The sequence below is a fragment of the Taudactylus pleione genome, unplaced genomic scaffold, assembly GCF_031769625.1.
Source record: "Taudactylus pleione unplaced genomic scaffold, aTauple2 ptg000324l, whole genome shotgun sequence".
Lineage (NCBI taxonomy): Eukaryota > Metazoa > Chordata > Amphibia > Anura > Myobatrachidae > Taudactylus > Taudactylus pleione.
The window spans coordinates 785,984-930,162 of NW_028284725.1; the positions used below are offsets into that span (position 1 = coordinate 785,984).

General features: G+C 45.0%; 1 protein-coding gene across 6 annotated transcripts; it reads right to left on the reverse strand.

The window, feature by feature from the left end:
• Positions 1 to 14,672: 14,672 nt before the first annotated feature.
• Positions 14,673 to 119,670, reverse strand: PPFIA3 (PPFI scaffold protein A3). Of its 6 annotated transcripts, none has more exons than XM_088443044.1 (30): positions 119,191 to 119,670; positions 98,953 to 99,503; positions 83,085 to 83,186; positions 67,682 to 67,846; positions 66,880 to 66,954; positions 66,711 to 66,791; positions 65,761 to 65,982; positions 65,149 to 65,295; positions 62,767 to 62,901; positions 61,905 to 61,988; positions 61,155 to 61,286; positions 59,678 to 59,740; positions 57,793 to 57,872; positions 55,040 to 55,172; positions 51,344 to 51,564; positions 51,032 to 51,254; positions 48,108 to 48,265; positions 41,023 to 41,180; positions 39,681 to 39,774; positions 36,670 to 36,751; positions 36,271 to 36,471; positions 35,022 to 35,084; positions 33,785 to 33,811; positions 33,328 to 33,503; positions 32,189 to 32,286; positions 31,102 to 31,277; positions 28,646 to 28,714; positions 22,352 to 22,523; positions 19,843 to 19,917; positions 14,673 to 17,167 (listed from the first exon to the last, which is right to left on the reverse strand). In XM_088443044.1, the coding sequence occupies exons 2-29, from the start codon at positions 99,184 to 99,186 to the stop codon at positions 19,859 to 19,861; spliced, it is 3,630 nt and encodes a 1,209-aa protein (XP_088299170.1). In that variant the 5' UTR covers positions 99,187 to 99,503; positions 119,191 to 119,670; the 3' UTR covers positions 14,673 to 17,167; positions 19,843 to 19,858. The 6 variants fall into 6 exon arrangements, with proteins under 6 accessions (XP_088299170.1, XP_088299171.1, XP_088299169.1 ...); XM_088443045.1 differs by having other exon boundaries at positions 51,344 to 51,543; positions 55,040 to 55,187; XM_088443043.1 differs by having other exon boundaries at positions 55,040 to 55,187.
• Between the last annotated feature and the right edge of the window lie 24,509 nt (positions 119,671 to 144,179).

Here is a 144,179-nt window from a genome sequence, read left to right on the forward strand (position 1 = left end):
GGGTAAAGGGGACTGAGATGGGGTGAGTAGATGAGACTGTCAGGGCTAGATTAACAATGGGGTGGATGGGACTACAGCTTTCGGCCTCCATAGGCCCATAACCATGGCAGCATAATGACCAGCAGCCGCCACCCAGCTGGACACACATTTGTACATAAATGATGCAATTTTTCTACTTGTATATATTTAGTCAAACATTGGGGCTGATAGTGTAGGGTTGCATTTGCTAAGCCGGAGGTGTGAACCGTGATGTGTGGCAAGTGCGTTGTCACACCTCCTCCTCCTGGTCACAATAGGCCTTTGATCACTGTCAATCCCAGGACCATGTTGCCCTTAATTCGGCCCTGGAGACATGGGAGGTGTGACCAGTGATGTGTGGGTGAGGCCAGTGCCACACCTACACATCAGAGACCAGGAGATTGGCAGACAGTAGGGAGCTATATTAGAAGCCACACCCCCTCATCATATACTTCTATTAGCTTTTCCCTATGTAATATACTGACTGTAGAATTAATGGATTACTTTATATGTATGCTACCAAAATAGATTCATATTTGATAAACTAGAACCTTTGCTTATATAGAAAACGATGCATTGCAAAATTCTAGAAACTGTGCAACTAGGCAAACACTGGTACCAGTGGCAGATTTTAGCACTGGTACCCCCCCAATAAAATTTGTCACTGCACTGGCTACAGTGACTGGCAGTGCGTTCCCCATGGAAGCACTACCTGCCAGTCACGCACAAGACAGCCCAAGGGGGAGGTGTTTTCTTCCCCTGTTACTGCCAGTCCAGGCTGCAATTAGCAAAGAGCAGCTTCCAGTACTGTCCCCAGAAGCCAGTTTTATGCGCATGTGCCAGATCCATTGCATTGGTGCCCAGTCCAGCAGTTCCCCTCATGGAAACGTTTTTTTGGTTACCTTGATAAAAGGGCGCACCAGCCCTGAAACTTTGGCAACAATAATAGCCGCAGATTCTTTATTATATATCATATAATATATACATACACACAGGGTGTGTGTATGTATATACAGAGGTGTAGCCTGTGGCCAGGGTGCCCGGAGCATGAGTGTGCTACCACGCTTCGCGCCCCCCCCCCCCCCCCCAAAAAAAAAAAAAAAAAAAGCGTGTGCTATATAATATAACCGCTAGTTCCAAAATGATCCGGCACTCTCCTACATCAAATGCAACTCGCTCGTGCTGTGAAGAATAGATGTCCTGGTAGGTGTATGCAAAAAACACACCATGCTTGGCACTGCAGTATATCCAAAAATGTATTTAGACACTGGTCATGTCAGCAAAACTTACATGACTAGTGTCTAAATACATTTTTGGATATACTGCAGTGCCAAGCATGGAGTGTGTTTTTTTTTTTGCACACACCTACCAGGACATCTAATATAACCGCTGTTTATGATATATATATATATATATATACATATATACACACACACACACACAAATATATACACATACAGTCAGGTCCATAAAAATTGGGACATTGATAGAATTTTCAGATTTTGGCCTCTATTCACCACCACAGTGGTTTTGAAATGAAACAAACAAAATGTGCTTTAACTGCAGACTTTCAGATTTAATTTGTGGGTAATTACATCCAAATCGGGTGAACGGTGTAGGAATTACAACAGTTTCTATATGTGCCTCCCATTTTTTAAGGGGCCAAAAGTAATGGGACTATCAACTCAAAAGCTATTTCATGGACAGGTGTGGGCTATTCCCTCGTTATTTCATTATCAATTAAGCAGGTAAAAGGTCTGGAGTTGGTTCTAGGTGTGACATTTGCATTTGGAATCAGTTGCTGTCAACTCTCAATATGAGATCCAAAAAGCTGTCACTATTAGTGAAGCAAGCCATCATTAGGCTGAAAAATCAAAACAAACCCATCAGAGAGATAGCAAAAACATTAGGTGTGGCCAAATCAACTGTTTGGAACATTCTTAAAAAGAAAGAACACACCGGAGAGCTCAGCAACACCAAAAGACCCGGAAGACCACGGAAAACAACTGTGGTGGATGACAGAAGAATTATTTCCCTGGTGAAGAAAAACCCCTTCACAACAGTTGGCCAAATCAAGAACATTCTCCAGGAGGTAGATGTATACGTGTCAAAGTCAACAATCAAGAGAAGACTTCACAAGAGTGAATATAGAGGGTTCAAGATGCAAACCCTTGGTGAGCCACAAAAACAGGAAGACCAGATTAGAGTTTGCCAAACAACATCTAAAAAAGCCATTACAGTTCTGGAACAACATCCTATGGACATATGAGACAAAGATCAACTTGTACCAGAGTGATGGGAAGAGAAGGAAAGGAACTGCTCATGATCCAAAACATACCACCTCATCAGTGAAACATGGTGGTGGTAGTGTCATGGCATGGGCATGTATGGCTGCCAATGGAACTGGTTCCCTTGTATTTATTGATGATGTGACTGCTGACAAAAGCAGCAGAATGAATTCTGAAGTGTTTCGGGCAATATTATATGCTCATATTCAGTCAAATGCTTCAGAACTCATTGGACAGCGCTTCACAGTGCAGATGGACAATGACCCGAAGCATACTGCAAAAGCAACCAAAGAGTTTTTTAAGGCTAAAAAGTGGAATGTTATGCAATGGCCAAGTCAATCCCTTGACCTGAATCTGATTGAGCATGCATTTCACTTGATGAAGACAAAACTGAAGGGAAAATGCCCCAAGAACAAGCAGGAACTGAAGACATTTGCAGTAGAGGCCTGGCAGAGCATCACCAGGGATGAAACCCAGTGTCTGGTGATGTCCATGCATTCCAGACTTCAGGCTGTAATTGTCTGCAAAGGATTTGCAACAAAGTATTAAAAAGTGAAAGTTAGATTTAGGATTGTTTAATTTGTCCCATTACTTTCGACCCCTTAAAAAGTGGGAGGCACATATAGAAACCGTTGTAATTCCTACATCGTTCACTTGATTTGGATGTAATTACCCACAAATTAAATCTGAAAGTCTGCAGTTAAATCACATCTTGTTTATTCACCACCACAATGGCTTTGAAATGAAACAGAGGACAAAATATGAAAATTCTGTCAATGTCCCAATATCTATGGACCTGACTGTATGTATGTATGTATATATATATATATATATATATATATATATACATACATATACACACACACACACACACAAGTATATACACATACAGGCATGGTCACACACATTCATTCAGGCTGGATCACACATACACACACATATATATATATATACACACACACATATATATATATATATATATATATATATATACACACACACACGGTCATACAAACATATACACATACAGGCATGGTCACACATATACAGGCAGGGTCACACATTCATACATATACACACACACATATATATATATATATATATATATATATATGTATACAGGAAGGGTGATAGACATAACTGGGGTATAACCTCTCTCACCTTAATGTGGACCGGGACCCTGCAGCTTCTTCCCAGTCGACATTCTGCTGTAGCCCCGCCCCTTGCTGTAGTCAGATGAACATGTGCTGAGCTGCACCAATCAGGGCTCAGCACAAGCTCCTCTGACCACAGTCTCGCTAGAGCAGCAGGAAGGCAAGACAGGACAGTGCTGCTGCGGACCGACTTCAGGGCACCCTATGACAACTAAGGCACCTGGAGCTCACGCTCCAGTGGAATCGCCCTCCCTACGCCCCTGTGCACACGCATATATATATTCTATATGTCTATTATACGTTTTTTGTGTCTTGCCCTTTTGGGCAAGACTATGGCCGGTACCCAATTTGCCCCAATATATTTTCGGGGCCGAAGAATGGGGATTGTTCACTGATAATGCCCGTTTTTTGCATTTTTTAATCACTGTATCCTATTTGAGAATTTCATGGACCTATATTACAGCAGCGAAAACACAGGAGTTTCCGGGGTTTATTTTTTGGGACACATCAGATTCAGTTGAACGGCTGCTATTTCGTACATGCATAGGCCAGTGTGTACAGACCAGATGTCTGTGAATGACATTCATCGCTGATGTATGGGGCCCTTCTCTGATAAAGAGTTTCTTCTTTTCAACCGTTAAATAAAAATAAAAAAGTTATGGAAGTAAAAGTTTAATAAACTTGACTCCACTGAGAATGCTTTATTGCAACTGAAATTACGAGATAAAAAAATAAACCAAAAAATAAACAAGACCATGATAAATTTTTCACAATGTTTTTGAACATTTTTTTCCCCCAGCACATCATTCATACAGAGTTTAATATCCTTTAAGTCGCAAGACATTGGTAAAAGAAAAAAGTTAAATAAAAATAAAATAACCCTCTTCTGTCCCACAAAATAAAATTAAAAAACATCTTTTGTCATGATCTCGTCTTGCAACAGCTTTTCTCTTTTTTTTTTTGTAAATTTAGTTTTTTAGAAATATTTTAACCATGCACAAAAATAAAAAAACAAACAAAAAAAAACATTCCAAGATCATTTACACATATCAACACGACGTCAGATATACAAATAAATACAGCATTTATTATACAATTGGCGGCACCCCCCAGGCCCTGCGGTAAGGGGCAACATTCCACAAGAATAAATTGACTGCAATTATACAACAGCCCCACAGCCCCCGTTCCCACCCCCTCCCCCTCATATTGTTCAGGTCTGGGAAAAGGATGAATGAAAGGACGCTCCTCTAAGTCAGGAGTAACTGTTACAATAAAAGACGGGTGCAGAAGTCTGAGGGAGGAATGTTAGTAGGCTGCACCTTTACACCGGCATCGCAGTTCATCACTGTACTAAACCTTTATTGTGTGACTTATGGTGGCAGCAAACAGACGAGGAGGCATTTGATACAGTAATAATAAGTAGGCTAGGAGTTTGTACATTATCCAACACCATTAATATTGATGACCTATAAGATGCCAGGCTTGAGCTATTGCAGACCCCTTGCTCTTAGTAAACATATACATATTCTTTGTAGTGTTCTACCCATTAAACGGATAACACATAAAAGATATAAACAGTTATGTATGATTAAATAACATCGTAATCCCAATCAAGTGACTGCAGAATACAAACAATAACTTAATGAGTCCTATTCACTTCTTTCGGGAATGTGTCAGAGCTATTCCTAATCATTTACTAGAGGAAAAAGTGTGTCTGGTGCCTACACAGTATTACTGGACGCCTTCTGCCTGTTCCGTTCTCTCTCCTGCCATCCCCCTGTGTTTCTATAGCCCCACTCCTTCCCTTCCCATTTAGACAGTAAGCTTTCATGAGCAGAGCCCTTCCCCTGCTCATTTCATCCCTCCCCTTAGTAGACTGGTATACGCTTGAAACAACGCCTATACATGTAATTATGTAAAGGTGCATACACACGATCAGATTTTCCTGCAGATCTGTACAATAACGATTTTAAAAATCGTTCAATCGTTCATATCTGAAGGAAAATCTGACATATCTGACATGTTTGTCAGATGAACGATGAGCGTTCCCGCTTGTCAGATAATGATATCTGACATCTGATGTGTTTGCAGTCAGATTTGGATGAAATCGTTCAAATCGTTGGTAAGATCGTTCATCTGACCGTGTGTATGCACCATTATATGTAATTGTGTTTCTTGGCTTGGTGGGACTATAAATAAATGTTAATAATGATAATATTACACAGTATGGAAAACGGATGAGAAAGTAGTTAGGAATACTGGGCCTGATTCAGACCTGGTTGCAAGCGCTAAGCGCTCGCAACCGGGTCGATGGTGGCCCCCAGCGCATGCGCACGACGGAGCATATGCACGAGACCCGACTAGCGACGGGCAATCCGTCGCTCCGGGTCTCGCACCAAAGGAGGCAAGCTGCCGATGTTGAGTGACAGCTCGCCCCCTTTGGTGGGCGGGCCGGGGGGGGGGTGGCTGCCAAAACAGAGGCATTCCCATGTGAACGCCTGCCGTTTGGGGGCGGCCCCACTGACATCACAAGTGATGTCAGTGGAGAGATTCCGGTTCTAACAGAGTTGAAATCTCTCTCTGGCATGCGGCCACGAGACCCTACCACAAGGGTCTCGTCGCAAGCCCGGTGGTCGCGATGGTCTTGACCATTGCGACCATCACCATGGCCGCACGCAAAAGCTGTGGGTGGTCACCCACAGCTATGCGAGCAGCCAAGAGGCCGATCCTACAAAAAAAAAAAAAAAAAAAAGCCCGGCCCTGATTCAGAGCGAGCGGCTCTGAATCAGGCCCACTGAAAGAAAGCAGAAGGGTAGCATTCAGTGCCAGGCAGTATCTGTAAAGGCCAATAAAATCCTGGGATGCATAACAAGGGAAGTTAGGGGACGTCTTGCATATGGGCTACAGCTTTTGGCACCTCACTGTAAAGAGGACATAGGGTAACGTTAAATGGTTTGGAAGGGTTAAATGAAAATGAGATGCTCAGAAATTGCGCCTTTGAGGTGATCTACTTGGTATTCATATAAGTGATCAAGGTCAATATAAAAACAGACGTTGGCAAACCTTTTGCAGAAGGAACTATACAGAGAACAAGGGCTCATCCATTGTCAAAGGCTTATTTTGTATAATTAAAAGTTTCTTAGCGGTAAAGGTGGGTAAGGTGTGGAAACCCTTACTATATGGGGTTGTGATGGCAAATTCAGTGTCACATTTCGTGGGCCGTTAACCTTGATGAACTTGCGTCCTTTTGTTTTGACCATACTATGTAGCCCACAAAATGGCTACCTCCTAGCAGAACGAGACTCAGCCCATAATATGCCCCAACCACCTCCACCCCTGTGTAGGCAACAGATAAACTTCCCAACTATATGCGTTTTGTCAACGAATATACAAATTGGTATTTGGTCACATACCAAGGCATTTTCCAGGAGGAAATGTTTGCATACATATAAAAAAAAAAACCCTCGCCCCCCAAATAGATTTCATAGCTCTAAATCCAAAAACAAGATTATTATTATTATTTTTAAACCTGAAAAGGAGTATATGATTCTGAACTATACATGTGTCATTGTCCTAGTAACACTGCCATATCTACACATGGACAAGACTTAATGCACAAGAGACCCGAATAAAACATCTGACCAATGTAAGGCATTTCCAACACTCGTTTGTGAAGATACAATCATTTCTTTTCCCCTTTCCCATAACGCTGGTTATCCTTTGCAGCTTTATGGAAATGTCATTTCCATCAGGAAATTACAATGTATATTGGCTCCTCTATGCAAAGCCCTTATAGATTTTATTTTGGACGTTTTACAAACAGCCATTAGAGCCACTAGATTAGATATATTGTGTGCAGGGCCCTCCCTACCAATTGCTTTCCTATTTGCGTCTTACTCCCTGGTAAGTCCCTGTTTTATGTACTCTGTGTTCGTCATTGATTGGCAATGTGCGGCGTCTTATAAATCGATGGGAATGAAAAATATAGTTAGCGGTGGCCGCTAATTTGTGACCAAAACCAATCAATCCAACAAGCGGCCTAAGAATATTTTGGCGACTCGGTGAGGTCTAGGTGGAGCTCTTTAGTATTAACAGGTTGCCATAATAAGAACATCTGAACAGCTTTTACAATATGCCCCCACTAAGTATAGGTTACAGTAAAGTTAGGAATCTGCTGCGTGATGACCTCAAAAGGCTAAAAAATAAAATAAATACAATTAAAAAAAAAAAAAAGATTATTCTGATTCGGCTATCAGTAATTAAAATCAAACTTTATATTTAATCAAATGAAAATCTCCCCTGGTGTATACCTTTTGAGGTTTTCATTTAATTAAATATAAAGTTTGAATTTTAATAAAATAATAAGTGTTTTCCGCTTGACAACTGTAGCCCTATAGGGTCGGAGTGAAGGATGTTTATGAAAACGTGTAGTTGCAAATAGCAGCCAATCACAACGTGTCTATTTTTAAAGGTGCATACACACACACCGATTTTTTGAACGATTATCGATAACGATATAATTTATCGTTCAATCAGTGAAAAAATCGTTCACTTTCTCAGTTAAAACGTTGAACGATTATCGTTCATGCGCCTCCACGTTTGTAGTTCAGTCAGACTGACCAACTCAACAATTTTCAGTAAGGGAATATGCAAAAATTGTTTGTAGTTCAAAAAAATCGTTAATTACATTTAGTAAATAAACGATTTTCGTTCATTTTTCCCTTGAAAAAATATACGAAAATAGTTTACTAAAATCGTTCATTTACAAAATCATTGTGTGTGTGTATGCTGCTTTAGTGCTAGACACTAGAATCTCAAAGCACATATCTCTTATATGTATTGTAGGAGTACAGTCTTATACGGGAGTCCTTGCCTATGCCAGGTAACTGTGGTAACATAATGTAGTTCCAGGGTCCTATTTGTGGACTAATTCTCTGGTTCGGAGCACCAGATATTAGCAGGAACATTGACACTCTTATGCGAATTATAGGCATTTTGATAAATGATGACTTTAATTATAATTAGCAAAGCTCTTACTGGAAAAGAGGGAGCATAAATAATATATTGCCAGGCAGCTGGTACCATTTACAATATGGCAGCCACATTTCTTTGCAAAAGATTATGCCTAGTGTTGTCATGGCTGCTGTCAATCAAAATTAAAACATACTGTATATAAGGCCTATTTGGGGGATGGGTACATGATGCCGGAGCTCAGGATCTCGGCGCTGGCATCCCGAATGAGCTGCAAGGCCGTCACCTACTGGTAAGTAAGCAAACACTAACCATACCCCTATTATAACTAATCCTCCCTCCGCGCAGCCTATACCATCCCCCTAGAGCCTAAGCCCTAACCAGGGCCGGCTCGAGGCATGTTCGACCAGTGCAGTCGAACAGGGCGCACCCCTCCCAGGTTGAGTTCCATTGAAATCGGGAATTCCATTCCCGAGTTCAGCGGGACAGGTGCCCAACCTCCCGATGAAGTGTCCCGCGAGCGGTCGGGTGGTTGGGCGCCTCCACCAGCGCAGCTGTGCGGCAGTGCCGGCCCCCGGAGAAGAGGTATGGATGCTGCGCGCCATTCAGTGCACGAAGAGGGTTGGGGGGCAGCCCAGCTACTGACGTAGTGCTGGGCTCACCCTCAGCCTGACGTTAACGGGAAGCGTGCCATATGGGCACGCCCCCAAATAACGCCATTTAGGGGGCATGGCCTACGGTAATTAGGCCACGCCCCATTTCTGGCGCCAAGTGCGAGTAAGGTGCCACGATTACCCGTCATGCACAGGGCGCGGCTCCCCATAGAGCTGGCCCTGTCCCTAACCCTTCTGACCGACTGACATAACCAGCTATGTGCATCTGACCGACTGACTGACATAACCAGCTATGTGCATCTGACCGACTGACTGACATAACCAGCTATGTGCATCTGACCGACTGACTGACATAACCAGCTATGTGCATCTGACCGACTGACTGAGATAACCAGCTATGTGCCTCTGACTGACTGACATAACCAGCTCTGTGCATCTGACTGACTGACTGACATAACCAGCTATGTGCATCTGACTGACTGACATAACCAGCTATGTGCATCTGACCTACTGACTGACATAACCAGCTATGTGCATCTGACCTACTGACTGACATAACCAGCTATGTGCATCTGACCGACTGACTGACATAACCAGCTATGTGCATCTGACCGACTGACATAACCAGCTATGTGCATCTGACCGACTGACTGACATAACCAGCTATGTGCATCTGACTGACTGACATAACCAGCTATGTGCATCTGACTGACTGACATAACCAGCTATGTGCATCTGACCTACTGACTGACATAACCAGCTATGTGCATCTGACCGACTGACTGACATAACCAGCTATGTGCATCTGACCGACTGACATAACCAGCTATGTGCATCTGACCGACTGACTGACATAACCAGCTATGTGCATCTGACCGACTGACATAACCAGCTGCGTGCCTCTGACTGACTGACATAACCAGCTGCTGGTGCATACTTACTAGTGATTGTAATGGGAAAAAAGCAATTTGTAGTGAATTCTACGTTGAAATTAAGCCTAAACTCTAGATGAAATAAGATGCTTCCCACCCCCCAATCAATCAAGAAGCAACACATGTAATACACCTACGTGTATGGGTGTCATTGTCTGATATGTGCTATATAATCAGGTCGAAGGATGATTTGACAAACTATAGGGGGGGGGGGTTGACAAACATAAAGATGACAAATATTAGTGTTGCCTAAACCATAATCTCCCTCGTGTGTTATGAATCAATTTGGGAGTGTTACTTAAGTAGCCCGAAGTGGACCTGGGGTAGAGGCCGGATTCAAACAAACATTGTGTGGCTCCAGAAATGGCACTCTGTGCACTGTACACATTTGTATTAGTGTAGAATTGACTAGTATATAAAAATATATTAGATCAACCAACAAGCTACAAACTGCTCGCATAGGTAATGGCAGCGAGACAATTTCCTACAATGGTGTTTGCACATCCATACATATAATTCGGTTGTGACAGGTAAACCATACATATAATTCAGTTGTGACAGGTAAAATAGTTTGCAGGAGGCTCTCTAGCTCCTCCTTGAGGCCATATTGTGAACACCACTGGCTAGGATTAGCAGGGATTGTCTATGATATGGAGAGAATAGCAGGAAACGTCCACTGCAATACAGTCAGGTCATCACCAGCATTACTTTATAATTTTATTAGGTCTAAATGACAGCACCAATGCCACATGCAGGAAATAATATACTGGTCCTAGTGATGAACAGACCGAGATTGGGCAGGGTATACGGGGAAGGGAGAGCGGTCTGTTATATAGCACAGATAATCCCAGCACCGATCACACGACAGGTAGAAGTCCTGGATAATGATCCCACGTTACATTTATATAACAGCGTTACGCTGACCGATCTGCTGCTGCTAATGTCTCTGCTTTACAATTACCGATATCTGCGGATCTCCATGTTGGGTTGGTGGCTTTCATATTAATGAGCGAATGGATAGGTTAAAAATGATGTTTCAGTGACAATATGGCTGCCGCTCCTGTATGTAGGGGATACCTGGCGGCTTTTCATCTATGTTTTTTGCAATCATTTCATCTAGTACATGGAGCGCCTACGCCTACTGGGGTAGTGGGCCGGATCTGCGAGTGTGGCCTATGCTCCTGGGGGGTAGGCAGCTGTGATGCAGGTGACATCTCTAGTTTAAGAATTCAGCAGTAGCTAAATTAGACCTATCAATTAGACCCAAATGTGATAATACTGGGAGCTGCCAATCAACAGGTTGTTCACTTCAGGTTGTAATTTATCTCAAATGAAAAGATATATGACAAATGTTAAGAATTTACGGAAGGCCATCCATTACTGTCACATCCATTGTCTAATAATCACAAGGAGATTTGTAAAAATAAACTGTAGCTAAAGAATGTAATGTAATGCTGAGTAACTCCCGCATGACAGGTTCTTCCCGTGGCTTAGACGTGTGTACAGCCCATCACATGACTAAGGTTTTAACAGCTTATTGAGTTCTGATAAAACAGAAAAAGAGGGCTGGCCAATCAGAGAGCACATGACTTTATACCAACCAATCAGCTCCTAACAGTCAAATTTGTAGCACAGCCTTTAATTTGACAGTTAGAGAGAAAGTACCAACCAATCAGCTCCTAAGATTTGCTACATCTCCCCCTTTGTAACAGACACATTATTAGGCTGTCCCGTATTCTGTTTCCTAAAAAAGCTAATTCTGCACACAATATCCAGTATATCCTCACATATATACGGAGCCGTACACAACTGGAGACGTGCACGCCACCGCTTCGCCAGCGTATGTGCTTAGTTCACAACAGGTCGCCACCATTACGGTGTACTTGCGTCTGCAGAGGTAAAGCCAAAACACCTCCTAACAGGCGTATAATGGCTGGTCTAAATTACCCTTATAGGACTTTAACTACGAGGTAATGCCCTTTCCCCCCCTCTAGTCATAAAGGTTTGATACGTGCAAAATCCGTCCATAGGCACATATGTGTGTGTCCGCTCTCTGACCATACACAGAATGAAGTCACGCTCCACAAACTTGCGTGGTACTCATCATGCATCAGTCCCATTGTTTGCAAATAAGATGTTCCTAAATCTATACCGTTTTAAATAAACATTCCTCTTAATAACTGGAGTGGCCATCAACGGGGCCCCAGAGGGATCTTTGTGAGATTTCCGGCAATGCTGGCCCCCCACTCTGCCCCCACATCCCAAAGCCTGGGCCTAATTCTGCCTTGGCTGTGCCCGTGCCGCCCGTCTGATGTATTACCTGCCTGGAGGATTGCAAAATGGCCTGGTGATACGCGCCCTCGCTGTCCTAATAAATTAATCCTCTGCTATATAGTTAGGACCATCCCAATAGCATAAGCCCCTTTAAAGTGGTGAGACAGCATCTGCCTGTATCTGCAAAACATATTTAAACGAAGATTTCTGTTGCTATTATTATTTTAGAGACCGATTTCAAATGGTTTTTCCGAAATGGCTGGCAGCTCTGTGCTCTTTGTGGGAGATGCATCAAACTTTCTTAAGATGACTTAAGTGAAGCTTCCCATAGCAACCAATCAGATTCTAATGATCACTTAATAGAATGTACTAGTTACAGGATAGCTATAAGTTGATTGGTTGCTATGGGCAACATCACCACCTCTCCTTTTTAGAAGGTTTGATACATCTCCCCCTTTGGTTTTTACCAACTTATGGGGAGGAGACAAAGATGCTTTGCGTTAGTTTCCAGAGGGAGGAGACAAAGGTGACTAAGCCAGTTCCAGTTACCATGGTAGCATAGTGGACAAACCCTAATGGTTGTACATGAAGGGGGTCATGGTCACGCATTACAGGGGCACATGTAGTATTTCCGATGCACTGGTCCTCCCTCACCATCCACTGAATGCTGTGCACACCATGGCACTCTCCAGGAACGGCCGGGAGACTCCCGAAACTCGGGTGGTGCTACTGGCTGCCCAGAAGAGTATTAAAGTATCCTAGTCCGTAGTTGCTACTGTTGATTATGTCTACCCGGCGTGTCATCGTGGCTTCGCCCACCGCTTTAAAATGCCATAAATCTTGGAATAGTATAGCGGGAGACGGGGCCACGATGGCGTGCTCATGACGCACCCTTCCCCCATCTATGCCGCATCATGCTCCCCACTGTGCCAACATGGCTACCCATTTCTGGATGGGGCAACTAAAAGGTCGGCAAGTACGGCACAGCACCTATACACCACAGCTATACTATGCAGGACAGAATCAAATGAGACACCCCTCCCAAACTTGCGGCTGGATTTGGACAACTGAAATCGGGGATGTCCTGCCTTAATTGTGACAATTGGGAGGTACGTGATCTGCTCTAAAAGGCCACAGCTTTGATCCTCCGAGCTTGCGTGGGGGCCAGGAGCATGCACAGAGTAGCCCCATGTTGACTTTTCAGGTCTTCGATAGAAAGCCCAAATAGGGTTTTACTCTTGGCACACCCTAGGCCCAGAAGAGCAGAGCTGGCTGTTCAATATTGAGGAGCAAGAACAATATCAAGGTCAACAATAATTTCCTGGGCCAAATTATTCTTTTTGTAAGTCAATGATAAACCAAACAAAAATTGCAGGAAGTTTGCTTTAACTTATATCAACGAATCAGATATTAGCCTTCATTAGTCTGACTAGGAGAGACTGCTAAAAGTCGATCTCTGATTGGTTGACCTTAAGTTACCATTTCATACAGCTTGAATTTATGGATATGTACTTTTTGCATTGTACTTTAGATTCTTTTAGATACTTTTAGATTCCTAAATATTTTATAAAACAAGAACAACTAGAATGTAACGGTCAGGGAGGACAACCAATCAGAATGGCTGATATAGGTTACAAGTCCTCATCTTTGTAGTAGAGGAGTCATGTACTGCAAAGGGTCTTTGGTCACTGTGGGAAGTAATCCAGCAATGTCCCATTGACAAATAGTGCAAACCAAAACCAGTTTAATACTTGACCCCTTCCGCTCCACAGGGATCCTGTGTCACCAGAGCAACGGAGGAGTTAAAAATAAAGTTACATATTATACAATAAAATAACAAAAAATTAAATTAGAAATAAAAATATATAATAATGTACAAAGTAATAAAATAATTCTTTATACCCACATTGAAAAAAAAATACATTTCTATGGCTTTTAGACTTTTTGTTGCGTAATAATAATAATAATATTAATAAAAAAAGCAGTGAATAACAGACAAGAACTAGTTTAACTTAACTTTTTTTTTTTAACTACTAAAAGATTCCAAATCATCGCGTTCACACGCTCGGTAGCTCGGGCAATGGATCGGCAAAGCTGCCCTGACAATATATTCATATTACTTAGTAGGAAATGAATCCTCTTGTTGCAGAAGAGACTAGACAGGCCAGGGACACAAAGCTCAATGCTTACAGGGAGAACTTGGCACTAAGCCAGTGGTTGCCAAACTGGGTGCCGTGGCACCCTGGGGTGCCTCAGGGCACTTGCAGGGGTGCCATGGGCTGTCTGGGATCAAATCAAATTATTTATGATCGGTGTGCTAGGCAAAACCAGTGATCGTGGCTGCCAATGGAAAATAGGAGTACAAACAGAAGCACAACCCTGTCCACCACCACGTAACTAACCACAAGGAGAACAGGTGAATCAAAATTTACTTCTTTTATTAATTTTTCTGAATTTCTCAAGAAGAACCATTTGGCCTAGGGGTGCCGTGAAAAGAATGCGGATACTTTAGGGTGCCATGATTCAAGAAACTCTGGGAACCACTGCACCAAGCTATTACTGAAATACACATTCTCTGATACTTCCGCAAAAGCGTGTGCGCCAAAGCTTACCTGTGTCCGATTTGTTCGGCACAACAAGGTGGCCAGTGACGTGCCTTTAAGGACTGATGCAGAGTTAAACGCAAGTCATTTTTGTTGCCGTATGTGTGCGCTCGCACTGCTGCATTGTAGGACAATAAAATCATATGTTCACATGCGGATGAAGGAGGGTAAATGGGTGGTAATTTGAAGTTCGCACGTAGTCAAAGTTTAGTGAGGGTTTGTTGAGGGCTGGATATGCAGAGTAGGGTCACGTGAAGATACACCCGTTTTCAGGTGGATCGCTTGCAAGGGATGGGCGCAAGTGCGCTTTAATAACGATGTATTCGGCAACGAAACCAAGTGTATGGATAAGGTCGGTGCGATCTTATAGCTCTATACAGCACCGCATATGGGGAGGTCATTACGTTTAACTGTGCATCTACCCACTTTTATGTGCTCCAGGTAATTTACTCAGGGCAATATTGCTAATATCGTATCGATGTGCTACGCCACTAGAGGAACGGCACCAACTCACAAGTAATTGGCTGACTGGTTCATTTAAGGGGGGCGTGGCATCAACAAACTTTCCAATGCAATAGATTCCTTTCTGTAGCCAATCATTACAGAAGACCTGGTGACACCTCCCAAGCATTGCCATGGTATATACATACAGACAACGGACTCAGGTTTTGACAATACGATTACACGTGTTTTAACGTGGATGTTTAACTGTAGTCGCCGTTTTAATTTTACCTCAATTTGGCACAATCCTGACAAGCAAAAAAACAAACACCACAGATGACGAGGGAACAGCCACAAGCCATCTACTTACAGTAATCTCTGGGACCTCAGCAGGTTCTCTCAGGCCTCGCGACTAGCCATGTAAAATACCACATACAGATACAGTGCTTAGAAGAATATGGTGTACTAGTTAAGATGGTGAGTATACTGCAATATCACTTTTTGTTTTTTAATTCTCTATAGGTTCCTACAGCATAAAATTGTTTAATGACTTAAGGCATTTATCCACTTCAAGAGCAACCCAACAGACCAATCTGGCATTACTGATCTGCTAATTCTAGACCTCACGGGCATTGTACAATAATTCGGGGCTCTGAAGTTTGTCGTAGAACTGCCGGTAGGATGCTCTACGGTGAAACTCTTGTTGACCTCCTTTTGTAAATGGCACAGAGAATAATGAGGGCACCGGTACAACAAAAACTGGATGATAAATTCGACCTGTAATGCCGCTGATATATCAAGCACTTAAGACTCACAAAATAGCATACAATACGGGAAAATAAAAAACAAAAACACTCAATGTAATTGGCTTATTTTTCACCTGTAAACAAGAATCTGTAACCCCTACAAAAATTTGTACAACTAGTAAGATTACCAACGTCTAGCCGATTCAATGGACTGGGGAGTCCCAGCTTAGTTCTGTAGAGCACCTTCGTCGGTTTGCTTTAGGAGTACCAAAGTGACAACTGCAAGCTCTTCAGAACAGGTGATGGTTGTGCGTGCATTGTTCTACCTTGTGCAGTGCTAGGATGACTGGCAGTGTAAAATAATGAATAAATAATAATAAATAAAATATATTTCATGGTAAAATTCATCACTCTTTCCTGCTGTCCTGGCATCGTCGTGGGCACTAGACATTGGTGAGGCTTGATGTCCAAAGATGGTGAGCAGCCTGGTGGTACAGTAAATGGCCGTCCTGCACCAGGTTCCAACCATCGCTAGAGGGTCACTGACCAGTTTGAAGTCATCAAGTACCCTTTCATATCCAAATGACCAGCTAAAACAAGGCTTTGTATCGAATCTCCAGGCTTTCGAGTGGGAGATGGTTGGAATCTGCATAGTTCAAAATGAACCAAAACAGAGAAAAAAAAAACAAAAACACATAGTTCAATCCAATATTAAATATTTACCGTTTTCCCCATTGGTCCTACTCATATTTTAGACTGTTTCTTCTCGACTATAACCTCCTCAGCTCCAGAGGGGTTTACAAGGTCCCCTGTAGCGTTGAACGGGCTTGGAAAAAAATAAAATATGGAGCAGATCGGTTTCCCTTGCATGCTCTATCCGTTCCTCCTGACGAGACGCCCAGCTCCTGGTTCCATGTACAGAAACTGCCATTAGATACTTCCCAGGAGGTCTCCATGTTACTTCCACAACACTCTCCCCCATCATGGAGCAGCGTCCAAGTGAGCAAGAAGCGCCCCTGTCGGAGTGCTAAAATAATCCGATTGGCCGAGCCCATTTGGCGAAGTGATTGAATGTATAAAAAAAAAAAAAGTGCCCTCAGTGAACTTATTGCCCCAATAACTTGGCCTGTGTGGGAAAATGAGGGAGAATATTTTTTTTTATTACAAGCGCATCAACAAAGTCAATCATTCATTCAAGTCAACACAAAGAGCGCTTTGCAGAAGCTGCGTACATATCCATTATAAAAAGGAACCACATTGTAAACTCAAGTTGGTTGTTTAATTTTGTTCACCTTTTAAATCATTATCATTTAAAAATGAAAGAAAAAAAAAAAACAATAACATTTCTATGACGGCAAAAATATGTGAAGAAGCTCATCTCTAAATTTACATATTTTTGGCAATGTACAAGACTGGGAGCCCTGGTGTAGAAACCTTCACAGTGTCCCCAGTAGAACTTGCAGGTGTTCCTAAGACCTGAGCCCTTCATGTTAAAACAGTAAAAACAAAACCACCAGGAGCATAAACGCAAACATTTGAAAAATAAATTGCAACTGAATAAAAGATACACTAAAAGCTTCATTTCGCACTTGACTGAATATAAAAACAATCTTTGTTTCTTCTTTCATGATATGACACTGTCCAAATGGAAAAAAAAAAAAAAAATACTAAAACGGAAGTTCAGCATAAAAGAAAAAAAACAAAAAACAAACATAAAATAAAAATAAAAACAGCACTGGCCAGCCAATCACAACTGGCTTTCATTATTTAGCGTTGTCCATCAACAGTAATTGGCAGGTGAGCAATTTATACTGATTTTTCTTTCTTTACCATTGAATGGTGTCAGATCAAGAATTAAATGAAACCAAATCTTATTCAATCAAAGTTTGAGAATTGCGTGTGTGTGTGCGTGTGCGTGCGTGCGTGCGTGTGTGGTTTCTGTTTTACTTTTCCAGTACAACAGGCAGCCTAAAGACAACTTACCTGACTACTGGGGTGACAAAGTTGCCACTCTAAAAGCTCTTAATATTGTTATTTACTCTAACCACCCCCCCACAGTGGGATGGGCACGGGATGCCGGCGCTTTGTTTCCCAGCGGTCAAAATCCTTATGCCAGCAATCCCGATGACCCTCCCATTGCCTAACCCTAACCCCCCTCCCAACCCAGCTACTTAACTTCAGGATGCCGGCGCTGGTATTTTTTGACAGGTGTCGGGATTCCAGTGCCGGTATTCTAAGCGCCGGCATCCCCTGTTCCGGGCTACTGAATGCATTCCCCCCCCCCCCCCCCCCACAGGAAGTGGCTGGTAAAAACCCTAAGCAAAAAAAGGTCCCCCTCACATCCTGGGTGCACACCTCCCAGGTGTGCCATTTTCAGTACGTCTGTCTTGACTCAATAACAGACCATGAAAGGGGAGGCACATACGTGAAAAAAGGTGGAGTTTTGACCAAATGTGGCCATTTTGAAGAGGATTTGGGTGGAGTTTGAGAGAATTGGTGGTGTGGCTTATTTGGACCGATTCTATATGCCTCAACATTGGGAGGAATGCATATTCCGTGTTGACTAGATTCTTAATATGGCAGCCGAACCATACGACCAGATGTCATCTCTGTTTTAGTGGAAACCTGTGCAGGCTCCTCTGCACTCTTCTAAGAGCACTTTCAGTCCACCCAAATATGGCCTTTTTTAGCACCCATACAGAAAGTTCCCCGGAGGAACATGGGCACACTGTTACAAAGCTGCAGAGCGGCCATTTTGCAACTCTTAATGGCCTTCACTTAATTCTGCAAGCAATGCCCTATCTAAGACCAAGGGCATTCCCCATCGGACTGGGCAACTTTTTACTCCTTTCCGAACACCTTGTTTCCGGAAACCCAGCTCTTTGGAATAAATCTAGGCGGACAAGCCAGGGCCGTAACTAGGGGGGGGCTGGAGGTGCACGTGCACCGGGTGCGCCGCTGCAATGGCGCCAGTGTCCTCCAGCCCGGCGCCGCAGGGAAACTCCAAGCCGGACACCCGCTGAGATGTTATTATCAGCGGGCGCCCGGCTCCTTCTCTGCAGTGCCATGCTAGCCGGAGGCTGGAGTTCTCTCCTGAACTCCAGCTTCTGGCACTCCCCACAGGCACTATGGGAGAGATGTAATGACATCTCTCCCATAGTTCCGAGGAGCAGCCGGACAGACCCGACAGTGGCAGTCACAGGAGCGGGGTTTAAGGTATTTTTGTGTGTGTGTGTGGCACTATGGGGGCATTAATAGAGGGCACTAGAGGAGGAATACAGTGGCATTACCTACAGGGGCATTACCAGGGGGCTCTACATTGGCATTACCAGGTGGCTTTACAGGGGCATTACCAGGGGGCACTACAGGGACATTACAAGGGGGCACTACAGGAGGACTACAGTGGCATTACCAGGGGGCTCTACAGGGCTATTACTAGGTGGCTCTACAGGGGTATTACCAGGGGGCTCTACAGGGGCATTACTATTTGGACACTACCATATGGGCACTGTAGGGGCATTACTATGGGGACATTACCATATGGCCACTAGTACAGGAGCATTACTATAGGTGCACTGCTGAAGGGGGCATTACTATGGGGGCACTGCTGCAGAGGGCATTACTATGGGGGAATTACGGGGGTGGGGTGCATGACGTCAAAGAGGTGGAGTGATTAACACATGTTATACACAGTCTATGAAGTGTGCAGTAGGAAATTATCTCCTCTGCATCACCGTTCTAAGTTAAGATGCTGTCTTTACACCTTTAGGAGTCGCCACCCTCCCCTCCTTCCCCACTCACCGCATTAAAGACGACATTAACAGGAATAGGTTCTGACTGAGACATTGTCTGCGCGCTGGCTGCTGGAGGGACTTCCTGAAAATGCAGATGACATTTATATTAAGGCACCGCATGACGTATAAAAGCTAAAACTTCATTATAAGTGCTGCAGATTAAAATCACTTCAGAATAAATAGTATAATAACCTGTTAGTGACAGACACGTTACACTTTGATATCTTAATGATGAGGACAGTTATTTACATTCTGTGGTGCACAAGTTTACCAGGAAATTATATTATTTTTATTTGTTTACAATGCTTAAGCTACATGACAGATAGGACTTCCATTTAGTACAATAGTAGGATAATTGGGATGTAGTTACTATACAGACAGTCGTGATGCCAACGCCGGAATCCTGATACCTGTCACAATCTAGGCGCCGGCATCCCGATGGTATGTAGTGTGGTTAGTGGTTAGGCACTAGGGGGGAGGGTTAGGTTTAGGCAGCGGGGAGGGAGGTATCCTAACCCTGTTGGGATGCCGGGGTCGGGAGTCTGTCTGCCAGGATCCAAAAGGGCCGGCATCCCGTACCCAACCCAGATAAATAATGTATTTGTCATTAAATACTGTATAGGGAAATAGGTTAAACATAGGTTATGAATATATATGATCTGAACTGTGAAGACCGATTCCGAATTCAGCGCTGTCGGAATGCATCGGTTATTACTCGAGTCTCTTTACCAGACGTCAAGGAACAGTTGAAGTGTTTCCCCCAAACTTCATTCATGGTTGCACCAGCTCCGGAGGCCAAAGATTCAGCCTCAGCGCCTGCTTCAAAGATGGAAGCTAATGCGATCGCAGCTGCAATTTCACACGGCTCAGAACACTGGAGAAAATAGGCAAAATATTCCATAGCTTACCCATGCTTAAGGACGCCCACAGCTGCCAGATCATATGCCTACAACGTTGCTTACCTGCGCAATTAGCGGTAACATAGTCGTACATCAAGCGGCCATCTTGCCCTTGTGGCAGGTCTGACAAGCCGCAGACTTGGCTGCTCTCCTGACACGCAGAGGGCTCTCATGCTACGTAGGAAATCTCAAGGGCTAATTTATGCACGCCCATGTAACTGCATTTAGACGGTCAGGCACGCCTGCGTTTTTATGACCCTCCCTGTTACCCCCCTCAAACACTGACTACCTGTCACTCACTTTGCATATGGGTTCTCTGTGCATGTGGAATCATAAGACAATCTCAGTGTGTGCACAGTGCGGCTTATTACGCATGCGCAATGGCAAAAACACTCCACCTGCGTAAAAATCGCCATTGCATCCATCTTTGAATCCGGCCCTCAGTCAGTAGCAGGAAAGGGGAAATCACATTAGGGATGGCCATTGACCATTGCTGTCTACAAAACATCAATAGTTAACAGCTGATGTCAGATAGTTTTGTCATCAATGGAGGAGAACCAATGGTTCTCACCATTGATGGCAGACAGCCCCTTGATGGTTTTCTTTTTTAACTTCATGCCAGGACACAGAGTCTAGCTCTGCTCCCCGATGCACCTGTGAAACCCCGCCCCTTGGTTCTGATTGCCCGGCTGCCCAGTATGTCATAGAGCAGGGATGACCATCGGTGGTTGAAACTATTGATGGCTTCCCTTTGAATGGTTTTATACCATCGTTAACCACCGATGACAATTGATGGTTAACCACCGAAGGCCATCCCTTAGTCCAGAGGTTCCCAAACTCGGTCCTCAAGGGGAACCTCTGCCTTAAGGCTCCCATACACGGATTGACGGATCCTGCGAAGGATTGGAAGAGCTGATCCATTGGTCAGAAATGCTGACCGCCGGCCATCAATGTGCCATGATCCATCGGAGGATCGGTAGAACTATACATGTTAAATTTTACAGATTTGCAAATCACGATCATATTTTGATTGTTATCGGCAAATCATTGAAATCCAAAATGTTGGATTTCACCAATCCTCTGACCCCGGCATCTGGAGATCGCCATTGCGCCAATCCGTCGTTGGTGTATGGGGGCTATTAGTCACATCATTGCCACTTCCTGTAGGCCTCATCCTGAGGCTTGACTAATGCTGTGGGAGTGAGGAGTCTTCAATTTCTCCAACAGAAGGTTATTGGGAGGAGGCAGATTTGTGTGGAGGAGGGGCTTCTCCTAATGTGCCAGTAATTTCCTGTGCATTAGTAAGAGTCTGCTTGTCAATCATTGGAAATGTGGATGTACTTTAATGCAGGCCTGCGCACCAGTCTCTGTCCGGGTCTGCGCATGTGAGCAACAGAGTTTGTCCGCACCTGTTGTGTGTGAGCCTCTGCCCGTGTGGGTGTGTGTGCCAGTCTGTGTCAGTGTGGAACTATGTATTAAATAACTGATTTTGTTTTAATTAAAACTTGTCTGTCATTAGGAATGACTTGCACCATACAGCCATGTGCTTTAATACGGTTGAATGAACACCTTAGAATTACAACAGAGTGGTTACATTAACCCACACGTAACTCTTACCTTCGGACTGCATCTTCCGTAGCTGCACAGCGGGTGAGGTAATGGAGGAGACGGCGGCAGTCCGGAAGTTTGCCGGCAACATTTCAGCTGAATCTGGACTAACGCCTCGCAGGTCCTTCTCCCGGAACATCTTCCTCCAAGATGGAGAGCGGCTGAAGGACTTGGCACTGTCCTAGAAATTGAGGCAGACAAGCTGTGTAACAGATGTATTCTCAGAGAGACGTAAATACGGAGACATATAAAATGATGCTATTGTGTCACTCATTATGGCACTGCGCTGTGGGATATGCTGGCCCTAAACCTAAATGATACATAATAAAGGAAAACAGGGGGGTGCTCGGGGGTAGCAAGGGTGTCCAGGCGCCTCTATCATCGGAAACAATGTAGGACAAGACCCTGTGGAGATATTTTGGGACACAAGGCATTAATAAGTCTGCCCGTCTCTGCCAACATGAAGGGCATCAGCTCTGATTCAAAGATCGCATCTTTAATTCTTCAAATAAACTGCTGAGCTCACTTTCTATATTCATGCTTTTATTGGTGATAAAGGGCAGTTATGCCATAGGGTATGTTTAAATTACCCACAAAGGGACCACAGCATAGGGCCTGGTGGGACCCAGGAGGCCTGCCTGCCATCCGGATTTTCTAGCCATTGGTTTTTTGTTTTTTCCAGAGGGGCCTGGGTCCAGGAAATGAGCGAGAAGCTGCCCTGATGCTGGAGCAGCTATTAAGGGACTATACTTTCCAATTCTCACATTATCCAGCCTATATTTTACAGGGATGTGCAGGCTTGGATTAGTTCTGATTTTCCCGCCAAATTCTGATTTTTTTTCCACCAAAAATCGGGTCTCAGAAAGAGGCAAAACGTCATCTTTCATGGACAAACATCATCTTTCATGGACTTTTGTCCAGGAATGAATATGATGATTTTTGGTGGGAAAAATCCAAAATTGGCGGGAAAATCTGAATTGATCTGAGCCTGCACATCCCTAGTATTATATTAATGCGAGCTACATATAGCTCATTACGAGAGTAAGATTACTCACCTCTTGGTGCAGAATGAAGAGTATAAATCCGGACCTATGTGAGTTTATTCACAATTTCCAGTTGGAGAACATTTATTTATTTATATAGCGCACACATATTCCACAGGGATTTACAGAGAATATTTTGGCCATTAACATCAGTCCCTGCTCCATCTATGGGTCTGATTCATCACGGATCGCAACTGCAACAGTGTACGCAGATCGGCTGATGGTGCGTACTGCACATGCACCGTGGTGCGCGTGCATGCGGTAGCACTGCGATCACTTATGCAGACACGGTCAACGTAGAGCAAGGGATGGGACGTCAGCGTTTGGGGGTGTTGACGGGGGAGTTGTCGGAGAAACGCAGGCATGCCTGTCCCTTTTAACGCTGTTGCATGGGCCTGCATAAATTAGCTACTATGACAGCATACGCAGCCTGAGTAAGGTCAGACCTGCTGAAATGTGCGTGAGGGGCCGATGTTGCCAATGTATACGCAAGACTGCAAGGAATTACGGATGTGAGATAGCGGTAGTGGGCGTCTCTCTGAAGGCTGTGCAATTGCATTCATTAGCATATTTTCACAGCAGACCTCCGTGCGTGATCGCAATAGAGATCGGCAGTGATTCAGGCCCTATGTTCCTTACCACACACACACACACGTTAATTTTTTTTTGTCGAGAGCCAATTAACCTTTTCGGCCTGGCACAGATTCTAACAGGCTGACATCTGCGACGACTTCTCCCAGTTGGCCATAAGAGGGCAGAGTTGTTACACATTTGCAGTTTCACATAGTACAGGTTACATAACCTCATAGAAACTTAGCCTGGTTTGAACTGTTGAGACTTAATGCCTGATTCATCAAGGATCGCAATTGCAAAGCTGCAGACAGGCATATACTGTAGTGTGTAGTGCAGGCATATACTGTAGTGTGTAGTGCAGGCAGGCATATACTGTAGGGTGTAGTGCAGGCATATACTGTAGGGTGTAGTGCAGGCATATACTGTAGTGTGTAGTGCAGGCATATACTGTAGTGTGTAGTGCAGGCATATACTGTAGTGTGTAGTGCAGGCATATACTGTAGTGTGTAGTGCAGGCATATACTGTAGTGTGTAGTGCAGGCATATACTGTAGTGTGTAGTGCAGCCATATACTGTAGTGTGTAGTACAGGCATATACTGTAGTGTGTAGTGCAGGCATATACTGTAGTGTGTAGTGCAGGCATATACTGTAGTGTGTAGTGCAGGCAGGCATATACTGTAGTGTGTAGTGCAGGCAGGCATATACTGTAGTGTGTAGTGCAGGCATATACTGTAGTGTGTAGTGCAGGCATATACTGTAGTGTGTAGTGCAGGCATATACTGTAGTGTGTAGTACAGGCATATACTGTAGTGTGTAGTACAGGCATATACTGTAGTGTGTAGTACAGGCATATACTGTAGTGTGTAGTGCAGGCATATACTGTAGTGTGTAGTGCAGGCATATACTGTAGGGTGTAGTGCAGGCATATACTGTAGTGTGTAGTGCAGGCATATACTGTAGTGTGTAGTGCAGGCATATACTGTAGTGTGTAGTGCAGGCATATACTGTAGTGTGTAGTGCAGGCATATACTGTAGTGTGTAGTGCAGCCATATACTGTAGTGTGTAGTGCAGCCATATACTGTAGTGTGTAGTACAGGCATATAATGTAGTGTGTAGTGCAGGCATATAATGTAGTGTGTAGTGCAGGCATATACTGTAGTGTGTAGTGCAGGCAGGCATATACTGTAGTGTGTAGTGCAGGCAGGCATATACTGTAGTGTGTAGTGCAGGCAGGCATATACTGTAGTGTGTAGTGCAGGCAGGCATATACTGTAGTGTGTAGTGCAGGCAGGCATATACTGTAGTGTGTAGTGCAGGCAGGCATATACTGTAGTGTGTAGTGCACGCAGGCATATACTGTAGTGTGTAGTACAGGCATATACTGTAGTGTGTAGTACAGGCAAGCATATAGTGTAGTGTGTAGTGCAGGCATATACTGTAGTGTGTAGTACAGGCATATACTGTAGTGTGTAGTACAGGCAGGCATATACTGTAGTGTGTAGTGCACGCAGACAGCTTTGCAATTGCGATCCGAGCTGCGTTGTCCAACGCACCATCGGATAATCTGCGTAACATTGAACGGCTGCAGTGTACCATGGGGTCCCGCAGCCGGCCGCCGCAGTTTGGAGGAAGACACCAGGAAATCTCCGTCAGCCGGCGGAGATCCTGGCTTCTCCCCTCCCCCGCAACGACGGCGAAACGGAGGGCATCACCGCCCCCTCCCGCCCACAATCGGCAGCTTCTGCGAGCTTGTCAGCAGGAGCCATTCTGCACTAGCGTGCACTGCTGAATCAGGGCCTTAAATCTAGGCAAAGTATCCCTCCATTACCACCTGTACATGGTGTGTGCATTGCCCATGGTTTGGTGAGGTTTTGCAATGGGGATACCACTTTGGACACAAGGTATAAGGAGTATAATGTTTAGAAAACCTACTGGCCTTTAGCCACAAGACTCCTTCAGTAGTCACATGCACCTGCTATTACAGAGGAGTTTTTAAGGGCAGGGGGTTTGCCGAAAATTCTAAGGATGCTCGCACACTTGGCTGAGCAGAGTTCCCAGTGTGACAAGACCAGTGTTCCTATTTGGGGAACCTCTGTTCCAATGCCCAAATCCAAATCTTGGTAGGTATGTAGCACCCCTAGCCCACCTCATCCTGGCCTGACCTCAGAACTCCCGATGGCCCTTGTGCCAGCAGTGAGAGGAGCCTCTGCACAAAGCAAGGGACGGCTGGCCTTAAACTATTCCTGTCCAGCTTTAAAGCAAATCTACCAGGAGAATGTAGATGATCTTTCCATCATGGTATCCGCAGGCCAGTATGTGAGAATGTCCAGTCATTACTGCAGGCAGATAACCACCGTCTTCTCCATACTTACACTTCTTATTTTGAATTGTCACCTCCTCCCTGTTCCTGTGTAAAGTCCCACTTATGTTGTAATCACTGCTATAAATGATATACAAATAAATGGGGTGTCCCAGCACCTAGTATCCCAGGGATGACATCTGCATCTAATTGCTTTGATAGAGGATCTGGACCATAAAGGTGCAGAATGAATGAGCTGCAAGCTCACATTGGAGCATTACTGTAGGTTAAACACTGCTTGGATTTTTCTCAGACTTCTATGGGGCACTAGCAAAAATAGGTGATGTTTTACTAGCCCAACACCCAGTGATCTGTCATTGTGGGAGCTTCCGTAATATGAGGGGAGTGTTTAAAAGTGCACAAACACTTAAATTAATGAATCTAATACGATATACGATATGCAATTGTAGTCACAATGACCAATGAACAACTCATCCTGTAACGGGGGCAAGACAAATTAAAGTACTTCCACCATTAACGCATCCTGATTTATTCTCTATGAAGTGGCTTCTCCTGGATGATTCCTGCAGTACCCTCCACTCTGCACACTGACGCGTTGCCTGTGACTTCCCTGCGCAGAGTGTGCTCGCTCGGCTGTGAAAGTGACCCAGCGAGTATCCCCCCTGGGCAGCATCACGCAGAGGGCTCTGCACACAACTGCGGAGATTGTTCTGCTGTATCCTAGCACTGTTTCATTGTCGCTGCAGTGTCTGATGTACACTACGCTCCGCACTTCTTCCATGTGTAGATGCCGGCAGGATACCGTATCCCGGACAATAATGTCTGCTCCACTGCTCCCAAATAGGAATGCCGCCTTTTTGCTATACAGACCTGGGCACAGCTACAATAATCTCATTATCCCCACACACGAGGTTACCCCCATGCAGCCATTTTGTGTTTCTGGTATTTGCCTTGGATTTTCAAAAAAAATAAATAAAATGAAATAAAATGGGAGTTTATTTTTCTAAAACATGCTAAAGTTACTCGTCACCAACACACTGGGTGGCCATTTTGTAGGCAGAACCAATATTCATGTGATGGCCGCTATATATTCATGAGATGGCAGCTATATATTCATGAGATGGCAGCTATATATTCATGAGATGGAAGTTTTATGACTGAACTTGTGAAAGTGAATGGTCCATTCACAGCCAACCAACATATTTGGAACTAGTGACGTCATGAGTTAAGAGGGCAGATGTATTAAGCTCTGGAAAGTGATAAAGTGGAGAGTGATAATCGACCAACCAATCAGCTCCTAACTCATTTTTCAAACACAGCCTGTAACATGACAGTTAGGAGCTGAGTGGCTGCTCGTTTATCACTCTCCACTTTATCACTTTCCAGCGATTAATACATCTGCCTCATGATGCCTTATGCCTCAGTGAGGTCACTAGTTGGTAGTGTAACAGTAGGCTCCATTTTCATCTACATTGCTTTAGTCCAAATAATGGCGACTGTCTTCATCTGGAACTCATTTATGAAGAACATCGAATGCGAACAACAAGAAGCCTTGGTTTTGCACCTCTGCACCTAGATGGTCCCCACACAGCAGGCCTGGACAAACTCCAGCCTTTCACATGCTGTGAAACAACAAGTCCCAGCATACCCTGCCAAGTGCATGCTGGGGCTTTTAGTCTGACAATACCTGGAGAGCTACTAGTTGCCCAGACCTGGACCAGAACATTGGAAGGTATAGGTCTATTCTACACTCTCGGGAGAAGCTAGAAGTGGACGTAAGTTGGCAGAGACCAGGAAATATCTACAGAGGTGCAAAGTTCAACCTCACCCCTCTTTAGAACCTACCCCTTAGTCAAGTGCACTTTCCAGTTAAACTACGGCTTAGTTTGGCCTCAATCACTGCTTAATTTATTCCCAGATGTAAGACTGCAGGAATTAACTGTTTCCCGTTGGTCACCCATTGACCTTGGCGGAAATCTAAGCTCTCCTGTGCAAATGATGGCGTGTAGTGCTGCAGGGGATTTTACTCTGAGCCTAGGACATGAGGCCCATTGTGTACGGGCAATGAGTAGTCTTTAAAGGCAATAATACAAAAGAAATTACTCTGATGATAAATAAAAGTCACAAAATACACTACGCCATAGTGATAGCAGCACGTTATAGCGCAGGAATTAACCCACTTTAGGACCTTCTTCTGGTGGAAGAGTAAAATGACACGAGCGCAGAAGAGCTGCGCGGAGGCAAAGTACATGTATGTGGTTACAGATGATGGATAAGGGACTTCTCATCTCTAGCTCATGTTATAACACATCATGTACAGAAAGACACCTGTCACTGCGGTTATGTGTATCTGCAGATTGCTAACCTCATCAAGTCGCCTCTCTGTTCCCATGGTAATGAGATTGCTGAACTCCTTCTCCAACACTTGCCGAGCCTAAAAACAAAAGACAAGACATCAGCGGCGTCATCCAGAGGAAGTACACATAACACACACAAAGACACACACACAATTTTGGTCTAAAATCTGGGATGATATCAGGTCAACAGCTTCTACTCTCCCTCCATTAGACCCTAGGATATGTCTGTTCAGCCTTGACTTAGAGGTAACACTCTCCCTAATGCTATACCGTTACACTTTCGGACATATTCAATTTAGAGCGAAAAGTCTGTTGCCGGACTTTTTGCCGTCATCGCTGGTTAAGTATTGCGCTCGTCCCCGCGTACCCCCGTATTCAATTCCAAATCGGCATAAACGGGACCAGGCGAAAACTAAATCAGCGAAAAGTCCTGGCCTTTTTGGGGAAATCAGCCTGACACTCCCCAAAAGATGCTCTGACATGGGGGTTCACTATGGGTACCTCCGAATAGCCCTGCTGAAGGTATTTGGGGTCTTTAAATGGTCTCAATAGACACTAATTAGCATATTTGAGCAAGTGGTGAAGCATAGCATTTACCATTGTTCTTTTGGAAAAATAAGTAGTCCCATCAAATTTGGGGTACATGAAAATGGATGCAAGCATATTTAAAATCGCTAAAAAGTCAAGCATTAAAATGCGCAAGAAAAACGCACCTTCAGCAAACACCTGCAATCCACAAAAACACCTCCCTCATACTTGCAGACCCCCCCAAAGGCTATTTCTCTAGTTGTTGAATTTGTACCGCCCACTTTGAACTTTTTTGCCCACATTTTCAAAGTGCTTTTTTGGGGTGTCCTTTGTGTTTTTTTTTAAAGGGTTTTTTGACGCAGTTAGCGTCAAGGTCTCCGCACCTCTGCACCCCAAAACCGCAATTCTGCACTTTTTTTCGACGGGTTATAAGGGAAACTTTTTTGCCTATTACATTGCATTGCGTTTTCGCACCGGTGAAAAGACGCAACAATTGAATACGGGGATAAGTGAAAAAATGCGAAAATGAGGTCATCAGCGAAAAAGTTTCGCCAAGAACGGCTTTTCGCTCCAAATTGAATATGGCCCTTTGTGCCTTACTACCCTGGCGAAGGTCATTGTAGCTAGAACCTGGTTTGCAGCAGACCCCCCTGATATTTTTAAATCGAGAGCTCTGGTCAATGATGTTGCCAACCACGAAAGCGATTAATTTAAAAGTCGGAATTCCATGCCGTAATAGCACAAGAAATGGGATAGATGGTGTCTGTCCAGACTGGGGAAAGGAACCGATACTTTGTCAGCTCCTTAATGCAAATTACTTGTTCAGTTAATTTCATGAAGATGCAATCTATGCTTTATGTTATAAGAGCAATTTTTTGTATTTTGCAATACCAGTAGTGGATACCATTTGTATTTGTATATTTAATTTGTCTGCAATTCTAGGACGATTTTATTGTGTGCTTTTCTGTACTGGAGTGTGTTTAGTTTTCTCCAGCTTTTGTATTTTGATTTTTGTGCTGCTTTACTTCGATTACATTTTGTTTTGTTTTTGTTCTGTTTATTTGTGCAATGTTTAAAAAGTTAACTAAATGTTACTTGATTCAAAATACACAGACACATATAAACAGGATGTAGTTGACATCCTGGCGTGCGGGATGCCGACGGTCTAAATATCGGCGCTGAAATCCCAACAGGTCGGGAACCTGGTACCAGGATCCCGACCGTCGGCATCCCGAAGGTAAGTATTGGGGTGTTAGGGGAAGGTTAGCGTTAGGTAGCGGGGTTAGGGATAGGCATTAGGGGGAGTGTTAGGCACCGGGGATGGTGTTAAGATTAGTTTGCGGGAAGGGGGAGGTTAGGTTTAGGCACTAGGGAGCGGGGTTAGATTTTGGCACCGGGGAGGGAGGGCTAGGGTAGGGAAAATACTTACTATGCATTCCTATGGGTGTCGGGATGCCGCTGTCAGTATTCTGAACCGCGACATCCCGACAGCCGGGATTTCATACCCAAACCATATAAACACATACATAGATATATACCTGCACATATCCATAGACACATACATAACCATACTCACAAACAAATACACCATACACACAATTAAATACATAAACACACACACACACACAGACACACTTGAGCAGATACCTCCGGTACATCACAGGTTTCATACATAATGAACAGAAAGTCTCCGTGTAGTCTGTGGGGCACCGTTCCCAAAACAAGACAAATTTAGTATTTCTGTCCATGGTAGCTAAAAGCAAACGACAATGATCTAGTACGGTGCTAACCCTTAATACAAGGCCGCACGGAACACTGCAGCTCTGATCAATGAAATCTGCACAAACGCAATTCTACGCAACATGTTTCAGAGAAGTGATCTGTGGTTTCACGAAATGTGGAAGCAAACATACAGTGAGCGACGGGAGACACTGACCTGTGTGTTCTGCGTTGGGATCTGTAGTAGCAATGCCAGGTCGTTACAGTCAAACGTGTCATCTAACGCTACCAAGGCTCCGTGGACTCCGCTCTCATGCAAATTATTGGCATATTCCTTCAGACCTAGAGACTGGACCCAGCACATTACCCGCTCGTTGGACCAGACCATGACATCTGCGGCAGGACAGACAAGCTTATTAATCCAAGATACCCACAACCACAAAGTACAAGAGCAATAACCAATACCAAGTCTATTTGCCAAAGTTCTACAGAATAGACATTGAAGACCAGTGGTTCGTCCTCATGGATGCCATAGGCAAGGAATCTTAGTTCTACCCACGCTGGACGTGTTTCCGCTGAGGCTGGCCACACAAGGTCCGATCTTGCTGCTCGGCCCAAATAATGAACAACAGAATCACATTTTAACTTTACCACACGTGGCAGGTTGGGTGAGATCCAGTTTTTTGGAGTCAGAAAGGAGTGGCTGAACATGCCCGATAATCATCCATTCTATTCTGAATGGAATGTTCTTGGACTATGCCCTAGTTCTAATGGGTATGAAATACAGACGCCGGAAGCACGATAAGTGAATATCCCGACAGGGGCAGGTAAGTACCCGATTCCTCCCCTCCCCCCTAACCCTCCCTTAGTGGTGCCAAACCCTAACCTCCCTGGAGGGTGTCTAAACCTAACCCTTTCGTCAGTGGTGCCTAACCCTAACTTCCCCCCTCCCCGCAGCCTAACCTTATTTTCCCCCGAGGATCCCTAAACCCCCCCATCCCCGGACTAACGTTGATACTTACCCGGATCCTTTATTCGGGATTCGGCGGTCAGGATGCTGACGCCAGTAACCCGATCCCCTTCGGGATAGCTGCGTCGGCGTTTTGCCAGTCAGCTGGATTCTGGCGTCTGTATATCGGCGGCTGGCATATTAACTACATCCCCCTAATTCAGGGGTTCAGGGCACCACTAAACTTACCCAGTGTTCTATGTTACAGGGTATAATTCTAGTCCTAGCATTTAGGCAATGCTGCTTGATGGGAATTATGGCTGAGCTATCAATCTGTCCATGCTCTTCCTCATACCTTTCAGCTGGTTTTGGGTTTCCTCTCGTCTCCTCTCCAGCTCCTTCCTATCATAGTTGAGTCTCTTCAGGCACATGACCCCATAATGAAGACTAACCCTACAAGGACCAGTAAGTAAATGGTCACAGAAAAGCACTTACATTGGAAACAAGTGAATGAAGTTACACAGGAAGGAGAAAAAGAAACATTCCCTATTAGCAGTCTATGGGCCTGATTCAGAGCCGGTCGCTATTTGCGCTCGCTCGTCCAGAAAATAGGGGTGGCTATTCAAATGAACCGTTCGCTGTTTGCAGTCTGTTCACGCCTCTAGGTCTGAACGAGCGAACAAAACTTGCGGTCGTTTTTTGGGAAACTACGCCCCCTGGCCGCTCGCATCCTACGTCATGTCCGCTATTTATTAGATTAATCGAGTACATCGACCAGGGTATGAGCTGCTCGCTATTCTTGTGGTTGGTTTTTGCTACCACAATTTTGCGAGCAGTTTTGGCTTAAAAAAAACCCAGTGACGTGGTCAATGACGCTGCTGTTTTAATTATGCACACCCATAAAACGCCCGTTTTGACCTTTAAGCACGCCTGCGATCGGATCTCCACTCCCCGTTTTCAAGCACCTTCCCCTGTTACCACCCACATACGCCTCGTCCTGTCACTCAAATTATCAGGCATTCGCTATTTTGAATTTCGGCCGCACTGACTGGTTCGCGCATGCGTATAACGATCCGTACGCATGCGCAGTTGGGCAAACATCGCTCGGAGCGAACGAGCTGCCGCATACGAGTGGCTCTGAATCAGGCCCTATGTTGTTTCTGGACTGATCTATGTATCAGACACTTGCCACTGACGGCTCAGAGCTGGAGGACCAGAAATGAAGAAGGTATGGGACTCTGTCCCCGTACTGTGTGACTGGCATGGCGGAGAAACACTGCTCATGACATAAGTCACAAAACCAGGGGGACATGACCATCAATATGAGGTGGTAGTGCCTGACTAACAAGGTAGATAATGGATTTCCTGGAGACTATAGTAGACATATTGCATAGACACAGTAGGCATATAGATGTAACCGTGTGTTTTTTTTTTTTTTTTTTTAATGTCCCTTTAACAAGCCATTTAATATGCGCAAGTTGTCATTTCATTTACCTGTGGAAACTGTCTACCATTTTCAGTTGTCCCCGAAGTTCCTTCTTGTTCAAGTGGTCCAACATTCTGGCATCCACTAAGGACTCCATGAAGTAGCTACGATATTGGGGCAAACCCAGACTAGGCAGCCAATCATTGCCCACCCACTCATGATTCATGTCACCATAGGCCAGGATCTGTCAAGCCAAGAGCAGAAGGAGTTGTGTCAGTCTAGTTGTCTGCAAAGGGCAGTGGAAATGCAGACATCGATAAGAGAGAAAACGGACATGGTAAGCATCCTACCAACAGCTGATTGTCAGCGTGCGGTACCCTCTTACAGCAGTAGGTGGCGGTGTGAAGAACAAGCTTCACACTGCTACCACTAAAAGATTCCAGAAGGCGCTGCTGGCATCAGCAACATTTTGTAGTGATCCGAAAACTTTGCAGATAACCGATGTACAAAGACGCTTCTACCTACCTGTTCCCAGCTGATCTCCTTAGTCTCCTGACAGAGGTTAGAGTGTTAAAAAAGACAAAGAAGAGAGAAAAGATATGAGAGCTGAAAAAGGTAAGATAGGTTGAAGACAGGAACATGCAGTTACAGAACAATAAAGCAATTAACTGGCTTACATAGACACATGTAGAGTCAAAGAGCAGACAGGGTGTGCGACAGGTAGTGCCAACTAGCAGACAGGGTGTGCAACAGGTAGTGCCAACGAGCAGACAGGGTGTGGAACATGTAGAGTCAAAGAGCAGACAGGGTGTAGGACAGGTACAGTTAACTAGCAGACAGGGCGTGAGACAGCTAGTGCCAACAAGGAGAAAGGGTGTAGAACATGTAGAGGCAACGAGCAGACAGGGTGTAAGACAGGTAGTGATAACAAGCAGACTGGGTGAAGCCAGGTAGTGCCAACGAGCAGACAGGGTGTAAGCCAGGTAGTGCCAACCAGCAGACAGGATGTAAGACAGATATAGCCAACCAGCAGACAGGGTGTAAGACAGATAGAGCCAACCAGCAGACAGGGTGTAAGACAGATAGAGCCAACCAGCAGACAGGGTGTAAGACAGATAGAGCCAACCAGCAGACAGGGTGTAAGACAGATAGAGCCAACCAGCAGACAGGGTGTAAGACAGATATAGCCAACCAGCAGACAGGATGTAAGACAGATATAGCCAACCAGCAGACAGGATGTAAGACAGATATAGCCAACCAGCAGACAGGATGTAAGACAGATATAGCCAACCAGCAGACAGGGTGTAAGACAGATATAGCCAACCAGCAGACAGGGTGTAAGACAGATATAGCCAACCAGCAGACAGGGTGTAAGACAGGTTGCACCAACCAGCAGACAGGGAGTGGGCTGTGTAGTCAAAGAGCAGACAGGGTGTAAGACAGGTAGAGCCAATGAGCAGACAGGGTGTAAGACCGGTAGAGCCAATGAGCAGACAGGGTAAAGTCAACGAGCAGACAGGGTGTGGGACATGTAGAGCCAATGGGCAGACTGGGCAGAGGACATGCAGAGTGAATGAGCAGACAAGGTAGGGGGCAGAGTAAATGAGCAGATAGGGTAGAGGCAGATGGTCATCAATAGGAGCCATAAGGAAGGAGGAGAATGATCATTAACCAAGATACAGTTCTGAGAACTATTAAAAAGAAACAATGAAAGAAAACACAGAGTAAACTATAACTGGGATTAGGCAGGATCTCTACGTACAGGTTTAGTTGTTGCAGTTAAGGTTTCCATCTCTTCGTGAGTCATCCACACATTGCCTGTTGACTGGACAGAATACATTGTTGAGGAGAGGTTAGTGTGCAAATTAAATGGAACACATGTAGGTGCAGACATCAATCCCACTTATCAAAGGCCTATCATATATGTGCTTGGTAGGCATATTCCTATACTCAGGTGCATTCACAACCTTAGAGAAACGCAGCATCATTCAGAGGTGCTAGTCCTGCATCTTATTACAGGGACTGTAACTGTCCTGTATCGGTATATACGCACTTAAACAAGAAGCAGGAATAGTGCCTTTAAACAATGCTCCTCTATCTGACCCATAAACTGGAAGTCAAAAGCTCAGTAAGGCTCTTGTATATCTGTGTTTCCCTTTAATGTTTTTGTGAGGGGAGAAGGACGTGCACACCGCCTAAACAACACAGAATGCCCACCTAAGTGCAACACCTTATCCGATGTTTATGTCTTGCAAATCAGTATCTATTTTCATGTTCGTGCAGACATGCGCATAGCCGATGCCCAGGTGGGGGCACTTGTCAGATGCGGAAAATTTTTTGCAACCCCACAACTCTGTCTGCAAGTCTACGCGTTTCGCCAGAATATTTATACACAAAAATAGGTGCATGATATGAAAACAAACTCTGTATTGCACTTTGGAATGTTGTAAATAACCTTAGCACTATCTCATTGTAATAATTTGTAAAGTATCAAACTTGATACAGCGTTACCTACTGGTGATAGAAAAAGAGGTCATCTTTACACATGTCTGCTAACACTTGACTGGCACAAGCTGGTAACTGTCTGGTTGCTATGGAATACACTACACCATTGCTCTCTGCGCCACATTACGTAAAAACAAACTGAACGGGTGTAGACGCCAGATATAGTAATTTCACAAGTGTCACCACAGTGGCCGGATATGTATTGAAACAAATCAAAAAAGTAAAAAAAAAAAAGTAAAAAAAAGTTATTTTTCACACAGTACGCGTTTCACATAGGGGGGAGACTTCTCAAAACCTTTTAAAAAGAAGCAGGGGATTTTAGCTGTCATTTATCTAGTACATTCTAAGAAAGGATAGCTACAAATTGATTGGTTGCTATAGGCAGCAACTCCACTAGATCTCTTTAGAAGGTTTGACGAATTCCCCCCAATAAAGAGTGTTATGTTCAATAAATCCTATGTTTATGTACTTCCAATGTTATAAAGTAAGAGCATGTAAGGCCTCACCGTGCGTGATGTGGACGGCGCAGAGGGGCTAGTAAGGGAGACCATCTCCTGTATGGCAAGGCGTAGTTTCAGGCGGTGCAGGGGGTTGCTAATACCAATTTCACGCTGGATTTCAGTGTCGGACAAGTTGGCCATGATGGCTCCGCTCTTCACATTGGCACGGCATGCGGCGACATACCAGGCTGGCATCCCTACCCACAGCTGTGAAAGGAAGTACAGGAGTTCAGACAATTGATGCCCGTTACTCCTGGGCTTTTCAACATTCGGTCACGTAATCCTTCAGGGCAGGATTCATTTATACAGCAGCTTTTGCTGTGGAGCTATGAACGCCAAGAACATGAAGCCGTTTCTGGAGCCTGGACATGGAAAGACATCATTATACTGTATAATGTACTGTACCTCCAGCCATGACACGACAGTAGGTCCATCCCATGCAGCAAATGGAAGTCCTTGCCTGCAGGCCTCCTCCAGGAGCTCATGTCTGGAATACAAGTATGAGAAATGAATCCAATATATTTCCAAAATAAATCAAACATTTTTAAGGGAAAGGCAATACTGGACGTGGCTTCTCTGAGGTTACCAACCACCCCCACGTTTACTCTCCTGGAACTCCCCATTATTAGGCTGGTCACCAGTAGGCAGTTGAGCGGTAAGCTCTCCGCTGTGAAAAGGGAGTCTGTCCATGCCTTTCCCATTGAGCTCACTATTCATACGAGTCATATGTGAAAGCTGTGGATGGACTGCCTTTTCCTGTAGCCAGCAGCTCTGGCTTCAGGTAACTGCTGGTGTCCTAGGGAGGGGTAATAAGACTAGCGAGGACTTGCCCAAAAAGAGGACATCCATTAAGGGACTACTAAAATGGTACAGACCAACCTCTATAACATGTCAATAACTAGTCTCAGATTTAGGGTGGGTACACGCCTAAACGACCGGCAATCATGCCGATGTCCAGGGCGATTTGCCTTCACCCTGGACGTCGCATGATTGCTGCTACACCCTTAAAAGACTTAATTAGCAACGGAACGATCACTGTTCAGTCCTTCATTAATATGTACAGCCTCACATACGATATCGTGTGATTGGCCCTGCAGCACGGCAATTCACACATCGCGTGCGACTGCAGTAGCACGCAAATCGGGCATACACACTGCTCGATATGCCCGATTGGTCGTTTCGATTTTGCCAAATCGTGGTGATAGCCTTCAGGTGTGTACCCACCCTTAGATCCCTTTTAAGATATATATATGGGGGAGATGGATCAAGCCTTGAAGAGAGAAAAAGTGGAGAAGTTACCTAAGGTAACCAATCAGCACCTTTCATTTCAAAGGCTGCGCTAGATAAAAGGAGAGTTATAAGCCAATCCCCTCTCCCCAACCATCAGAGTATAGTCACTTATATGTGTGAAATACAATCATTTCTCCTAAACTCTGTGTTGTGGCTGGCGGAGCCACGGGCATCAGTGCCAAAGGCGGGGAGGTATGAAGGAGGAATAGTACATAGAAAAACAATTAAGGGCAACAAAGGAGGTAAATCTGGGCCAGACAGAGACCATGTGCAGCAGTGTTACTGTTCTCTATATAACTGCCAACCTGAGCCATTTTATTGTGTGATAATGTTCTGCTCCTGTTTTTCTTCAACTGCAATAAACTGGACAAAACTACACATTATTTATTTTAGTTTAGTGCAGGTCCTTGTCATTGGAAACTAAGTGGGAAAGGCAGTGGCAAATTAAAAATCACAATTCATTTTTGTAATAACTCTGATCTGGTTTGTCATGTTGCCTGGCAGTATGATTCCCTACCACTAGGGGTCACCAGGACTATGGTTATGTGAACTGCAGTACTGGTCCTTACCAGAGGTGCTGCTGTTTGGACTCTGTTCTCTGCCCAGGTAATGAATTACTTAATTTCCAGGATGGACTACACCGGACAGCTGGCTATTTAGTCTGTATGAGTCCAGCAGTCATTGCTGGGTCTTAAAGGTTTCAGGTTTTGGGTTATGAATCTTCTGCTGTCTGCAAGAACTTAGCAGATAGATAGCACCTGTTTCTGCTAAGCAAAGGAACTCCTGCCATTAATCAGGTTACCATTCTGCTGTGTGTGCCTGGATTCTGTTTCCTTCTGCCATTCACCAATTATCACTCTGCTAATGTTTCTAGACTCTGTTTGCTTCTGTCATTTTTTGCAAGACTCCTAAATATCTTCATAAGTTTCATCATACTCTGTGACATGTGGTTTAACTGCACAATTTTCTATCCGAATATAAGGGACAAGTGCGTGATTTCAGCTAACCACAGACGTTCTGACGTTTTATCCCGAACTGCACAACTCGCGATGACCCATCCGACAAGTACACAGTTTAGCATTTCACGCACATTCGGCACTGCAGGTTGATATTTAAGTATATGAGAATTCCGAGAAGTCGGCACTGACTCACCGATCCAATTTACACCTGTACAGAATGCATGAAACTCAGAACAAATGTGTCTGTTCCACAAATAGAACACAGACCTAGTTACGCTTTGCACACAAGACCAGAGCAAATCGCACTGTCAGGTGGAACTGAACAGAAAGTGTAGAGCAAAGGTTGTTATAACCTGTTTGGAGTTGGACTGTGACCCAGATTTAGCCTAAGAATCGGTTGTAGGAGTCATGTGCTGTTTTTTTAATTAAGAAAAAAAATATATATTTTAATTAATTGCGAGCTGCAATGTAAGTATACTATTTTTAAATAATGTAACAATTACTGTTTGAAAGTTATGTAGTTGTACAGAGAGAATATACAAGTAGTGCTAATAGGCCTAATAATCAGCTTACTAAATTGGTGGTTCATAATAGTTCTGTAAAAATCCCAGGGACCCTCTATATATTTTATGCCAAAGGATACACTGTATTAGAGTAAGTTGGTTTTTGGTGCATTTTATTTTTAACAGTTGAAATATTAATGTTTGAGGTCAAGAATCTAGATGACCCTTTGACCAGTATACATTAAAGCTGGGTACACATTAGTGTAACCAGGGTATCATCGCTGCCGACGGGACCCAGCATGCGGCAAGTGCATACACACTTGCCGATGCCAGGGCCAAAGGGGGGGAGGGACGTGTCATGCTGCATTCAGGCATATCGTGTTGCATGGCATATTGAGAATAGATGAGCAAGGACACGCTCTACTTGATGGTTGGGATATTAAGACTTCTACAGATAACATTTGCAGTCCATATAATGGTACTTTCATGGTTGGCAGGTGGTGCCCAAGCAAGAACCAGTAATCCTGACTTTACACGCTGCTAGAGCCAACTGAATATTTAAGATGACATCCCACCCATTACACACGGGGGTATTCAGGCTACAGGGAACACGATACCAGTTATGGCCCTATAAAGTGTGGTCATATAATAAGTAGTAACTTACTTCTTCTTGTTTCTCCGGTCTTTGTCCACAGGTCCTGCCAGCTTGGACAGACCCATGGGGTCAGCAGGCGAGGTCTCCTCCGAGGGGGTTCCAGCTAGAACACAGCCCAAAAGAGATTTTAGGAATTCATAGGACATAAGAATAAGCTGAGAAATAATCTTAAAACAATGTAATTAAGAGCTGCACTACACACATCCTACCTACATCTAAACATTCGTATAATCTGTTTCTGAGCTAAAAAAACCCCCAATAGATCAAAACTAACACGGACTCAAAGTTAGCGATTGTCAAATATTCAATTTAAGTTATTACTGTGCTTCAAACTTTAACAAATAAAATGAACAAAACACAGCTTTTGTTTGCTGAATATCGCGGATACGGATTTCTAATCAGTATATAGAACTCTTTTTTTCTTGGACTATAATATGATTATGTTTAATGTAATGTATAAAAGGGTAAAAACGCCTGAATTCCCTACGCACACATTTAGGATGCAGAGTTGAGGGGCGCTAATCCTAGCAGTTTCTGTCCTGTGCATACTCCGGAATTGAGCGTGCACAAGTATGAGTGATGCCGACTCGTGAGAGCTTTAAATGCATCTCCCATTTGACGGAAGATGTGTAACTGGGCCGTAAAGAGGGCTCTCTCACATAAGCAAATTTCAGTGAGGGCATGTTAATGGAACTGTGGGATGCGTAGATTTGGACGCAACTGTGGACTGCGTAGGTTTGGACGCAACTGCGGGCTGCGCAGGCTTGGACGCAACTGCGGGCTGCGCAGGCTTGGACGCAATTGCGGGCTGCGCAGGCTTGGACGCAACTGCGGGCTGCGCAGGCTTGGACGCAACTGGTGCAAGTCTGATTATGACAGAGAAGAAAACCAAGCGTAGCGATAGGGCGCAGGCGCACCGCAAGATGTGTGCAACTCTGTATATGGTCAAGCATGTGCATTCAAGTCCATAAACGCAATGTGGAGGGTTATACAGATTTACTGCACGTTCGGGGGGGGGGGGGGGGCACTGCTCATAGGAGGGGGATCGCTGCACACAACCTGGATGATGATCCAGCTCTATGCGCACCGGCCTTCCTTTGATATACTGCTTGCTGAATTTTAGTTGTAATGGGAAAAAATTATATATATCTGGATCTGGTTGGAGTAATAAAGACTTAATGAAGATAAGCGCTATGAGGACATATTACAAATGCAAGAGAGAGCGATAAAAGGGTTATTGGCAGCAGGACATCACTACAAATATCTGCATTAATGGCTGAGATGTGGTTGGGTGTATCAATTGAATTGGCCAGTGAGCACAAATGGTATAACACACAAACCATGCTCTTACCCAGAGATGAAGATTCTCGCCCCATCTGTCCCATACGTCCCTTCTCCTTCTTGCCGAACAATCTCCCGATAGAAGACTTTATGCTCTTCTTTTTAGCAGCTTTGTGCAGCGAGTCCTGGCTGGCGCTATTCGTGCCACCGAGGCCATCTGCGCTCAGGCTGTACGGAGAAACACAAGTTGGACGCATGAACTATTGGGAGTATATAGCAGCAGCTGCAGGATGAGTATTACTTGAGTGATTAGACTGGAGGGACAGTAGGTGGCGCTGCATCTTTAGCTGTCACTATGTAAAAACAGGCACTTGACGTGACAATACTCCATTATATATAATTTCTATGCTGGCCTTGTGAGATGCGAGGGAACTTGCAATAAAACACTGAAAAACAAACTAAAGTGTACCCAATGCCTAAACACACTAGAGGCAACAATTTTGTGTGCTGAACAAGTCTTCTACCTTTCAATCCACTAGGGGTAAGGGACAGCAGAAAAAAAGGCATGATGCGCCAGGCAGCTCATTTCTCAGTGATATCAGTAGTTCTTAGTACATTGATAGGTGTCATTCTCATGGAGATTGGGTCAGCCTACAAAATGGCCGCCTGCATGGTCACAGTTATGGGAAATCTTTAAAGTATGTGACCAATAAAATATCACACACCATTTTCATGGGTAACTGTGGCACTTGTTAATAGTAAACTAATAATACTGAAAATATTTTTTCCATACCAGAGACTCATTTGCTAACAGTTTTGTGTTAATGAAAAAAAATAAATAAATAAAAAGAACTATATAGAACTTTGACTTCAAAGCAATTCCCGCTCTGTCCTGAGGGAATCACAGATCCGGCATTAGAATCTGCTGTGTGACCATGTAACCGAGATAATGACTTAAACTGTATAACAACTTTACTTCCGCTAGATAAGTTCCCATTACATGTATAAAAAAGAAAACTGAAGACAGGGTTAATACAGTCGCTTCAGGCCACTAACTTAGCGAGTCCATTTTATTCTTCCATTGGACCATATCTACCGCAAGCACTTTACGTGTATAGCCGCAGTAAAAGCCATTACTGAGGTAAGTTTCCGTAGCAGGATATATAAACTGCAAATATGAAGTCAGTCAGTTTATAGATTTCATAACACGGGAACATCTATTATTCTTAGATTTGTTTTACTGGGGCATCCCACATCTGGCCATACATCTAAAATTATCAGGGCGATAAAATAATTACATACATTTACTAATTAACTGTATTGAACGAATAGACAATTTAGAAGCAGTAGTACAATAACATATTGCTGTTTTATGAAAGGGGCGATACTTGTCAAGAGTGTTGCTATCTATTGGCTCAATTGCCAACTGGTTCCAGACCCCACTGACCCTGAATAGACCGGCATAACTAGCCATCCTGCACACCAGATTGGACACAAGAACAGGGTTAAAGTTGCACACAAACAGCCAAAGAGATATTCACATTGTATAAATATATTGCGATGGAAGTAATGCAAAACTGGTCCCCCCCGGTAAGACCGGTAACACACACAACCAGACGCACAAACTGTCTCGGAACCAGGTGCTGGAACTGTGAAATCCCCAGCCAGCCAGGGGCGTAACGGTGGGCACCCAGTGTCCCTCATGGACTCAGAGAAATAATTTTACAAGTAAGAGAAAAATCCCCTTTTTTTTCTTTTATTAAATGGAAAACACTGGGTATGTGGGACATCCCAAAGCCATCCCTTTAAGGGACAGAACGCTCCTGTGCTACGCTAAGAACCAGACCCCCAAAGCTGTAAAATTTAATGTAGGTATTCTCAGCGGCCACCTTACAGAGCTGTTCCGCAGAGGCACCACAGCGAGCCACCCAAGAGGCCCCCCACAGATCTAGTGGAATGAGCCCTCACTGAGGGCGGGACTGGCTTCTTTGCCAATAGATGGGAGGGATGAATGGTAAGGACCAAGGAGCCAGAGTTTTCTTGGAAGCTGCCACACTTGCTGAAGTCATAAAGAACGAACAGAGAGTCCAACTTCTGAATACCCTTGGTCCGATCAACATAAGTGCGAAGAACCCGGACCATGTCCAACGTACAGTCTGTAGAATCAGAGATTGAAAGCGTAGGGACCGCAATCTCCTGGTTGATATGGAAGCGTAATACTGCCATCAGGAGATAGTCCAGACGTGTAAGGAGAACAGGATGGAACACAAGGAAAGGTGCAGGGTGAGACAATGCGCTGAGCTCCGATCGCAGCAGGGGTGACTGGGCCACATAATATTTGTGTTTAAACTTGGAACGCTGGTCTCTGAAGCGATCAGAGACTAAAGAAGCCTCTGATCGCTTCAGAGGCCAGCGTTCCCAGTGATGCAGTTCGCGGGTGACGTCATGATGTGAGCGGCCTGCCCTGCTGGATCTAGTTAGATCCAGTGAGCGGAAGGCATCTACGCGGGAGCGGTGCCCAGCGGCCAGCGTGAAGAGAAGTAAGAGAGGTAAGTGGGAACTGTTCTAAACTGGGAGGGAGCATAGCATAAGGGGCACTACTAGGGGCATTAATGGGGGCACAGCTTAAGGGGCACTACTGAGTGCACTGCATAATGGGCACTACTGGGGGCACCGCCTAAGGGGTTCTAATATAGGGACCATCGAGTAAGGGGCACTTAATGAGAGGCACTACTGTGGGCACTGCGTAAGGGGCTTTAATACAGGGGGCATTGCATAAGGAGCTCTTATACAGGGGGCACTGCATAATGGGCACAACTACAGTGGCATTGCATAAGGGGCTCTAATACAGGGGGCACTACTACAGGGAGCACTGCATTGGTTTTTATTAATAATAACCCTTTCAAAATTGCATATAAGACTTTTTTCATTCTTGTGGCGCCCACACACTCTTAGACCTTGAATATTCGGCCCGGATGGTATTTTGATTTTGACATGCCTGCACTAGAGGATAGTGACCGTGGGCAGACCACACAAAATACGCACGCCATACATGATAATAGATCCTCGCCACAGGTTTCCCAGCGCGGAGCATGGTCTAGATAACAGAATCTGAGAAACCCTTGGCTTTTAGGATTGAGGTATCAATAGCCACCCAGTCAAAGCCGGATAGCTGAGGGCAGAATGATGGCACGGACACCGGGAGAGAAGATCCAGCTTGAGAGAGAGGCGCCATGGAGGCACAACGGAAAGACCGAGGTGGTCTGCATGCAAGGCCCTCCATGCCCAGGCCGGAGTGATGAGAATGGCAGCGATGCCTTCCTGCTTCAACTTGCGAAGGACCCGTGGAAGAAAAGAAATCGGTGAAAATAGATACATGAGTGGAAATTTCCAAGGTACCGCGAGCGTGTCCACCAAGAAGGCTCCTGGGTCCCTGGGGAGAGCCTCCAGAGCCTACTTGGACTCACTACCTTCCAAGAGCGAAGCCATAACGCACATCTAGCTGCCACAGAGGAAGCAGACAGCTTTGAGGATAGGATTCCCAAATCAACAGCGGTCTTGCCAAAGTAAGAACTAGCCTCCCTGATGGTATCCACTAAGGAAAGGAGGTCTGATCAATGAGCTCCCGAGCGGAGTCCTTCCTCCAAGGAATCTGCCCATCGGCCGAGGACTTTGGTAACCCATGCTGAAGCATGGGTAACCAAGTAATAATAATATAGTTTTATATCTAATCAGGAAACTAAAACTCCTAAACTGACTAAATAATGTAGGCAGTAATAAGCTGTAATGCACTACTTAAACTCACAATAAACAGTGCTGTAAATGAAGTTACATAAACTAAACTAACCACAGACACACAGAAGTACAGTTCAAGTGCTCAGAAATAAACAAACAGACATAACAGGCACAACAACCAACACCAATAGGTGAGGAAGGAGATTAGAGAAAAACCTGGCACCACAAGGGTGAGGTATAGGGGAGGCAGAATGGCCTCTCTCCATGCAGGCAGGCAGCTCAGTCTTGTTAGATGGCTGCTCAGCGTCTGAGAGTGGGAGGAAAGAGGAGCCCTTGGTGGGAAGCCCAGGAACAGGAACCAGCCAAAGGGAGAGAGGTGGAGAAACCCAGGGCCGGATTACGGCCCACATGGGCCTGGAGCTGAAAATTTTCAAAGGCCTATACTGAGAAGGGGAAGAGCTGTGATCGGTGCTGTGTGGGTGTGGTCAGAGTCACCTTGGTGTTTGCACCCCCTACACTATGAACACAATGTCTCCCTAACTGCATAGAAATAGAAAAATTGCATAATTTTTTTTTAGGGGGAAAACTGGGAAAACTAGTTAAATACTTAAAATTTATGAGCAGTTAGGCAGCTGGTAATCATGCTGTCATGTGGATGGGCCTATTTTTATGTGGAGGCCTGGAGCTGTAGCTCCATCCGCCCCATTGTTAATCTGGCCCTGGAGAAACCGGGGAAGGCTCCACCCCATCTGACCATACCCAGAGACCTGCCACCTAAGGACGCCTCCATTGCAGCTGTGTCCCTGGTGGTCTAGATGTAACACAGACAAGACTGTGTACCTGCTGCCAGTACTGCAGGAGGCTGCCCACCACGCCAGTGGCGTTTGCCGCTTTGAGCCTGCTCCCCACATAGTGAGTAGCCTCTTACCTGCCTGTGTCTGCCCGCTCCTTTGTGCTGAGGAGGTGGGCGGTGGCGCAACGGCCGCCGGAGGGGTGGTGGAGCAGTCAGCGGTAGTGAGAGCAACGCTCACCACTGACAGCACAGAGAAAAGAAAAAAAAATCAATTTACAACGTGCCCTCTTCCTGAAGCGGGGCATAGGGGAGGATGAGCCTGTGCTGCTTGGAGAGAAGGTAACTCCTTGGTGCCCAGGCTCCTGCAGCTCACCCTATACCCACGGTCCCAGCGTCCTCAGTTGGATGAAAGGAAAACCTTTTATTTCCTTAGGACTATACCGACTTATTCTGAGTTGGGAGCAAAGCAAATAAGAGCCAGTCACTACACCTTAGTAAAACCATGCTGCCCTGCAGGTGGGACAGATGTAACTTGCAGAAAGCTTAGATGTGAGAGGGGCGTGTCCTAGCCCAGATGTGAGAGGGGCGTGTCCTAGCCCAGATGTGAGAGGGGCGTGTCCTAGCCCAGCAGTGAGAGGGGCGTGCCCTAGCCCAGCAGTGAGAGGGGCGTGCCCTAGCCCAGCAGTGAGAGGGGGGCGTGTCCTAGCCCAGCTGTGAGAGGGGGGCGTGTCCTAGCCCAGCTGTGAGAGGGGGCGTGTCCTAGCCCAGATCTAAATCGCAGTGTAAAAATAAAGCTGCCCAGTATTTGTGAACTACATGCAAAAGCAGCCAGTATTTACCCTACATGCAAATATAATAAATCTATTTGGATCCCTTGCATTGCAGCATGGTCTGTTCCAGATAGAAAGTTACTTGCTCGATTTTTCTTGCTTTACTCCCATATCAGAATCAGCACCTATATGTGAACCAGATATCTATTTCCCTGTAAATGCCTCCTCTGTGTCATCAGGAATTGCAGCAGGAGGGTTCCATGCAGTGCCCCATTCATAGGGTTTACGACGTGTAGACACAATAAGGCAGGTTACTAAATCCTGGATTAAAGGACAGAAACTGTAAATCATTTAGAAATAAAAAATAAATTGCGGTGGAAAAAAAGAAAAATGCTTCACTTTAGTCTCCTTAGAGCTGTTGAATACATTAGTTATTACAAAAACCATAAAAGCATTGCCCAGGCTTGTGTAAGCAAACCCCCGCCGCGTCTGCAGAAGCTGTGGCGATGAAATTTAACTACAGTATTGGTCATGAGATCTGATGCAGGCTTAGACGCCTCGTGCTTCTGCATCTGTTGTGTAACTACAAGTCCCACCTTACCCTTCTGTCCAAAGGTTGGCTGGGCATGCTGGAATTAGTCCTTCCACAACAGGGTGCCTACAGATGTGTCCTCATACACTGTAGCTTCAGTCCTGCCAAACAGCCCCTCCCACTGCGCCAGGTTCCAGAAGACTTGGCCGTGCAGAGTGTCTTTTCGCTCAAAATGTGCATCTTATTTGCACAAACAACTAGATTGCACTGATCAATGTGATGTGAGACGTGTATATCTGTGTGCAACCGAGTCTGAGAACTATATTTACTAACGTGCGGGTTTTTAGAAGTAGAGATGTTGCCCATAGCAACCAGATTCTACTTAACATTTATCTAGCACATTCTAGAAGATAATACATTTGAGTCTCCCATATCCAAATATTTCGAAATACGGAATATTCCGAAATACAGAATATTTTTAGCATGAAACCTTTATTTGAGGCACAAATTATTAAAAATATTGTATAAAATGACCTTCAGGCTGTGTGTATAAGGTGTATATGAAACATAAATGAATTTCATGTATGTACACAAACTTTGCTTGAGCCACAAGATTATTGAAAATATTGTATAAAATGACCTGCAGGCTGTGTGTATAAGGTGTATATAACACATAAATGCATTCTGTGTGTATATTGGGGTCCTATTCCCAAGTTATTTCATTATGATATGCAAATATTCCAAAAAACAGAATATTCCATTAGCCAAAATACCCCTGGTCCCAAGCATTTTTGATATGGGAGACTCAACCTGTAGCTAGAATCCACTTCTAAAAACCAGCACTTTAGTAAATATCTCCCCCAAAACTCTATACAAAGTCCCACAATGCAGCGGATGTGGCTTTTTCTCACGACAAGTTCCGTTGTGTTAAGGTGACAGCCCAGAGTCTGTAGAGTCTGAGTGGTGTTTCACTGGATCTGTGATATGAATAAAATGCTAAATTGAAAGAAAAAGACGGTACGCGCTACACCACTGGGAGCGGCGCAGTAGCCGGACGTCTGGCACCCTATGGCGTACTGAAGCTAGATATAAGAGGAGACGCATCTGTATCTGAGGTATAACCTCTCTCTAAATTCTTCTCTCACTTCAAGGCTTCCAAGTTCAATACAGCTTTCCATGCCCTTAAGTTACAACAGCCAGCAAAATACAAAGGTCAAGAACACCGTCATACAGGTAACACTCCTGTTCCGAAAAAAAGAGAAGACGTTTCTAGTCATCTATTCCTAACACTCTCTGAGGTTGTATGGTATTCAGATGGCTCCTACCTTCCCCGGGACTCTCTTCCGTCCTCCATAGGGCTGGCTTGCAGAGCAAGTGCCTGTGTCATTCTCTCCAGTCGTACAGCCCGCGGGGTCAAAGGAGGGGTGGTCTCACACTGCATTAAGGACTTATCGTCTCTTCCGTCTTCTTTAGGGACATGATTCTACATAAGGGGACAATGAGCGTTAAAACATCAAATATACAATTTTTTTTCTTCTATTTTAGAAGCTTTCAGCAGGACATTCTACAGACTCTATATTCCATTGCTGTCTTGTTGCAGAAAACAGAACACAAGGTCTGTACTCACAATTACAAAAGGTGAAACAGTAGTATATACAAGAGATGGAATGAAGGCTGCAGTTCTGCATATGAACACATGGTGTCACTATAACGACAAGCCCCATGCTGCCTAAACCCCAGCGGTAGTCGGGTTCATGCTGCTCTGAGAGTAATGGGAATCCATAGGAACCATTTAGCAAAGTAAATTAAGGATTTTGCCCAGATGAATAAGACCGGAGCATGCCCAGCCACAGTCCAGGCTGTCTAATCACTTTTAGGCACAAAAACAACTGATCTCATACACTACCAAGTGATTTATAAAACAAAAGCAATATTAATATATGTATAAACTCTGGCTGATCATATCTGTATAAACAGTGAGTTCTGAAGTCCATCGCTTATATTCAGAGATGTCAATTCCTAGTGGTGGAAAAAAGGTGTGACTTTTCTATGTGATTGCTGGGGCTTTTCAGCTAGTACATGCATGGTGCGAGTTTAAGACGAGAGTCTGGGCTTCCACATGCCCCTGGCTTCTGTATTCACCACAATACCACCCCTAGGGTCTGGGTTTGATGAACCAATGTTGCTGCGCCCTGCAAAACAGGAGAGCCTTAGTGCTGCAGACAATTTCATAAGCCTGTAAAGTTTTCAACTGCAAGGTCCGTGCAAATGACAACTCGCAATGTACATATGCAACATAGCATAAACACAGCGACTCTTTGGTCCCCTCACCAGACCTCCTGCGCTGTCCACAAGCTCAGAAATGAAATACGACAGCACAGATGTGGCCTTGTAAAACAAGTGACTGTTATTATTAATTGAAGAATAAGTATAAAATGACTGACAATCTTTCCTTTGAACCTACAAACATCCAACGAACTTGTCATCTAAACAAAGACTTATGCAATAGATTGCTGCAGCCACTGTGGGAACTACTGTAAGTCTTCCAACATTTTTAAAGCGGCAGTCATTTTAAAAAGGCAACACCAAGATGGTTTTGCCTTTAAAATGATTGCCGCTTTAAAAATGTTGGAAATTTAAAATTACAGCAACCTATTACATGAGCCTCCCCAAGTCTTTATTGCGTCACATCTCGGCACATAAAGATCAGTGAATCACTTAAAAATGATTTTATAAAAAGCGGCTAAAGACAACAATGAATCTATAGATAACAATACATACACTTCTGTACAGCCATGCCCAAAAGTTTTGAGAATGACACAAGTATTGGTTTTCACAAAGTTGTGAAACAGCAAACTTTGTGAAAACCAATACTTGTGTCATTCTCACAACTTTTGGCCATGGCTGTACATTCAAAACAAAACAGTGATAAAAATACTGCAATCTAACGTATGGGTATAACGAAGAATACTATGATGAAATGTCAACACATCTACATACTTGTACAGAGGTATGAAATCAATGATCCTCTATCTGCTAAAAAAAATAATCTCAATGACCCAATGAATACAGAAAGGCCTATGTAAGGCAGGGTGTAGAGTGACTAATCCAACGGGGTATACTGAAAGGAAAATACTAAACATGTCAAAGAGTGACAAGAAAATGAACCACAATAAAAAGGACTCTAGTAAAAGATTTTACCGGGACAGAAGTAAGAATCACTATAAAGAAATCACAAGGAAAGAAAAACAGGTGCAGATATCACTGAAAACATTTATGTCAAGCTTCAACTCAGAATAATTACTGATTAATTTAACTTTGCAAATGTCAAGCAGACACTGCCGTAGCCACATCACAATCTCTGCAGGGTATGATCGATTGAAGAGAGAAGGTATTCACTAACGTAATATGCAGGAAAACATTAAAACATAACAACGTTAAACCATAATTGCAACAAGAGAATGCCAGTTACATTAAGGGCGGGAATTTCAGTGCACGGAGTCTAAAAGCGCCTGCAGTTCTACGCATGGTCTGATGGTGGCAGCAGTGAGATCATATAAAAAGATTAGCCCTTTGCATCAGCTGTTCATAAAGGCCTCCTGCTGTGTAGGGTACTACAGCAATATTATCTGTCTAGTACAGGGGTCCCAAACTCTGTCCTCATGAGATCCATGCTTGTGCATAGATGATATAATCAAACTGACTGAGGTACTAAATTACCTGTGCTTAAGTATGGATATCCTGAAAACCTGGACTGTTAGGGGAATCACTGGTCTTGTAGCTAGAGCTCAACAATGGTGCAATTGCAGTTTACAACTAAAACTCATTTACCTAGCCATATAGCATTGCATTGTAAAAGTCAGCAAGGATAATGATCCATCATATCACCCCTCCCCCTGCATTTAGGTGACTGTATACGTGGGGGAATGGTGCAACAACATATATTATGCATACATATGGACTACTAGATGGAAATGATGAGCACATAAAGAATGTGGGCAGATGTACTAAGCCTTGGAGATTGATAAACTACCAACCTATCAGCTCCTAACTGCCATTTTTCAAACACAGCCTATAACATGGCAGTTAGGAGCTGATTGGCTGATACTTTATCTCTCTCCAATTTATCACTCACCAAGGCTTAGTACATCTCCCCCTTTAGCATCTTCTCATCACAGCACGGACAGATTCTGATCCTACGGCTTTGGCCGTAGTCATAAAAAAAAAAAAAAAAGAAGGTGGTGCTTACGAATTTGTCTCCCTCCCTGGCTGGGCTGTGAGGGGTGATGCGTGGGGTGGAGTGCCCGCTGCTGGGTGGGGAAGGGCTGGCCAGAGTGGAGGTGGTGACGGAGGTCGGGATAGAAGTGGCCGAGCGGTAGCGCCCTAGTGATCCGTCCAGAGTGCCGCTGGTGACTCGGCTCTCTATCTCCTCAGCTCGCAGCTCCGTGGTCTCCTTCTCCTCCTGTATTAACCTGCCGGGAGTAGGCAGCGTAAGTGGAGAAGCAGACGGGTGGCGAGGACAGACACAGATGGGGATGCCGGACAGCAGAACAATACGTACTTGATCTCTTTGTTGATCGCCTCCAGCTGCTCCTGTAACATGATGGCCAGAGTCTGCACGTCTGTCTGGCCGCTAGGAGACAGGAGGTCCGCTGAGCTGAAGATGGTATCTCTGTCGTCTTCATCTGAGCCGTCCAAGTCGCCTTCAAAGGCTTGCGCCACGTTGGCCAGTACGTTGGCCTGCTGCGCCCGTTCCCAGTCCTGCTCGTCCAGTGTTCGAATCTGAGAAAGGGTGACGGGTAAAACATTAAAAGCGATTTTGCTGTGGGAAATTACCTGATCCCGGCAGGCCTCCAACCCCTGACAAACGGGGCCGGAGTTTTTACCGCCTGGAAAGACAGAAGCAGCAAATCAAACATCTGAACTATAGGAAGCCATTTGTTATCCTGAGCGAGGCTCTATACCAGTGATCCCCAACCTCAGTCCTCAAGGCACACTAACAGTCCTGGTTTTATTGATATGCGTGCTTGAGCACAGATGATTAAATCAAAATTACTGAGGTACTAACTAAGTCACCTGTGCTCAAGCATGGATATCCTTAAAACCTGGACTGTTAGTGTGCCTTGAGGACCGTGGTTGGGAACCCCTGCTCTATACAGTACTAAGACCAATCTCCAGGGGACATTCAGCTATGAATCCGCATCTTAAAAAGGACAACTATATCAATGTGCAGAAAAGAAATGCATTTACTCTGGCAACCATTTTTTATTAGCAGTTTTTAAAATCACCTCATAATTGAGGGCTCAGGGACCAAATCACTAAGTAAGGTCAGGGCTGCTGTAATTCTGGGTGAGGGGGCGATGGTACTCGATGTTACCGATGCTTGTGGAGGTTTGCAAGATATTACGCATGAAATATAGCAGTAGTGGGAGGCAGTGGGCATCTCCATGCTGGCAGTTCGATATTTATGCAGCAGACCTGCGTGTGATTACGGAGCTGCGATCACAATAGCGACCTTAATGAATCAGGCCCTCCGAGAGAAGACGCATTGGTAGATTTACAAATGTGATTATTTTAACTGGACCATCTCCATAAACAGCAGAGGCGGCCATTTTGTATAGAGAGTTCCTATTCAGCCTGTGGGTGCACCAGAACCCAGGACATCCATGAGACACCAGGAATAAAAACAACAACATGAGTTGGTCGGCAGTCTCTGATAAGTATGTTTAATTATTATATTAAACTAACTTTTTAATAATAGTTTCTTTTTTCCAAGATCTAACATCAATAATAGTTACAAACACACAAAAGTCAATGAATTCATAAGGAGCAGATAATATGATGATGAACCCACCTCCCTGTTCCGCCACACTACAACATGGGGTGTCCATGACCTTTCTAAAGTCCTTAAACCAGCGTTCTTACATCAAGATTCACCGGCACACACCCGCCCATTGAGGGGGCTACTTCTTCCCACAGCATGGGTCACCTCTATGACAGCACCCATTATTACCACTCTGCCAGTGTGCTCCTAAACACCAGTCCTACGCAAATCATACACACGTGCTTCTGTTTCCCACGCTCTCTCTGCCCCTGGTTCTCTCCAGGTAGACAATAACTAAAAATCTGGACTGTTCAACAACACTTATTCCATGACTACACAGAGGGGTACCCCCCATCTTGCAGCAAGACAGGATATGTCTGTCATCCCCAACACTCCACCGGACATGGGAGAGAGAGGGAACTCCTGGTCCTGTCAGGAATCTGCCATCTTGCCGTGGGCCTGGGCACAACAGACATTTCATACGCAACTGTAGATGTTTACAGCACAATATAAAATTATGGAATCAAATCATTCCCCAGCCTTACAACATTAATATAGGTGGAACATAAACCTTGTTTAATACCCAGGGGTCTGCGACAGATGTGAAATATAAAGCTGTATCCTCATGCACTGGTGTTGTGTCATTATTATTTATACAGCACAAGGAATAATTGTCCAGAAAACAGAAATATAAAAGGTACTTACATAGGACAGAATCCAGAGACCGCAAGAAAAAACAAAAAGGAGTCATTTAGTCAATTAAAGAGAACAACTGTCACCTACGTAGGTTAACGCTTACAGCCCTGCTTTTAAATGACATCCCATAGATCAGGACCTGACGGCTTTGCATGACCAGATCAGCCATAACAGATGAACGCACGTCTAGTGTATCCGTGTGATAAAAATGGGCCTAGTTTAATGTAACCCGACGTTAAAAAAAAAAAAAAAAGAGAAAACCTAAAGTGGACACAAGAAAATGCAATGCAACTTCTTTCTAAGCACTCCATACTGAAGGTGTATGGGTTTCTTTCATACAATGATATAGACTGTGTGGCAGCACAGACGGTGTAATGGTTAGCATTACTGCCTCACAGCACTGAGGCCGTGGGTTCGATTTCCACTACGGCCCTAACTGTGTGGAGTTTGTATATTCTCCCTGTGCTTGCGTGGGTTTCCTCCGGGTGCTCCGGTTTCCTCCCACACTCCAAAAATATAATGGTAGGTTAATTGGCTCCAAAAATTAACCCTAGTGTGTAAGTGTGTGCACATGTAATAGGGAACATAAGATTGTAAGCTCCACTGGGGCAGGGACTGAAGTGTATGGCCAAATATTCTCTGTAAAGTGCTGCGGAATATGTGTGCGCTATATAAATAACTGGTAATAAATAAATAGATGTACAATCTGCATGTTAAAATTAATATGGTGCCCAATGCACACTACATAGAATTAAAGAAAAAAAAATCATACTTCTAGGGTTCAACACATGGCGCATTTTTACAGCAAAACAATATACTGGCCAATGTGTGGTTCGGTGAAAACATATGTAATTGTTGTAGCTCAGGCGTGAATGCCTTGCCTGCGTGCTAGGGGAAAACAGATGTATTTTTATAGCTACATTGCTATACTAGCAATTGGGCATTTACCCCTCAATATGTGCAGAGGACATCACCCACATTGTTAGTGATACATTGTACAAATTGCACAAAGACGCCCCTACTGACAGCGGCACACATTCCCCAATTGCTGTCTGTCCATCAAAGACTCCGCAATTGCTGGCAGTGTGCATCTCAGACGTCCCCCTATTTGCAGGCCATATATAGTACAGAGATCGCACCCCCACCTGTGACATCTGTTGTACATCAGAGTAGCAGACTGTTAACCTTTCTTGTGTTTATGTTCTAACTCTATAATTAACTACAGGTGCCATTTGAATATCTGATAGATTGTAGACCATATTTTGCAGTTACACCTCTAATTTTCAAACAGTACATTGCACAATTGTTGACCAATCAATGAAGCCCAGTTTCTGGTCTTTCCGCCAACTCCCCACTCTCTCATTTATTCAGGATTTGGGGAAAATCTGCATGGTGCCTTCAAGCCATCTTCCAGGGCTATGCACAGACTGACGCTGGGACCTTCAGCCCCTAGACCCTGCTGTGTGGAGGTGCGGATGACTTCATCACTGTGAGCGCTTAGTACTTAGGAGAAAATGACGCTGGCAGAATGTAGCAGTGGCAGCAAGCACAGGCATCACCAGTCAATCGCAGAGCCAAAGGATCTGTGCACTTACGTTTCTCACTGGACAGATTCGTACCACAGGGGATGTAAATGAATTACAGAAATGTCACAGCTCAGTTCCCGGTACAACCAGCAGAGATTCCATATACAACCAACACAGCCAAATAGTCTAGAAGGAAGCAGTGACACAGTACCTTTGTTGGGTCGTCTTTTATAGCCGCCCAGCGACCCTTTTTGGGCCGCCTGATCACAGCTGTGCTGCTATAGTGATCGATATGGTTGCCCATGGGTAACGTTGGCGCCTGGGAGTAACGTAGCTCTAGCGCGCTGCCAGGGAGAGACCTACAAATGGATGGTGATAAAAAACAGTGTTAGTGACACAGAAAAATGGCAATTAGGATAGATGCAGTTTTGACTATATAGTTCTTCAAGTTCTTGCTTTACTGACATGTACGGTGCATGCAAAACATGATGCACATGCTTCAACGACTCCATAGCTCTTTAACTTAACATGGCGGCTAGAATGACAGACAAGAAAAATGCCAACTTGGGCCTCTGGTTTTGACCACCGTTCCTGCAGTCCCAAGTTCTCACCATGCCACAGTGCGTGTATACAGTACATTTCTGTTGGGACAAGGAGAGAGCTGGAGCCATCCATTGTGCCCAAACACAGCGGTCTTGGGTCAAACATGGAGCAGCAGGAACAAAATGGCCGACAGACAATAGGATGCAGAGAATACTGGAAACATCAAACTGCAAGTCATTGATAAAAATGTGCTTTTTAATAGTATAATAGTGCCTTTTTCTAATATGCTTCAGAGTGCTTCATTCAACTCCTTCAGTGCCGGTGCGGAAGCCTTAAATATGAGGTGAAGTGCGTTACATGTAAATGACAAGAAACACCAAAACGAACAGGCCACAAACTCTGAGATCTGCGCTCTGTACACAAACTAATCCTCCATGTCGGGCACACAACTGGGCAAGCAAAAATCGTTTGTCAAGTCAAACATCGGCAAGTAGTTTGTACACACTTACAAAATGAATAGCTGTAGTAGATACTTGTGGAGTGCGGTGGTACAAGGAAAAAGAAAGTGTGCAGTAATGAATAGAAGGGTATTTATAAGACATGATACACCACAGATATGACAGCATTGTTAAGATCTAAAACTCTGATCATCTCCAATCAAAGATGAATTGTAAGGCCGGGTACACACTTGCACGATATCGGCAAGATTTTCTGTATCGGCGCGACAAACCGTGCATATCGGCTAGTGTGTACACACGATTGCGCAGTCCCGCGGGCCTTATGCTACATCTTATGGTCGCCTGTGCTGCACGGCCAATCGGAAGATATCACATGCGATTAGGTGCCAATTGTGTAGTGTGTATGGCCAACCGGACAACCAGACGATATGTCAGTCCGATTTGGCCGATTTTGACGTCATATGTTGCCAGTGATCGTTGTAGTGTGTACGGGAGCAGCTGTAAAAAGGCCTACGATCAAACAATACAATATATTGTTCTATCGTATGCGATATTGGACAGTGTGCACGCTCAATATCGGATGTTCTGGCCTCAAGGGAAATTGGATATAAAATTGGGGCAATTACTAGTCGTTCAGGTGTGTACCCACCTTTAAGAGTGCAGTGACAGCTGTACTTAAAAGTCTACCTGTCATCTACACAGAGTACAGCCTTTATTTTATGGGCTGAAATAATATTCATAAGAATGCAACATATCTATTTAAAGACACTAATGACTTTGTGCCTCATGCCTCAGTGATGTCATGGGTCCATAATGATTACACATTGGTACAGCATACAAAATGGCTGCCTTCAATGTGTGCAGCCATAGTTTATTATTCCAACCCTGTGCATTATGGGGGATGAGTTAGCAGATGAATCAGCCAGTGAAATACTTTCATTAGATGCAGGAACAGTAAAACTGAACATCCACCTTTTGGCCTACGATCTACCTCAAGTGTAAATTATGGTGAAAACAGTGTATAAATGATGGGAATAGGTATCCTACAATACAATGCAACCCTCCTCTATAGAAGTGCTCCTCACAGTGGCTGAAGGTAGGTGTGCTCAGTGCCCATGTCTGTGTGTATGACATTCTCTTCCTTATAACCTTCTTCTATAGGAATGCTCCTTACAGTGGCTGTAGGCAGGGGTGCTCAGTACCCATGTGTGTGTATGACATTCTCTTCCTTATAACCTTCTTCTATGCTTCCTTATAACCTTCTACCTTATAACCTTCTTCTATGCTTCCTTATAACCTTCTACCCCTACCTACAGCCACTGTGCTCCTCACAGTGGCTGTAGGTAGGGGTGCTCAGTGCCCATGTCTGTGTGTATGACATTCTCTTCCTTATAACCTTCTTCTATAAGAGTGCTCCTCACAGTGGCTGTAGGTAGTGGTGCTCAGTGCCCATGTCTGTGTGTATGACATTCTCATCCCTTCTTCTATAGGAGTGCTCCTCACACTTGCTGTTGGAAGGGGTGCTCAGTGCCCATTTTTGTGTGTATGACATGCTCTTCCTAAAAACCTTCTTCTATAGGAGTGCTGCTCACAATGGCTGTAGGTTGGGGTGCTCATTGCCCATTTCTGTGTGTAAGATTACTTTCCCCACACATAGGGGGGAGGGGTAATGGCCGCTCATGGCTGTGTAAAACATACATCTTCCATGGGGGGAGGCTCTTCGTAATATGCATGGCATTCCCATCCTCTTTACCTTATATAGCAGTTCTCCTTACAGTGACCATGTCTGGCTCAATGACATTCCCTTGCATACACAGTAGCCCATGAGAGCTGTGTAACACTGAGACCATTGTAAGTTTTCCTTTTACTCCTTTCACCATCTCATAGTAATATAACCGTTGATCTGGTCACATTGCATGCAGACTGATTAGCCACTTAGTTTCCAAACAACAAAATGATTCACCTAGAGTATGTGGATGAAGGCCGTCCCCGCAGCTGGTCTATTTCTAACTGCATGCGCTCAATCTCGGACACTAGCTGTTCCTGGAGGGGGAACAGAAGAAAGTTATCACAGTTATAGAACATACTCACATAAAGATAGGCTACAGTTTTTCTTCCTGGGAGCCTCGATGGCACTTTCCCTGGCTGCGCGGAGCAGGTGCCGGCAAGAAACCCAAGGGGCTCTTATTTTGCGTGTTTTTGCATCTGCACGCTGCAGAGCCGAGCGTATGAAATTACAGGCAACTCGGTCACATCTCCACTTGCAGGTTGAGTTGCGCAACTAGGTGGTACTGGAACGGCCGCGCGTAGGCAAAGTTTAGTAAGGTGGTGTCGGGAGAGTGATGTCGGAATTGCGGTCTGAGCAGATACGCATATGCGTAGCTACGCCTGTCTTCAGACCGATCATTAGCACCAGCGTATTGATGATGATGGCGGCTATGAAACCAAGCGTGGGTATAGGGGCGGTCTGATCACGGAGAGGAGTATAAATCTGCATAGAGGCGAATATGTGCATTTATTTCTGTGCACGCAGTGCGGGTGTAATGGTCACTTGCAGTCAACTCTACAATGGCCCCTAGAGGTAATGCAGCCTTAAGGGTCCACACTTAACCCCATCCCTCTAGTTTCTCTATCATTAAGCATTGATTGTATTCCTTTACAGAACAAAAGCGGTAATCGGTAATGGAGAGGTTACCCAAAAACTGACCTAGCACCGAACCAAGGATCCCCACTTCTAACACCATTGACTAGAACAAACTGCTCCTGACCTTCAGCCAAACCTTTATCCATTCTACGGTCTTTAGTGATCATGCCAAAAAAATGAACTAGATGTACGGGATACAATCTCCCGGAGGCAAACCCGTCCTGTCATGGAATGTATGAAAAGCACATAAAGTGCAGAGAGCAAAGAATCCCTAAGTCTTGCAGAAATCATGTTCAAATATTTATTAACACACTACAAGGAACAAAATTTAAGAAGTACAGGACATGCAGCAATTTCTGACGCCACGTAGGCACAATTAAAGGTCGAGTTAACCCAAGTATATAAGTTTCCATATAAGCATTATTATTAGTTTAGTATCTGGTTTCAGTTCTATCATAAATAGATATAGCCACCCCACGACTCTTGGATACATTCTAAAATCTAGCAGATGTAGGACAAAAAGCTCAGATAACAAAGCATTGCATGTCAGTTGCATTATCATCACTGATAACTCCCTTTTCTAAGGAACTACCCTTCTGTAGTCTGTGCAGAGCCAAGAACAGCAAGCCATTAACGGACTCTCTCTTACTATAAGCAAAGTGATAGAAGACAGATGCACCACTTATTTAGGACAGGCGCAGTTAAGCGATTATTGGTAATCTGCGCATGAGTCGCACTGCGCATGCATAAAGTCTCTTTACAGATGACGCTCGCAGTCAGGATTTATTCGCAAAGTGGTTGACAGGCAGGGACAGTTTGTGGGTAGCAACGGGAAGGTGGCGACTCAAACGTAGACGTGACGCGACCATTTTCTGCTCGTGTCTCCCAGCGACTGTGATCCTGTATGCGTTCAAAATGGCTCCAGGGTCTTAGTTCCCACAGCCATTCTGTGCGACTATAGTGTTACTCAGAAGGCCAATTATTGACTGATCTACGGCCGAGATGCGTCTTCCTACGCAGTCGCTTGGATTTGCTATGCCTCCGGTGGGCATCTCAATGGAGATACAGGAGGCTGCGACTTTTGTGTTTCCAAAATGGATACGAATGATCATAATAGCTCCAATACAGAAAAGTAACAGATGTCTACATAAGGGTTAGTAAGCCACTGTCAGAGCCTGCGTGACGCAGAGGTCCTTATACAAACCTTATTTAGAAGCAGCTCATCCTGCAGCTTTTTCATATTAGCTATCTCTTCCGAAAGAGTGTTCTGAGAGAGAGGAAGCAATCAGAGGGGAAGAGAGGAGAACATGAGAGATCAGCGACAAGCAGTCTACAGTGGGCAGGTGACAACAACAGTGGATGGCAGCCAGAGAAGAACAGGAGAGACGTTAGCTGGTTAGACAGGTGGAAATTATGGTATTACTAACAGCAATATTTCAGAAGGCCTGGAGACTGATGGGGAAACAAATACAACATTTAGGAGCCAGCCTAACTTTCACAGCACAGAGATAAATGACAGCTGAAGAAGCGGAAATCTATAGAGAACTATGGAAAAACTTCCAAAAAGTTCAGCAACAGTAGCAGGATTTTAAACTCCGTGGTTACCTGGCCCCCCGAGGGTTTGAATTTTATGAAGAGGCTTAAAGGGTGACAATTCCAGCATAAAAGTACCAGGACATATCCCATCAACTTATCCAATGGAACTATTCAAATCTGATTCTGAATGCTCTGGTGTCGGCCTGTCAACCCTGCTCTTCTACTCTACCTCAACACCAGCGACGTGCGGTGAGGTCAATGGCTGGGGAGGCACACATTGAGATGGGTCTGAGTGCTCGGAGCCTGTCTCTCCCCCCACTCAATGTTACTCTCCCCTCACTACACTAAACTTGAGTGTGCATTGATTCTCCTACCTGCATCACTGTGTCTCATCTTGCTGCTCCTGACTGAGCTCTGATCTCTAAACACTGCAGTCCACTTCCTCGTCACAAGACACATCTGAGGTGCCCATCAGTGCTCAAGGCATGTCCTCCATACTAAGAGGCATGCCTCTCTTAGCTCTCTTTCTGTGCAGCTTACTCGCCGTGGTGTGGCCCCCGCCCCCAGCTCTGCAAGCAGTGTCTGACTATACAGAAGTGAGGCTGAGCTGTAGCTGCCTCATCTCCCTGAAGTTCCAGGGAGCTCCACAAAGCTGGTGAGTGTTAACTATAAAAATTAGATGTTTAGAAGTTATAAATATTATCAGTACAATACAAAGAAAATATTTCTATCAAATCGCATGAGTATGACAGGGGAGGCAGAACCTGCTTAACACGTCCCTGATCTCATCACTTGGCAAAACACAGAACTGTAATTGTCAGAAGCATCTACAGACAGTTACATAATAACAACACTGAAGATAAGGAGCCATAAAGCCTCTCTAGTATGCTAGGACTATAGTTACTGGCTTTTATAGAGTCCTGCTTTTACAAGTGCCAACTAATGTCATCTACCCAGGGAAGAAACAGTAACGAGCAACTTAGACTCAATCTGTGACCCAGAAATCGTGGTCCGATTGGTCTTCAAAAAAGGGGCAGGTTGCAGCTTACAGTCTCTCAGAAACCCCATTGACTATGTGAAACTCTTTGGCTCAGAAAACAGATCATGAAAGGAGCGATGGGCTTCCTTATGGCCCAGACACGTACCTTCTCCTCCAGGGCGCCCATCCTCTCCTTAAGATGCAACTGCAGCCTTTCGTTGGACTCAGACAGGAGTTTATCGACAGTCTCCGATAGGCGTTTGTTGTGCTCATCGTTCATTTTCTCCCTTTGACGTGCCTGTACGAGACAGCAAGCTCTCAGCATGCACAAGTGGGGGACACAGAACAATAAACGCCACCTCCAATGGAAGCCTGATTGCCACCTCTGGTCTTAACCATTTCCTGTGCACAGCTTATGAAGTGTAATGGTCAGCAGAGGTAGTCATATGTCGCAATGCACCGTTGTTCGCGAGTAAGCAGCCAATCAAATCCCGGGGAGATAAACTGGGTGTCTTGAGTGGTATGATAAACCGCTTTCATAACATGGATACTCATAATGGCCACTTTGCATCTGGCTGGTTGCCTAATGTTAATCTAAGTACAATGTTAAGCATTAGGTTTCTAATGTGGAACTCACAAGGATTCATGCAGGCATGCTTCAAATATAAAGTACGTGTCCACCTTAACAGGAGAAATTTATGGTCTAGTGCACGCCCTCTTGCAGCTTTTACTAAATACAGTTCTTTACCTTTATATGCTGGCTATATATACAGCGGTGACAACAATGCAGCCTCTCTCTTCACACTAAAGCCATTGGTTTCTAGTGAATTCAGTTTGCAGGTGAAACGTACGCCTCCATAAGAGCATTTAATAGATATGGGGGATTAGTGTCGTGGCCTATGGCCGTATCACCTACCCGCTGCAGTTCCTGGTTCTTTTCCTCCAGCTGTGCTTCCAGCTGACGGAGCCGTTCCTCAAAATTTCCATGTCTTTCCTCTGCCTGGTCACACACAGAGAATGCAGAAGAGAGGGTCATGGGGAATAATGGCCAAGGACATTTTAATGAGAAGATCACCGATATAACTGAACATGAACTGGTCAACCGTAACCACCGAGTAAAAATATTCATGGGCAGAAAGACCTTCTACACTAAGGAAATAAAGCAGAATAAGGTTTGTAGTATTGTATGACCACCAACTTTTATTGCTCTACTGGTTTCAATATATACTACTTGGTTTCAACAACTCCATACAAATGAACTCAGAGCTTCTTCTTCTATCACCTCTGCTTCTCGCTCACTTCTGCTTTTGAAATTTACTTGACAATGTTCATATACGGTGTTCCTTTACTGCTCCCCTTACCACTGCTACCCTGAACGAGCACCCCCTCTGCAAACACTGCTGACGTAACGCACCGTGCCGCCCTAGTCAGCAGGACTGTCAGTTTAAGGAAAGAAACAGACTTACACTTAAAATAAAGCGTTTGCATTGTTGATGTTATATCTATATATATAGAATGCCAACATTTGTTGTAGTGTTGCACAGTTAGACAGTAAACACAATAATCACACACATACACATTGTAAGAGCCAATATATTTTTACGTAAATAAAATGTGTATCTGCCATTTATTCTAGTTTACCATCTAATCCAAACATTGTCGTCTGATTATATACGGTCATACAGAAGAGGATACGTGCATCAACTAAATATGAGTCCCTGCCAGCTCACCCCCACCCCACTGTGCACTGTGATTAGGTAGTATGTAAGTATAGGTACCTTGCTGAGTGCTGCCACTCTCTGTGCCAGCTGGGCCTCAATCTCTGGTAGCGTTTCAGCCTTCTGTAGCGTCTGCTGCAATTTCTGTTTAGCGTCCTCCAGCCACTCCTGTAGCTGCCGGTTCTTCTCTTCACTCTGCGGGAGTCAGGGAAGTGACGGGGAGAAGTTACTAACTAGAGGGACCGCAGATCTGAGACGGTCACCAGATTTCCTGTGCAATCCCTATAATGTCCACTTTTACTATGCAGTTGCAACTCAACAGCAAAGCTCAGAACTCAGAGTACAGCGCGCTGGCCGATGGCCCAAAATCTAGCACCTCACCTAAGGTCACTGTCCTGGATCAGAATGATAAAGTTATGAAACAAGTTCTTCATTGGCAATAGGCAACCTTTGGTCTTCCAGCCCTTTCTAAACTACAAATCTCAGGATGCTTTCCTTGCCAAGGAAGGAATCAGGACATCATACTGTAGAAATGTGTTCGTCAACGGAAGGGGAACAAAGGTTGTGATAGCTCACAAGTATAGTAATGGCTTCAAATGCGTGGCTGATTATGCGGCACTAACTAATATATTCCATGAAGGGGGGGGATTTTAGAAGGATTTTTATATTGCTCAACTGAGATACAATTTATTTGCACATCGTCGCCAGGTTCAGTGAGCAAAATTGCTGTTCTAGGGGGCGATTGTGGAAATGAACCCTCTACATCAATGACCTTCATTTAAATTTGTGCCTTGTTGTTTTAAACCTTATTGGGCTCGATTCAATTGACCGCAAATTAAAAAGCGCCGGGAGCAATTATGCGCGCAGTTTGGTCGGGAAATGCCTGTTCTCCCGCCCCACAGGGCGTTTAGTCGCAAGAACGGGCATTCTCCGACTAAACTCCCCGGCACGATGCTGTTTTCCCGGCACTAAGGGCAGAAAACAGCATTGCGCCTGTACTTTTGTCGGATTTCTGCTCGCACCCCTGGAGGGATGCGAGAAGAAATCCTTAACAGCGCGCTGAATTGAATAGATCCGGTAGCTCCCTCCCGGCGCTATTTAATTCACGTTCAATTGAATCGAGCCCATTGATTGATGTATTTCATACTAGAATTACCAGATTCATTTTTCACATATTTGCGGATTCACGCTTTCATTTACTTGCCATGACAAAGAGACTTTTGTTCGGGCACTATATTGCTAGTAATATAATGATATTTATTCCAGTAGACAGGTATGACAGGCAAAATAGGGAAACACACAGATTCTGCCAATGGTTTCTTTCATGAATGTAATACAGTTTTCCCGGTTATAGGTGTGTAATCTATGGGTAACAGATTTAGATTTTTGGAACCCTGGTGCCAGATGCACAATACAAAATATTGGGAACTGTGGGCCTGATTCAGAGCCGGACGCTATTTGCGCTCGCTCGTCCAGAAAAAGGGTCTGGCTATTTAAATTGACCGTTCGCTCTTTGCGGTCTGTTGACGCCTCTATGTCTGAACGAGCTAACAAAACATGCAGACTTTTTTTTGTAAAAAACGCCCCCTGGCCGCTCGCATCCTACGTCATCTCCGCTATTTATTAGATTAATCGAGTACATCGAAAGGCGAATGAACTGCTCGCTATTCATATGGTTGCATTTTCCTACCGCAATCATGCGAGCAGTTCTGGCTAAAAGACACCCAACTGACGTGGTCGATGACGCTGCTTTGTTAATTATGCACACCCTTAAAACGCCCGTTTTGACCGTTTGGCACGCCTGCGTTCAGATCTCCACTCCCCGTTTTCAAGCACCTTCCCCTGTTACCACCCACAAACGCCTCATCCTGTCACTCAAATTAGCCGGCATTCGCTATTTTGCGAGCACACGATTTCTGACCGCACTGACTGGTTCGCGCATGCGTATTACAACCCATATGCAGATGTGCGAACATCGCTCGGAGCGAACGAGCGGCCGCTTACGAGCGGCTCTGAATCAGGGCCTGTGCTCTTTGGAGCCCAGCAAATAATGGAACACTGACATTTGGGGTTCCCAGCTAAGTTTAAGATCCCCTGCCCTATACCACGGACCTATGTACATGGCACCTACAATTTGGTAACCGAGCATCCTGCCATTCATGTGGCATACAATTTGCTCAGTACATCATTAATCATCCCGTGCTTCCTTTTAGGAGCCAAATGCATCAGATGAATGATCATGTTAATCCAGAGGCATCAGCAACCTGAATTCAACAAGTAGTATGAATTATTAATTAAGGAGGATCGATATGCATCAGCAAAAACAGGAATGATCCTGGGGAAACCCAGATCTAGCTACTGTATACAGGAACAGCAATAATGACTGTACCAGTCTGGAGGAATAGTGTCACATGACCGGCCTGACTGCCTGCGTTACGTTACCTGTCTGTGCAGGGACTCTTTGCTGGCGAGTTCGTTCTCCAGCTTGTCGTTGACATCGTGGAGTGAGGTTGCTTCTCTCTGCGCACTCAAGTAGCGTTTCTCTAGGGTGGTAATCCGCTCCTCCATATCCTCCCGTTGTGCCAGTGCCTGGTGACAGGAAAGTAAGAGGGTAACAGTCAGAAATGTGCTAAAGTCACAGATGCAGAGAAACAACACGTACTGGGACAGCCTATACCACAATCTGTCTACCGTAAAGCCTAATGAGGCCTGACTGCGTGCTTTCTAAGTCAGTGCAGTATTTATTGGTTTAGGCTTAGGCAAGGTATGGCTTCCCAGTGGTGGTGGAACTACAAGTCTCAGCATTCTTTGCTGCAGACCTGCAGGGTTCCAACCTTAATACTTAAATCATAATAATGCTCAACTTTCAAAGTGCCGTCACATGTCACAGTGTTGCACAATGACGGGTGGATACAACGATCCTGCTGCTCAGTACTGAGTTAACAGACTTACGGTGAAACGTGTTTAGTACAAGAGTCAGAGTGAGCACTGGTTAGTGCAGAGAGGCCTCATGTCACAGGCTAGTAGCAGGGCATGTCCATCACACAGCCTCACCTCTTTCAGGTCACGCTGCAGCTTGGCGCTGACCTCCTCGGATTTTATCAGATCTTTCTGCGCAGTGTTGAGCTCCTCCTCTAGTTCAGCCATTTGGCGGCACATCATGGTCAGGCGCTCCTTCAGCTGGCACAGCTCTAACCGCTGCTTCTCCAACATCTCCTCCAGCTCGGACTCCCGGCCTCCTTGTAGTTCCAGGTGAGTGGAGCCATTCAGGATGGCCTGAAATGGTGACAAAGCCCCCCAGACTGTTATCCAGCTAGAACTTGAAATAGTTGTTTGTAATTCTCCTAATGGACAGCGATGCTTTACTGTATCACGATACTGCATCACAAATACATATCTAGAGTGTTGGTGTATTGGCACCCTGATACTGTCCGCATCAGGAGCCAGTGTCTGCCCACTTTTCTCTCTGTACAAGGCAGACAGCGTAACTGCTGAGCATCAGTCACACCTAGGGGTATATTTACTAGAGTGCAGATATTTTAGAAGTGGAGATGTTGCCCATAGCAACCAATCTACTTAACATTTATCTAGCAACTTCTAGAAGATAATAGCTAGAATCTGATTGGTTGCTATAGGCAACATCTCCACTTCTAAAAACTCTCACTTTAGTAAATACTGTATACCCCTAACACTGTGAACACTGCATTCAGAAAGCAGAAATGTCCCCACTAACATAAGACCGGTAACTACTGCAGTATGCTACTCGCGCATAAGGAAAAAAAAAGGACATCTATCGGTTTCCTGTGACCCCCAAACATCTTGGACTCTGGTTGTGCAGCATTCCCACCAAACAGATGGAAGTGCTATCTGGGTGACCAGGGCCTGAGGCCTGGAGACCATCACCCCACCCATTCAGTCCCAAAAACCAATGTTCTTTCTGGTCCAGCCCCATCTTACCGCCCCCAACTTTTTATTACTGAAAATATGCCGCTATGACGTCTTACAGAACTCTGCGAGTCGCCATCTTTGCTGCCATCATCGATTCCTGACCTCCTTCTTGCGAGCTGTTCCCGAAGGGAGAGTGACTGGAACAAGAGGAGAGAAGACAGACATTACAGTTTTCCCCTACATACAGTGCTATATGAAGGCTCCACAGTGATTTACAGGGCTTACCTCCTGGCTGGACATCTCCAGCTCTTCCTCCAGCACTGCCACCCTTTCAAGGGCCACACGGAGGCGCTCTCGTACCTTGTACAGTGAAAGCAGACAGAAGTGAGACAGGTAAAGCGCAACAGCCAGAGTACAGAGTGCGCAGTCTGAGCTCCATCTATAGCCATAAACCTCTCAGACTGTGTAACATTGAAGCAGCTGGGCTGCAGGCTGAGGAAGCCAGGGCCTATACCTGGAGGGTACAGGGAAGGCCACCAAGACAGATGGTGTTTTATATAGCCGTGGCAGCCAAGCCAAGCCAGGCTGGAGCTGGCAATAGACCTGCAGAGAAGCAGGCAGAGACTTTATTGGCAGACTAGTTGCACCTTGATAGAGAGGGTTCAAGAAGTGAGCTAGTGCCCTAAGAGAGGGCTAGGTTGCTTGTTAGTTTCTATTTCTTTCCTGATTACCATGCAGTAAAGCACCTTTTTTGTTTATTTTACTGGAATATCATGTGTGGACTCTAATTCTGCACCTAATCACTGCACCACTGACACCAATCTACCGAGCTAATTACCCCAAGTTATCACAATACGTATATTGCAGCTGTACCATGCACAATATGGGTAAAGCTGAGCGCAGGTATATTTCTTTTCTGTTTGTAATAAAGAGTTAATGTTAGAGAACAGCATTTTTGTATGTGGAACTACTAGTTCCAGCAAGTCCTGGTTGGGTATGCTGGCCCTTGTAGAATTTAAACAGAGCAAATATGAAAAGTGATAAAAAAGGGGACATGGTCGCCGTGGGTTTGTACACGTCTCCTTACCTTTTCATCTAGTGCCTTGTGATGCTCAAAGAGGGACTTCAGAGCCTTCAACACCTCTACCTCGCTAGACACGCCAGCGGGCGATTGCGCCTGCCTCTTTACCACCGTCATCCTCAGCGAGCGCTCGTGTCGGGACACCAAACATTCCAGGTGCTCCAGCAGCAGCTGCGGATGTGAGGAACAGGAATAAGCTGAGGATTGCAGAAGGAAAGCCGAATGCAAGGAAACAAAAGCATCAAACAAAACGTACAATGTAGCTGTGCCTGGCCTATGGCGCAACGTTTTAGCGTTGCGTGAAGAATTCATAATTTCTACAAACGAATCCGTGCCAAAAGCCTGGCACCGCATTAGCAGATTCCATGTGAACAAACTGTTCCTCACTCGTACTCGGGGAAAATATAATCTCAGCAGACCAAACACTTTTTTTTTTTCTCTAATTGCCTCCTGCAAGTCAGATATCAAAGCCGAACAGCTTCACAATGCACCGAGGGATTATAATGAATGGCTTCCTGTGGACTTCTCACCAAGGGACCGTCTCAAATATTCAATATGAAGCTACTTCTACAATCCCTGCATGTGTTGGTGACACCTAGGTCACTGGTGTTTGCTTATGTGAAGCTCTGCAATTTTATGCTACATTTAATTACAAGATTACACTTTTTTTTTTTCTCGGTACTTTGTGATCAGGTCTTTAAGCATCTTCCAACATGAAGCAATATTATTTCCTTCTCTCAGTTATCCATCAATCAAAACTTACTACTCGGTATAGTGTTCTATGTTGTTTCATAATAACCTGGCCGCTTTATGTCAATGGCCCGTGCAGGCTATGCGCGATATTTCATTTTACTTCTGCACCCCCCAGAAATACAGTCCTGAAAAGAGTTTTGGGGCCTGTTTCAGAGAAGCACGCTGATAATGCCGAGACCGATGATCTTCCAACTGAGACGCCAACCGGCTTCGGCGCTAATCCGCCTCATTGCATCTTTGGATGCAACAATCAGTCGCACCACCGAAGCTTGCGCCAGCAAAATGGCACGTCCAATTTCTCCATCAGAGCGTGGCGTCCGGTGTCTGCGCTGCTGCCCCTTCAGATGCAGTCGCCGTCAGCGACCCTCTCTGATCCATCTCCGTTACCTCCCGCGGAATGCCCACTGAAATACCCGGCTATTGCATCCAAATTCGTTCTGCAATTCCTGGCGGTGACCACCGGGAAACATGCGCAGTGCCACTCAGACGCATGCACAGAACTTCAAACAGCGGCCAACTGCATGAATATCGGCATTGCGTGCACCTATGAACATTGTATGTCCATGGTTTTAGTTTTCATTGCACAGTAAAACATTAAACAAAAAAAAAAAAAAAAAAGGAATTTTCCTAAAATAAATGGTAAAAATTATGTATATTATAAATGTATTATCCTTTATTTCAGAGGAACCACAAGAGTCCGTAGCGTTTTGGCAAATGGCCAATGTTTTTTCTTCTGCGCATGTGTCGCACTGAGCATGTGCAGACAGTGGTCGTAGGAAGGATTTATTCGCAAAGTGATTGACAGATCCCGTGTGCAGTTGTTAAGGTTCCGGCGTCGCAGTTCCGCGCGCCCAGATGGTTACTCAGACGTTTGATAATAACCCATACTAACCAAAATTCTAGCCATCATTTATCTAGTACTTTCTATAAAATGATAGAATTTGGTTGCTATGGGCAACATCTTCACTTGATAAATCTCCCCCTTACAGACAATGATGGATATCAATGCCAATCAGCATGAAGGAGCTCATAGCGTTGGATTTCCTAGGAGGCCCCATCCCCTGCCAGTAACATTACAGCTAGCTAATGATGGTGAGGAGATAACTAAGAACCTTAGGTGAGCACTCATCGTGTCCTAGGCGGTACTCCCACACCTGATACAGGGCCCCCTATAACAAGGAAGCATAATCCCTTTTGCACTAGCTAAAGGGATTATGTCATCCATTCTGTATCCAACAAACACCAGTAATCCAAGATTACCACCGTTAGCCACAGCATCGTTCTCGCCATCTTTATATGGAGAAAGCCATGCGGTCCCCATTGCAAGCAATGGGGACCCAGCGCTTCCTCTCCGGCTTCAGCGAAGCCTTCCTTGGCACTGACAGGTCCTCTCATCATGCACAGACGGATCGACACGCATATGCATTACACAGAAGCCCGTCGCTGGCAGCGTTAAGCTGCTATCAACTGAGTGAAGGACCTTGTCAGAGGGGTAAGTATTGATAAATACTAGTGGCATTTTCGTTTGTATCACTGTGTGTTCTTAAACGGGGCCCACAGTCTGTTTTTAGCCAGAAGGGTCTGTTACCAATTTCTCCCTACACATTAACATGGGAAGGATGTACTAAGGGCAAAAATGCGGCCAAAACTCTGAAAATGCCATTTTCTGAGTTTTGCCCACATTTCCATATGTAACAAGCTCGCTTAGACCTGGTGGCTAATGCCATCTTCAGATGGCTTATTGAGGCTTGGTGTATGAGGTCACATCTGTATGTCCTCACAGACACATCAGTTTCCTCCCGATATACTCTTCACTGCTGGGGACCCTGCTCCTTACACTAGATAACGGTCTGGGGCTTCCTGCTGCCTCCATTCCTGTCCTCACATCATGGATGTACCAAGCTCTGGAAAGTGATAAATTGGAGAGTGATAAACTACCAACCACTCACCTCCTAACTGTCACGTTACAGGCTACGTTTGAAGAATGACAGTTAGGAACAGATTGGTTGGGAGTTTATCACTCTCCATTTGATCACTTTCTAGATCTTAGTACATCTGCCCCAACACTTGCAGCTCTGTTCTCACTAAAACATCAGTCATCTCCTGATATACTCTGCGCTGCGGAGGGGCTTGCTCCTCCCACTATATAACTCTCAGTCTGTAGCTTCCTGCTGCCTCTATTCCCCTACTCGCATTTAAGGATGGCCATCAAATCGTCTGCGACTTTATGCTGATGCCACTAGAAGAGTCCATCCCTGTTGTACATCCAATTGCGCACAGACTGGTACACCCACTGTCAACATCAGTAGATGCTAAAATACAGCTTGGTGAGTCTTTAAACCCACCATCAAAACTTGCGCCTCCCCTGTGGCAGGTGCCGTTTCTCGGTCAGAGTATGGCATTATATGTAAGCGGTTCAGCATCCCTGTGTGCAACTGCTTTCAGCGACACACACCCATAAGACTGAACATCTTCAGAAGTCTTTTTAACCCCCCTCCCCTGCAACCTTAGTCACCATCCAGGAACACCCCTTCTGATACCTGCGACTCTGGGGGTCATTCAGACCCGCTCGCGAGCGCAGGACGCTCGCAAGCGGGTCGACGTTGCCCCACTGCCCATGCGCACGACGGAGGGAGCTCCGTCGTGCGCATGCGCGAGACCCGGATAGCGATGGGCTCTCCGTCGCAACCTTAGTCACCATCCAGGAACACCCCTTCTGATACCTGCGACTCTGGGGGTCATTCAGACCCGCTCGCGAGCGCAGGACGCTCGCAAGCGGGTCGACGTTGCCCCACTGCCCATGCGCACGACGGAGGGAGCTCCGTCGTGCGCATGCGCGAGACCCGGATATCGATGGGCTCTCCGTCGCTACGGGTCTCGCACCAAAGGGGGCGTGCTGTCGATGTTGATTGACAGCACGCCCCCTTTGGTGGGCATGCCGGGGGCGTGGCTGCCAGACGGAGGCGTCCCCATGGGAACGCCTACCGTCTGAAGCCGGCCCCACTGACATCACTAGTGATGTCAGTGGGAGTGATTTTGGCTCTGATAGAGCCAAAATCACTCCAGGGCTTGCGGCAGTGAGACCCTACCGCAGGGTCTCCGTCGCAAGCCCGATGGTCGCAATGGTCTTGACCATCGCGACCATCATCATGGACGCTCGCATAAGCTGTGGGTGGTCACCCACAGCTATGCGAGCGTCCAGGAGGACGCTCCATTTTCATGGAGGAGGGCCCTGATTCAGAGCGTTCGGCTCTGAGTCAGGCCCTCTGTACATACAATATCGAGAAGCATGCGCAGAGCAACTCAGTCACATGTGTATTCGAAAAACATCACTATTGCATCTGACATCAGCCCTTTGTCTCATCACCATTAGACTTCTGGTAACGATGGTAGAGAAACATCGGACCACTAACATCGATGGCCGTCCCTGTCACATGCAGCCCTTTCCTTTCTCACACATCACTCATCTCCTTATAGCCTCTGTGCTGCTGGGAGACCCTGCTACTTCCTCCTTATAATTATCAGTCTGAGGCATCCTGCTGTCTCCATCCCCCTCTATTTGTGAACATCACTATGAATAGAATGATTTAATTATAGATAGAGGCAATACAATTACATATTTTAAATCGATTATAAAAGGAAATATTTTCATAGTTTATAATGAATACGGTGAAATTAGTCCCTGTGTGTAAAGTATTAGTTGCTAATTACAGCTTTCCATTTACGCTGATGAGTCACCCCCAAACCACCAGACTTCACAGACATCCCCAGACAGAGAATCCAATCGTCCCAGTCAAATTTGTGCCCTGACACTGCTGCCTGATCACTTAGTGTGATCCTCCATTTCTCAGCGTTTGATAATCCTTCGCTGAGGTAATTTCACAGTGACAACACACGCAAGCGCCTCCAAGTCCTCTTATTTTGCCGGCGGCACATTGTCATGCACATTTACTGTGACAGGAATTTCCTCCGTCGTCCTCCAATTTGATGCAGCACTATTTCATGGCATGAAGTGTGTTTATTTATAACCTCCTTACAACCTAAGAGAAAAAAGGCCAGCGTACATCACACGGGCCGTTAACTCTTTACGCCGCTGTCAGAGAAAAGCACCAGTCACAGCAGCACTATTGGTTAATGTACAGGATCCTGACTTTTTTTTTTTTTTTTTTTATTACCGTCAACGTGGTACTTTCCAGATCCAGCTGAAAGCTGTCCCAAACTGCCTGCTATGGCTCCTGATTAATTAACAGGAACCATAGCAGGCGGCCAGCAAAATGAGGACATTGCGGGTACCACGCTTCTCTCAGTCGTGTCAGGTTGCTTGGCTATTTGCACAGCGAGAGAACTGACAGAATTAGTGCCGTGTCCCCCGCTGAATGCGATTGTTCAGCCAGGAGCGCTAGCTTTGCATAAATCTGTGAATACCAGTAAACAGGCTGTCATTTTGCAAAGGGACCTGAAAGGTGGATGACGGAGTATGCATAGTACCCTCACACACCAGCATAGCAGGCAGGTAATTCCCAGGGTTGCTGTTATACACAATACACTGGAGTTATCTTCCTTCTGCAAAGTTAACTAAATAGAAGGTTCTAGAAATGCGCCAACATAGGATTTGGGTTGCAATATGGACAAATCGATTTGATGGATTTTGAAATTTGGCAGAATATAAAAATTGTTACTTTTTTTTTTTTTCTTGCAAAAACTGTACTAATAACTAGGACCCATTGGAGAATTAGGCAGCCTGCCCAGACATAGCAGCAGTGTCCAGCGATAGTCTATCACTGGAACGTTTCTACCGTTATCTTACATGTGTGCTGGACCTGCAAGGATGAAATGCAGACTTGGGCTTTCAGTTCCACTAATAAAATAATATAATTATTATCCTTTATTTGACAGTTTCTACAGGAAATATAGGAAATAACAGAGAAACTGACGTATCAATGGTAAAGTTAACATACAGATGGGTCCGCATACATCTAGCCTCCTTGCGCGCTAAACAGCCCTTCTAGTCGCGCCAAGCGTATTTTCGTGCGACTTTTTACCTTCAAATGCGTCTTATTTGCACAGGAGACTCAAATTTTTTTCAACATTGCACAAACTGATAAGAAATTATTTGCAAACATTCTCATTCACATTTCTATTGTTTTATGCCCCGAAATGAAACGTTTAGGGGTCTAGTTACTAAGCAGTGTTAGGAGCCAGAGTGCAGTGATAAGGTACCAGCCAATCAGCTCCTAACAGCCATCTCACAGGCTGTGTTTGAAAAATGACAGTTAGGAGCGGATTGGCTGGTACCTTATAACTTTTCACTCTGTCTCCCAACACTGCTTAGTAACTAGACCCCTTAATGTGGTCGTCCATCTTTGGTCAACCCCACTTCAACATGAATTGCCGGTCAGGTAGAAATCAGGTGTGGCCTGGAGGCGGGAGCCCCCCGGGCTCAAGCGGCCTGAATATGACTATACGGGGCAGAGGGACCCTGACTGCTGACGTCAGGGCACTTGCAGTGCTGCGTGCAGTATGCACCCAGACTGTTAGATAAAAGAGAAGCCAGCTGGCAACGTGATACAAACATAGCGGTGCAGACATTCCCCACTAATCTCTCTGGGATCTGCTTCTTCTGAGACAAGACAAATACATATCCCACCATCTTAGCTGCTTGTGAGCAGCCCTAAGGGAAGAGACGCCCGGGACAAATCGACAAAGCAAAGAAAGGAATTAAACCATGTGGGCTCCCCTAAAACAAAAACAAGTCCTTATATAATCACTTATATTCTTAACACCCACTCATAAGTATTCAAACAAGGGTGTTAACCATTCGGCTGACATACCAGTCTCTACAGATACTGGGTTAAGTGCGCACGGGTTTTATGGGCTGGGTGGACAAAACAATGACAGACATTTATCAGCCCTCTTCAGCTCTATAAGTGTACCTTTCACCACCTTGTAAAGAGCGGCTTAAAATCTTTCATAATGAAAATATGTCATTGCAAGAACTTTTTTTTTTTTATCATTATGTAGCAGGTTTTTTATGTATATAGCCATTTACTGCACATAGAGGGAATCATTTTAAATATTGAACCAATATTCAGACTATTAATTCTCTAGGAACTGGTGACATTGAGGGATGAGGCACAAAGAGCAATAGCACTACTAGTTCTGAGGTAATCGGTAAGCTAATGACAAGTCACCCTTCATACTGAATAAATAATACACATGCAAGTGCATGAATGAACAGAGAGATTAGGAATTCCCCCTACCCATCCCCAAATGCCCCCCAGGGCAAGCGGGATGACTACAGGCCTTGGGTCTGTAAGCATAACCCTTATTGGATGACAGAACGTTTGCCGTCACCTGCCATAAATATTTACTGAAGATATGCACATACACAGCCGCCCGAGAGATGATGGCTCACCTAAAGCCTGGCCATGCATGTTAGGATATCCCAGACGATACGGAGCAATTATGTATCATGGATGGCCCCAAAACAGCCACAATGACAGGGAGTGGTCCTAGAGAAATGGGTAAGGTCATTAACGGGAATGCTAGATTATGTGGCTGGAAGAGCACTGTCATCAGCCTGTGGGTGGGATGTACTAAGCATCGTGCTGTACATTCTGCCACTGAAAATATTGCCGGTATGTACCTAGAAAATCGCAAAGGACGGATCTCCCAATAAGAGCTATCCTTTGCGATAGAGGAATTACGGGTTTATGACCCTGAAGTCCCTCTGATCCGATTGGATACCTCTCAGGGGGAACTGCGGAAAGAGGCCCATAGGCTTCTAATGGGTAACGCCATCTAAAGATGGCATAATCCACCAGGTCCAAGCGCTAGAATGTATTGCATTCCGGAGCTTGGTACATATGGAAATTCGGCCCCAACTCTGAAAGTGGGAGTTTTCGCAGTTTTGACTGCATTTCAGCCTTTAGTACATCCCGGTCTGTGGGCCTAATTCAGCAGTGCACGCCAGCGCACACTGCTGAACGCAGATTCCAGATGTTCGGGAATCTGCGCAGGCCCATGGCCCTTTCTGTGCATGTGCAGAACGGGTCTGCGAGCCCACATGTAAACTGGTAGCAGACTGTCAGTGATTGACAGTCTGCTGCCATATGGGGGCGGGGAGGGGGCGGCAATGCCCTCCATTCCCCGAAACGGAGGCGTCTCACCGCTGTGGAGGGGGGGGGGGGGGAGAAGCCAGGATCTCTGTCGGCTGGTGGAGATTTCCTGGCTTCTTCATCTCAACTGCGGTGGCCGGCTGTGTGACCCCATGGGTCACCTTAGCCGGCCGATGTCCCGCAAAGTACCCAATGCTGCGTTGAAGAACGCTGCTTGGATTGGTAATGCAGCAGGGAATGTGATGCCTCCCGCTGCATTACCATATCAGCACAGACGAGCAGCTTAGCTATTCTGTCTGAAGCTGAATCAGACTCTGTGTGTTTAGCCATCTTCCAACCACACATAGTAGGAAGTGATCCAATCACTAGGCCGAGAGCTAAACATTATTTCTAGATGCTATTCAAAGTGATAACAGTTGAGTTAACTGAGCAATTTATCATTGCAGACATGTCGGGACAGTGCATCTGATAAGAGGCTGTCCCAATGATGAATGTGCCCCATTGCCGCATGCTTAGCACAGAAGCAACAGAAGGGTCTCTACAGCTCTGACCCATTGAGGGAGAGGTTTTAAACCTTCTAAAGAGGACAAGTGGAAAAGTTGCCTAAAGTAACCAATCAGCTTCTAAACATGCTGGCCATACACGGGACGATTGATCACACGATCTGGGCAGTTTCTACAGGTTGGACAGACCAATCATTTGAAAATAGTTGTATTTTGGGTCTTCTGCGACCCCGATGCGCGTCCCCGCCGTCGTCTAGTTGGATCGCCGATCAGATGGTTTTGCAGAGAGATCTCAACTGATTGTGTAGGAATTGACACACATTATGTGATTGATCAAATCGTATGGTCTTCTGTGAAATAACAAGAGATATGGTAAGAACTTACCTTTGTTATCTCTGTTTCTACGAAGTCCATAGGGTCCACAGGGTTGACCTTGGGGTATAGGTTGGGAACCAAATCCGGGCACCACGCAGTTAAAGCTTTTAGCTCCCAGGATGCACTTGGGTCCACTCTCCCTATAACCCCGCCCCCCAGCCAGAGGCACCTCAGATTGTAAGTAGCCAAAGGCCGGAGGAGGAGAGAAAAAGAGAGAGAAAACTGGAACACTCTAGAACCATACTCACAGAAAAGGAGACGGGAAGCCGGTGACCAGTAACACAGCCCATATGAAGCCAGGTGCGTCAGGGCGGGCGCCCTGTGGACCCTATGGACTTCGTAGAAACAGAGATAACAAAGGTAAGTTCTTACCATATCTCTTGTTTTCTACTTCAGGGTCCATAGGGGGTCCACAGGGTTGACCTTGGGGATGTCCCAAAGCAGTTCAACCAAGGGTGGGGACGCTCCTGTGCTGAGAGGAGAATCCGTCGCCAAAAAGGAAGCATCCTGAGAGGCAAAGGAAACCAATGCCTAGAACCTTAAAAAGGTATGGACAGAAGACCACGTGGACACCTAGTAAGGCAAAACAGCCGAGGCGCCACGACGAGCCGCCCACGAGGGTTACACGGCCCGAGAAAAAAACAAGCCTCAACGACAGAAATGCCCACCCATGGGTAGGCCCCTGAGGAAGACATACGAGGCCATCCAGTCAACATTTCATTATAGGCCGGCCATCGTTTCCTGTTAAAACCAGAAACCGCAGACCACCAATAAGGAGTCCGCTTACCATAAGGAACTTGAACGGATCACATAAAGCCAAAGAGGCCGGACCACAGTCCATGAGGCCACAACAGCCGAGAGGACTGGGAACTGAATGGCCATACCATAAGTTCCAGAATAATATGGAACCTAAAAACCACTTTAAGAAGAAACACAGGGCGAGAGCAACTCACACCCTGACATGATGCCCTCCAGAAGAGGGAGCCACATGAGAACGCTCCCCATTCAGACACTCTCCTGGTTGATTTAAACACCCTGAGAGAGAGAGAGAGCTTAAACAATAGACCATGTAATGGCTATCACAACCAGCGGTTCCATGGACTGTCCCCGGAGGGAACAAAGAACCACTACTAACTCCCCAGGAGTCCCTAGGGAGGATAAGTGGAGACATAATCCAGAAAACACTCCAAAGGATGAACTGGATACCAGAGCGGAGCAATTCCATATCTTAACCATACCGACAGTGTAGAGATCCGCACTGTCAGGAAGGCCAGGCCAAGGGTGAAACCCAAGCCAGCTGGAAGGAATGCCAGAATATCTGGAAATCCTGGACACCGGAGGATCGTATCGACAGGTACGATACCATAAGAATTATGTATGCCACAGTCCGTGGCAGATCCCAGCAAAGTCTGGCCTATCTGCTCTAAACATCTCAATGAAGACAGAGCCAGGGAAGCCCGAGGACCACAGTAGGGGCGCAGTTAAAGACAAGCGATCCAGATCCAGGGAAAAACAAGGACCCTGAGACAACAGGTCCAGATAGTGAAGCAGTAGGAACGGAGCATCGAGGAGGAGACTCCGAAAATCTTAGTACCAGTGATGTCTGGGACGACCTGGAGCCCCCAGAAGGAAAGCCCCTCCGTCTCGAATTAAACTTCCGAAGACCTCGAGGAAGAAGGGAGACCGGAGGACACAGGTACACAAAGTGGAAGGACCACTTCACTGACAAAGAGTCACTGAAGGTAGCTTCAGTACTCCTAGAGCTGGACTGTAACACCGGTAATGTGTGATCGAGTCAGAAGGCCATGGGGATCAATCCCCTCAGGGAGGCCCCCTCTGCTCACCAGGAGTTGAAACCTCTCTTGGAGAAGAGACTAGTCCCCGGGATGCACGCCGTGACGGCTGAGGAAGCCCGCTTCCCAATGGAGAGCTCCGGGAATAAACACCGCAGAGTTGGCCAGGAGAAGACCCTTGGACTATGTCAGAATGGGTGACATTCCTAACATTGCCACCCAACTACCAGTGTTGCCTAGATGGAAGCCACTGTTGTGACACTGTCGGACTGAACCTATTCAGGTTAACCGTGACAAATGGGTTAGGCCAGAGTGAAAGTCCAAGACAGCTTAAAGTATCAACAAGGTAAGTGGCAGGGCAGAAGCGACAGACGTCCAACTGCCCCGAAATGAATGCGGACCAGACACTGTCTTTAGCAAAGAACACCCTGGACGAGATGGCCATAGCCACCCGGACAGAGACCAACTCGCCTCCGTAGAAAGTATCATCGTTCGAACAGTGATCCGATGGAAAAAACTCGATCCATCTGGAGGGGAGTCAATTATGGCAAGGCCTGGAATGGAACTGAGCACATTCCACCCTACCAAAAGGTAGACACACTCTGGTAGACCGCGCATCACAAAGAGTAATGACATATGTCGACTGCGTAGATATCCGCACCCTCGAAGTTGAAGAGTGGAGATCTTGTCTTACGCCAGAAAAATTCTCAGATTCTGAGAATCCAGCAGTGCTCCCAGATGAAGAAAACCCTGTGAGGGATGCAGGGAGGACTTTTCTGTGACGAGAAGAAGCCCCGGTTATCCTGACCTGGCGGTAAAGTACCTTGGTGATCCTGCTAAAAGTAGGAGACCGTCCAGAGAAAGGAGCATTCGGATACACTGAACAGGTGAACTGTCAGAAAATCCATAAAGCTGGTAAACCCCGGTGGAGTTGAGGACAGCCCCAAAAGGCAGAGCCCGAAACTTACAAGTGTTGCTGTGGCACAGCAAACCTGAACCCATGCTGATGAGAGGGCTCTGTATGTACCCGTAGGTACGTATCCTGAATACTCGGATATACCATAAAATCCCCAGGTTCCAAACATCGGATGATGGAGCATGGACGATTCCACCTGAGTCAAGGCACCGTTGGAATCTGATTCAGGGATTTGAGACAGAGTATAGGCAAAGGAGGACCAGTCGGTCACCGCCCCAAAAAGAAAGTAGAACAACCAGTCCCTCACTGAGATAGTGAGGTTGGCCGAAATAGCTCTGCTTACCACAAAGACTGTATAGCTTTCTGGGATTGTAAGGCCCTGATCAGTTCTGAAGAAGGGCCCGTGTACCAATGCCTGTGAGGAGGCTGCATGAGTAATGAGAGGCCGTTGAGAATCAGTACCTCACTCTGGAAATTCCCCAGATGTAGACCTGTCCCGTCAGGCTGAGGGTATATCCTCAGGTGTAGAAACAGGGTCGTCCGGAAGTCCAGGACTGCTCGGTACTGGATATGGTGGCCCCCGTGGAGGCCGACAGCCTAGGAAAAAACAGGCCTTTAGGCTGACCCTGAGGACAAAAAGACTTAACAGAGTTAGTCCGAATGTAGTGGGAGTAGCTAAAGACGGTATCTCCCCATTAGTGATACTGCCAATGATGCAACGATCTTGTCAAGGTCGGGACCAAACAAGAACTTCCCCCTGGAAGGAGTGTGCACCTCTGCTTTCCCATAACGCAGCCATAGGGTACTGCGGCGGATACAGATGCCGCCGAAACCCTGAAAGTTAGAAGACCGGCATCCCATGAGGTAATCCCACATATGACCACTGCATATTTTGTGAGCGGCAAAAAGATATTTGAACCTCAGACGTGTTGGAGGGGAAAAACGTCACAAAAGCATCACCATGCGATGGCCATGGTAGGACGGGCAACAGGCCCTGAAAACGAGTACATTGATTTCAGGCAAAGTTACCACCTACGGATCCGTAAAATCCGTCCAGGCCGGGATGGGAGGCGTATTAATGCCTGTAACCCGATGATTAACATACAAATCCATCCCAGAAGGGGATTTCCATTACTTGTGAGGACCCTCAGGGAATGGGAAACAGGAGGCCTTTGTGACTCCTCGTATCTGGGGACAGCCAGACTCCCGCTATGAGATCCACCCGCTGGGCAGAAAACGGGAGATGTATGATACAGGTGCAGGATCGACATTCTCTATATCCAGAATGAGCCTGGCTACCAGCCCCAAAGCAGGGATAATAATACTTGAGATCGGCTCCCCCCCATGTGAGAGGGAAAGAGCCGAATATACCATCCAGTTCACGGCAGAGCCACTGGTCAGTAACCACAGGGCGTATATCACGCCAATTAGTATTTCGTATAAAACGACATCCACCAGGGTGGCCGTTGTGGTAATCCCTGCAAGGGGAATGACAGACCGATGTGGTATCGGAGGTAATTCATGTACTGTGAAAAACCCCGGCAGGGAGCGATAGTCTGTGACACAGGGGTAAATTGCAAGAAATTGCGAGATACCCCGAGTTCAAAAGGGCAGTATGGTGAAGTAACTCCAAGCGAGTGACGACAATGGGGCCCGCCCGGCGATCCTCAAAGGAGAGGATCCTGAGAAACAACGCCCTTTAAGGGGGTCGTGCAAGGGGCCCGGCACCAGATGGTGCCGCATACGTAAACCTTTCTGAGTTAAAATCCTCCGCACTAATTCCTGCAGGCTATGACTTGCAGGATAGCAATAATGGGTGCAGTATCGTGTGCAATCTCCTGGTCAGATATATCTGACTATCTTGACGGAAATATTAAGCAGCGCCATACCGGTCCTGACTGACGCTAAGATTAGCTGCAGGAACCCATTATCAGCGTACGCAACTCACAGTTCCATCTAAAATATGGCAACGTGCAGCACGCAACAGTATGTGACAAACCTCACAGATATTAACAAATATATATATGTGAGGTCTCAGAACCACCCCAGGTACACCTGTATTAGGGCAGATAAAGAAAAGGGATAGATATACACTGACAGGTGAGAGAAAAAGCAGACAGTCAGCACTAGCATAAGTCACATACAATGCAGAAAAATATATATACATACATAAGCATGACATATAATATACTGCACAATGTCGCTACATTCAACTGCCCAGATTCAGTGTCTGGGAAGGCTATAGCGCTGTGTACACTCACCCAAAATGGCCAGGTACGCAGGGGGACTGGGCTCACTGACATCCTAAGAGTTCTGCAGCACCACAGAGAGAAAATGGCCGCTGGAGACCTCAGAAGAAGCGTGGCCCGCGGAGGAAGCAGCTCAGCGACGCCAGACTGTATTATTGAAAGGCGCGCTGAGCTGAGGGGAGGAGCCGCTAGACAGGGAAGGCTTCCTCCCCTGGCTAGCAATTAACCCCCCGGGATGCCGGCTCCCGCTGCCGCTATAATCCCTGGTGGGCTGTGGACACGCGGGGTATGCCTCCATGGAGGGGGAGCCCGCCGCCACCGCTAGCGCCTCCGGTCTGTCCCCAGAGACCGGAGGCATAAGGCTGCATGTACACGCGGGTCACCGCAAGCGGTGACCACGCGACTTACCTGTCCCCGTCGATCCGGCAGCAGCCCAGGGATTCCTCCAGAGCCCGGCTAGTACAGACTCTGGGGTCCCGCTGCGATCCCCAGATCTGTACTGGCGTCGCAGCGCCGGCGGGGTGTAGGAGCGGCAGCTCAGACGTCCATTGGACAGTCTGATGCTGCCGCTCTGAAGAGTAGTAAAAAAATAATAAAACAAAACTCTTTTAAGCTTAGAGGCTGCTAAGCAGCCCCCCTGCAGTAACGGTGACCCGACTCCGGCCGGGCACCAACTTAAACTGAGGTGCCTCTGGCTGGGGGGCGGGGTTATAGGGAGAGTGGACCCAAGTGCATCCTGGGAGCTAAAAGCTTTAACTGCGTGGTGCCCGGATTTGGTTCCCAACCTATACCCCAAGGTCAACCCTGTGGACCCCCTATGGACCCTGAAGTAGAAAGTTGCATTTTAAATACAAATCATCCTGTATCTGAAGGGAAGAATTTAAGGGAAAATCGTACAACTGATCTGACCAACTTTTGAATCTCACCGTGTATGGCCACCTTAACACTAACCCTCCCCACCCCCTAACCCTCCCCGTTAGTGCCTAAACCTCCCCCTCCCCCATTAGTGCCTAACCCTCCCCCCTAGGGGTGCCCAACCCTAGCCCCCCCCCCTCACCAAACCCTAACCCAGCTAAGCTGCCTAGATCTACCCCGCCCCCCGCAGCTAATAGTAAGGGCGCCCCAGATTTGCCTCGTTTGGGCACATGTCCTCCTGTATTCCGGCGTCGGGAGTAAGATAGGCGTCGGTATTTCGACGCCTAGCTTAAGTCACTTGTCAGGCTTCCCCTGTCGGGATTTAGACCGGCGCCATTGCGCCCGCTGTTCTCATAACTGCATCCCATTGGCAGAACGGTAGAGGTACAGTATTACATCTAATTTGCATTTGCCATGTAACTGGGGCGCCAGATAATGTTTCCTGTTGGGAGATTACGGACAGGGAGTTTGCCGTGTGCAGAAAAATATCTCCCATTATAATCATCTCTTCACCTCTGAAAATGTTGACTTATTGATTTGTGATTATTATTAGCCATTGTGTACAACTTATGAGTACTTTAGTTACGTAGCTCTTTAATCCAAGTTTCAAATAAACAACACTTTTGTACCCCTTCCCCGACACCTGCATACCTGAGAATATTGCCAACCCAAAAATCGGATGGGTGCGGAGTGAGGAGAGGCTAGAGCCAGCCCCCCCCCCTCCCCAGACTGGCCACCCCTCTTTTCTTCTTGTTCCAGTCACTCCCAATGTTATCTCCACACTCACCCGAGTGTTGTTCCTCTCCGCCTTCAGTTCAGCGATCTCTTCCTCTCGCTCCAGTAGCTGCTCTCGGCACAGGTTCAGCTCCTTAGTGAGGGCCGCAAACTCCTGCGGAACGAAACCAGAAGATGTGTTACACCAGCACAATAAAGTGTAAGAACAAAACCAGCAAAAACAATGCACAATACTTCGATAAACTGCTTACAGATGTGTAGACTCCGGGAACACCCATCTCATTCCCTCCAAGATCTAAAACGTCGGAGCCAACACCTCTCCTACCCAAAGGACTCTCGCTGCTTTCAGGAGTGACGATTTAATGATTTGACTTTTTTTTTTTAGCTAAAGTAAAAACGTAAAGTCCCCACGTGGAGCAGACAAAGTTTAAAATGGCTTAAAGAGAAGCTGGTGGAGGGGGGAAGAAGTGAAGTTTCTGCCAGTTGCAGGAAGGTGAGAAAGGGACGTGAAAGCAGCAGTAAGCGCACAGTAGCTGCTTTGTGTAACCTGCGTCTCAGCAGGCTCCCGGGGGAGTGAGTGAAAGCCCTGAGCAGACCCCCGTGAGCACACTGCTTGCTTTGTGTAACCAGGGACCTCAAAATGCTCCTTGTTTACCCTTTCATGTGAGGGGTTAATACATGCTTTTCAGCTGTACGTTTTAACTCTCCTGCAATGACATTTGCCAGCTATAGAAAATGGCTCGTCATCAACTCTGTATGACAACTCTCTGCCAGACGCGCTGGTGGATATAGTGATTTGGGTATGTGCGGTGTGGTAGGTGTCTAGGACACAATAACACAATGGCATTCTGACAGGTATATCAGAGGTGACAGAGGAATTGGAGCTGTACTTTGCAGTGACAAGCAGGTAAAGTATAGATGTGGGAATTAAGAAATATGAAGTGTTGGGAAATAGACTACATCACCTGTTACTGAGGAGGCCTAGGGAAAATGAGCATGCACCTTAGAGGCCAGATGGCAATGGACACACACCTTAGAGGCCAAGGGATAATGATCATGCATCTTAGAGGCCAGAGGACAATGCACATGCACCTTAAGAGGCCAGGGAATAATGTACATGCACCTTAGAGGCCAGGGAATAATGCACATGCACCTTAGAGGCCAGGGAATAATGCACATGCACCTTAGAGGCCAGGGAATAATGCACATGCACCTTAGAGGCCAGGGGACAAAATAAACTGCACCTTAGAGGTTTTGGACATGGCTAAGGCGTCTTGTGCTCTGGAAATACCACCTGCTCTAGGCAATGGAGACACAGAGGGAGAGAGTACACTCTGATGCCAGATTATGGATAAACTCATGTGTAAGAACAGGGATGTAGTCAAAAGGTTGACAATGTTGACACTCAAAGTTGACAACACAATGTCAACGTTGTAAAAATGTTGACAGGTGAAATATTGACATTGTCAGAATGTATAACATGTGGCTTTCTGCACTGACAGTATATAATCATTCACACCTTCTGTCACACAAAATCACTGTGACCAATGTATATACAACTCACAGTCACTCACAGGAAGTCTCTGCAATATGTACTGTCTTTGCTAGTCATATATATATATATATATTTTTTTTTTTTTATTCAGAAGATGGAATAACCAGTACAAACCCGAGCAACATACATGATATTGGTATTTTAACACAATCATAAAAGTCTTCGCAGCTACCCCAATAAAAGAGAATTTCACTGTAACGTTCTGAGATGTAGCTGGCTAGCGGTAGTAGATCTCCAGTTGCCTTGTGCCATTAGAGAGCCCAACGGTCGCATGATAAAAAATGCCTAAATTCGCTCATTTTTTATAAGGGTGAGAGCAAAAAAAAAAAGTGATTTTATCATTACGGTAATTGCCGTCATTTGCACAGAGGCTACTACAGAACCTGGCGGCTAAGTAACCCACACACAAAGAGTTAAAGCTTTCTCTCAAACCTTAGGCAACATCTTATGCGAGCTTTCTTTCTTTAATGAAGGTTTTTCTTTTCTCACCTCACATAAAGAGCAGTTTTGTAGAGTGCTCGGGATATAGTTTCTCTCATCTGGAAAACTAGAACTCTGCCCCTCCCTAAAAAGTGACCTCCTAGCAACAATGCTAATAATTCAAAGATGGCCTTTTCCTCAGAATGTCACAGTTCTCCCATAATCTCTCAATTCCTTTTATGGACTGGTCAGAATTCAATTACTCCTCTTCCATCTTCAAGTTCTTGTTGCAAATGCACTAACCAACTCTGGGACCTCTCAAAAGGGGAGATTTATCAAATCTTGGAGAGAGATAAAGTACCAACCAATCAGCTTCTGTCACTTTACAGACTGTGTTTAATAAATTACAGTAAGCTGATTGGCTGGTACTGTATTTCTATCCAAGATTTGATAAATCTCAACCGTAGACAGATGTATTTATTTTAAAATAATTTTAAAACACTGTGGGCCTTATTCAAAGATGGACGCTATTGCAGCCGCTTTTTCGCGTTCATCATAGACATTTGCACCAGCCTATGGCAGACGCAGTGTCTCCTTCTGAACTCTAAACATGACCTCCGTGGCTGCGGCTGTGTGTCTGAGAACGCAGCTGCTCTCGCTGACACGCCTGGGACACTCCCACAACGCGCCCATGAGACTGCCTTTTTTGCGTTCACTTCATGCCACCTCCCAGTCAACACGCAGGAACTCCCATGGATTTGCTTCCCCATTTCTAATGCCAGCGGCCCCATAGGCATCAGCGCATTTGTGTGTACATGCAGGGTAACGCATACACCGTAAGGGCTTTCAGATTATTATGCATATGCGCTGCAGCCCAAGCAATCGCCACCATTGTGTGCACTAAGCGTGCACCTCTCTGCCTGACGCCCTTTAACTGTACATTGGTGATCTCCGAAGACACCAGTTTGCTCCAGCAGGACCTGTTTAGGTCCTTCCTAGTCAACAGAATACTTGAAAGGAATTGCCAGTCATTTGTATATTTTCTAAACCAATTAATCTATATATATATTTTTTAACTGACAGTACAAATTATCTTGTAGAGCCGGATTAAGACCCAATGGGGTCCACATACAACATACTGGTTTGAAGCCCCCTTTTGCTAAATTTGTACAACCCTCCCCCATAAAATTGGTTAGGGTAATCCAGGCCCCTCATTACCCAGATGACCCAAGGTCTACGCTGCCTAAAGGACGTTCTGGCTCTTACCCTCTGGTGGGGGATCAGGTATAAAATTTCCCAAATACATACAAAAGGGGGTGAATACTTTTCAGAACTATTTTATGCACAGGCCCAAAAATAGATTTACTGTAACTTTTAATATTCATCAAATGATGCATTTTGCAATGTTATCCTGGCCACATAACAGCTGCATTGCATATTTAGGCCGGGATGTACTAAGGTTGCAGTGACCATTCCGCCAGTCACCGCAACCTTACTAATCGCATATGTACTAACATATGCGATTAGTATCGCAAAGGACAGCTGTTGCGATAAGAGCTGCCCTTTGCGAAGCAGCCGACGCCGGGTGACTGTCTCCGTGGGACTCTGCCACCTCCGAGCCCCAGCAGCTTCCTGCTGGAGCCTCCTCCTCCTCCTCCCTGCACCCGGAAGAAGATTAGGAGGAGGCGGAGGACCCAGGAGGTGTGGGCCGGCGGCCATGGAGAGCAGGCGAGTGGGGGCCAGCGCTGGGCGGCGGCGAAGCGTCAGGGAGCGGGGTGCGGTAAGAAGCCCATAGACTGCTTCTATAGGGTAATGCCAGGTTTTTCTGGCGTTACCCTCTGCACTGATAAAAGTGCGACCAGGGCTTAGTACATATGGAAATGCGGTAAAAACCCAGAAAACTGGGTTTTTACCGTATTTTTCCTTTAGTACATCCCAGCCTTAAGAACGAGAGATAAATGAATGAGAGTGTATTACCCATAGCTTTTAGCAACAACCAGTTATAGAAGCAGAATATTGGTAAATCTGTCATTTCAAGCAATTAGACACAGCAAGGAATCCCAAAAACAAAACCTCTCTAGCAGATGTAATTTCTATTTCCCCTGCTTCACTTTGCGACAGGCTGTATGAAAATGCGCAGAGGATATTTTGTTGGAAGAAACCATCCTATCTAATTGGTAAGTGCATACACTTACATGTGCCCACCCAGTTGTGATGTCACTCATCGGTGGTCTCTGCAGCAAGTGTACATGAAGCACAATGTTCACAGCCGTCGTGATAGGTCTGTGTACAACGTCGTTCACAGATATATCGCTGGTACACATGTGCCGAAGCACGTACGATATATCGGTAGTGTTCAATCTAGCACCCTGCACCTGTCACAACCCGTGCAGTTCCTCTTTCCTGCCTGGGGTGTCGCTCTCTGCTCTGGTGCTTCTAGCACTCTCTGGTCAGTATCTCAGCAGTTTGTTGCATGAGCTGAGTGTGCTAGAAGCACCAAAGCAGACAGCGACACCCCAGGCAGGAAAGAGAAACTACATGGGTTGTGACAGGTGCAGGGTGCTAGAATGAGCACTATGGGCAATATTCAATTAGTTGCGCACCCGCGATAAAGTTTTGCATGCCGGATTTTGCGCCTACATCACGTCTTTTGGCCGCAGAAACTTATCGTGCACATCCCGCTATGTGCCCTATTCAATTCCAAAAGACGTGAAAACGGCGACACGCGAAGTCAGAACAGGCGGAAAGTGGTGTCAGAATCGGGGCATAAAGCAGTAATCTTTGGTGAAATTAAGTAGTCCTGCCAAATTTAGGGGTTCTGAAAATGGGTGCTAGCTTCTTTTAATGTCTCTAAGTGAAGTTTTAAAAAATAGAGGAATTACTCCCTCATAAAAGCACCTGTAATCCCAAAAACACTTGACCGCCTTCTTAGAGAGCACCCCCAGAACCATATTTCGTTAGTTTGCGAAGTTGTTCCCCCACTTTGTGCTTTTTTACCACCAAATTCAAAGTACTTCTTTGGGGAGTTCTTAACTTTTTTTCCCCTGGAATTTTTGGACGCAGTTGTCCTTTGGGGGGCTGTCCCAAGGGTTCTGAGTGGTTTCCCCACCTTTGCACCCCAAAATAAAAAATGTTCACTTTTTTTCCACTGCTATTCAGAGGCAAATCTTTTTCGCCTATTATGGAGCATACACACGGTCAGATTTCGCCTATTATGGAGCATACACACGGTCAGATTTCGCCTATTATGGAGCATACACACGGTCAGATTTCGCCTATTATGGAGCATACACACGGTCAGATCTGTCAGATGAACGATTTGAACGATTTTACCAAAGATTTGAATGACTTTTGACTGCATTAAAATGAATGGAATCGTCCAAGTCTGGCTGCAAACACATCAGATGTCAGATATCGTTATCTGACCATCGGGAACGCGCATCGTTCATCTGACAAAATGTCAGATTTTCCTTCAGATATGAACGACTGAACGATTTTTTAAATCGTTATCGTTCAGATCTGAAGAAAAATTTGACCGTGTGTATGCACCATTACATTGCATTGACTTTCCGTGTACGCAAAAAGCAGATGGAATTGAATATGGAGATAAGTTTCCGACAGGCGAAAAAGTTGCAATCGGCGTTATTTTCACGGACCTCGACTTTTCGCTTCTAATTGAATACGGCCCTATATTGGCCAGTGTGTACCCAGCGTAACTGTCATTCTTCAAACACACCCTGTAAAGTGACAGTTAGGAGCTGCTTGGTTAGTACTTTATCTGTCTCCGAGGCTTAGTACATAAACCCCAGTCACCGTTCCACCAAACTGTCACATTATCAGAAGATCATCACCAGACAATAAGGTGGGGACAGGCACAAAGGAAAGACAAGCTCAGCAGTCAAAGTCAGTTACACCTTTATACAGGCTATGCAAATTTCAGGACCACCTCCAGGCATGTTTGACCAGTGTGGTCGAACAGGGGCGTCACCCCATAGGCACCGCCTCTGCCTTCTCCATATGCCGGGTCCCCAATGAGATTGTTACCAGCGGGCACCCAGCGACTCCCTCCCGGCAGCTAGAGAAGCTCACTACTGAACACTGCCCTCCAGCTCCCGCAGTGGGTGTTGGGAGAGACATCATGACGTCTCTCCCACAGTGCTAAGGACGAGGATCGGTCAGATGGCGGCGGGCGAAGGAGCGGGAATTCAGGTAAGTACTGCTTGTGTGTCTGCCATTATGCGTGGGCATTGTATAGGGGGCACTACTAGTGTGGGCATTGTAAAGGGGGAACTACTACAAGGGGCACTACTATAGGCGCCGGAACAGGGGGGGGGGGGGGCAAGGGAGCGGCTTGCATCCCCCACTTCCCCCCCAAACATTTGATAGAGTGGCAGCCGCGGACGGAAAGCGGCGGCTTCGGATAGTCAGGGGCCGTGATTTTTCAGCAAAAGGCTGCACAGCCCCTGCACTGCAAGTTAAAAGACCGCACATTACACCTCCTCCCGGAGTGCAGGGGTTGTACAGCCTATTGCTAAAATGCACAGTCCCTGCCTCTGGCTGCGACGGAGGGACAAAGGGAGAGGGGGAGGGACAGAGGGAGGAGGAGGAGGGTGGGGTGCACTGACCAAATTAAATTATATTGCCCCCAAAAAATAATAAATGTTCCGACACTCACGAGAATTACTGCTGTGGGCAATGTATAGGGGACCGTGTGGGCATTGTAGAGGGGGCACTACTACTGTGGGCATTGTATAGGGGCACACTACTACTGAGGGCATTGCATATGGGCACTACTACTGTGGGCAATATATAGGGAGCACTGCTGTGAGCAATGTATAGGGTGCACTACTACTGTGGGCACTGCATAGGGGGCACTACTACTGTGGGCATTGTATGAGGGGCACTACCACTGTGGGCATTGCATAGGGGGCACACTACTACTGAGGGCATTGCATAGGGGCACTACTATTGTGGGCATGACATAAGGGGCAGTACTACTGCGGGCATGACATAAGGGGCACCAATACTGTGGGCATTGTATAGGGGGCACTACTACTGTGGACAGTGTATAAGGGTCACTACCATTGGCGGCTCCAGAGGTGGGGCTGCAGCTAGTCCAAAATTCAAACAGGGGAGTCACACCAACTGCCAGTGCCAGCATTTGAATAGGCAGTTGGTGTGACTCCCCCGTTTGAATTTTGGACTAGCTGCAGCCCCACCTCTGGAGCCGCCACTGGTCACTACTATTGTGTGTGGCAAATGCTTGGCTAAGTAACATGTATTGTGTATCATTTATTAAAAAAAACAAAAAACTGATGCAATAGGAAAATGGAGGTATTGCCAGACACCAATCAGATGCCGGCTGTCATCTTTTTTAGTGCAAAAACTGGCGCAAACAATTGAATGGTGCGAATGTAAAAGGTTATCGCCAATAGCAACTAGGGTTTTACTTTAAAAGCATGTAATATTTTAGTTGAATGAAATTATTTTTTTTCATTATGGATAAAAAGAAATCCAGCGACACACTGTAAAAGAACTTTAAATCTACATTAGATAGAACTCTCGGTCTAGAGAATATCAACTGATTCACAGCTGCCCCTGCCACATTGGAGATTACAGTCTGAATGCCCTGCCAGTAGCCTGCCACACAAACACTAGGGTGCATTTTGTCAGAAGGCACTTCACCACAGGATGATTACACATTAGACCTGAAGCATTAGGGGATACATGTACTAAGCCTTGTAGAGAGATAAAGGGCCTAATTCCCATGGGCCTAGTTCCCATGGAAACGCGAACGATGTGATGTCAGTGGGAGTGCTTTTGGCTCCGATAGAACCAAAAGCACTCCAGGGCTTGCGGCCACGAGACCCTACCACAAGGGTCTCGTCGCAAGCCCGATGGTCGTGATGGTCTTGGCCATCGCGACCATCTTTTTGGACGCTCGCTATAGCTGTGGGTGGTAACCCACAGCTATGCGAGCGGCCAGGAGGCCGCTCTAAAAAAAAAGAGAAGGACGGCCCTGATGCAGAGCGAGCGCTCTGTCAAAGCGTCCGGCTCTGAATCAGGGCCAAAGTACCTACCAACCAATCAGCTCCTGTCATTTTTCTAATACAGCCTGTAAAGTGACAGGAGTTGAGTGGTTGGTACTTTCTCTTTCTCTCTCCACGGCTTAGTACATCTACCACTAGACCTGAGAATGTTCTTGTGATTAGTGTTGGATTGATTACTATAGCTTCTAAAAAGCAACAAATGGAGGAGCACCCAATCACATCCTAGCTATCATCCATCCAGTACTGTCTAGAAAATGACAGCTACAATCTCGTAGGTTGCTCTACATGGAGACGAAAGGGATTGGCTAAAACCAACATGCCAACAGTAAAGCATCCTGAGACCATTCATGTGTGTGGTTGCTTCTCAGCCAAGGGAGTGGGATCACTCCAATTTTGCCTAAGAACACAGCCATGAATAAAGAATGGTAACAAAACATCCTCCAAGAGCAACTTCTCCCAACCATCCCAGAACAGTTTGGTGATGAACAATGCCTTTTCCAGCATGATGGAGCACCTTGCCATAAGCTCGGGGAACTAAACATCAACATTTTGGGTCCATGGCTAGGAAACTCCCCAGACCTTAATCCCATTGAGAACTTGTTGTCAATTCTCAGGAGGTGTGTGGACAAACAGAAACCCACAAATTCTGACAAACTCCAAGCATTGATTAGACAAGAATGGGTGGCCAGTCAGTCAGTATGTAGCCCAGAAGTTGATTGACAGCATGCCCGGGGCGAATTGCAGAGGTCTTGAAAAAGAAGGGTCAGCACTGCAAATATTGACTCGTTGCATAAACTTAATGTAATTGTCAATAAAAGCCTTTGACACTTATGAAATGCTTGTAATGTTACTTCAGTATACCATAGAAATATCTGACAAAAAGGTCTAAAAACACTGAAGCAGCAAACTTTGTGCCATTCTCAAAACCTTTGGCCATGGCTGTATATACAATTTATTTTTTATTATATTTTGAAAAATGACAGTTGGGGGCTGGAGCACCATTTGTCAGACGCAACGAGTTTTATCACTCTTTAATGATAAAACTTGTTGATAAACGAGGCCCTAACATAGGTCAGTGCTTTTATAGGTGAACACAGGACACAAAACAAAACTAAGGGGTCTATGTACTAAGCAGTGATAAAAGACAGAGTGAAAAGTGATAAGATGCCAGCCAATCAGCTCCCAACTGCCATTTCACAGGCTGTGTTTGAAAAATGACAGTTGGGAGCTGACTGGCTGGCACCTTATCACTTTCTTATCACTTTTCTCTCTGTCTCTTATCACTGCTTAGTACATATAGAGGTATTCAATATGGAGCGAAAAGTCAGTTTTTGCGACAATTTCGCACCGATGACGTCATTTTCGCTGGTTTTGGTTTTACACCGTATTCAATTTCAAAGACATTTTGTAGGTTCGAAAAGTCTTTGAAAAAAAAACAGCGATAACTTTTCACCACTGAATAGGTGGCGAAAAAAAGTGCAGAATTGGGATTTAGGGGTGCAGGCTTAAAAAAAATAGCCTGCACCCCTGAGAATGACATTTTAAAATAAACGGTGTAAAAAAGTTTAAAAAAAAAATAGGGACACCCCAAATTTTTTTTTTTAAATTTGGGATGAAAAAAAAAAAAAAAAAGGGAAAAAAATAGTTTAAAAATAGGGAAATAGGCTCAGGGCTATTCTGCAAGTATGCGGCAGGTGTATTCTAGAGTAGGCTATTAGCGGCAGGTGCATTTTTGCAGAATTTTTAAATAAGGACTTTAGGGACTTAAAAATATGCTAGTACCCATTTTCATGTACCCCAAATTTGATGGGACCACTTAAAAAAAAAAAAACCTAAGTGCTCTTCTGCATCACTTCTTCAATGTTGGGAAAAAACACCTGCAGCCGCTATTTCAATCCCCGACTTTCATTTACAGGCTAAAACGGGGGTACCCGTAGTGATCCCCCATGTTTTTACAGTTTTAGGGGAGACCTACAATTTATTCCAGGTAAATTTCATTTTTTTTCGCCGATCCTACTTCGCTGGGTCCCGTTTTCGTAGCTTTCAAATTGAATATGGGGATAAAGCGGGCGCGCGCCCGATACTTTATCCCAGGAAAATCTCCGATGTGGAGCGAAAAGTCCAGTACGGACTTTTCGCTCCCATATTGTATACCCCTGATAGACCCCTAAATGTTTTACAAATGCGGAGGCCTGAGTGAGGGAGCAAATAAACGCACTATGGAAAGTTGCAAATTCCAAAGTAAAATATTTAAAATAACGGATATATAACGTGTGGAAAAAAAATAAAAATCACCTTTTTAAAAATTCTCCATTTTAAGATGTAAATGTCTGTTTTAGGATAAGGCATTTCAGTCCTCCGAACCAGAACGCCAAACGGCAAGCAAAGTCATTACCATGCAGAGCGCACATACTGCTCACCTAATCTTCCCACGTACTTCATATTCAGGTCCGGAGAATACACAATGGAGCCTGTGGCTACAGGACTATTTTTAGTCTGCGGTATACCTGGGCTGCAGTCCTGGAACTCAGTCTATCAGGCTGATCCTACTTGCGGAAATACATTGGCTATACAGAATAGAACTCTATTATGGGGTAAACATGACAATCATCTCTCCCTCTGCAAACTGCTGATGCTAAATACTGCCACTTAATACAGGGTGCACAGAAACGGCGGCACTTGGTACCAAGTGCCAATACAATCATAAAAGGCACCTACATTATAGCACAATGGATGGTAAAGCAGAGATGGTGGGCCTTCTGCACATCAGCACTTGCAGGAAACTCCACTGCCCCCCGAGGAACATTGTTCTGCCCGTAATGAGGTTACATGCCAGTCGCGAGTGATTATGGCACTGCACGTACCAGCATGAGATGCTAACATAGGGCCTGATTCATTACGTCTCACTGCGATAGCATGCTAATCCACTGCGATCGCTATGCCGCCGCAACACAACCTAAGGACGCCCACTTTACCTTACACACATCCCTAATGTTTGGCAAGACTGCGAAACCATCGGTAACAGCGAGTACCATCGCAGCCTCACACACACTTGCACAAGCTCTGACCTCACTCAGGAATTGCTAACCTCATCGCACGCTATGAGTACTCAGGCTGCGTACGGCATCGCAGTGGATAATTTATGCACGCCCCTGCAACGCCGTGCAAACACCTGCGTTTCTCCGACCACCCACCCCCCATCACCTCCCATAAACGGCACTTCCCGTCAATCCCTCTGAGATGGGTCTGCATGGTCACTGCGATCACAGTGGCCGGTTCACGCAGGCGCATTGCAATGCATACGCAGAATGCAACAATCGTCCCATTGCGTGTGTAATCGGTAATGAATCAGGCCCAAAGTGATCGAAATGCATGCAGATACTGGCAGCGCCACAGACTGCCACATCGGCACAAACAAAGCACTTGCCTACGACCAGACCATGCCCCGGCCTTAGCTTCTGCTGCCCTACCACAGAGTTTGAGAAGTGGATGGTCCTGCCAAAATCGCAGTTACAGTATGTATTGGTTTCCTAGTGCAGCCAAGTAACAGCAGTCTGTGACCAGATGTCCTGCATGTAGGTTGTGTGTGAATACATCAATGTGTATATTTTATTTATTCATTAATAGTTTCTTAAATATATATATATATATATATATATATATATATATATATATTTATTATATATAACGCAGCACTTTACAGAGAATATCTAGGCATTCACCTCTGTCCCTCACCAGTGCTGCCAACAATCCATGCTCCATAACACACACACACACACGGGTCAATTTGGTCAGAAGCCAATGAACCAACCAGCATGCTTTTTGTGAGGGGTGGTCAAACAGTGCAGGCCAATGTGACAGACGGAGGACAGCCCCCCTGCTGGACAATTCTGATATTGCTGAGTGAATATACAGTGCTATGCAAATGTATTCACCCCCCTTGGCTTTTTACCTTTTTTGTTACATTACAACCTGTAATTCATTTATTTTTTTAATCTGAATTTTACATGATGGATCTGCACAAAATAGTCTAATTTGGTGAAGTGAAATGAGAGGCTGCAACACAACTAAGCATGAGGCATCACAACATGAAGACCAAGGAGCTCTCCAAACAAGTCAGGGACAAAGTTCTTGAGAAGTACAATTCTGGGTTGGGTTATAAAAAAATAACCTAATCTTTGATGATCCCCCGGAGCACCATCAAATCCATCGTCATCAAATGGAAAGAACATGGTACCACAACAAACCTGCCAAGAGAGGGCCGCCCATCAAAACTCACAGACCCGGCAAGGAGGGCATTAATCAGAAAGGCAGCACAGAGACCAAAGGTAACCCTGAAGGAGCTGCAGAGTTCCACACCAGAGACTGGTGTATCTGTGCATGTGACCACAATAAGCCGTACACTCCATAGAGCTGGGCTTTATGGAAGAGTGGCCAGAAAAAATCCATTACTTAGTGATTAAAATAAGAAGACACGATTTGACTTTGCCCAAAGGCATGTGGGCGACTCCCTAAATGTATGAAGGTAGGTGCTCTGGTCAGATGAGACTAAAATTTAACTTTTTGGCCACCAAGGAAAACGCTATGTCTGGCGCAAACCCAACACATCCCATCACCCCAAGAACACCATCCCCACAGTGAAACATGGTGGTGGTGGCAGCATCATGCTGTGGAGATGTTTTTCAGCAGCAGGGACTGGGAAACTGATTCAAGTCGAGGGAAAGATGGATGGTGCTAAATACAGGGATATTCTTGAGCAAAACCTGTTTCAGTCTGCTTGTGATTTGAGACTGGGACGGAGGTTCACCTTCCAGCAGGACAATGACCCGAAGCATACTGCTAAAGCAACACTCGAGTGTTTTAAGGGGAAACATTTAAATGTGTTGGAATGGCCTAGTCAAAGCCCAGATCTCAATCCAATTGACAATCTGTGGTCAGACTTGAAGATTGCTGTTCACAAGCGGAAACCATCCAAAATGAAGGAGCTGGAGCAATGTTGCCTTGAGGAAGGGGCAAGATGTGGCAAACTCATAGAGACTTATCCAAAGTGACTTTCAGCTGTAATTGCTGCAAAAGGTGGCTTGACAAAGTACTGACTTTAGGGTCGTGAATAGTTATGCACACTGAAGTTTTCTGTTATGTTGTCCTAAATGTTGTTTGATTCACAATATTAAAAAAAAAAAAAAAAAAAAAACACACACAATTCCACAGTTGTAGGCATGTTCTGTGAATGAAATGATGCACACCTTCAACAATCCATTTTAATTCCAGGTTGGGAGGCAACAAAACATGAAAAACGCAAAAGGGGGGTGAATACTTTTGCAAGGGACTGTATATCAAATACTTATTTGTCTCTTATTGTATTATCAGTTCCTGCCCCATTGTTTAAAGTGCAAATTCCCTAACACAGAAGCACACACTGGGTACGTACATATGTGCCCAGTTACATTGTGGCTGACCACGCCACAAACATGCGCACACACTGCGCCATGCGATTCCCCGTGCTTGCATGCACTACGCTCTGCATCTCACTGCGATCGCACCATGCATTCCTATGGAGGCCCGATCACGTACGCAGTGCACGTATCCACCCATGGGTGCCATCTCGCGCTATGCGTGGCGCGATTCACCGCACCAGCAGCAGATATATACCTGGCCATATCTGTATTCAGTCAGTCGCCAATAACTACAAATGGTTTTTGGAAACCCAAACAACCAGGAGAATATACAGGACCTTATTCAGAGATGGCCATGGATGCGTCGGCACCAATTGCCGCATTCGCGTCTGCTTCGTTATGCTAATGCCACTCCGATTTTTAAACAATGGAGACGCCCACTTGCAGCGTCTATAAGCCAGTACATTCCTGTCAATAGGGGCCATTTTGATGCACCATCGCAACTTGCAGCAGCCCTGTGGCAGGTTTCTCCATCTGAGGGGCCCATTTATCAACAAGTCTAATTTCTTCTGTTAATTTGCGCTGTTCAACGACGCGGTGCTTTGTGTATTTTTTTTACTTTATTTAACATTGTCTTGCTTGTCGGCGAGCAGTGGCGATGTTCACGCAGGCAGCGCTGTTTTTCAGTGGCTGTCTGTGCCGACGAAGGAAGGAGGCGTGCCCAGAACGAAGTGGGAGTGGCTGGAATAAAGCAGGAGTGCCGGGAAGCTGGAGCATACACGGTGTGTTTGTGAGGACGTCATCTAAACTCAGCTATCACACAACACGGCCAACACCATGCACAGACAAGCTATTTGCGGCTCCAAGCTATTTGCCTAGGTGACGGAGTCGCTGCAAAAATGATGGGAGGCAACATGGAAGCCACTGACTGCTCGCCAGCGTTGAATAAAAGCTGCCTGATCTAGCGAGTCCACATAAACGCAACGAGCAGTAAAAAGAAAAAAAATAATAAAATGCAGGTAACTATGTATTTAAACGGGGAAAAGGAAAAGGGAACATAAAAAAAAATAAAAAAAATTTAAATATTTGATAAATAGCAGAGGCACAAATTTCATTAGTGATGAGTGTTAAAATGCTTTACACTTGTTGATAAATGGGCCATAGTATGGTCTCCTGCATGAGCAGCTGTGCGCCACTAAGCGCAGCTGCTGTCAGTGTCTCACCCGCGTCGGTTTCGCCATCCCGTTACCTCCCAGAAACGGACACTGTGTCCGATTCGTGCTGCGTCTCTGTGTGCAGACAATCGAAGAGCGACTCAGACACAGATGCCGTACAAAAAAAACATCGGTCAACTACATGCACCTCTGAATCAGGGACACAATCTCCACACAGAGAGGGTCTTGGTCGGGAACTGCACTTATGACGCCAGTGCTGCGAGGCAGCGGTGTTGTACACAAATAAATGGCTTTTATGATGGAAAGGGAAAACGAGCGCTTGTTAAAACTAGATCAAGGAAAACAAAAAAAACAAACAAAAATTGAACAATAAAAAAATAAAATAAAAAAATAAAAAAAATTATATGGACAAACAAACAAACATAAAACACTGAAACCATATGTTTAAGCTCTTTTAGGAAAAATTGATGGCAGGTCCAAGCAAGCGTGCAATGGTATGTTGAATCCAATGTGACCTAGCTGTCCCTACCTTAATCTGTGGCTTCTAGTGCTGGCAGCGTGTTGAATCGCCTGCACTGCACAGGAAGCTGCACGAAGTGTAAGTGGGCTAGCGGTGGTTGTGAGCAGCGGCACAGGATGACGTCAGCAAGTCAGGAAGATCGTCAAGTTGTAGTCCAGTAATGCTCCACTGTTCTTCCTCCACACTATCTCAGGGGTCCAATGCGTTTCGTACCTGCCTAGGTACTTTTTCAAGGAACTGCACTTATGACGCCAGTGCTGCGAGGCAGCGGTGTTGTACACAAATAAATGGCTTTTATGATGGAGTATAAAAAGGGGATTTTCACTTTTTGGTCTTTATTCAGCTTAAAAACGATCATTAAATAGTGCTCCTCAATATTTGCACAATTGCTTTAGTGTGATGCCCTGCAAGAATAACATTTTACCTCATAATACCAGAGGGACAAACTTCAACATGCACGATGCAATCTAATTGGAAATATCTTTCAGATATGTGACTGAACATTTGATCGCTCAGTAGTTGAAAACAACTGAATTGTGCAGATTCTATTTCAATGGACAAACCGTCCAATGAAAACATGGTTTGTGAACAGATCTTTCCATGAAGATTCATAAAAATACTGTGGGTATCTTTAATTACCTTAAAAGAAAGTGTTAATTTTAATAACTACTATTCTCCTTTATATCCATGGTCCAGACCTGATGCCGCCCAGTCTCTATTTCCATATAGTCATAAGGCTGAAATAATCAGCCATTTATAGTCATTAATGTAACACAAAACGGAACAGAATTTGGCCGTTCTCACCTGTGGGAGGGCGATGTTCAGCTGCCTCTGAAGAGATTCCTTCTCGTGACCCAGTTCTCGCAACCGAAGCTGTGCGGTGGCCAGGCTCTCCTGAGTCTCCCGCAGGGTCTCCAGCAGTCTCTCCCGCTCATTTAGCATGTTAACCATAAGCTGTTCGAAATTGGCATCGTCTGAGCTGTAGGTGGAGCCCCGACGGTTGTCCTCATTAATGGTGGGCATCACTTCACACATCATCTTGCCAGCTTTTACCTCACCAAACGTACACCAGAAAAGAAGGCACAGGGGGAGGGCTCAGAGCCTGGATAATGGCCGACAAATCCAGTCACGGTTGGAAAGACAGGGGGGGAAATGGATCCACTGGTTTACATGAGAGAAGACGACGTGCGCGTGACGATCTACTGTACATGAAGGCTCAGCGTAGTGTCCAGGTTAAAGCATCTTTAACACAGCGAAGAGGTCCCCGAGCAGGTCATGCAGTGCAGATATATGCCCCAGGCCAAGAAATCACAATGGCTACAGACCATTTAGAACGTCAGAACAAACAAGTCCACCTGAAGTAAAAAGAACAACGAAATATATCTTATAACCACGTTAAATATAAGAAACAAATTTATTAAAGAGACAATATTGTGATTTTGTTTCCTTGCTTTACATTTCTTGAATTATACAGTACATGGCATGGTTTTGTATTAAAGGTATTGATAGTGATATACTACTTATGGACCAGGCCATGTTACTAGAACGGGTAGTATTTCACGTGCCCGGCCTTCTTTCTGTGTGTAAATCTGCTTATCTGCCCCATAGCTGGAAGTGAGAGTGTGTGATGGGGCAGGGGGTGTAGAAACGGTATGAAGAACCGGGATGCAGCCGTTTATGGCGGGAGCACACCGCGAGCACTGTCCAAGTTTTATTGGACCGGTCTCTTTTCTGAAACCAAACTTCTCCCATATTAGTTTCTTTTTAGATTCCAGTGATTGGCCCTACATGAACATTGTACATTTGGTTCCAGTTAATATACAAGTTAGCGCCGACGTGCCCTCATGTGGTATACGTGCCAGTTTATTCTGTACAAGAAAGTCGCCCGTTAAGAATAGATTATATATAAATCCAATTTTCATTTGAAAATAGAAATGACATTTAAAACCATCCCGTCTTTCCCCAAGCTGTCACTGCTCATTACAAAGCCGACACAGTTGTACGCAAGCTGCCTGTAACTACTCCTGTATCGCGTGCGCAAAACTGAATGTGGACCTGTATGCATCTCCGTATGGTGTAGTAGGAAGCAGCATGTCGACATTCACAAATGTCAATATGTTCAAAATAATGACAAGGTTTTTTTTGCATATTTTAGTCCAACGCTAACCCACACAATAACACAAAAAACTTTACTGTCGAGACGTTAAATGTTGACATTATTTAAATTTTTTTCTTGTCATCTTTATGCCCATGTCGGTATTCTGACTGGAGACATTCAGAACCTGGCGACATTCTGATCGGATACCATCTCTGCGGATGGACTGCACCCTATTGGTACAGCATTACCAATACACACATGCACTAGCCCTATCCTTGGTGCCCTCAAACATGCGACTATACAGGGATATGCAAATAAGTTTCCCGCGACAATCATTTCATGTACGTTCTACACCTGCATGCATGAAATTTTCTCAAAAAACCCTGCAATTATGGCGTTTTATTCCTGGTTTACTGAACTTTCTGCATAACGGCTTCCACACAACAGATGCCACAGAAGCATTTATTTCCCATTTAGCACCAGTCAGAAGGCAAGTATACAAATCCAATGAAACCCAAATCTAACATTAGTGGAAAAGCTGATATGGTATGACAAAAATATTTAGACGGCATAAAAAAAATAATAATATAATATATATATATATATATATATATATATATATATATATTTTTTTTTTTTTTTTTGAAAGAAAAATGTGACTTTGCAGACACTTCATTTGCGGCACATATTTCAACACCGACATGATAGCGAGCCCTGGGAATTACAGCACTTAGGACCCCACCCAGATTCCAAGTAGTGGGCTCCTCCTTGCCTCACCCCAGGTTTCACCCAGCGTTACTCGTGAAGATGTGAAACTTTCACAACACTCCCTCGGTTCTTGCCTAATGGATTACAATATAAAAACAACATACAGTATTCATTTTTAGTTTGGCAGTAAAAGTGGAGAGACAGGATAAACCATGCAGAATACTAGTGATTTCAGCATTAATTGAACAGCATCTAGTAAAAGAAACAGTTGCCCTATAACATTTAGCAATTTCTGCTATTGTAAATTACATAATGTAGCATTAGTTTAGTGTCAGTCACAAGGGTTACATTGAAAATACAATAAAATCACTATATTGGGCGATCGCTCTTAAATTCAGTGGCTCCTACTACATAGTACAAAGGCAAACACGCAGAAAGTTGAAAGTAAAGATTATGGAGACATTTATTACTATGGTTGACTGAAAGACTAATTATGAACGCTGCAAGGAACCATTTGTGGAGCAGCTAAATACCCTCCAGTTCTAATGGTTTTGAATAAAATTTAAATGGAGAGGTGGTGCACATGATCGATATAATGGGCACCCAACAAAATGCTACCCCCACCCCTTACAATGTTACAGTCACAGTTTCTCTCACCACAATTTTGATAATTTCTATGTAGAATTACAAACCATCCATTTTTATGTTACATTTATTCTGCCTTATACAGTACAAAAAAAAAAAAATAATAATAATTTTAAGCCAACATTTACCCTAAAACAAAAAAAAAATAACAATATAACCTTCAAGTTGGGTTTCTATTTTTGACGCAACAGTGAGGTATAATTTAACGGTCGTAGTTTTGTCCTTTTTTTTTTAACGCAAAACCATTATTTTTTTTTCACTCTAAGATATTTGAAAATCCTCCGTTATTTTTAAACTTTCTTCTATTCCAATGTAATTTACATCGTGTAATAGTTGTTTTTCTAATCTGTTTCCTTGAGGCAAAATATGGCTGCAACTGGCAAATGAAATCCCCATAATAATCTTTTACGGGTTCACTCCTCAAGCTTTACTATGCTAGAATGGACAAAAACATCAGACCGTACGATGCTTATCGGTGGCAGTTCCAATGTCGGTCCTCGGAAGGAGCAGAGCTTAGCAGTTTTAGCCAAAATTGGCCGTTTGGGTTATCATTTGGTTGGCATTTTTGCAGAATTGGGGACGTGGCTTATATGGACTCATTTTTGCATATCTAAATGTTGGTAGATAAAGATATGTGGCCTTATTATTTCCTTCATAGTTTTTGACATTGTGAAATAATGAAAGATGCTACCAGACATATACTTATTAAAAGCGTTAAAGCTGCACTACAGCTCGGAAAATATCCAGAGCAGCAATAGGCAGCTGCATATAGGCGCCTTCTACTGGGGCTCTACCGACTCTCCTATACGGAACAGGTCAATCAATTTAATTAATATTTAAATGGCAACAAGGGGGGAGGGGTTAGCGGAACAACCAATCACAATCTTTGTGGATTTTTTATTGGTCTGCCCTCTCACACTCAAACACCCATAAACGGATAGAGGAATGTACATGCTTTGTTAAAGGAAAATTGATATTCTACAGTATATAGTTTAATGCGGACAAAGTTTTTCAGGGAATGTGACATATATGCAATAATTGCAGTGAGCATGGCATACAACATAGACCATAGAAATGTGTAGGAATAGGGAAGCCGCTGTGAGCCAGGAACCATTAACCATTATTATATACATTAACTATTTACTAAACAAACAGAAACCAAGTAAACCCACTTACCAAAAAAAAAAAAAATGCAAAAACACATTACAACAACGAAAATCCCATGTACTATTTCCTTTTAGCAACGCCATAAGACCGTATGCACGTGCTCTGTAATGTGATATAACACACTGAGCGAATGCGTTATAAGCAGTTAATGCCCTTTGCTTACAGGTATTTGTTATTGCAGTGTAACCCTTCAGTAAATGGGTAGAAAAGAGGTGGCATTTATGCGCTATGTTTAGGAGTGCCAATAAATCCTGTCGGATCAAACATTATTTGAGGTGCTTTATATACTGTACATGTATACACAATAAAAGGTATACTGCGATGCAGAGGCTAGAATTACAAATGCTTCTACAGTTGGCTTGAGTTATCAGAAGGGCCTAGATCTAAGCTATCAGGGCTGAAAAGGCTTTGTGCCGTGACTGCAGGTGGAGGGAGGTTACCAGGGTTATTACCGGTTTCCTCTCCACAGAGATAGTCATGTTTTGGGATGTCCTGTCTGTTTATCAGTTGAAAAAAATCCCACAGGAAAAAGATGAAGTGCAGAATGGAAATGATACAGAATAAGTGATTTCACAGGACGACAGACCAGGGTCACTGCTGAAACTCTCCTGCTAAGAGCCGTATTCAATATGAGCTGAGCCGCGATACTTTTTCGCGGCCCCGGACTTTCCGCCTACTTCGCCTGTTCTGCAGGCGGAAAAGTATCGCGGGCGTCCCTGCTTTACCCCGTATTCAATTTGAAAGTAGGCGAAAACGGGACCCGGCGAAACTGAAACAGGCGGAAAGTACTGTCATTTTTGGGGAAATCAGCCTGACACCCCCCAAAAGATGCTCTGACATGGGGGTTAGCTATGGTACCCCCCGATTTGACTTGCTGAAGGTATTTGGTGATTTTAAACGGGCTCAATAGCTGTTAAATAGCGTTTTTCTATACGTGATGCAGAATAGTATTTAGGAGCTTTTTTTTCCAGAAAATAACTTATCCCAGCAAATTTGGGGTACTTGAAAATGGGGGGTAGCATACTTAAAAGTTGCTAAAGTGAAGTTGAAAAATTGGGAAAAATCCACCTGCCGCAAGCACCTGCAATCAAAAAAACACATGGGGCATACAAGTTTGTACCCCAACATTTTTTTTTTGCCCCCTTTTTCAAAGTCATTTTTTGGGGTGTCCTTAAGTATTTTTTTATTTTTTTTTGGCACAGATTACCTTTGGGGGACTGTCTGAAGGGTGCACGGGGGTTCCCGCAACGTTGCACCCCAAAACCCCAATTCTGCACTTTTTTCCACCTGCTATTCATAGGCGAAACTTTACCGCTTATTACATTGCATTGACTTTCCGCCTAGGTGGAAAGTCTTTCAAATTGAATACTGGGTAAAAAGTCTAACAGGCGAAAATGACGTCATCGGAGAAAAGTTTCCGCCAAAACCACACGGAAACAGACTTTTCGCCTCAAATTGAATACGGCCCTAAGTGGGATGCAGTCAGGAAGCAGACAGCCGAAATGCCGACCGCTGGCTTCCTGACTGTCTATTCCCGGCAGAGGTCTAATGACAGACGTCAAAATACCGACACTTGTCATTTTACCTATGCCGGGAGCCCGACACAACCAATCAAAGGTAATCCCGGCGCGGACAGCCGCTGGGGGGGGGTGGGGGAGAGAGGGTTAGACAAGGGGCTCCCAGAGGGACTTAGGGTTAGGCACTCCCTGGAAGGGTTAGGCTAGGGGAAGGGGGGTTAGGGTTAGGCATCCCCAGGAGATTAGGGTTAGGCACCCCCCCGGGAGACTTAAGTTTAGGCTGCGGGATAGGGGGGCATTAGGTTTAGGCACTTACAGGGGGGGTTAGGGTTAGGCACCCCTAAGGGAGGGTTAGGTTAGTGAATAGTTAAAATACTTACCCGTCAGGTCTTCACTGCCGGTCTTCCAGCGTCGGGATTTGAACCGCTGGCGTATTTCATACCAATCCCTGCTAAGTGTCTTGTTTACGTACACAGGGGCTAATAGAGATTTACGCTAATACAATTGCAACTGCGATCAGTCACGGATCGCAATTGCTAAAATATGCTAACGCCTCCCAAAGCTTCCCCGAGCATAGGGACGCCACCTGCTGCCGTCTCACATCTATCCGACGACGTGCAACTATGTAAACATCAACACAATTCGGGTAGTCTCACAGCTTCTGAATAAAATCTAACTTGTCTCAAACACGCGTCCCTCCTGACACGCTGAGAGCTCTCATGCTATGTAGGGGATCGCAGTAGCTACTGTAATTTATGAACGCCCATGAAACGGAGTTTGAACGGTCAGACACGCCTGCGTTTGCCTCTCCGCCCCGGGAAGCCCCCAAACACTGGCTAACTCTCACTCACTTTGCGCATGAATGCTCTGTGCAAGCATAATCGCAAACCAATTGCTGCACATGCGCAGTACGGCTTTCCCGCATGCGCGATGGTTAAAAATCGCCCTATCTGCATAAATATCAGAATTGCGTAAATCTCTGAATCAAGTCCACAATGTAGTGAAGAAAGAACTGTACAGCGCACAAATCAGCATCAGAACCGCAACCCTCCTCATAAATGACCTGTCCTGACTACTGATACAGTGCAGGGAAGAGACTCTTCAAGAGAGAGAACTGTACGGCGCACAGATCAGCGTTACTACTGTATAGTGTCCTGCCCTAACTACTGACAGTGTAGGGAAGAGAACTGTACAGCGCACAAATCAGTGTCACTACCGCAACCCTCCTCCCGAGTGTCCTGTCTACTGATACAGTGTAGGGAAGATAGCTCTGTACAAATCACAAAATAGAATTTTGACTCTTAAAACATAAGTGTGTTTACCAAGTGGCCTAAAGACCCTCTTGATGAATGTCATTTCCTGTTTTTAAGGTGGAACTGTCACCATTATAAGTGGAGACATCCATTTTGTGTGCTCAGTCACTATGCCACCTATAAATTCCCTATGAACCAGTAACATTGAGACACCGCCCAGCTGATATTCATCATATTATGCGTGAGCTATAGGCTCAATTAGTGCAGCCCACAAACTTGATGAATGAAAGCCTGGGAACAAGTAACCTGAGATGGATAATTAGGTGTATGAAAAAATAAATATATTTAGAATGATATCTCTCTCATTATATATATATATATATATATATATATATATATATAGATATATATATATATATATATAAAAAAATTCTTTTTTTTTTGCATTTTCAGGTGGGTAGGGCAAGGCCTGTGATGATGCCAATTCTGTCATTATGCTCCTGCCCATCCAGTGCTCACTGAAGATGGTAGGGCATGAAGTCACAGCGTGCGTCACAGCAGCCCTACTCTCCCAGGAAACTCCCCCCTCATTTGGGGGTCTCTCCCGGAGTAGCCAGCTATAACTTTAATATAGGAATACAGGAGTTTATGTCTTACGTTGCTTTATAAAGTCCATGCCCATTGACAACATGGCACCTTATTGTCCACGTTGGCACAAAAGTTTACCACACTCCTGGCTTCCCTTGATACTTAAAACCCATGTATTAACCCCAGCAATGCCACAGGTCTTCTTCCAGAAAAGAAAGGTCATTTATCAATTATTTTGGCGACCTTTGGAACCATTGCAGTTTTGCAGAACCGAACCCTAATAATATGTTTCAGGCCCCCCCACCTTCGGTGCCGATCACCGAGTGTTTGCTACAGTGCATTACTATCTTTGCACTCTGCTTCATTAATTGAAACTTAACCCTAATGACAAAAAAAAAAAAAAATGTGATTATTATGGTGATATCACAGTACAAAGTGGGACACAGCAGCTTTTGCAACCATTTATGTACAAGGGAATTGCTCATTCTCCTCCAATATAATTAACTCCTCACCAATGCAGCTTTTTTCTAATTACTGTAATTGTTAATTAGAGATGCTCAGAGTTCTTTTCTTACCACACATAGAGGGAATCAGGGCAGTATCTCGCATGCCCTCAGACAGCGCTGCCAGCTCCTCGGTGCACTCTCCCCATCCGTGTGCTACATTCCACCTGTCTTAGATATAAAAGCGTACAGGCAAAGCTTCTGTGCCGACTGTCAGAGGAGGCCATGATGTATATTACTGCAGTGTATACAGCAAAAAAGAAATAAATAGAATACTGGGAATTTTACTCCATCGTGTCACAGTCATACAATTTAATAGTCATCTTGGCAGGGGCTGCCTGGCCTAGACTGGAGGAAGGCATTGCTGGGATTTTTCATTAGTGGAAAACCCCAGCCCACACCACGTGTTCCTATACGTGGCGCAGCTGCTGCAGAAGAGCTATAGTGGAAGAAACTGTCAATCAAAGCTGCTCATCGCGACATTCAGTGAACTGGATTCAGCTCCTCGTCTAGAACATTGCGTTCAAAGTGAAGTTGCTTTTCTGGCTTTGTGAGTTAAACGCTACACCGCAAGAGATCTCCAAACCTTATCTATATGTTAAGGCAGGTATCCACTAGCCGATTAAAATAAGCAATTGAACGATAACGATATCGTTCAATCGTTTACAAATCGGGCATGAAAATGTCGAAAATGACCAGTGATGCGCGCTCCTGCTGGACGTTTTTGACATCTATCATCGCATGAACATGCTGGTCAATCTGCCGATAACGGCAGATTGGGCATGTTCAGGGATGAGGGATGGCGCCTACACTGAACGACATATAGTTCAGTGTAGGCACTATACAGGATGAGGAACGACTGTACGATTACAATGTTGCTATCGTACGGTCGTTCCCTTAGATCCCAGAACATAGCCTGTCAGCGACTGCCTTGCCTACGGCAAAAGTCTCAAGCATCGCAATTTGGATGTGTTACATCACGCCACTGAATGCATGCATACTGGCGTTATGTACAATTGCAATTAAAATTACAATGGACAGCTCTTCTGAATAGATCTGTTTTGTGCAATGAGGGCTTATGATCCGGTAGTCCTTCTGCGCCTGCACGGGCTGAGGGGACCCTGGGAGGAATCCATCACACGGAATATTGCAAAAGGAAGCCCATAGGCTATCGGGTACTGGACTCCACAGAGTTTCGCTTTCCGGAGTTTTGTACATAAGGGAAATGCAGTTAAACTTCAGAAAACAGCAGTTTTCAGAGTTTTGATCGCACACCACACTGGGGGAGATGTATCAAATCCTCTAAAGGAGGACATTTGGAGAAGTTCCTCCATAGCAACCAATCAGCTTCTAGCTATCATTTATCAAGTACATTCTATAAAATGTTAGCTAGAAGCTGATTGGCTGTTCTCCACCTGTGCTTTGTAGAAGGGTAGATGGGTAGATCTTTCCATAAGCTCAGGAAACTCAAGGATGTCTTTGTGATAATGAGGTAGTAGTCTCAGAGGTTAAGCTCGGCGGTTTCATTTTGTATTCTATTTTTGAAGGGTCTTAATTTTACAGCTTTCTTTGTCAAAATAAAGTTCACTCCACGTGTCAAAAAGTTCACTCCACGCATGATCACCTCGATCAGATCAAAGGGGTAACCTAAACCTAACCCTTCCGGTGGGCTGCCTAACCCTAACCTCCCCCCCCTAGTGCCTAACTAACACCCCCTTCCCCTAGCCTAACCCTAACCTTCCCTGGAGGCGTGACTAACCCTACAGTAAATCCCCCCATGGATCTCTAAACCTAACCCCCCCATCCCCGGGCTAAGTGTTATACTTACCCGTCAGCGGACGGTAGGCGTCGGGATTAAGATAGGCGTCGGCATTTTGACGCCTATCTTAAATCCCTTGTCGAGTAGGTCCAGTCGGGATTTAAACCAGCGGCATTGCGTCCGCCGGTCTATTCACTACATCCCATATGGAGACATAGGGAGCATATTTACTTAAGTGCAGGTTTTTAGAAGTGGAGGTGTTGCCCATAGCAACCAGATTCTAGCTATTTACTTCTAGAAGGTGCTAGATAAATAAGTAGCATCTGATTGGTTGCTATGGGCAACATCTCCACTTTTAAAAATCCGCCATTTAGTAAATATACCCCATAGACTGTATTACAGCATACAGAGCTTTTTTGGAATTAACCAGGTCTCCACTGCAGATAAATTACTGATCTCTGCAATGGAAAAACATCACATTTATCTTAAAAAAGGCATGTGTATTATGTGCAGCGACTATGCAGACTTTAAATAAATATAAATAACACCGGGGGTAAATTTACTAAAATGCGGCTTGTCAGGGATTTGGCTGCAGGATTTAAAACAGCATTAATATAAAACTATTAAACAGGCGCGTTTTACATTTAATATTATTGGCGTTTTAAATCCAGCGGGCAGAACCGCCAACAATTGTCTTTTTGAAAAAGCTCACCCACTACCAGCATGAGGGTGGAGCAACGGTCAGCGGCTGGCGCTGTGTGGGCAAGCCACGGCAAATATGAAAGCACTGAGCAAATAAATAAATTAGTATTTTAGCGCCCCCCCTAATCCCTGGTGTCCTTGGTTGGGATACTGACCTCTAGTTAAGCAATATTCTGTGATAAATAAGAATTTCTGGAATTCGGTAATCCTTTAATCATTTCTGCTGGTTCAGCCCTGTACACTAGTAAATTGTTACGGTAAAGTGAGAACAGGAAATTGTAGGCTACACCCCTCCTCCTTCACAACTGCATTGCCCACGTAATGTCCCTACTATGCCCATTATTCCTGTGGCCTACCTCATCTGCCTTTCAGACACCGCAAAGGGAAGTCACAGTGGTCAGAAGATAAGCAGTAACTTTTTTACCAGTGCACTTAGGGCCTGTGTCAGAAATGTGGACGCTGATGCCATTGCAGCTATGACTCCTTATAGAGGCTGCTGTGCGAAAATATGCTAATGTCGCAGGCGCCAAGGAATGTAATGACCCCTCTCGTGGCTTACAAGTCCAAGCATCTGCGCACAAAGGCATAGCGTTGATCGCAGATCATTTGATTATTGCTGTTCTGAGTAACCTTACGGCTACACGATCTGTGTTCTTTGCCGCCCCTCTTGTTGCCTACCACAAACGCTCCGACCAGGGCCGGCTCCTGGTGTTGCCGCGCCCTATGCGGATAGGGACTCCAATGCCCCTCACCCTGCCACGCGAGACAGAAATGGGGGCGTGGTCAAATTACCATAGGTCACGGCCCTAAGTGACACTAATTGGGGGCGTGCCCATACGGCACGTCTCCTATTTAACGACAGGCTGGGGGCGAGCCCATCACTCCTTCAGTAGCTGGGCTGCCATTCGCGCGGCATCCATTCCACTTCTCCGGGGCCGGCACAGCTGCGGCGGTGCCCAACCTCCCGACCACCGACGGGACACTTCGGCCCGCGGGTGGAACAGCGGGGCAGTGCCTGAAAAATGGGACTGTCCCGCTGAAAATCGTGATAGTTGAGAGGGGTGCGCCCTCTATGGGGTGGTGCGCCTGTTCGACCGCACTGGTCGAACATGCCTCTAGCCGGCCCTGACTCAGACTGTCAAACTGCCTGTGAATAGTCGCTGCGAGCAGCTTTAATCATCTATCTCAGCACATGCGCAGGGTGACTTAGGAGCAGTTTACAGATAATTGCTCAACTGAGTAAATAACGGCATTGCGTAAATTTTGGAATCAGGCCTTTAACCCCCTCCCCTCCACCGTACTGGTTCGTGCCTCTTTATTCTGCAGAAATGGTACCCATGAGCCCTTACCTCTCCCCTCCTGAAATACCTGTGCACAACTGGCCTGAGCTTCAGCCCAACACTGCAGCTTATTTACAAACCCCCATCCCTAACGCCAGAATAGCCTGTATTTGCAACTTTCAGTGAGGAACCAGGGGTCAACTGAACTAGGAGCTGTGTGTGATGCTGTCCACTGTTTGTGATCCTGCAAATGTAATACACTGGCAAGGTGTGACGTCCAGGAATTCTATGCAAAGCCTGGGCTGTTTTTAGGTTAAGTCAGGCCTGGATATATAGAATTCATGAATAGATGGGATTTTACACTTTGCCTGTGGACAAGAAAAAAAAATAAAAATTTAAGCACGTGGGTATACCAGGAACACCAAACATATTGAAAGCAATGGCTTCCATGCTTGCTGTAGCTCAAGCATTAATTGAGACATTACATCCAAACATTGGGGCGATTCAATTCAGCACGCTGTTTAGCGCCGGGAAGGAGTTCCCGGAGCTATTTAATTTCAGCGCGTTGATAACTCCGACTTAAGTCGGGGAAAGCTGGTTAGCGCGACTACAGCTAACCGGCATTCTCCGACTAAACTGCTGGCCGCGAGGCTGTTAAAGCGCGCTAAGCCGGAATACAGCCTCGCGGCAGGCACTTTAGTTGGATTTCTGCCCGCAGCCTTCGGAGGGTGTGAGAAGAAATCCTTTAGTCAACCTAACAGAGCGCTGAATTGAATAGCTTCGGGAACTCCTCCCCGACGCTAGTAACAGCGAGCTGAATTGAATCGCCCCGTTTGTCTGCATTATGCAAAAAAATGCTGGACTGACCACGACTGTCTATTACCATGTTCAGCATGGCCGCAGGGAGAACCTCAGTGACTTTGAGAGGGGAGATTGCGGAGGAGCATTTGCTAGCAGCTTCAGTGACCAAGACAGCTCAACTGAGTGATGTTTTGTGATGCCAGCATGGAATGCAAAGGAAGATCAGCAGCACATACTGCAGGACCAGAATAGCCATGTATTCATTCAAAATGCAAAGCAATCAAATAACTGCGTTAGGGCTCTGCAAATTTCAACCAGTGGTGTGTACAGCAAGTTTCAACGAAAACAGTCTGGGAAGAACCCAACAGAGCAGGATATGGTAAGCGGGCACTAGTGCATTAACCGTGCACCACACTCATCAATCTGAAGCGAACAGCACAGGACTAAGAAGCAGTGGGGGAAGGTGATCGCCACCAGATAACGGGCGAGTGCAGGTGTGGTGCCAAGCTAAAGAACTCTACAGCCCTGAGACCTTGCTTCCAATAGTGAGTGAATCTGCTGGTCCTGTAGCGGGCACAATTTCCTGTTTTGGGTTGGGTACAGTCATCCCCTTAGAAGGCAACGCTAATGGTAATCAGTATTAACTGGTAATGAGTGATCACCGTCACCAAATGGTGCAGCATTTCAATACTGCTGGAAGGGGTGTATTCCAGAGTGGCAACGTCCCTGAGCATGCGTCGTCACCAAACGCCTGGATAAACATGACACGTGTGTTATACATAGGACACAGTCAGTGGCGGCTCCAGAGGTGGGGCTGCAACGCAGTAGAAAATTCACACCAACTGCCACCCCAAACACTGACCAATATCGGCAGCTGGCAGTTGGTGTGGCTCCCCTTTTTGAAATGGTCACAGCCTTCTTAGGTCACCAGGCCGGAAGCCAGTCCAGCAATCATGACATATTCTGTAACAACGCTTGAGAAAGACCTTTCAAACATCAACCAGACATCAATGGAGTTACTTTACTGTAGGGTTTGCATTTTGTGGTGAACAAGCTGAACCCGATACACAATTACACGAAAGAAAAACAAAAGCTCGTACACACTACGATCAAAGCCACACACTTCCCTGTAAACGTATACAATAAATAATGCACAACTGCAAACAAACAGTCATTCAGACAGGCATTTACACTGCTGCTCTAAAGGAGTAACAACTTCACAACGGCCAATGATAGTGCAAATGAAGGGAAAAAAAAAAAGCCAAATATTCAACACCGGACACGACTGATGCATGAGAAACTCCTCCATAAGAAAACACCCATCAAGCGTGTAATTTTACAATAAAACATTAAAAAAGTGCTGTTACCATCAAAAGGAAAGGTGCACGCACAGATGGAGTGATGCACATGCTTCGTACCCTGTGCAGTGACATTGCTAGGCTGTGTAACCCTTTGGTGACATCACGCGACCTATCGTTTTAAAGTGATATACAGTTACCACTTGGCTATTCAATCAGTGTAATGCATAGAGAGAGAGAGGTGCTGTAGGTGGAGGGTTAAATTATAGACGGGCAAGATGCTCAGCACAGGCTAATCCTACCCTCATAGGGACAGGCAATGTGTGAGCCTGTGCCTGGGGGAGAAACACACAGCAGGGTGGAGGAAAAATAAATACATATAAGGAAGAGTTAGTGCTTGTAAATAAAACAGTGCAGTTCTAGTGCACAGACATCCAGTGCATGCCGACGGCAGCCTACAGGAGCCCTGTTCTCCCACATCCTGCTGTTGCTCACATTTGAAGTGTGATATATGGCAATGGATTTTCATTCCCATCCCCCTTTTCCATCCCTAGACCAGGAAAGAACATTGCACTAAAGGTTTCCATTGGGGATGGGGGAGGTGTTAAGGGAATTGGAGAAATGTACACGGTCCTGCTGTATAGTAGTATACAAGTAGTACGTAGTTACAGTATATATCAGCCTATCATCCGATCAGTCCATAAAATAGTGAGCGCATCCCAACGTTATGTAAGTCTAGCATACCTTATTTATTAACATTTATGTAGAGCCATCATGCTCTACAGTGCTCCACAAATGGGAACGCAGCAAGTATTTCTATATTACCAGTTATTTATAAAGCGCACACATATTCCTCAGCGCTTTTCATATAGAATTGAGCCATTCTCCGCCCCAGCGGAACTTACAATCTATGGGCCTGATAAATTAAGGATCGCTATTGCTAAAGCGTATACAGAAGGCCGATTGTAGCACACGTACGCGAAGGCTCCCACTGCGATCGCACTGCAATCACGGAGACCACGCAGAGTCATCACAGAGTGATATTGACAGACAGTGAGCGTTTGTGGTATGGCGGGGGGAGGGTGGCAGGAGAAACGCAGGTGTGCCGTTTGAACGCCGTTGCATGGGCATGCATAAAATAACCATTGCGAACGCATACGCAGCTTGAGTACTTCATGCGTGCAACGAAGCAAGCAATTTCTAAGTAAGGTCAGGGCTGCTGTAATTCTGAGTGAGGGGCCGATGTTACCAATGTTTATGGAGGGCTGCAATGTATTACAAATGTGAGATAGGGGTAGTGGGAGTCTCTATGCTGGCAGTGCGACAGTATAGCGATAGCAATCATTAGCATATTTTCTCAGCAGACCTGCGTGTGATTAAGGAGCTGCGTTCCTTAATGAATCAGGCCCTATGGTCCCTACCATGTACACGTGAGCACACATACACATTAGGATTCATTTTGCTCTGAGCCAATTAACCTACCAGAATATTTTGGGATTGTGGGAGGAAATCCAGGCAAAACACAAAGAGAATATACAAACGCCACACAGTTCTGCTGATATAAAACAAGCTGTCAATCTAGAGACTTCCAAGGGACATATTTACTAAAGAGCGGGTTGTCAAAGCCGCCGAACATTTGCACTCTGACCAATCATTCTAAAATGACCCTAGGAGTAAATGCTCAACCAGTTTGGTTTGACAATCACCTCCTTAGTAAATGTACTCCCAAGTGACGCTTTTTAGGAGGCAACATAAATCTCCCTCCCCACTATGCTTCCATGGTTCCACTCTTGTATCGTAGGTATAGATCAGTCTGGATAAATTCACTGGCGGCAAAAGATGTTGGTTATGCAGCTCAGCCTTGTGTCTTTTCTAACTGTTGGGATTTCAGCTGTATTTTCAGATATATACAGTAAAGCTGGCCACACACTAGACCAACTTACATCCAACCACCCAACTAGTTGATTAGTTGGAACGAAAATCTGGTAACGTGTGGGAGTAACTGATGATCAGCAATTTGCTCCTAAATGCCAGAAACAGATGAAAATGGTCGTTAGACAAGTTTGTTAAATGTTTGATCTAAACAATTTGTTCAAACAACAGTTTTGTCCATTTTCCGGCGTTTGGGAGCAAATTGCTGATTGTCATTTGCTTTCACACCTTACCAGATTTTCATTCCAACCAATCAACTAGTTGGCTGGTTGGATGTAAGTTGGTCTAGTGTGTGGCCAGCTTTAGTTCAAAGATCTACACTAAGGGCTGCTGAGCTGCATAAGCGTGTGTTGAAACGCAAAAAAAAAAAAAAACAAGCGGTATTTCAGCGTCTACGGACACTGACAGTGGGCGCCTCAGTCCTTGCACATTCGGTCGCAGTGTTGTACACAGGGGGAGGGCTTTGTAATGGTATTTGCATAAAAACACAAATATCGGTGCATACACACGGTCAGATTTTTCTTCAGATCTGAACGATAACGATTTAAAAAATCGTTCAATTGTTCATATCTGAAGGAAACTCTGACATATCTGACATGTCTGAATGATGAACGATGCGCGTTCCGGATGGTCAGATAACAATATCTGACATCTGATGTGTTTGCAGTCAGATTTGGATGATTCCATTAATTTTAATGCAGTCAAAAATCGTTCATAGTTCAAATCGTTCATCTGACAAATCTGACCGTGTGTATGCTCCATATTACTGCGGCAAAAGCAGCAGCCCAATCAGATTCAGCCTTTGTCGGTTATCTGCGGATATAAAATGAAAGACAAGGAAAAAAAAAAAAACACACAAGACAATAAATAAAGCACAGGTACAAAGCCAAGCATCTGTGTACAAAGACGCAGCATGGCTCGCAGATCCTTCGATTATCGCAGTCCTGAGTGACTATGTGGTCCCACAGAATGAGCTCGAGGACTGAGACGCTGGAGCCATATTTTGTGTGTAAGGGATGTATAAGCAGGATCTGACCCACCCCTGAAATGGAAGCGAAACAACTGCCGCCACTCCCCGTTATCTCTCCCAAACGCTCCCCGACTGACCATCACACCGCGAGTAAAGAGTCGCTGCATGCAACTACGGTAATGTAGCTTGGCGCATGCGCAGTGCAACTTAGGACGCATGAGCGGTTTACTGATCATTGCTGACATCCGTAAACATCACGCACAGCTCTGCCTCATATAGTGCCTGACGGTATAAGGCCAAGTGCACGGTTTTATTCCAGTCTCTCTGACCTTTCTGGTTTTGCCAGGAGAAGGGTGGAAAGAGGGATAGCTGACCAAAGCCCATTGATCCTTATGGAGTAATGTGCTGACTGCACTCACTGGAATCGGTATGAATTACCGCAGGACCTAAGCCCGGCAGATGAAATACAGACACTGGAAGGCCGGCACATGAAGATCCTGACAGAGGTAAGACCCCCAACCCTCCCCTCTCCCCCCACTAACCCTCCCTCAGAGGTGCCCAACCTCCCTATCTAGAGCCTAACCCTAACCTCCCCCCAGGGGTGCCTAAATCTAATCCCCCCTTCCCCCACCCTAAACCTCCCCCCAGGGGTGCGTAACGCTAAACCCCCCATCCCCTAGCCTGACCCTAACCCTCCCTGGGTAGTGTCTAACCCTAAGACCCCCCAGGAGTCCCTAAACCTAATCCCCCCCATCGGCTATCGCCTCCCGATGCCCGGCTCACCTATGTTCAGTATGTTCAGTTTGCCGGGCGTCGGGATTTTGGCGTGGGACTAATGATAGGTGTCGGCATTTAGATGCCTATAATTAGTCCCATGCTGGGATTTCAATGTCGGGAAAACGGCGGTCGGCATTTCGACCTCCAGATTCCTGACTACATCCAGAGGTGGACGCACATCAGACACGGCGGAGCTAATTTTTTTTTTGCTACAACGCATGCGTCTAAGAAGCACCACGCATGCGTCCCGATTGTGTCTGTCTTTAGATGACGAGAGCCATGCGTTCCCCCATTACCGGCAGCGGGGACTCAGCAGCGGCCTCTCCAGCTTCAGAAAAGCCTTCTAATCACTGCCAGGTCCCCACTGGGTTAAACAATCATGCGCATGTGCAGACTGAACATCGCGCATGGCATTTATGTTTGTTGTTAAATGGGGACATCGGGCAGAGAAACTGCACCGGCCATAGGATTGGTGCAAGTTTCCATGGGGAAACCAATGTTGGCAACTAAAGTTGCACCAATCGGTATTACAGCATCTGCGGACGCTGACAGCGGCATCTCAGTCCTTGCCCAGTCAGACACACGGATGTACCCCAGGGACGGGCTTAGCAGTGTCATTTGCATAACGTTGCAGACAGGCGTCTGCCAATAGACGCTTTATAGAGATAAGAGAGCTGGGACCTGTTCTACTTTCCCCATCCCAACATCCCTCTGCCAGTAGCCGTATCTCCTCCAGTCTACTGGCCAACACTGCGACGGAGGAAATATAAGCTGCACTGGGCGCATAGTGCGGGTATATGTATAGAGAGCCACTAGTACATTGTGCTTTATAATGGTTGTACAAAGAGGAAAGTGTACTCAGAACTTTATAACCTAATTGAGGGATCGATGCCCGTTCCCATAATTAACAAACTACTTTCCCTTTCAAACACCAGGCATGCCACCTGGCACCCAACCCATCAACATTGCTCCTGACCTTATCACATTCATTTAATGGTTAAAGGGCTGATCCATGTATAGAGAACAATAAAATCACTAATAAATAGGAGTTATAGTTCACTCTCTGTTATACAGGCACTGAGTAATCTCAGATTAGAATGGATTCTATTAGACATATATACTTTTAAATACATCATATCGTACTTTGTTGACAGATGAAATGTAAGCAGGTAAAACGCATACAGCAGATGGACAGAAGGCAGTTTCGAAACCACTAATGTACTGGGGTATAAACCGGTGAGGACATTACTCGAAATTTGACTATTTGTGGCTCTAAGCACTGCAGGATCACTGTAGGTAGTTCTAATACACATGGAAAATAAATGAATACACAGCCTGACGTTCACATACATAAACGGAAGGCGCTGATATTTTGCTTACATGATATGAACAAATAATCAGACTTAGAGGAAAGGAAGAGACTCTCCTCTAGGACAGATGTCATTTCTAGTGATTCTCCCAGATGCAATATGGTGCCGATTTCTGGTGTAAGGCCTGTAACACAGTGATCACCGATGATTCTACAACGATCTAATAGTACATACCTCTATCTATCAGCTATCTGACACCATGGCGTGGATCATAGCAAACGGTTGCAAGATCCGAGGTGACGATTCATAAAGAATAGTGTTTCTCTTTGAAAAAAAAAATCCATTTATATGTTCATACAATGACTGAGTATTAAGGGAACGATTAGGGGGTGGCTGAAATTACCTGAATTTAGATTCTGCCCTACGGTGGAAGGAAAAAAAGGTTAGTGATATAGGACTGGGAGATACTGGGACACCAGATAGGCGACATACTGATTAATGGAGGTTACTGAGCAGCAAATGGCACTTTGACCATCAGAAGTACAAGCCCTCTAACCACAGACACCTAATGGGATGAGAGTGTATGTGAGAATGCAGCGCTGCCAGCTGATAGGGAGGGACTGATGGTGAGTGACAGGAACGATGGGATACAGGCTGTATGGGATGTACGGAGATATGTGGCAAGCGGCCCAAACGGCAATGCTCACATGGAACAGGTTATAAAATAAGCTGAAAAGAGAATTAAATCAATTATTCTAGTATTTGCATTTTGTAGAACAAGATGTGATAAATGGGTTAAAACATGTGATTCTGAAGAAATATAATGCAGCAGATTGTGTATAATACATGAGGATATTATATGTACTACGACATTACTGTATGTCTGTGTGTGTGTATAGTTACATATAGACACATACATATGTATGAAAATGTGAATTATGTGCAAGTGCACAGATAACGTCCCCATGTATTTACTACACACACTCACTAATATATATATATATATATATATATATATATATATATATATATATATACACACACACACCAAAAAAAAAAATCAAAGGGCGACCATTCAAATACCAAATATGATTGGAAAGGATACAGTACAAGAGGGATGAGACTGTGAGACTGATGCAGACGTTAAAAAAAAAAAAAAAAGGGAATGGGATACAATAGCATAAATGGGGGGAGGGTTGCAACACTGGTTGTCAGGGAAGGCACAGAATGATGTGATCAGGCAGTAGCAAGGCAAGATATGCAGAAATGGGAGAGGGCAGCTGATAATGCTCCATTAATCCCTTTCGCTTGTTGGAAGGGCCTGTAAACCACTCAAGGGAACGGAGGCGAGCAAACTGCAAATGGGTGGGCTGACGGGAATTTAATAAAAAATTAAAATAACATTAAACAGGTACCAGAGGAAGGAACAAATGACGCCAAAATTCTGAGAAGCTTCCAAAAAGCGAGCGGAATAGAGGAGTGCCCCTTAAGATGCCAATACATGGACACAATATTTTTTTTTTCTGGGAGGATGCAACGCCTTGAAGGACCCAATGGCATGGTCACCAGGTGCCATGGCTGAGCAGGGTTGGGACTGGCATGATAGAAGGGTATGTGAAATAAACAGTGATGAGGCAGGGAGGGGGGGCTGTGTGGTACCCAGGACACCTGGATGCTGAGGCTATCGTGGGAACAGGTGCTGTCAATCATCAACCCCCCCCACCCTAAACTCACCTGTTCTCTGCAGACTGGGCCTCCCAGCTGTCTCTTCTCTCCCCGGCAGGGTGATGGCGACGGTGCTGTCTCTCTCTATGTGATACATATAGATCTCCCCAGCTCCCCTAACACCATGGCTGTCACTGACTGTCTTACCCTTTATCCTAGGTGCCCCCTGCCCCACCTGGCTCCAGTACTGCCCCCTCTCTCCCTCCCTACATGTGGTTGTCTCTAGTCTCTGCCCTATGCAGTCTCCTCTCCCACCAGGTGACTATCAGTGTCTTGGGTCTCCGCGGTGTGGGTCAAAGCTGCAGCCTGTGCTGGAGCCGGGTTGCAGCCCCGCCGCAGCTCTGGTAGGCGGCAATAGGGGAAGGAGAGCCGGTGCCTCTCAACTCCATCATCCTTTCCAGCTGCCGCTGACACCCCGCTACTCCTCCTCCTCCTCCCCTCCGCTCAGACAACGGGGTGCAGCACGGGAGCGAGAATCACCCCTATTACCAGCAGCAACAGCAGCAGCGCCTCCTCCCTGGCACGCAGTGCCCGCCCCCAGCCACCAGATAGACGTGCGCTGCAGCCATTCACCGCACGCTGTGGATCATGTCACCGCCCAAAACACCTAGAGAGGAGTGGCTGCAGGCAGTGAGTGTCGTTTGCCTGGACCAATAGGAAGAGAGGTGTGAAGGGAGTGCCGGTCAGCCAATCAGAGGCTGGAGGGGGCGGGATCAGATGTAAAGGATGATGTCATCCTGAGAGTGGTGAGGTTTAAAGGGAAGGTGTACCAATGGGCAGGGGGTGAGGGATGCCAGGGAGACTAGCAGGTGGCACTGACAGGGCAGCCATCAACGCATGTCTGCCCTACCTGACAGCTCTTTAAAATTATAGATACATTAAACATAGATAGAATGTGGGTGTGATTCTCCCATCAGGTTTGTTTAATAGTCAGTCATCATAATCATCAAGATCAACATCAGTTATCATCATCCTAAAATTAAAAAAAAATGATACTGCTAGTCGTAATAATCATCATCATAATAACCCTAATAATAATCATTATCAGTGTAATAATCATCATTTTCATAGTAATATAATAATAATATAATTCTCAATAATAATATATAAATTCCTAATTTTAATCTTTGTTGAATCGCATATTGCAGTGAATTTGATTACACCTCCTACTTGTCACTGTACACAGCCTTATAGTGGAAGAATATTCTATGCACAGAAGCCAATATCTGCTGCTCTGTTACACTGTATTTTATATATGTCGCTCCATCTTATTGCTCATGTGTCTTCAAGATTCTGCACCATGCCCCCCCCCCCCACCAATATTGCAATGGTGGACAATCCAGGGTCCAGTGTTGTATATGCTAAAGTGCAGCACAACTAGGAGCCACCTCTGTAAGAACTTGATGCCCATCAGAACTTTTACAAAAATCTGGTTGAATTAGCTGTGAAATGAACCAGAACCTTTTACTAAGTCACCCCTCTGTGCAAGCAATTTGTAAGCAAATGCAAATTCTAGATAGGACTGTACTTAAAAAAAAAACCAGATAATCGGCAATGGTCTGATGCCAAGAGTAATACGGAGGGGGTAGATGCATCCATAAGTTCCTTAAAACAAAAAGAGAGTTTATAGAAAATAGCTGTCTGCATACCATCGTCAGTGCCTTCTTGGGAGTAATATATAATATTATGATCATTGTTTTAAAAAAATGTGAATGAAACATATTTAACTCATGTCAAACAAGCTCGATATATGACCATTGCCATCAGTGACATCGATTATAGAATTGCGCCCCAGAATTGTACGTGTTTTCCTGAAGCACAACAGGTGGAAAATGGTTTATATCACATAGGATCTACTGACTAATGATGGGAGGGTATTTGCAATAGACAGGGATAAGGCATGGGTGGGGGGGCTGTGTGATACCTAGGGCACCCGAATGCTGAGCCTATCATGGAACACGTGCTGTCAATCATCAACCCCCCCCCCGCCCTAAACCCATCTGTTCTCTGGAGGCTGCGCTGACAGACAGAGCTGAGGCATGGATTGGGGTCTGTGTGGTACCCAGGGCACCTAGATGCCGAGCCTATTATGGGAAAGGTGATGTCATTCATCAAGACCCCCCACCCACCCTAAACTCAACTGTTCTCTGCACGCTGTGCCGAGAGACAGGGATGAGGGGCTGTGTGGTAGCCAGGGCACCTGGATGCTAAGCCTATCATGGATCTACTGACTTTGTGTACTTGCTTGGGTCAGGCTGCCTTTCTTTTTATAAAGGCTATAGGGAGCTTATTATCTAATAACCTTGCTTCATGTGATAAACACAAATGTTATTCCCACCTTTGGGATAAGTACAATTACAAAGTTAAATGGCCTTAGTTTATTTGTTTCTCCACCCCTCTGCTTCCTTCTGGGAGTTGGAATTTGCAAGACGATGGTTAGCTGTGGAAAGCTTGGAATGACTGCATTGTATATAGCAGGGTTGGATAACTGTTCACCCTTCTCATATTGTACACCCTTTTGCTTCAGGTCTTTGCCCATTTTCAAACATTTTACATGGAACCAGCGCAGAGCAGTAACGCAATGCGGTTGTTACCATATTTATCATAAATTAAAAATGTAAGATACAGTATTTGCTGCACCTGGATTGCTGAATGAATGACGGCTGGTGACTCATCCTGAAGAAGGGCTAAAGCTGGTCACAAGCTAGACGATGTGTGTACCCAGCGATGGTAGAAGCGTCGGCACGATATATCGGGTGGTCCGTACACACGGCACAATCTGGTGTCCAACCGCCCTATATATCTTTCCCCCGCCCCATCCAGGGGCATGGTGTCGGGCGCCGGGTGTCCTGATCTGCCGTCATCCTGATGGCGATGAACGGCAAACGATGCACTGGAGCGCGCAATCACCCATACACATTGAGCGATGTGGTCGATACATCACCCGGATCTGTGTCGGAACGATATATCGTCCAATATATAGTGTAGTGTGTACCCAGCTTAAGATGGGTAGTGTGTACCCAGCTTAAGATGTGGAGGAATATCCCAACAATTCTTAACATGAGTCAGCCTCAACTTTCAAAGATTCTTTTAGATTGTTCATGTGAGTTTGTGAAACTCTTTATAATTGCTAGAACTAAAGCAATCTGTCCTTTACATTAGACTATATGTACATACAAATAAATATTTGTCTGGCGAAAATTAGGTAGAACAACGTTATCAATTAAAAATTGAATATGACATAATGGCCGAGATTCGATTCAATGTGATGTTGTATAGCCCCAGGAGGGAGCTCCCGCAGCTATTCAATCTACGCAATGTTTGGTCGGGCTAAAGGATTTCTTCTCGCAACCCCATGGGGATGCAAGGAGAAATCCGATAAAAGTAACGGCTGTGAGGCAGTTTGTCGGCTTAGCACGGCGCTAACAGCCCCGCGCCCGGCACTTTAGTCGGAGAATGTCGGTTCTCGTGTCTAAACACCCAGGTTAAGTCGCGAGAACCGGCATTCTCCGACTTAGCGCGCTGAATTGAATAGCTCCGGGAGCTCCCTCCCGGGACTTTTCAACATTGCGCTGAATTGAATCACGGCCAATGTGTCAAGGAAAGAGAACACACAATCATTGAAATAAAACAAAACAAAAAAGACATTTGAAAGAGAAATTAGTTATTTCAGGGAGAACTCACAAATACCACAAAGATTTGATTCAAATAAAAAAAATGACAAACACTGATAGAAAATAATTAGTTTTAATAATTTTTATTATAGACACAGGATTGAGAAAAGCAAAGAAACCATGACAAGACCCCAAACCCCTAATTCTCCAAAGGGGCTACTGTGGGGTACCACTCCAGTGGGAGATGGATTAAGGGGTCTATGTACTAAGCCTTGGACAGAGATAAAATACCAATCAATTAGCTCCTAAATGTCATTTTTCAAACACAGCCTGTAAAGTGACAGGAGTTGACTGGTGGGTACTTTATCTCCTTCCACGTTCTCTCCAAGGCTTTGTCCATAGAATCCTAAGGGGGAGATGTATCAAACTGTCTCAATTGAAAATGTGGAGGTGTTGCCCATAATAAACAACCAGATTCACCTTTTCATGTTATAGTATAGACTAGACAAATGATACCTAGTGGTAAATTTACTAAAGTGAGAGTTTTTAGAAGTGAGTTTTAAAAGTGATGTTGCCCATAGTAACCAATCAGATTCTAGCTATTATCTTCTAGAAGGTGCTATTTAAATGTTAAGTAGAATCTGATTGGTTGCTATGGGCAACATCACTTTTAAAACTTACTTCTAAAAACTCTCACGTTAGTAAATTTACCCCCTAGAATCTGATTGGTTGCTATGAGTAACTTCACTACTTGTGCTCTTTAGAAGTTTTGATACATCTCCCCCTAAGTGTGAGGAAGGAATTACATCATTGCGCAGTAGAGGGTCCAAAATGACATGATTCACGTTATCAGTCCCTGTCCACTGCTGTGTAATGACACAGTGGCAGCAGGTACACTCTAAGGCAGTGGTGTCAAAATCGGGCCCTTCAGCTGCTGTGGGACTACATACCCCAGCATGCCCTACCACAGTTTTAGCATTCCCTAATAGCAAAACTCTGGCAGTGCATGGTGGGATGTGTAGTTCCACTGCAGCTGAAGGGCGCGAGTTTGACATCACTGCTCTAAGGCAATGCAAATATGACATAACACTGATTCAGGAGCCATGTACTGTATGTTTTATTGTTAAAGTTTTCAAAATTTGAATGATAGTTGATTTTCCATCAGATCTGTCCCTGCATTTACAGTACATGTCTTATGTGTAATTTATGTGGTTTGTACAGTCGGTGGATTTCGTTAAGGTTTTTTTTTCTTTTTTTTTATGAAAACAGTTGCTGTCTTTTAACAATTTTTTTTTTTTACATCATTTGCATGCAATTGGTTTTCAGGACATTTCCTTGGTTTCTGTGACAACAGCAAAGTGCTGATGACCGCACTGAGGATCCTTCCCAAGACTGAGCTATGAGACAACTGAACATCCGTGCAGTACTCCGGCTGATAATTGCATTCTTACAAAGACTTGCAAATACTGAAATAATAGCTCTTTTTCAAAGCTAATAAAATAAAATAAAAAAAATAACATGCCAACGGTCAGCAGTGCACGTAACGCTGTGACATCTATCACAGAAAGAAATGACAGCTGGGTATTTATAAAATATAGGCTGTCTGTCTGTAGGCTCGTCTGGCCAGTTATGATCATAGTATTTCTTTTTACCAAATAATCTAACCTGTTCTCCTACCACTTACTTTCCAAAGTGCAGTTTTAATGCAGAATGGATCCCACCAAATGATTTAAAGGCACATAGGGGCCTATTTATCATTGTATATTTGTGGCATATTCCCTGAAAACACCCATTTTCGAAGGTTAACCTCAAATATTAGGTATCCCCTAAATGTACTATGGACGGACAGCAGCAGATATTGGATATTTAATATGCTGTCCCTCCATTTGTGACAGCAGACACAACCCCCTTAAGTTTCAATGGGGGATGCGATGCTGTCATATTTCCCCCACAGCATACGTCGTCTGAATGTGGTGTTGTGCTGCTGTAGTCTGTTGGTTACAATCCTCTGGAACCCTCCTTGGCAATGGCTGCTGCACATGGGTGGTATGTAGATAGCTCATGTGCAGGACTCCCAACAGAGGATTGAAGAGACCACTGATGTGGTGCCTTCACTACGAGCACATCGCAGGGATGGGCTTCTTACTGTGCTATTTAATACATTCGGGATGCATAATGTAATTGCTTACTTCAATATAATTATGGGTGCTAATAACGCATCCAGATTGCATTGTGTATGTGATTGTTCTTGAATGGGACCCATAGCGGCCTATTTATCAAACAGCTTTTGTGGATTACTATCCGAAAATTTACGTTTTCGGGGGATTGCCACAATAATTAAGTATCCCAGATATCCGCAGTTATTGTTACTCACAAACGCAGAGCTTTCTATGTGAAAATTTTCTAAGCAGTATTTTAGGTGGCCCCTAAACCCTGGTGACCTAGGCTACTGACTAGGTTTGCTTGATAGCAGCGACGACCCTTTGTATGGACCCAAGAAGATTGTTCATTGTTGCTTGTGATCGCATATGTGGTCATTGTCCAATCGCATTAAATAATACTTTCTGAAGCAAATTTCAGGGAGGGAAGGGGGAGGGCTGTTCTGAACTCTGGAGAGAACATACCGCATTGTACCCACTTTCAGCGTAAAGTGGGCAGTCTCTAGTGAAATAGGCAACAGGTTGCAGGACCACGTTGATGCGCTCATTGTGTATGGATAGGACAAACATCACGAAGAGATGGTTTGTGTCACAAATTTATCACATATTGACATTGATAACGTGTTTTGTTCTGCGGTCCAATAAGGCTATTATAGAGATGCTTGAACCAGATCAGTAAATCTTTTATGAAAATTCATAATGATTTCTGAAATTTTAGAACTACTTACAAAAATCTGATACGTGGAACAGGTTGCTCATGCGCACACACTCAAGTTACTTTTTATTTTATTGCAAACCACGAAAAGTAAATTGCAAACATGATCATAGTAGTGTACAGTAATTCTTTAAATTTAAGAAAAAGTAAAAAAAAATCAAAAATTATAGTCATTAAAAATATTTTGCTTTTTGCTTAGAATTATTATTATTTAAAAAAAAAAAAATCTCTAATTTTAGCACGTACATGGACCTCTAATACGAGTGTGGTGTCCATGGTGAAAGATGCCAAAAAAATTCAAAAGGTAAGCATCCAGTACCGCAAACATGTTTGGCAGCATCTATCATATTTTCAACCGTTTCAGGGCAATCGAGTATCTCTATTCCATTATATAGATCTCTATGGGTACTGCTCACATGTGTATCTACTGTATATCCAAAATGTTGTGTTATCCAATATATAGGGGCTAACTTTTTTTAAAATAATTGGCACTATGACTGAATCCATCCAATACTGAATGATGTCTGCCCAGTTGTAAGCATCAATACGTGTACTGTGCCTATTAGTACATTTAGTTGGGCATCCATCTGGGGTCCGAGGCTGCCACGGAGGTGCAACCACACTCCCGAGATGGAGTCACCATGCCCGCAGCGAGCAGAGCAGCATGTAAAGTGGGCCACAGTACTCTCAACAGGTCATGGCCATCTGGAAGTACACGTACTAGTAAAAAGCTAAAAATAGCAGCTAAATGTTTTTTCTTTATAATCGGTACGTCTAGTCTAAATGGGGATTTTTTTTGGCACCTGTAACTGTAATCCTTACCTGCGCTTGCCTTTGAGATATGGGATATTGCAGGGCCGGCTCCAGGGGGAGCCGCGACCTATCCAGGACGGTAATTCGTCGACCCTTACCTTACCTTATCATTGAACAGCAAAAGATTCTTACTTCTGATGATTATTTCCTGGTCTTTGGATTTTACCAGGTAGGAGATCTTCGAATAAAAAAAAATCTTTTACAGACTTATGGGGGCCTGTGTTCAGCACACGCTCTGCACCCATTAAAGATACGCCAATGTATGTAGCCTACATGCATCAGCAAACTTTTCCAAGTACTACAATGTATAATGATATACAAGATCATAACTTCTCTCTGGGATCTCCAAGGGGGCAAATACGGGGATGTGATAATGTAATTAGCAATGATGTCATCTGTATCATCACGTTGTGGGGGACGGGCCATAATGAGGAATTTGACACTATCAGGACTGATCACTGTGCTCGGTGACGGATATTGCATCCTCACGCAGCAGAATTGGGGCCTGATGAAACATCATGAAGTACACAAAGAAAAGCAGGATTAGTGAGTCACCCTGTGACTTTGGGAGAATAGGTATGTACAGGATAGAAACATAGAAACATAGAATTTGATGGCAGATAAGAACCGCTTGGCCCATCTAGTCTGCCCCTTTTCATTTATCCTTTTGGCAATTTCAACCCTATTCTCTCTTATGGATACTCTTATGCCTATCCCAGGCATGATTAAATTGTTCCACCTTTTTAGCTTCAACCACCTCTGATGGGAGGCTATTCCACTTATCCACTACCCTTCTGGGAAGTAATTTTTCCTCAGATTTCCTCTGAGCCGACCTCCCTCCAGTCTCAGTGCATGTCCTCGTGTTCTTGTACATCTCTTCCTTTGTAGAATGTCCCCCTCCTGTACCTTCATGTATTTGAAAGTTTTTATCATGTCCCCCATTTCCCTTCTCTGTTCCAAACTATACATATTAAGATCTTTTAGTCTTTCCGGGTAAGTTCTGTGCTGTAGCCCATGCACCAGTTTAGTTGCCCTTCTTTGTACCATCTCTAATGTGTCTATATCCTTCTGGAGATATGGCCTCCAGAACGGAACACAGTATTCTAGATGAGGCCGTACCAAGGACCTATACAGTGGCATTATCACTTTTTTCCTGCTACTGATTCCTCTCCCTATGCAATCAAGCATCTGACTTGCCTTCCTCATTGCTTTGGTGCATTGCTTGCAGCAGTTATAAATGGTGGAGCCACATACAGATGCAGTAGAAAGGTGGAAGTACTCTGGACACTTTAGGCCACATCCACAAGCAGTCCACAGATGTATAGGCTCCATCCCTTTTTTTAGAGGATTTTTTTTTAATGAGCAAAAATTTGGGCCCCCCAAAAAAAGTATATATCAAATTTTTTTAAGCGGGTAGGTTTTACAAAATGTGTGGCAATAATGTTTTTTAACATAATTTCAAAGATCTATACATGTACGGGACAGCTTAATATCATACTTACCTGCTCTCGCGATTTGGTTGGGAGCCTCCCGAATATCGTGTGCCGCTCCCGGCCCCCCGGAAAAGATGGTAAGTCTCCAGGCCAGCCGCTGATTCCTCAAGAATTCGTGCTTAATCGTGTTATCATGCCGCTGCCCCTGCTTTACAATGCCGAAAAGCCCCATTGGGTAGTATCCACGGCCACGCCCCAACTGTCGCATCACTCCTTCCTGCTTGTCCGAACTGGCTGCCCCTTCCCGGAGGGGGCAGCCAGAATGTTGACAGGCCTGCTTAATATAGCAAATTATTCCTAGCAATGATCATTGTACCAGACAGCAAAAAACCACAACAACAACTGACCACCAGTCTACTACACAGCAAATGACCACTATTCTCCTACATAGCAAATGACCACCATTCTTCCACACAGCAAATGACCACCATCTCCTACACAGCAAATGACCACCATTCTCCTACACAGCAAATGACAACAATTCTCCTACACAGCAAGTGACCACCATTCTCCTATACAAGTGACCACCATTCTCCTAAACAGCAAGTGACCACCATTCTCCTACACAGCAAGTGACCACCATTATTCTACATAGCAAATGACCACCATTATCCTATACAAGTGACCACCATTCTCCTACACAGCAAGTGACCACCATTATCCTATACAAGTGACCACCATTCTCCTACACAGCAAATGACCACCATTCTCCTATACAAGTGACCACCATTCTCCTACACAGCAAGTGACCACCATTCTCCTACACAGCAAGTGACCACCATTCTCCTACACAGCAAGTGACCACTATTCTCCTACACATCAAACAACCTCCATTCTCCTACACAGCAAATGACCACCATTATCTTATACAAGTGACCACCATTCTCCTACACAGCAAATGACCACCATTATCCTATACAAGTGACCGCCATTCTCCTACACAGCAAGTGACCACCATTCTCCTACACAGCAAATGACCACCATTATCCTATACAAGTGACCACCATTCTCCTACACAGCAAGTGACCACTATTCTCCTACACAGCAAACAACCACCATTCTCCTACAAAAGTACAAAGCAAATGACCACCATTCTCCTACACAGCAAATGACCATCATTCTCCTATATAGCAAATGACCACCATTCCCCTAAACAGCAAGTGACCACCGTTCTCCTACATAGCAAATGACCACCGTTCTCCTACACAGCAAATGACCACCATTATCCTACACAGCAAATGACCACCATTCTCCTACACAGCAAGTGACCACCATTCTCCTACACAGCAAGTGGCCACCATTCCCCTACACAGCAAGTGACCACCATTCTCATACACACCAAATGACCACCATTATCCTATACAGCAAATGACCACGATTCTCCTACACAGCAAATGACCACCATTCTCCTACACAGCAAGTGACCACCATTCTCCTACACAGCAAGTGGCCACCATTCTCCTACACAGCAAGTGGCCACCATTCCCCTACACAGCAAATGACCACCATTCTCATTCATCATGATCAGATGTACACTATTATAAAGTATAATTTAAAGCAAAAAGCCACCATCATCTGAGCCAGAGCCATTTATACCACTAGGCGAACCTAATTGGCCACCCAAGGCTCCAGGGTGCAGGAGACATCTAAAACACTGAATAAGTGACATACTGTACCTTATAAAGGGCCTGATTCAGCGGAGAATGCAATGCTGATGTTAGTGCAGTTGGACGATATTTTTGTACTGTGTATGCAGCTGAGTTACACTGCCCATGTGCCACAATGGTTTACCCATATTATACTGAGTGTTTGGACACAGTGATGGACAGTCAGTGGGCCTGATTCACTACAGATCACTTTTGCGATAGCAGCTCCGTAATCGCTGCGAAAATATGCTAATGAATGCAATCGCAAAGCCTTCGCACAGCCAGCATAGAGAAGCCCACTACCACTATCTCACATCCGTAATACCTTGCAGTCCTGCATATACATTGGAAATATCAAGTAACATCGGCCCTTCATGTTCATTTACAGCAGGTCTAATCCGCAGTAGAAACTGTAAGTCTTGTTGCACGCAGTGCCTCAGTGGCTAATTTATGCATGCCCAGGAAACGGTGGTCAAACGGACAGGCACGCCTGCGTTTCACTGACCTCTCCCCCGTCACCACCCCCAAACGCTCACAGCCGGTCACTCACTCTGCGACGGCTTTCATTCTGCTTGAGTGATCGCAAAGTGAACGCAAGACTAACTCACACACGCGCACTGCGCTGCAGTCGCATGTGCAGTGTGCACCATCGACCGATCTGCGTACGCTGTTGCAGTTGCGATCCGTGCTGAATCAGGCCCAGTGTACATGTATAGGAGGTAATGGAGGCTAGCTAGGCAAAAGCAGGTGTGTCCCGAGTTTTCTGGGCGTATTGCAGCCAGCGATTGCGTCTTTGTACGCAGCTTCACTGGCCCCAGCGGCTTAGTTCCGATATACATGCTGAGCAGCCATAGGGTTGTTCAGTAGTTCGATGGTGAGTCTTTGCACTGCCTACCTCAACCATTCCCTATAGTGTATCCTCCCTACATCTCAGCTGGCTCTTTGAAGCCAAGATGGCCCCTTCCCTGAGCTTGTGCATGCCCCTGATGAGGCCACATAGGGTCTGATTTTGGGTTGTACACTATACCAATACTTACGCAGTTGGCCCAATGCTTTTATTACAATGCATGAGTCTAAGGTCGCACGGCGCATGCGTCCCAATGCCTCTGCGGTGTCTTTTGCATAGAGGATTTGACGCAGAGTGACTCTCAGTTACGGATCCGTTTGGGGGTGATTAGAAGAACGTTTTTTAGACATGTCGGATCCTGTGACTGCGCCTTTGATCCCAGTTGTTTGCGAGACTCGGAAAGCTGATGAATGTCTGATTTGCGACTCATGCTGCGTCTTTGTGCAACTTTATCCGCAGCCGCTTGGGTTTGGAAAGCCGCTGGTGGGCGTCTCAATACATATTCTGGCAGCTGCGACATTTGCATATTAACTCACAGTATCCGCAACAATGAAAATCAGGGGTAGACCATCTTACTGCAGACATATCTTACACCCTGTTATTCTCCATCGGACTTATTGCTTGTACTGTAATAACTAAATGTTCAGGCTTCATCTCATGACTGTAGTCATGTGAGTACTTAATCAGCAGTGCATTTAGCTGTCACGGCTTGTTACAAAGTCCCGGCTTTTTCTTGGTTTCCTGACCATGCTTATTTCTTTAGAAGTTTTCCTTGTGTTAATCATCCAGGAAAAAGCCAAAAACTAAACAAGAGATAAATAAATGTATTATTACATTTTCTGCTCTTGTACTAAATAAATGATGATATCAGTGCAGGGAGAGTGGGAGACCAGATTGTTGCATGATGTTAGGCATCAGTCTTTAACAATTGCTACAAAAGATAGAGTTTTCCTGGTGAAGAGATCGATAGGTCATCTTTTTTTGTTTTTTTGTTTTTGCAATGTTTTTGATAGAAAAAAACACCCCGATGACACTACAGAGCCTTTTTTATCAAAGGGCAATACACGACACTGGGGTTTATTGTTTTTCAGGGTAGTGCACTTTAAAATGAATAGAATGTTGCCCCACACCCAAAGAAGGAACACAATAAATTTTCCTAAAAACCTTTTGTATATTAGATTAGCGCTACATCAAAATAATCTGGCTATATGATGTTGTGCTCTAGTGTGATTCTATATGTGTGTAAAAGATTACAGAGGCTTATGTGTTTCTTTTTAAACTGTTTATTTTGTATAGAGACACAGTGCTCTAGATCTAAACAGATAATGGGGTTCAGTAATGGGTGTTTAAGGGTGAAGATCACTACTTCAGGATGCACCTCCTGTACATACCTTGTCCAGCTAGGCCTTGATGTACGCACCCTGCTTGGCCACTCAGTGGCTCTGGCTTGCTTCTCTATACTAGGTGTCTGGTGCACCAAGCGGCGTCCCGCAAGTGGAAGGCGGTGGCACCACAGGTACCCTGAGGTGTATAACTCATATGGTACCCTGAATCGATGCTGGCACGATTTCTGCCGCAGTGTGACACTCTCTGTGTCAATACCGAGTTCCGGGGTTATGGATGGTTTCCGCTTGTACAGATTACGCTGTATATGTTCTGGCGGTATGTCTGCACCTGACTCCGATTAGTGTTTCTCCCCTTTCAGCCGGATGGCTCGCCTGGCAGTGATGTTAGCCGCTGACAGTCTCAGCGGCGTGAGGCTGCTGCTTTGAAGTCCTGCTCACGGGGCATCCCATCGTCCCATTTTCTGGGAATGGCAAGGCCAGGGGCTGCTTCCACGGACGCAGTTTTCTGGCCTCACAAGCCTGCGTAAACTGAGGATTACTCAGCTGCCCGGTGCCGCCCACCTCGGTCGCAGTGCTGGGGTCGCAAATGCAGCGGGGGGTGTCAGAACCTCTTGCTGCATTTGCATATTTGCAAAGATGGAATTGCAAATCTGCTTGTGTGCAGCCTTGCAATTCCATCCACTACTGAATCACTCTGACAATCCATTAACTGGAAAATGTTACTTTGTGGTGACGCAATCCACTTTAATAGTGAAATATTGGGAGCAGTGCCATTTTGCAGTAGTCCAAAATCTTGGCCTGGATTTTAGAATTTTACTTAACCACATGTTAGATTGGAATGTTCCTATTCCCATCCAGAATGTCATGACACCACGGTGGATGTGTCACATAATATTTTGAATCATAGGAGAAAACATACTGTAAGTTTAAAAGGGCTGGGTACGTGATCCAGAATATGCCAGAGTTTTATGTGAACTATGTAGATCAGTGATTCCCAACCTCGGTCCTCAAGGCACACTAACAGTCCTGGTTTTAGTTATATCCATCGTTGTGCACAGATACTTAAATCAAAATAACTGAGGTACTAATTAAGTCACTTGAGCTCAAGTATGGCTATCCCTAAAACCTGGACTGTTAGTGTGCCTTGAGGACCGTGGTTGGGAACCCCTGATGTAGATGAATGAAGCAAATTAGCTGTAACTCAGGGCCCCATTTAACAACGAAACATAACCCCTTTAGTGCTCGCTAAAGGGGTTATGTCATCCATTCTGTATTCAACAAACAAAATGGAAAATCGTCCAAAAACAACAAACTACCTAAGCGGTAATCTAAGAGTATAGCTGTTTGTCACTGCATCTTTAGATTGCGAGAGTGATGCTGTCTCTATTACTGACAATGGGACCCGGTGCTGCCTCTCCGGCTCCAGTGAAGCTATCCAGGCACTGCCGGGTTCCCGCTTGGTTACAGTGCAGAACATTGCGCATGCACATTACACAAGACCCCGTCACTGGCAGCATTAGGCTGCCAGCAGCTGAGCAGAAGACCCCGCCGACGAGGAGGACTTCGCTGGACCTCGCTGTAGGGGTAAGTACTGATAAATAATACTAATGTCCTTTTTGTTTGTATTACTGTGATACTAAACGAAAATGCCGCTGGTGTTAAACTCCCTATCGGCAGATAATGTGTGAAACCCATGAATATATTAACCAAAACTTAACTAAAATAAAGACACAGACCAAGTATATGTGATTCAAAGATAATGGTCAGCTTTATTTATTTTACAATAATGAGTATGGTGGCAGAGGAAAGTACGGCAAACGACCTGTCGCCCACTTGACTTAGGCAAAAGATGTAAAACACTCACTGAATGGGCCAACTATCCCAATTCAAGTGTAAGAGTGATATAAATACTTGCAAGGGCCAACTATCCCTTTTTTAGCAAGTGAGGCGGTATCCAACCCCCATGCCAATGCACTATTTGGGCCCACTCCGACGAGAGGTGCCGCTGACCCCAGTAGGGTGAAATCAGCCTAACCAGTGCATTGAAGGGGGGGCGCGCCACTCATTCTACAGCAAGATGGATACTTATATACTGCCGTTCTTTCCCGCCACGCATGTCTCCGATTACGGAAACAGGCCCGCCACCATACTACCTAACTCGCTAACACTGAACAAATACTCTCAATAAACAAAGAATTTCCCTCCTCCTCCATCCCTGCGAAAAAGATGGGCATCTTGGACCTTGATTAACGGGTGATGCACCACCAATCCTCCCATGTCCAAAACTCGCCTGGCCACCCATTTATTCACTTTCTTCCTGGCCTTTTCCACCCCAACACCACTATATACCTACATCTCCAGGAAAGTCTGGCAATAATGTCGGACCACACTATCACACAATCAGGCCAAAGCCTACCAGATCTAATGGGGTGTAGGACAGCACACACCCAAAATAGCATACAAGGGGTATAAACAGTCACCTCCCGGGATAGGTTCGTGTGATCCTCCTTGGTTTTTATTCTGTAGTTGTTGTCCTCTAGCCCCTTCACCTGGCACTCTCACTGCTGCTCCTTGCTTCCTATATGTGTTTTAATGTTACAATAAACTGTACTTCATTATATATTACTTCTTATACCCTTTTTTTGAGGAACATTGAATTGATTCATAAAAGTGATATATCTACTATTCAAACCACCTGAGTGCATGAAAGACTGTGAAAGGAACATCATAGGAATTCATTCTTGGGAACTTCCTCATCTATATACTTTTTAAGACTTGACACCCACCTCAGAGGAGCGCAGGGGACTGCAAGTACTGTGTTCTCATTGATGTAATAGGGTGTTATTGACCACCCAAGCGGTTACTGCAGCACTATTGAATTGGAGCGCTTATTTCATTGTTATTTTTGTTTACTACTCTATTCTGTTTTCTGTGAAACTCCTCGTCATATTGACGCCAGACTGAACCCCGAGACGACCGGAAAAGTGTGTGTATTAAGTGAAGATAATGAATAACATTAAGGTATTCGTCCGGTCTAGTCTTCAGGTAGCAGGCAGAAAAAACACAAAAACCGGACAACCAATTGGTATAGGACTTAGAAGCCTCCACCCCAATGCCTCCTTTCGCTTTTGCTGCTGCAAACGCCTTTTTAGCTTTAGCATGGAGGGTGAACTTGTCAACATAGCGACCCTTGCGTATGCGAGCCCTAACGCGCGTGTGTAAGCCCCACATTACTTCCGTAACAGCTCCGCCTTCCACGCTAATACTACTCCCTGAGGACTGTCAGGACGGAGACTATTTCAGTACATAAAGATAGATTACTTTTTCCAAAGTTCCTTTGTGGTCATTGGAGGAGCTATCCTGCTTGCTGGCATTCTTCACATACAGGGAATAGAGAGTTAAAGTGATCATCTGTTTCCAAGGTGCTGTCAGGTTGTGGGATTCCTAGATTGCTCATTATTTCAAACCTGATCCCATTTGGGTCACATGTTCTGAACTTCCTATGGATTACAGACGTCTAGTATAAAGCCTGTTACTAACTGTGTCTCAGTGTCTGTGCAACGTTACTTTCAGGTCTTTCTTGGACTCCTGCCAGATCCCTGCTGAGCCTGTGGGTTGCTGTGGACTTTGCTATATCTCTGCTCATGTTCCAGCTAAACTTCTGATGCCAGTTACCAGCCACACTACAGAGCTCAGCATAGCCATTGCCTAAGTATTGCTTTCTGCTCCACTGCTGTGGTTTCACCTTTTGCTGCACTATATAATTTACCTGTTACCTCTCACTCCTGTGGACATCGAATCCATCTTCGTTACAGTTGTCAACTGCACCGTTACAGTTTTCATCACCATATCGTGGGGCTCAACCCCATTCCGGATTCTAGTTACACCACAGGGCTCAACCCAGTTCCAGAACCACACCGCTTCGCAGGGCTCAACCCTGCTTCAACCTCGTCGCGTCACAGGGCTCAACCCTGCTCCGACCTCATCGCATCACAGGGCTCAACCCTGCTCCGACCTCATCGTATCACAGGCCTCAACCCTGCTCTGACCTCATCGTATCACAGGGCTCAAACCTGCTCTGACCTCATCGTATCACAGGGCTCAACCCTGCTCTGACCTCATCGTATTACAGGGCTCAACCCTGCTCTGACCTCACTGCATCAGAGGGCTCAATCCTGCTCTGTCTTTCATCACATCATAGGGCTCACTCTGCTCCGGATCTCCGTCACTACAGGGTTCCACCCAGGTGAAGCTCCTCTATACCATCCTGAGGTGTTAGCCTCATACTGGACTTGGGGTTCCCTACCATATTAACTTTTCTGTGTTAAAGACTATATGGGGGGTTTTCTCCTACACTCATTATTGCTCATGTGAACCTCAGTGTTGTTGAGACTTTATGTGAGACATTGCTATTATATTTCTCCTGTGATTAAATTCTATTTACTTTTATTCTGTACTATTGACATTTCATGAAAAGGTAATTCCTAAAGCCACCCCAGTTTATTGTGCCTTGTAGGGCTTGCCTCCTCCCAGGAGTCTCAAGTGTCGTCAGCCGTGAAAGGACTTATCACTAGAATGATGATGTCTCCGTGAATGGCGACGCCTAGACCGTCTAGATTGCTTGTGCCGAGCCCTGTGAGAACTATCGGCAGAGGAGGACCAGGAACTGTAAGAAGAACTAACATCAGAGGAACTGTTGCACTCACCAGAAGTCACACTGACCACGTATACGAGACCAGAATCTGCGACGATGCCAACACCGGGGGTTCCCGGGGTAGCTGGAGAGGTGGCAATGAGAGCTGGAGAGGTGACCAAGGGAGCATCGACCACACTGTCACCTGAAAAGGAAGACACAGAGGCAGAATCACGCAAATCAACATCGTTTGCGACATTAGCAGCACCAACTGCTTGAGGAGGCGCAATGGCAGCTGAAACAAAGGAAACAGCAGGAACAGGCGGAGCTGAGAGGGAGAGGCCGCAAATATTACCCAACTGCTGCACAACGGGACCCAACTGCGCCCACACAGCTGATGCTGCGGGCACAGATGAGGACACCCCAGACGACCCTGCAACCCCAGACTGCTGTGACAACAGGGGTGTAAGAGCACCCACCACTGCCACAAGCAGCCCAGCATGGCCCCAGTATCCAGGGAGGCAGCACTTCCAGCTGCCGGTGCCATGACAGGCTCCCAGCTCACTCTATTATGATGCCGCTTAGTCTCTGGGGGATCCTGGCCACTCGTAGTGGGCGCTGGCATGGCTGGGAGGCACGTTGAGCGTGCCCACGGGTGTGGCACGTGCATGACACAATGGGAGCTGACAAAAGACGCGCCTGCCTCATCGGAGTGCCGGGAGTACAGACATGGCCACACCGCCGGGACAGAGGAAGCGGGGGTCAGTTGGAGAAATGGGGAGGGATTAGCCCCAGCCCAGAAGCATCAGAATGGGCGTGCTGGGGGCGAGACAAAATTGTAGAGCACAGGAGAAGGGACAGACAGGAGAAGGAATCTAAAGAGCATGGAAAGAAAGAATAGGTCAAAAAAAATAATAGGATGAGGGAGAAGGTTAACACAAAATAGAAAGAGACAGAAGAAAATATTTGTTTTTGTTTATTGATTTCATACAGCCTTGGGTCTTAGGACCTCTGTCATAACATCACTCATTTAAAGTTTATTATAAAACATCAAAGTTGCATTCATTATTTCTGATTTTGACATTTTTAGCTGTTACATTATATCAGTTCCTGGAGCGCATTTTGCTATACCTTTAAGGAGAAGAAAATAGAATTCAGTATACTGTACCAAAGACCAGAGCTCTACAACCTGCAACTGTACAGCTTGCAGATCAAATTCAAAGAGGCAGTATAACATTACAGACCTACCCACAGTCCTACTAACCACACCCCTTAACAAAAAACACTCTCCAATCACTGACCCACTGCCAATGTCCATCACAACACTAAACACTCCCCCCAACTTTATTAACTCCACCCATTCCTGCCTAGGGATTTATGTGCCCTCTGATCTATCCGAACCTCGGTTATCTTTAGGTTTGTGCATAAATGGGGCCCTCAGTATGGATGTTACATATAGTTCAGACTTGGCCAATTGTCCTCGAACGGCAGGAAGACTCCTGAATCTCGGTTGTCCAAGCCACCCAGAAGAGTATTCAAATCTCCTCTGTCTGCCTGGAGCTGCCCATGATGAGATTTGCACTTTTTTCGAGAAGGTGTTGAAGTAATCTGTACAAAGCTAAAAAGTAGAGATGTGCGCCGGACAATATTTGCTGGTTTTGGTTTTGGATCTGTATCTCATTGGATCTGGATTCGGTTTTGCAAAACCACCCTTGGGTGTTTTAGTTTTGGTTTTGAATTTGTATTTTTTTTTAACAAATGATAAAAACTGCTAAAATCACATAATTTGGGCCTGTTTTTGTTCCTACAGTATCATTAACCTTAATAACAATGATGTTCAGGCATTTCCAGTCAATTTTAACCACCTCACAATATTGTTTTCACTACTTTTCACCAATATAGGCCAAAGGCTGCAGCGAGCTGGCTGGCTAAAGTAAGAGACAGAGCAGTGGCACAAACGCACGGCAGTTTAAAAAATCTATTTAATTAGACATTGCCACACAGCAGTGGCAGACAGGATGGCAGTTTAATAAGCTATGAAAAAAAAAGTCAGTCGGCAATGCCCCAAATTGTGCACAATGTAAAGAGAAGAGGTGCAAGCTGGAATTGTCATTGGGCCCTCCCACACACTCTTATGTGCAGAGCTGGATTAAGGCTTTGGAGGGCCCGGGGCACTTAAGACAGGGGGGCCCTAAAGTCTAAAATTAAAAGCATAGAGTCATCAATCACTAGAGTGAGAAAAACAGCACAATTAGGTGGTAAATATTAAAGATTCTTTCTTAAAAGGAATTTTTATTACAATTTAATATTTTACACACAAAAAATATAAACAATTTTTTAATCAGTTTTTTTAATAGTATTGAAAAGTAACAATTCAAACGTTGCTGACTATATAACAGCAGCTAAACAAAACAAAGTATAAATAAAAAGTACAAATAAGAAAGCATGTCAAAAGGATGTGCAAAATGTTAACAGATATAAAATGAGTGACCTGGTACTGTATTTTACTTCACGCTTGTAGGGAATAACATTGAAATGCATTTTAACACAAATGCAACAACCATAGGATAATACTAGATTAAAACTTATGTTTTCTTGCTTTAACATGTGCAAAGTTTTCAATAATGGTTTCAAAGCAAATTCCTCGCATCAGTTCACTTTCAATGCTTAGAAGAGTTAATGCTTTTAGGCGCTTATCCCGCATTGTCGATCGCAGTTTATTTTTTATAAGTGTTAATTTGCTAAATGAACGTTCTCCTGAGCAGTTTGTGACCATTAAACAAAGGTAGATTCTCAGAGAGACAGCTACATTAGGAAAAACATCCTCAATCTTTTGTTCATACAGCAACTTTGCTTGAGATGAAGGTGTGTGACAGCTCCTAACATTGGCAAACTGTACAAACTGGACCATTTCTTGAGGATACACTTCTTTGTCTAGATCTAGTGGATAATGTTCAGCCAATTTGGTAGCCTCTACAATTATTTCTCCATCTGTCATGTTGCAAGATCTTAGCACAACTTTGAAACGATCGTATATAACAGAATAGGCAACAATTCTATCATTCAATGCCATTTTGAGGCAATCAAGTATGTGCAAGTATGTCTCCACACGAAATTTCTCTCTTGCAGAAAATACGGTTTCTTCAGACTCCACGCAATCCACATTCCTTTTTTTCCTTCTTGTACGAGTTATTTTATAGTCTGATATACCACATGCTGCTTGTGCTTCCTTTTCCAAAGTATCAAAACTTTCACGTAGTGAATCTAAAAAGTAACCAAGAGATTCTAGTAAATCTACAGCAACCTTGAGATCAATAGTTGTGGATTGCAGTGCTTTGCTTGTTGTATTAAATCTGGATAGAATAGTGTTCCAGAAGTGACAGAGGAATGCGATTTCTAGCAAATCCATCGTCTGAGACAAAGTGTCAGCTTCATGTCTTGTAGCAGCAGGTTGTTGTTTATCATCAACAATTTCATCAAGGGCATCTTGAATATTTTTGTATCCTTTGGCTAAGGCAGCAGTCGCATCTGCACGAGCAGACCATCTTGTTTCTGAGAGATTCTTCACTGTGAGTCCTTGCTTTCCCAGATGTTTCATTAATACAGACCAACGATGGGTAGAGGCAGAAAAGAATTGGTAAATATTTGAAAGAAAACCAAAGAAGCTTACAGCTTCTACACAGCAATCAACAGCATTTGATCCAACAAGGTTTAAGGAATGTGCCGTGCATGGCACAAACACAGCCAAAGGATTAGATTCCTTCACCCTTGCTTGCATGCCAGAGTATTTTCCAGCCATGTTGCTTGCATTGTCGTAGGTCTGTCCACGGCAATCCATGATATCAATATTTTCGGACTTCAAGTATTCCAGCAAGTCTTCTGTGAGATCTGCAGCCTTATGACTATGAATCCTTAAAAATGTGAGAAAACGCTCAACTGGTATGCCATTCAACACATATCGTACAGTAACACTGAGCTGATCAGCATGGGTTACATCTGGTGTTGAATCAACCGACACTGAGAAATATTTAGAAAGTGAAATCTCCTTCACAATATGATTTGTCACCTGCTTTGCTATAATTTCAATAAACTCTTCAACAATTGTTGATGATAGATAGCCTGCATTACCGCGTCCACTGTTTCCAAAGTCTTGGATATGTTTTGCCAGAAAAGGGTCAAATTGAGCTATCAATTCTATGATCCCTAGAAAATTACCATTATATTTTGAACCAATGGTCTCATCACTCCCTCGAAACGCTAACCCTCTCTCTGCTAAAAATTTTACAACTGCTACAACTCTGCGTAGTACTTCACACCAGTATTGTTTTCTGTCCATGAACTGTCGTTCCATATAGCTGTCAATATGACTTGATTTTTCACCACGTTCACGGGCTTGCAAAATGCAGTTTCGGTGTGCATCACTATCTTCGTGGATTTTTATTTTCTCTTGTGCTTTTTTCCAGTAAGAGAATCCATCAGCAAGTGAGAACTTGTCTTTTCTACTTTCCATCAGTGTACAATAAGTACAGTAAATTGAACCCTTTGAAGAACTATATGACATCCATTTTCTGTGATGGACTACACCATTAGGCCGGCGTCCATAAAACATGGTGTTTTTAAAGAAACGATAATGTCCTTTTGGTCTGGCCGGAGAAGGTTTGTAGTAGCGTGAGGACTTGTGATATTTGTCAGACTCACATTTATTTTGACAGGTCTCTAATCCTTGTTTTAGCCAACAATCAACTGTTGCAGAGTTGATTGGAAACCACTCTGCAGGATCTGTTGATTGGCATTCACTCAGTCTAGTTAGAGCATAACTCTGGTCTTCATTACCTTTACTCGTTGAAGATACACCATGTTCTGTAAATTGCTGATTTTCATCATCATTGCCTTCAAAAGAACTAGGTTCTATTTCTTCACCTTCTTCATCAACAGATTTTGAAAGGATTGACTCCGTTCCTTTCTGATTACATTGTTCATTTGCTTCTGTTGAATGTCTACTGTGAATACTTTCAGGTCCACTGTCTTCACCTTCTTCAACAGATTTTGAAATATTTGACTCTGTACGCTTCAGATTACGTTGTTCAGTTATTTCTGTTGAATGGCTGGTGGGCAGTTCTGATGTGGTTGGACTGGTAGTAGAGATATTCGGTTGGAAGAAATAATTTAACTTAGGCATCTTTGCCAAGATTGCATTAGTACTTTGTTTCTTCTCTTTTGCATGTTTGCGCTTTTGAGCTCCTGATGCCAAAAGTCTTTTTGGCATTTTGAAGAACTGGAAAATAATTAGATAGATAGATAGATAGATAGATAGATAGATAGAAATAGATATATAGCAAGGCAGCTTGATATTATTTTAGGTATGTATTTCTGCTAATAAAGATATTGGGTCTCATTCAGACCCGGTCGCAAGTGCTGAGCGCTCGCAACTGGGTCGATGTTTAGGCCCTGCGCACGCGCAGCGGCCGCACTGCGTGTGCGCAAGCCCCGGAGCAAGAGAGAAATTCTCTCGCTCCGGAGCTCACTACAAAAGGGGCGGCTGTCGATGTTGATCGACAGCTCGCCCCATTTTGTGGGCGGGGCGGGGGGGTGGCTACACACACAGAGGCGTTCCTGACGGAACGCCTGCCGTTTTGTGGGCGGCCGCACTGACATCAGTAGTGATGTCAGTGGGGAGCTTCCTGCTCGATCAGAGCAGGAAGCTCCCTGGAGCTTGCGGTTGCCGAGACCCAACCTTAGGGTCTCGTCGCAAGCCCCGATGGTCGCGATGGTCTTGGCCATCGCGAACATCATCCTGGTCGGTCGCTAAAGCTGTGGGTGGCAACCCACAGCTTAGCTAGCGACCAGGAGGCCGCACTAAAAAATACAAGCGGTCGCCCTCATTCAGAACGAGCGCTCGCTTCTTGCGAGCGCCTCTGAAAGAGGGCCTTTGCTTTTTTAAAACACTGTGTGCTATTATTGTGTCTGACAGGGTCTAATGTATTATATCTAGATTTGCCTTGCACCAACAACTTCAAGGATTTACATACAAGTATTGCTGTATAAACACAACCACACTCTATAACATTCACACAATTACATTTTAGTGTAAGAATAACAAAGTTATAAGACTAATAAATACTAGTTATTATACATGCATATATACTACAGTATAACACTGGCTAAATGTTGCTAATAATTTATGTAACAAATATGTTTGGAGTGCCGATATCTTTTTCTGCATTAACGATAGCTAGATAGATAGATAGATAGATAGATAGATAGATAGATATACAGTGCATCCGGAAAGTATTCACAGCGCGTAACTTTTTCCACATTTTGTTATGTTACAGCCTTATTCCAAAATGTAATAAATTCATTTTTCTCCTCAAAATTCTACACCAAATACCCCATAATGACAACGTGTAAAAAGTTTTTTTTGAGATTTGTTCAAATTTAATAAAAAAAAAAAACAACTTAAAAAAATCACATGTACATAAGTATTCACAGCCTTTTGCTCAATACTTTGTTGATGCACTTTTGGCAGCAATTACAGCCTCAAGTCTTTTTGAATATGATGACACAAGCTTGGTACACCTATATTTGGGCAGTTTCGCCCATTCCTCTTTGCAGCACCTCTCAAGGTCCATCAGGTTGGATGAGAAGCGTCGGTGCACAGCCATTTTCAGATCTCTCCAGAGATGTTCAATCGGATTCAAGTCTGGGCTCTTGCTGAGCCACTCAAGGACATTCACAGAGTTGTCCTGAAGCCACTCCTTTGATATCCTGGCTGTGTGCTTAGGGTCGTTGTCCTGCTAAAAGATTAACCATCGGCCCAGTCTGAGGTCAAGAGTGCTCTGGAGCAGGTTTTCATCCAGGATGTCTCTGTACACTGCTGCATTCATCTTTCCCTCTATCCTGACTTGTCTCCCAGTTCCTGCCGCTGAAAAACATCCCCACAGCATGATGCTGCCACCACCATGCTTCACTGTAGGGATGGTATTGGCCTGGTGATGAGCGATGCCTGGTTTCCTCCAATTAGAACGCCTGGCATTCACGCCAAAGAGTTCAATCTTTGCCTCTCATGGTCTGAGAGTCCTTCAGGTGCATTTTGGCATATTCCAAGTGGGCTGCCATGTGCTTTTTACTAAGGAGTGGCTTCCATCTGGCCACTCTACCATACAGGCCTGATTGGTAGATTGCTGCAGAGATGGTTGTCCTTCTGGAAGGTTCTCGTCTCTCCACAGAGGAATGCTGTAGCTTTGACAGAGTGACCATCGGGTTCTTGGTCACCTCCCTGACTAGGGCCCTTCTCCCCCGATCGCTCAGTTTAGATGGACGGCCAACTCTAGGAAGAGTCCTGGTGGTTCCGAACGTCTTCCATTTACAGATGATGGAGGCCACTGTGCTCATTGGGACCTTCTAAGCAGCAAATATTTTTCTGCAACCTTCACCAGATTTGTGCCTTGAGACAATCCTGTCTCGGAGGTCTACAGACAATTCCTTGGACTTCATGCTTGGTTTGTGCTCTGACATGCACTGTCAAGTGTGGGACCTTATATAGACAGGTGTAAGCCTTTCAAAATCATGTCCAATCGACTGAATTTACCATAGGTGGACTCCAATTAAGCTGTAGGAACATCTCAAAGATGATCAGTGGAAAGAGGATGCACCTGAGCTCAATTTTGAGCTTCATGACAAAGGCCGTGAATACTTATGTAAATGTGATATCTTAGTGGGGGGGTTTTTAAAT

What these genes read in the sequence shown, in the direction of transcription:
- PPFIA3 (XM_088443043.1), bottom strand. Translation starts at nt 99,186, where the DNA reads ATGATGTGTGAAGTGATGCCCACCATTAATGAGGACAACCGTCGGGGC. An exon ending in TGGAGATGTCCAGCCAGGAG is followed by an intron (nt 66,792 to 66,879) that starts GTAAGCCCTGTA and finishes CTCTTGTTCCAG; the next exon opens with TCACTCTCCCTTCGGGAACA. An exon ending in ATGGCGACTCGCAGAGTTCT is followed by an intron (nt 65,983 to 66,710) that starts GTAAGACGTCAT and finishes TCACCATTTCAG; the next exon opens with GCCATCCTGAATGGCTCCAC.